Source organism: Eurosta solidaginis, chromosome 5 (genome assembly GCF_040869045.1).
Source record: "Eurosta solidaginis isolate ZX-2024a chromosome 5, ASM4086904v1, whole genome shotgun sequence".
NCBI lineage: Eukaryota > Metazoa > Arthropoda > Insecta > Diptera > Tephritidae > Eurosta > Eurosta solidaginis.
Window position 1 is genome coordinate 271,030,860 of NC_090323.1, and position 144,179 is coordinate 271,175,038.

The 144,179-nt window shown below is 38.3% G+C and overlaps 1 protein-coding gene across 3 annotated transcripts; it reads right to left on the reverse strand.

Annotated features, from left to right (window-relative positions):
- Positions 1-2,547: 2,547 nt before the first annotated feature.
- rhea (Talin_middle and talin-RS domain-containing protein rhea) lies at positions 2,548-109,068 on the reverse strand. Of its 3 annotated transcripts, none has more exons than XM_067790611.1 (17): positions 108,940-109,068; positions 60,919-61,022; positions 29,799-30,069; positions 29,271-29,669; positions 27,654-27,845; positions 27,506-27,584; positions 26,933-27,436; positions 26,779-26,867; positions 26,481-26,569; positions 24,111-24,227; positions 19,449-24,036; positions 19,191-19,381; positions 10,085-10,201; positions 9,494-10,009; positions 8,249-8,920; positions 7,162-7,298; positions 2,548-3,436 (listed from the first exon to the last, which is right to left on the reverse strand). In XM_067790611.1, the coding sequence occupies exons 3-17, from the start codon at positions 29,932-29,934 to the stop codon at positions 3,205-3,207; spliced, it is 8,058 nt and encodes a 2,685-aa protein (XP_067646712.1). In that variant the 5' UTR covers positions 29,935-30,069; positions 60,919-61,022; positions 108,940-109,068; the 3' UTR covers positions 2,548-3,204. The 3 variants fall into 3 exon arrangements, with proteins under 3 accessions (XP_067646712.1, XP_067646710.1, XP_067646711.1); XM_067790609.1 differs by having other exon boundaries at positions 7,162-7,847; XM_067790610.1 differs by lacking the exon at positions 108,940-109,068 and adding an exon at positions 106,615-106,832 and having other exon boundaries at positions 7,162-7,847.
- Positions 109,069-144,179: the final 35,111 nt, after the last annotated feature.

Below are 144,179 nucleotides of genomic sequence, written 5' to 3' on the forward strand. Positions count from 1 at the left end.
AAAGACTTCGTTTATTTGGGAACCAGCATCAACACTAGCAACAACATCAGCACTGAAATCCAGCGAAGAATCAATCTTGCCAATAAATGCTACTTTGGACTAGGTAGGCAATTGAAAAGTAAAGTCCTCTCTCGGCGAACGAAAATCATACTCTACAAGTCACTTATCGTACCCGTCCTGCTATATGGGGCAGAAGCATGGACCATGACAACAGCAGATGAAGCGGCTTTGGGAGTGTTCGAGAGAAAAGTTCTTCGAAAGATTTATGGACCTGTACGCGTTGGCGATGGCGAGTACCGAAGAAGATTTAATGATGAGCTGTACGAGCTATACGCAGACATCAACATAGTCCAGCGAATTAAAACGCAGCGGCTGCGCTGGCTAGGCCATGTTATGCGAATGAAAGATGATGCTCCGGCCAAGAAATTGTTTCTATCGAAACCCGCCTATGGAAGCAGAGGTAGAGGGCGGCCCCCACTCCGTTGGAAGGACCAGGTGGAAAACGATTTAAACTCCCTTGGTGTAACCAATTGGCGCCGGTTGGCGGAGCGAAGGAGCGACTGGCGCGCCTTGTTGGACGGCCATAACCGTTGTATTGGAATTTTTTCGATTTGGCAATTTTGGTATTCTGTGTTCCAATCTCTTTCGATCCAACTTCGAATCGTTCGATTTTGTTTATTCTGCATTCCGATCGTAGTTCCGTTTTTCTAAGTTGCAAATTAGTTGGCGGAAAAATATTTTCTTTTTCTTTTTTTATTAATTTATAACAGAATTTTAACAAAAATGTAAGTAAAACTTGTTAAGAAACGTATAAGGCTTGATGATGATTGTTTTTTATATGTTTCCAGGTCAAAAACAACATGTCGATGTCGAAGTCCTTGGACGTATTTGCCCCGCAAAAGTATGTACACATACTTGAAAGCATCCTTATTAAGTCGAAAGTTTTTTTGAACCTAAATAAGAAAATAAGTCATTAAACTTTACTACTTTTAAGTTCAATTTCTTACAATTCGTCACTCATCTCAAATGGATTACACAAATCTCGCAATATTTGCCTTTCCATTCTCGCCTGGCCATTTTCGTATGCGTTGCTTTCCAACTCCACAAATAATGCGGCGGCTATTGATTCCATTATAATGGACAGCTATAATTTGTGTCTGTTCGTTGGGTCCAGTTATATGCCAAAGCAAGCTGCCGGAGTAGAGGAAGGTGAAGCGAAAACGTAAACAATCCTTGCGGAAAGAATAAATAAATCTTCATAAAGTGTTTTAGGCCAGTGCAATGAAATTAGCATCCATAAAATTCAAAAAATGTCAACTATATTCGTGCAGGATTCCGTTTTAACAAAACTTGGTGGCCACGGCAGGGAATTGGCCAAAATATCGACAAAAGTGCACTTACAATTATGAAAGCATTTCACTCAAAAAAATCTAACACTGCGGCAATATATTCTATTGCTTTTTTTTGTACAAACGGGCGTGGATAATAAAATATAAACGTTTTTCAGTATTTTTTTTTTACAAATTTTCTTTAATTTATTTTGTTCCAATGTTCACACATTCCGTACAAATAACTGATTTCGAAAAATCATTTGCTCTTCCTCTTCTCGTTACAATTCCGTCGTAATGCAGAATACCCAACTTCGATTAAAGGGGAGCGTAGAACGGGAACGTAATCGAAATGCAGCATAGGATGATTTTTACTACAAATTGGAAAGGACTTAAGTTTTCTATGCCGAGTCTATACGCCAATTACAAGGCACATAAACTTTCGCTTATCAACTTTTTATGCAAAGATACAGCTGTTTGCCAAACCACTGCTTTAGGGGGACCGCGCATAGAAAACATGTTTCAGTATTTTTCACTTGCTCTTCTCGGGACTTGAAAGCAGTACCTTCGCTGTGGTAGACGCGCACGTTAACCCCACACCACGGCGGCCGCAGAGTACTTCGGTATTTATCTACATTAGAAATATATTGAGATTTGTTTGCTTTCGTATGTTACAATCCTATTCAACTTATTCAACTGGCTTCAAATTCGGCAACAGAACATATCCGATTATAGAGATCCAAAAAAATAATAAAATTTTTTACACGCTACTAGCGAGAATTTAAGAAAAACGCCCATGGCAACTTTTTTTTTTTTGATCATTTATTAATACTTAATTAAATTTTATTTCTTTGTACAATAAAAAAAATACACATATATGAATTAAAAAGAAAACAAAATATGTAATTGTATATACAAATAAAATAATAAGGTTAGAATTGTATGCACAATCAGCAGAAGTAAAAAAAAAACGAAAAATAACATACATTTACATTTCTAATCGGTCTCTATGAGTGTGACTGAATAATATAAAAGCTATAAAAATTGCACAAATTTGTACAAATAATAAGCACAATACTTAATAATCGAAACACATTAAAAACTGAGTTAGTTTCACATTAAATTTAGTGGTGATAAATAATTTAAATAGTTACATAATAAACGTTTGTTTGATGTTGTTTTTGGTTAAGCTTATGAAGTTGTTTTTTTTTTTTTCGTATATATTTAAAGGTTCACCCTTTTTTCTTTATATTCCTTTCAAATATGTATTAATACAGTTAGTTTATTAATGGAAATACAAATACAATACAATATATATTATTATGCAATTACAGGCAGCACGTTGGCAAACAGTTTCGATCCGGCTAAAAGAATCGTTTGTTTTGAGGTTTAAAAAAAAGAAAAAAAAAATAATAATAATGATGCTGGAAAAACTTATTTATTAAAAAATACATCAAAAAATTTAGCTGTAGAAGCACGCTCATTTCAAATGTTTCACTTAAAATTACACACATAGATTTGAACTCTTCCATTTAAACCGAATCGAAAACGTTGCATTAGTAGAGTTCTTAGCTCTTTTTTTTGGGTTAAATTTTTTAAAATGGTAGACATTTACAAACATCATTATTATACACTAATATCTAGACATAGTTGCATTATTACATGCAGATTATATTATTATAAATTAGTTCAGTTAAAAGCACTTTTGGCAAATATTTCAATCAAGCGCCTTTTTTTTGGCGAATTGGCATTCGATAAGCAACAGCTTCCGGGGCAAACAGTTAGTCTTTTGTTACCGCATGGATAGCACCAACATGTTGGCCAATTAAGCTACATATGCATACACATATAGATGAAAATCTTATTCTAATACAATTTATTCCATGCGAAAACTGTGCGATTCCGTCTTCTTTTCCGAACGTGTCTCGGTGGTTGAGCTGAATGTTTTACGCTCCATTACACGCTGCGTCATGGACGTTAGCCTTTCTGAACCTTGATCCATGATGCTTACTTTGCCCCCATCTGTGCTAAGTGTTAATTGCGAGAAGCTTGAATCCAAAGGCTTATCGGTCGTTTCGTTGCTCTTCTCATAATTTCGTGTTTCGTATCTATGTGGAATAGGAAAAATAATTAAAATTTTATATTTATATATATATATTTATAGTATATATGTATCGGCTCTTTGAAAGGCTAACATGTTACGTCATTCGCCTACCAGCACAGATCAAAGACTAACACAACTGAGCTGCGCTAGTTTACCACAAAATACCGAACGAATGAACTGTCTTTGTCTTCTATCGGAATTTGAAACGTGGTAGTTTTCGTTATATATCCCATTTTTGAGGGACAATTTGGAGAAAAATTGCAGTTACTTAAAGAAGTGTCGAACCTCGCTGGCGTCCATGAGGCACCTAAATGTCTCCCTTTGCTGGGTCCCGGGGCACAGCGATATTGAAGGGAAAGGATTTGCAGTTGAGATGGAAAGGTTTCGAAATGGACAAAAGCGGGGCGAACAGCTCCGAACGACAGCCACTGGGCTAAATAAAAAAGAAATACAAGGTGGGATAACCCCCGAAAAGATTTAAGGCCGATCCTCTCGTCCAATTTGCATCGTGCTCCTTCTTAATTGTTCATACAATTGGCGGGAAGGGACCTACCTGTTTTACGCCGGCATCTGCAACGCACATAAGTTTTCTATCAGGGCTGTCATGGAATCCAACTCGGTTTTGCGTTTTGTCGGAATTACAAACCAATAGTGATTTAAATTGGTGTCATAAAACCGTATTGGTTTTGCTCTTTTCGAATGTAAATAAAAGCGATGTTCGAATCAGCTGTTTTGCAGTGTTATCAGTGCACCGCCAATTTTGGTGTTAATTTTATAAATAATTGTTTTGTGCATTTAAACAGAAATAAAACAAATTTATTGACATCAAAATGACATCAGCAGTTGTAGCATTTATGTTATTGGAAGAAGAAGGTTGCGAGGTCAAAAGGAAAATTTTGAGAGACCGCAGCAATCCATTTGAGTTGCCAGAGACAGCGTAATTAAAAATATTTCTTAATGTGGGTTTCTAAATATTTATAGTGTATTGGCAGTTACATTGCATACAATCGTATAAACAAAGAGGCTTTCCGAATGGTACTGGACACCATTGAAGGACGCTTAACTCGCTCGAAAGTTTTGTCAGTGCTGCAACTAGCAGCTACGTTACGATTTTTAGCTGAAGGACCCTATCAAAGATCAGTTGTGAAGGATTCTAACATGAGTGTAGGTAGAAGCACGGTGTCAACGATTTTAGATGATGTGATTCGTGAAGTCCTTCGCAATATCTGGATGTATCTGCAGAAATTTAATCAAAATACTGTTTTGCATTGAATTTTTATGCTTTCCCCTATTAAGAATGAAAATAAATGTAAATTTACATTTATTTTTATAAAATAAACCTTTATTTACTTACATTTTTAGAAAATACTCAACTGCAAGAGAAATACAGCTATGAAAAAATGAAATCCAACATAATTTAACTGATTGGATTGTTTCCGATAGCAAAATGGGTATTATCGCTTTCTGTGACACCTAAAACCGACACTAATTCCAATTCGAACATTAAACCGATTTGGATTTCATGACACCAAAGTAATTTTTTTGTTGTTTTTAAATCCGATTCCGACAACAATTGGATTCCATGACAGCCCTGTTTAAGAAGCTTTTAATGCAGAAATACACGGAATTTTTGCCAAATCACTGCCGAGGGGCGACCCCGCTTAGAAAAAACGTATTTCTAATTGAAGAAATATTCGACGTTACTTTGCCGGAGTTTGAACCTAGGATCCTCGGTGTGGTAGGCGGAGCAAGCTACCACCACACCACGGCGGCCGCAACTGGGTTATCTTCTGAGAAATATGAGATTAGGGCAACGGAGTCGCTGTGTACCAATCGCAATGATTGCGAGGTCTCAAGGTCCTTATGGCCATGTTTGGCTTCTCAAACTAAACAAATCATAGTGGACAGATATGTTGCCAAATGAAAGTGTGGGAAATTCTCACGCACGTTCTCTCAACCAAACTTAAAGAAGGTAAAAGGGCGTGCAGTTTGAGAAAGTGTGGCACGCCCTCTTTCAGAAAAGTGTAATTATCTGGAAATATTTCAAGTATATACCCAGTACTAGGTAGGAAAAGAAGGAGGAAATGAGGAAGAGGTGGAGTAACGGAGAAAATGAAGACAGGGTTAGAAAAAAGGGAAAGGGAGAGAAGAGAATAGGAAAAGGGAGAAAATTTAGGAAGAGGAAAATAAGAAAGTATAAAGAGAGAAGGGGAAGAGTAAACTCATAGCAATAAGAGGAATTAGAAAGGAAACAAAGTGGGGAAAATGGAGAGTAAGTGAGAGAAAAAGGTATTAAAAATTATGACAAAAATAGAAGGCGTGATGAGATATGGGAATAGGGTGAGTTGGGGAAGAGGAAGGCAGATAAGGGAAGGAGGGCATTAAGAAGAGAAAGGGAATGGGAAATAAATGAATGTGTTTAATAGGAATAAAAAGGAATGGGAAAAGGGAGTGGGGAAAGATAGGGAACGGGGGAGAAGGAGGAAGGAAGTGAAAATTGATGTGGGGCAGGAAAAGGAAAGGCTGAAAGCAAGACTAGAAAGAGAATCGACAAGTAAAAGGGAAGAGATCGAGAAAAGTGGGAAACTAATGGGCCAGTTAAAGAGATAGAGAAAGCGAGTGAAAGAAAAGAAAAAGCGAGAAGGGGAGGAAAAAGAAGAAAGAAGAGCATCATTAAGGGAATCGCCCGACCATCTCAGTTTCGATTTAATAGTACCATTTTAAACCTTCTAGCCCATCCCCCTAGTTCCATAAGGAACTCGGGTTCACCAGAGCCTCGCCTTCTAAATATGTGTATGATACATTCATGATTTTAACAGAATTCCCCTCGGATAGGTAAGGTTGACTATTGGCTTGCGGAAGTATTATGCAGTGGCTTAGGTCACTTTGGATTGTGGGAGCGGAGAGAGCGTCGGTTTGCTAGTATAAAAATAATAAATTCATATGAGTTAGAGGATAGGTCCCCAGCGAGTTGGGGGGTCAGAATATACCCGCGGTAGGTATGCCTGTCGTAAGAGGCGACTAAAATACCAGATTCAAGGGGCTGTGTAGCGCAACCCTTCAGGTTGCCAGCGCAATATATAGCTTCTCCAAACCCAATTGTCAACCTCACCTATCCGCGGCGAATCCTGTTTCACTAACCGACGAGGCTCTGGCGACCCCAAGCTCCTCATGGAACTTGCGGGTGGGGAGGGAGGGATGGCCTGAAGGTTTAATGTGGCCATATAAATCGTTCCCGATATGGTCGGGCTAGCACCTTAATGGTGCTGTGTTACCGGAGCGTACCGGATCTGTATCCGGAAAAGAACCATCACATCGATAACACTCCCCAAAGCCTTCGGGGAGTAACCTTATCGCTACAACAACAACAACAGTTAGAGGATAGGTTTCAGAACAAATTTATATGAGAATAATTTTACTCAACCAAAACCAGTTTATATGGGTACTTCCGAATGGAGTGTCGAATTTGGGTTCAGTAACATTAAAACGGCTGTTTCTTTTGAATCGATCTATTGAACACATCGGTAGTTTTTTGTCAAACCCCACATCGATCAATCACAGCATAAAGCTTTAATTATTTAAAAAGTTTAAAACGTTATCTGTCAAAGTCGATGATTTATTCGATGGTTTCATTTATCTATCTTAAGTATTTTATTTGAAAATAGGTCTTTAAATAATCGATACATGCTTTCGCAAAGCGATGTAGATATAAATTTGAATCGCACCCACCTGGATGTATAGCCTTCATAGTTTTGACCAGGATATGCTCCGCCGCCTGTAATTTGAACTACACCGCCTTGACCAAACGTCTTATCATGTAAATCTTGTACACACGCTTCTAGTTTTCGATTAACAGATGTTGATTTCTGTGTGGATTGTGGAGTAGATAACGATGAGTGTTGTTGGTATGCGTTATTGCAAATTTTTGTAGACGCATTAGTTGTTTTTTGATTATCAAAAGATTGTTGCTGATAATTACTAAGATTTCCCATTGAACTGGGTGATGGAGGAAGTTTAGCGTTACCACCACCGTTAGTACTTAATAAACTGTCACTAATGCCACCTGCGACCGGACTACCAGGGTATGGTCGTGGCACAGAATTGGCTGTTAGTTTTGGATTAGGTCTAAAAGTGCTGCCACCTGATCCTGCTGTAGCAGATTGCATGTTATACAACGTAGTTGAAAGTGGAGGTGGTGGTGGCGGTAATTCAATGCTACCATTTACCTCAGCGCCGCTAGCATATTGATGATAACTCAGGGTTGGTGGTGGTGAGACAGCAGATGGATGATGAAAATGTTGCGGATGTGCCCCATAATTATAATGATGTTTGGCCTGTTGTTGTTGTTGTTGTTGCTGAGTATAATAACTCGGTGATGTGGGCACATCCGATGCATAACCCGACCGATTTAGTGTCTAGGGGTTTGATGTTAAAGAATTAAAATGATAATAAGTTAGCATAAATATTAGTTGATGTAAGTGAAATATATTTTTAATATGTTAATGAAATATTATTAATTTATTAAATTAGTATACATACAAGTACCAGCATTTATTAAAACGAAAACTAAATAAATAAAAATATGTCTAATGCGAGCAAAACACTTTCTTCAATAACAAATACCATTTTCTGCCAATTTTTTATTTATTTTTTTTTTAATATGATTTTGAATCATTTTAATGCACTTCTAATCGAATTTTCGTTAGTGTGTTGACTAGTGTTCAGCTTCTTTTCTGCACTAGAAAACTACATATAGGTACATAAATCGAAATATTTAACAAAATTAAAATAAGAATGAATAAAACTAGGTACATACATCATTATGACTCTTTTGCAATGTGCCATAAGTATATTCTGAATCGCTTTCATCTGTGGCAAAGCCTTGTGACTTTTTGTGCAGTGCACGCGCATGCCTAATCGTAATAAGTTTCTGGCGTGCTTCCTCTAATTGTTTCTCCATGCGTAACACATCAGATCGTGCATTAATTTCTTGCGCCATACCATCAACCATTGAAGTATTGATTTTCAGTGTTTTCTCTTCCTCATCTTCAAGGCCCTGTTGCGCTGCACGTACCAAATTTTCAGTGGACTTGATTACTTGATTGCCGGCGGCTTGCAAGCGACGTCCGGCCTCTGAGTTTGGGTTTGATTTCACCTTACATGCGATGAGTAGTTGAGCTGTAGATGCAGCTACTTGTTTGGCAGTTGAAATTAACATTTCTTCAGTTCCAACACCACGCACCAAATTTTGGGCAGCCTCAACAAGGCTGTGCGTGGCTGCAGCTACAAGACGGGCGGCAGATATAAGACCTTCAGACCACTGACCATCATCTGATGAAGTAAGAGGACGACGTGCAACTTTGCCTTGATCGATTAATTCGCGTTGCGCAGCATTAGCAGCACGTACCAAAGCCGATGAAGCCGCCATAATGCCTTTCGCTGCTTCGAGAATCATTTCATCAAATTTCATGTTTTCGTCCAATTCAATCTGAAAATATGTAATATATTGAATTACTTTTCACGTCCATATATTAAGAAACTGCAGTGTGGTGCAACATTCAAAAGAGCTGGAATTTAATATTTTGTAAAAGATAGAAAGTTACAGATTTTCCAGTTTTTAGAATCATGAATGTACAAGCAGCAAAGTTGTATTTGGTAATATAAGTTATTTATATTAAAAGCATTAATTCCCTTATGCAAACCTTTTATGTTGAATATTATTAAGTTTAGTAGTATATTAATAATCGCAGTAATAATATGTTTGATTCCTGGGTGAACTTTTTATCGCAACAACCAAGAATATCAAACATATCTGACTGGAACTATTAGCGTTTAGTAGGAGGGAGCCAAGCACCACATAAATACACACACCATTGTTTAACATTTTTATTTTTTTAAGTTAGCAAAAGCTGAGTTAAATTAAATTTTTTATAAGTTCACATAAGCACATTAATTATATTAAATATTCACATATGTATGTAGTTAGTCACAAAAGTCCATCACCATATTTATTTATATTATTAAGTGTTAAATTTATAAAAAAAAATGTCTGCTAACTAACCTTCACATCCGGCTGACGACGCGGCCTTAATGAGGCCAACTTTTTGGCAGCCGCATCAATGGACGCTGCAGCACCCAACAATTCATTTTCCGCAATTACAGTCGGATCTTCCGGATCAATCCAATCTGAACCCTTAAGCAGACGCGCCATAGCAACCAAATCGGTAACGCTTTTAGCAACACGTCGCGACAAATGTACACGATCATCTGCCGAACAATTGTGTAATATGCCATTCAATAGTTCACGATATGATTCGCCTACAGCAGCGCCCGCTTCGAGTGTACGCTGACGCAAATCTTCGGTTTCAGCGCAATTCCATGCGACCGAACGACAAATCAGCAACATCTCAGATATGGCACGTCTACCCAAATTGGCGGCAGCTACAATATCCGTTTGTAAATTTGAAGCACCAGCAGCTACTGCTTTCGCTGTTGCCAAAGTCACATTCTTCGTGACGCGTATTAAATCTTCAGGTCCACATTGAGCACTGCCAGGTGGGGGAGGTGAATGGATAGCCTGTGAAGGAAACATTATTTTTTTTTATGAATTAAAAATGCGGAAATTAAAGATTTTCTTTTTAATTAAACTTACACGTATTTCCTGTGAAATAGCTTCAACGGTGGATTCCATGGCACGTGTACCGCGTGTGTGTTCATCTTCGACGGCTTTGACTGTCTTCAGCAAAGAGGACACATTTAGCACCATGACCTGTGGAACGTTTGATATAGAGAAAAACGGAATATTAGACAAAAAGCGAAAATGAAAAGAAAAAACACTTTTTTAAGAAACAAAACTCAAACAGATCTATTAAATGCTCTTATACATATGTAATCAATTCAATTGGTATCAACTTTGGCACTCCATTTATTAAAGTAATATCAATTTGTATATCTCGCATGATCAATCAAATGCGGACGTAACTCAAAAGTTTTATTTTTCGTGACAATGCAAACACAGTTGTATCGTTAGTCTGTAAGTATTATCTTGCTAGACGGTTATTTCGGTATATTGCACAAAATCAAGACTTTGAGTTACATTGCTATCTGATGGAACCGCTACATGTACCTGTATGTACAGCAGCGAACAAATTCTAATATCTATGAATTTTCTAACTGAAACTATGCAAATTAATATAAAAACGTTTTCGAAAAGATCTGAAAATTCAAGAAAATTCGAACTTTTTGTTTTGAGGTCTCTGAATTTTTGAATTTGCAGTTTTGTAACCGAATCAATTTTAGTCTTGCACAGTACAAGTTATAGGTCCTTCAAAAGTGGCATTGATTTAAAAAAAAAAAAAATTCCGAAAAGTTTTTTAGATTTTCCTCCATACAAAGTCTGACGTTTTTTGAAAAGGTTTTTGAGATTGGTTTGCATAATTTCAGTCACAAAATTCATGGATGTTTTTTCTTAAAATATAGAAAGTAAAAAAAAAGCAATTAGTTTACGAAATTTTGTAAAATTTCCCACCACTACTTTTCTGTTCGCTGCTGTATACTTATAAGGGTGCTCTTTAACATCAAATGAACGACTTTTTTCAGTTGCACCCATTCAAATGGCAATGTCACGGTCAAAGGCATTACTTTTAAATTTTGGTGCATATATGAGATAGCTAAGGATTGCCTTCATGGTTTTGAGACCACAGCTTAGATGTTATGTCCACACCTCATTATCGTCTTTTGAATGGATGGGACTGAAAAAATCGTTCATTTGGTTTCGAAGGATCACCCTAATTCAGTATGTATGTTATGCAGGGATGCACCTTAACGTTAAGCTAATCGTTTATCAAAAAATTTCCACCGTTTCCGTTGAAACACTTCGAAATATTATCGATAAAGAAATTATCAAGATAAATTGTATCTCGTTTTTAACCGAAACGAAAAGCTTTCGTTAACGTTAAAAACGTTAACAAAAACGTGATACTTTATGTTTGAATTGTGCTGGCAATGCTATAGCCATGGTGAAGCCGTAAGGTGGCAACAACGAGCGCACATACACACACAAACTCCATGTAATTTGTTTGTGTAATTCGTTGGTGGTAATGTCAAAAATACTCTGAGAAATGTTCGTACTGTCAAAATTCATGAGAAAAGTTGCGATCAGCCTGGCTAATGCTTTCACCTTTAATGACTCCGCCATCAATCAGCTTTGCCAGCATAGTTTGAAATTAATAATCAACATAAACGATTTGATTTCGTTTTGATATGGCAGAAAACGAAACGAAATCACTTCGTTAATTTGACGATCTTAACGTTAATAAACGAAACGAAATGACTTCGTTTCGTTTATTAACGTTGATTATCGTAACGAAATGATATCGTTTCGTTGGTTAAGCATGCCTGATGTTATGTAAATGAAATAAAATCCAAGTTTGATGTTAAACACATAAATCGAAATAAGATTTAATAAATTTCGCTTACATGGGACTAACTTACACTATAGTTAAGTATCTTTGCATATACTCTCCTGTTCAAACGAATAGGTACAAAATTGGAAGAAAATGCACAAATTTGTTCCTATTATTTTGAGCAGTAGTGTATGCTTGCATCTGCATTTGTGAGTTGAATGATAATTAAAGTACATTTTTATGTTGAGCTAAAATTAAGTTAGATTTATGTATTCTGTATGACTTTCACATTATAAAATTTGAAATATAATATGAATTTATATAAATTTGTAGATGCTGCAGAACGTAATTTGACAAAGCAATAAAATATTTTGAGATTTCGTAGTCTTCCTTGCACTTGTTGACATAACGAGCCAATACAACAATTTTGCATAATTTGTCTAAAAAAAGTTGATCAGAAAATAAACTAAGTACATAAGCAGTATTATGTAGAATCTCATATATCGACTGCAGAGTGGAGTATCACCCTATCTCGGCTGCCATTTTTTTTTTGTTTGTTTTTTAAATACATTTTGACATTAGTTGAGGCGTTTATGAAAACAGTTCTGAGGTGGGGCGTTCTTTAACCGAATTCTAAGATGTGGGGGTTTTGAAACAAATTCTGAAATAGGGTATTTTTTTTTAATATTATCAGATAGGGCGTTTTCGAACTGATAAAAGGCGATGTCGTCCCATTTATATGTTAACTGCGTAACTACACTTTTTGAGAAAATCTGTTTTTTTATGTGAAACACTCATAAGGCATCGATAAACGCGATGAGATAGTCAGTTTGTCAAAACAAATTACCTTCATTAATCTCCTTCATTTAGAACGTATGAACATTTTTTGTATACGAGGATTGCTATTTATATTTTGGGCCTTGGCAACACTAATTGTTTGCCGGCGCCATCTGACGTTTTCAATTGAAAGCTTGACGTTTTTAAGCATAACCTTCTTCAGAGAATTTTGACATTTGAGCACAGCTTGTGTTGTTTAAAGTAACTTAAAAATTGTACCTCAGAGAAAAAATGGAATTCACTCTTGAAAATTTTCGTGCGATGATTTTTTACGACTTTCGACATGGATTATCAAGACAGGAGTGCTTTGAACAACTTACTTCCTTTTTTGGTGATGAAGCCCCACCCTTCGTCACTGAGAAACGCTGGTATAACGAATTCCATCTTGGCCGCCGTTCGCTCAGGGACGAAAGTCGTGAAGGTCGTCCAAAATTGGATACTTCGAAAAACAATAGAGCCATTTTCGATAATAAATTACTGTTAACGAATAAACGGAACGATATTACACTCAGCTGTCTATATGTACATCATATTTCCTTTAATTTATATTTCTCACTCTACTTTTTTCGGTTATTTTTCTGAGATGATTCACATCATCAAAATTTGCCAACAACTAGGGCTAGATTAATGTATCTAGAAGAATATTTGCTTCTTTGATCGTATAGATTATAGCGTTGCTCTACGAACGACGTATTCTTATTTATACACAATATAGCAAGTGCAATGTTTAGAGCTATGAATACTTTATTTTGGTAGTTGAACTAATTTCCGTGATATCGGTCAATACAGCAAAGTTAGGTGGAATAATAGGCCCGACACATCACGTTTTTGCTGCGGCATCGTGTGCTAGATTGCATGTGTTTGCATGGGAAGCGGCAAAAAGAGCATCATCATTAGCGTTGCCAAATGTCCCGTATTGGCCGGGACATCCCGTATTTTTCACAAATTTTAAATTGTCCCGCCGGGAAATGCTATGTCCCGGCATTTTCACAATATCAAAATTCATAAATTATAATCTGCTAGGAAACATGGCCATATTTGCGGCTTCGATTGTATTCAGCTCATTAGCATATTGCATGCAACTCTGAGAACTCGATTTCTCGCGAGATTCTCGTGTCTCGAAGTACTCGTAAATCTCGCGAGCTTCTCGACATTCTTACTTAATCGTTGTATGGACAGAATTTACATACTTGGTTTTTTTTACTTGTGACTTTTTTGTTGATTATATTGCTTGAATGACATTTAACTCAAAAGATATTTATTATACATACATATGTATGTATATGTAATTTTGTTCGCAATATTTTATTTTTCAACGAGACATCAAGAACGCGGTTTCTCGCGAGATTCTCGAATCTCGAATTACTCGTAATACTCGCGATCTTCTCGACTTTCAATTCAGTCGCTGCATTGGCAATATTCTATACATTTCGGTGTTTTTTACTAGTGGTTTTGCGGACATTTTGGCTTGTGCTCCAGAAGAAATTGTAAGCTCTATATAAAACAGCCACTGAATCGATTAAGTTGATGTCGAGAAGCTCGCGAGCCTTACGAGTAATTCGAGACTCGAGAATATCGCGAGAAGGCGAGCCTCACGAGAAATCGTAAGCTCTAATTGTTGGCCCTTTTCATAAAAATATTTGTTATAAATAAAAGAGTTTAAATAGTTTAATTCTATCTATCTATTATTTCGCCGAATGAGCAACCCATACAAATATATATGAAGGTGTTTCTTATTTTTGAAATGTGCCGGGAAATTTTTAAAAATCCCGGGAATTTGGCTCAATTTTGGGGTTTGTCCCGGGAACCCGAAATAAAAATCTGGCAACCCTAATCACCATGCAGAAATAGCCAACTTTTCTTGCAAGCAAGGCATAAGGAGTAGAATTTGTTATTTGTTTTAGCTATGTGTGCTTTCAGAATTTGCATGTGAAATTAATTTACATACTCGTTCATGCTTTTCCAACGTATTTCACTTTTAAAAACTGCATTTTAACAGAACCATTGGAGACAATATATGCCAGCAACTATTTTTTTTGTATAGCGGGAATGTTTATAACAGTGCTTCGCGAAATTTTTTATATGAAAAGGCAAGTCGAAATAAGTTTCACCTGCTAAGTCTGGGTTGCTCTTTATGTTCGCTTCTGCAACAAAACTCTTAAAAATAAGAAAATCCATTCTGACGAAGCCATACGTAAATTTAAGTAATACTAAATACTTCATTGAATTCAACATGTTGAAGATTCTTTACAAAAGACTCTGCAATATTAATTAGTAAATCATCGTTTGAGGAAGATCATGCTATATTGATTTGACGGTTGAAATCTGCCCTCACTAATTATTTTTCACAAAACGACATATCTTAGATTTGGGTTAAAGAATGCTCTATCTTAGCTGAGAAGGTATTCAATTTAACTTGGGATAATACGATTTTTCAATAAAATTTTAAGATATGGCATTCTTCAAACAACTCCTGAGGCAGCCTGCGTTTCAATCTTATAGTTTCGAAGCAACAAACAAAAATTAAAAAGCTGGCAAAGTTTGCAAATATTTTTTCCTGCTTTTTTTTTTACTCCCACGCGTTTGTATTTATATACTTCGACCTGCGAATTACATTGTGCGAACTATTCGTGTTTTTTACTGTTTTGTGCAATAAAGCTAAAAAAGCTACCAACTCAGAATAAAATGGTTTAAGAATAATAATGGCGGCCACCGTGGTGTGATGGTAGCGTGCTCCGCCTACCACACCGTATGCCCTGGGTTCGCACCCCGGGCAAAGCAACATCAAAATTTTAGAAATAAGGTTTTTCAATTAGAAGAAAATTTTTCTAAGCGGGGTCGCCCCTCGGCAGTGTTTGGCAAGCGCTCAGGGTGTATTTCTGCCATGAAAAGCTCTCAGTGAAAACTCATCTGCCTTGCAGATGCCGTTCGGAGTCGGCATAAAACATGTAGGTCCCGTCCGGCCAATTTGTAGGGAAAATCAAGAGGAGCACGACGCAAATTGGAAGAGAAGCTCGGCCTTAGATCTCTTCGGAGGTTATCGCGCCTTAAATTTATTTTATTTTTAAGAATAAAATAAACCGAGCTCAGCAGCATCCACAAAATCTTACAAAGAGAAAAATTAGAATGAAAATATAATCATAATAATAAGCATGTAATTTTTTTTTGTTTTTGTATTTGTTGTATAATATATATATATTTTTAAATTTGATCTGCGGTGCTTTTCGTAAAATTGTTTTTTTCGGTATAACAAAATAAGAGCAAATGCGTTTGACAGCAGCTTATATTGTGAGTTGATGAAAATTCTCGCCGATGTGTTTAGCAATGAGTAACGGTACACGAGCCTTTACAAAGCCAACGTGTTGTAAGTATTTTGTTGGCTGATTATTTATGAGCTTAAAACTTCAAAGCTTATGAGTGACTGACGTTGTAAATGGTATGAGCCGCCGTTCAAATTAGTACCAGCAACCGCGGCAGCAGATGTGCACAGTTCTTTAAGCGTCTGTATGAGATAGCGCCAGGGCATTTGTTTTTGTGTTTAATTCAATTTTTATCATTATTGTTTTTTTTATAACAGGAAAAATGGACGCACGAACAAGTGATAAACGATGCAATGGAAAGAGACAAGAGAAGACAATGACAATATCGGGTCAACACATATCAAATTGTTTATAGGTTAGGCTCGAAATATTAAAATTTATTAAAAAGTGCAGAAGCAATTAGAAACCGAAGCGAAGATTTTGCACTAGATATTCCATCATTACCCAGGAAGTTGTGTAGAGCAAGGACCGCAATCCGCAGTTTGAATCAAAAAAAACATTCTACATAATCTAATGGCGCCAGTAGTTTAAATCCGACCAAATGTAATATCGATTCGAACTACGGAGTATGACCCCAAGTACATATATACATATTAAGACAAAGAAAGAAAGTAAGAGCGCGACTAGTCAGCTTAGGGATGCTATTCGAAAAAGCGAGCTGTAAAGCATACACACATACAAATTTGTTAGAACAATTTGTGATCTGCCAACAACAGTAGCCCAATGAAAAAAGCAGTTTTTCGTAATCTTTTTACAGGGAGTCAAGTGAGTTTGTATGTTAGCTGTATAGTTATTTACATTAAAAAATTATTGATTAGATGCAATTACAGCAGCATGTGTTAGGAATTGTAAAAACATTTTAAATAAGTGAAAGTTAAACACATACATTATGCTGCCAAAATATTTGAAACACTGAAAAATAGCAGACATTTAAATTGTTTAAAATAATCCTTTGGGATTATAGATGAATGGAGAGCACAACAAATGACGAATGAAAACGACTTCAGAGCTCAATGGAATGTTAGAAGGATTTATAGAGTTTCTTAAGACCAACATAACGACATATCATTATTCAATTAAATCGGGTATCATATAATCAAGTTAAAGAGAAAAATAAACAATTGTTTCGTTACCCACTCAACACAGCTTCAACCCAGTCTATTGTATCTACATAATTTTTTCAATGTTTCTAATTTTTTGCCTTGTTCCAACATACAAAAAATAAGATTTATTACTTTTATTAGCAACATAGGCAGCACCACAAATCAAATGTAACTGTGTAATTATTGGTTTCAACTTAAAAGTATTCGAAATGATAAAAAATGCTAACTTACGTAAGATGCGTGAAGTTAAGTCACGTTAAATTGTTATAATTAGCTTTTAGACAAAAATATGAGATTTGAAATCAAAATGTTGGAGGCCATCCAAATTGTTATAGCTACAATGGCCTCTTTAAAGACGTATGAATGCTCAAAACAACTTCGTTTTTATTCGTGAAGCACTTATCATGCTTTTATTGTTTATAGTTAAACAATTTTTTTTTAGACATAAAGTTGTTAGAGCAATAAACTTTCAAGCTCGATATGCCCACTTCAGAATTTTCACATATTCATATTTCTGTCACAAGGACAAATATTGACTACCCTTTTGAAGACACCCCAGCGGGTTAGGGGATCAGAATATACCCGCGGTAGGTATGCCTGTCGTAAGAGGCGACTAAAATACCAGATTCAAGGGGCTGTCTAGCGCAACCTTTCAGGTTGCCAGCGCAATATATAGCTTCTCCAAACCCAATTGTCAACCTCACCTATCCGCGGCGAATCCTGTTTCACTAACAGACAAGGCTCTGGCGACCCCAAGCTCCTCATGGAACTTGGGGGTAGGGAGGGAGGGAATGGCCTGAAGGTTTAATGTGGCCACATAAATCGTTCCCGAGATGGTCGGGCTAGCACCTTAATGGTGCTATGGTACCGGAGCGTACCGGATTTGTATCCGGCAAAGGACCATCACATCGATAACACTCCCCAAAGCCTTCGGGGAGCAACCTTATCGCTACAACAACAACAACAACAACCCTTTTGAAGATGAATTTGAAAAATATAGTAGATATTTATTATCTTACATTTATATCAAAAATATTTAAAACTAAATGAAGTGCCAAAGCCAACTGAATATGCTCTAATAGTATTTATTTTTGCATAATGACAATGATGGTTACATTTCGTGCAATTAAGTGTGTGTGAATACTTAAATTTTTATTATAAAATTAATTAATCTATTTTATAAGTTGATCGAATTTATAATATTTAAATAAGAACTTTGATACAGATAAATATCCCTGAAACATTAGCAACTATTAGAAAAAGTTTTCTCAAAAAGAAAAAATAAAAACTTTTCTCAGAAAGTTTCGGAAAATAGGTTTGCATTCATAAAATATAAATAAATATTTACACTCCTTTGGCATATTCAGCACTACAAAGAATCGATGCTACAACAACAACAACATCGATGCAGTGGCGGCGAATCTCAGAACTCAATTGAAATGGCATGAACTTGGTGGGTATTTGAAGAGCACGTTTCTATATTTCGAAAAAAGGTGGCCCTAATATAAATTAATATTCGGTTTACAGTGCTAACGGACTCTTAGCATGTTTTGACACCACCCAAAATTATATATATCGCTTGATGTTTCCTCATTTATTTATTGGTCACATATATGAGGCTATCAACACAAAAGTGTTGTATTACCAGAAACATTTTTCATTTCGCTTGTCGAACTACATACATAGGTTACACCTCTTTTGCACTGATAACGTTATATGTACTTATCCTTATCGTTAAATGAAGTTTTAATGAGACATGCAATGAAACCTACCAAAGTACCAACAAAATCTACTAGAAATATATACGTAGAAGTAATATTTATTATGTGAAAAAAAACATTAATATAAATTGAAACTTCTTCGGTGAAAGTTAAACGCGTATTGCCACAAATAAGTTATCAGTGTTTATAAAACAATTATAATATAAAAAATAGTTAAGTGTAAATTTTTGTCATTAAAATATCAATATAAAAACATTAAATTAAATGCAGCACAACAACTAAAGCTTTTAAATCAGTTTGGTGGATAATAACGTATTAAAAAATATTAAGTCTAGATTTCTTTCTTAAAAAAAAAGATGAGACTCTACTTACCCTGGCACTCTCCTTCAAATCTTGCATAGATGGATCATGTATCGGTTTACCAGACGCCAATTTAGTTGCATTAATAAGATCACCCAAAGCAGAAGCTACATCCTTCACAGCATTAATAACCATAACTTGTGAATCAGGCTGTGTAGAACCGAGGCTACATGCCCCGCGCTTCACAGCTTCCGCAAGTTGAACTAGCAATAGGGAGAGAAATACGTTAAAAACGACAAACATCACATCAAATTCTATTAGCAAACTTACGTATAGTTGACACGGCATTCTGTGCTGCATTCGCCAACTCGTCTTGAGTACCAGCTGCGCCAGTCACCAGAACTTTAGTATCTTCTACTAGAGCCTTGGCGGTCTGTAAAATGTGTTCGCGATGATCGGCGAAAGTGCCGTCGCCATCCGAGTGCAAAGTGCCAGCTGTAGCAAACATTATAGTCGTATCAAGATCACCAATAATACCAGACACTGTGTGCGCAGCATTAATACAAGCTTGTGTACCACGTGAACCCGCCTGCAATGCAGCCAAAACTTGAGCCACTTTTTCGGACACATCGCGCGCATTACGTGAAATCTCATTTTGTGTGGAAATATCATTTGGACGGGCGCCAGCAGCACCTGACTGTATCATTGAACTCACTGAGCGGCCCAAATCAACAACAGTCGAGCGTATACGCATTGCAACATCCGGTGTTGATGTTGTGGTTGAGGCACCTACTGAATCCTGTGTCAATTGTGTGTAATGCTGTGTCATTTCTAAAGCCAATTGCGGCAGCAATTGCGGTTCGATAGTTGCTTTAGCATTCATCTCATTCGCCAGGCGTGCAATCTCTTTAGCTGATTGTACCATACGTGTTTGATAATCTACAAACGAATCCGAAAAGGAAGCATTAAGCAACGATTGACGCTTATCAGTCAAACGTGTAATGGATCGATTAACTTGTTCCATTAGTCCCGTTACTACGCCCATTTCGGTATTAATTTTTTCAACTGTTTCAGTTAGCTCTTGTATAGCTTGCCGTGTGTAATCAATTGATTCATCCAAATGTGCATGCGATTGTGTTGAGCGCGGATTACCGGCAGAGTCCTTTGCTGCTTGCACTAGCGTTACAGCGCTCTCCACCACTGATTTAGTTTGATTAATAATACTCATTTGTTGGTTGGTATGCACAATATGGGTGCAAGCACCAACTACACCATTCACCATTGGCACAATGTAACGCGAGATCTCTCCCACTGCATGACCCAATTGTTCGGCATTGTTCTTGCCCGCCATGCGTATCGGTTCGAGTTTATCAATTAACTCAGCAGCCGAATTCAATGTTTGGCCACTGAAACCGTGTAAATTATTATCGCGACGTTGACTCAACCCCTGAGCGCTCACAGCCATAGCACAGCTATCCAATTCACGCGTACATGTATTCAGTGTATGCAAAACTTGCTCGCACTGTGCTTGACCAGGCGCTTTTTCGCGTATGTTATCGACCAAACGTTTGACGGATTCAGATACAGGAGCTGAAGCATTCGAAAGCTGCTGCCACACTGGTGGATCATCAGGTGACAGTGCTAATGATTTTGCCGCTTTTACCATTTCGATAACACCATCAATAACGCCGCGTCCAGCATGAATGACAGGCTCTTGCGCTTTGCGTCCCTCTGATGAGATTTTCGCAGGCACCGAAATAAATTCAGGACTAGAAGCATATTGGCGTACGGCTTTAACAGACTCCAACAATGGCTCGACAAGGCGAGCGCGTGTTGGTGTTGAAGGTTCATCTTCAATGCCTTTTATTTCTTGGACCAAATTTGATGTGGCAGTGGCCACTTGTTTAGCTAATACAATAAATTCATTCTTTGCCACTGGATTGTTGGTGTTCATACTGGCCTGCCGACATATGGAGCACAAATAACTGGTATGTTTGGCAATTACCGTTAGCGCTGATATCTTCTGCTGCTTTGTTGATTTGGAACTACTAACAATATCGCAGTGCTGGCGTATGCCTTGATATGCCCATGATAATTGAGCTTGATCTATAATGCCTGGACGTCCGGCTACGCTGCTCGGATGGGAGACACCTATTAAGTAGGCAGCTTGAGCAGATGATTCAATTAAACCATGTATAGAGTCTGCGACTGTATTCACCGAATGTCCGAAGCCAACATGATTCGATTGTTTTGCATTATTAATCATTTCTGAAATTGCATATCCCAGATTGCGTGATTTATTGGTGGCATTTTCTACACATTCAAAGTATCCTTGTTCGTTGATAGGCTCGTGTGGGTAATCGAGTACAACGCGTAGAGCTTCAATATTACGCATGGCATTATCACACTCCTTTTGTCCGGGTGCTGATTGTATGCTAGCATCGACCAATTTATTTATGCTTTCAGTTACGCTACGCGCTGCCGCATGTAAAAGATTTTTAGCATTCGGTTGCCCAGGATCTGCAGCAATCGATTTGGCAGTAGATAGTAAAGAACATGATTGCGTCGAAACATTACGAAGGCGATCGATCATTTCTGACCGCACCACCTCATCTTGGGTTTGCCCAGCCATCTCCATTGAAACAGCTAATAGATTACGATAGTTGGCGGCAAAGTTTTGACTGGTATCTGCAAGCTGTGCGGGACTATCGTAAGCTTGCACGATTTGTCCACCTGCAACGCTAAGTCCCTCTGCTACCTGTTTCAATTCTGATTGCAAAGTATTGTAATTGCGATCCGATGGTGGTAATTCACTCATCGAAAGGATTTCGCTTAATTCGCTAACATTGCGCAGTGCATTGTCCACTTCACGCTGACCTGGAATGCAGTCGACAGTTTTTGAAATCGCTGCTGTAACATCACGCCCAGCTTGTGTGAGCGCATCAGTGTTTCCGACATTTTGCAATGTACGCTGTGCCTCCTCAATCAGTCGTGCCGAGTGTAGTACCACCTCATCAGCACAATCAATTACAACGGGGTTTTTAGTTGTTGCAGCCACACCATGAACACTTTTCGTAAAGTCACCAAGAGCCAGCGCCGTGTCACGTCCAGCAACGCCTGCATATCTGCGTTGCTCCTGTATTACCGACGACAGCAGTTGTCTAAGAGCAATACCCACGTTTTTGGCTGACACGCGTAATTGCTGTGCAGTGTTTTCGATAGTCTCGCCAGGTAGTGGACGGATATTGCCTGTTTGTGCTGCTTTTCGTGTGTCATCTAGCACATTGTGTAGGTTACGTACTGCTTCTAAAGCGGATTCGAGCTCTTGGCCGCCGCAAGCTTCTCTAGCACGTTGTGCCGCAGAGTTCAACTCAGACACTGTTTGACCTAGGTAGAGCGCGCTCTTCGATAGCTGAGTGGCTGATGGTATGTCAGTGACTGTGGGTTGTAAAGCACGTGCAGAACGTGAGACTTGTATAGCTGGTTCGATGAACTGCTCAGCGGCTTCTATCAAATTCAATTGGGCATTTGGATCATCTGGACTGGAACGTGTAGTCTTAACCGAAGTAACGAGACGTGGAATTGTGTCGGCAGCACGTTTACAATCTTGCAGCAATTGTTCCTTAGTTTGATGGTCGTCGCTATGCTGTACTGCATTCTGTGCGGCAGATATACACTGAGTAGCAGCAGAGGCGGCCTGCTTAGAACAGTACTCGAGACGATGTATTAGGTTGCGTTTCATTGCTGGCGTATTAGCTGTTGTGGTGGTGATCTCACGAAGTTCTTCGGCTGCGCGACGCAATGCGTTCTGGTTCTCGGTGTTTTGTGGATTACCCGAACAAAGACGTGCTGCCTCCACAAGTTTCGCTGTAGCATCAGCTAATTGCTTAGCAGCCGAAAGCAAACGTCGTTGCATGTCTTCGTCTTTCTGTTGATCTGCTTCACCCTTGATGCTCTGTATCAATTGTGCTGTTGCTTGACCTAAATGCTTGGCATGACGCACCATCTCTTGTGGATCATTAGATGAAACCAATATGTCCGTGCCAATAATAACATTCTCCACTGGGCTCATCTCTTGACTAGTACGAGTAGCATACTCGCGAGAACTCAACTTCACATGATCCAACATATCGCTCAAACTTTTCGATACATCGCGTGCAGCGGCGAGCAAATCATTCTTTAATTTTGGATCAGATGTAGCTTCATTGCATACATCACACAGATTATTAACTGCACGAGCCACATTGCGAGCAGCAGCTTCCAATTGTTCACGACAAGCGGCATTATGTAGGGTTGGAGCAACGACTTTAGCACACGCGACCAGCTGACTAGTGGCCAAAGCGCATTGAGAAGCTGCACCAATAACGCGATTACGTGACTCTTCATCCTCACAGCTGGCCGCAATCGATTTGGCGCGCAACATCAATGCCGCAGTTGTATTGGCCACTGCCTTAGCCAATGCTAAAAGCATATCATGTAAATCACCATTTTCGGGCACTTCCTCTTCGGCAATTGTGCTAAGCACATGTGTTGTAGCTTCACCGACTCGACTGGCGGCGTTAATGAGACTTTGCGACGGTTCTTTACCCTCAGGCTCGGCAGCTTTTAGCAAATCGCTGAACGCATTACACAAATTACGTGCCGCATCAAGTAGGCGATCGCCATTGTTGCTATCCTCCATAAGAGCAGCAATTAGACGTACTTCCTTAGTAACTTCTGGTATGGTTTGTGTTATCTGTGATACCGAAGCAGATATGGCCTCCGTATCAACTTCGTCCAATTGTGAAGCAGTTATAATTTGGGCAGTAGCCGCATTCATGGTGGCAACATGACTAGTCACAGCCTGCTTAGAAGTATCCAAGGTATTCTCACGCCATTCAATTGATCTCATGTCCGTACCTAATTCCTGAATGGGGGCCTACAAAAAAGATTACATACATACATAGATACCGAAGTGAACGTGGAAGAAGCTAAAGCGTAAATTTCGCTTACCTTCGTTCTTAGCTCCTCATCAGCACGCATGAGCACATCTTGACCAGCGGAAATGTAGCCCAGCAATGCACGTTGGGGCTCTGTAAGATTTACAGTACTTATGCGCACTTCCTTCGTCTAAAAAAGTTAGGGAATTAGAAAATCTAATTGTAAGCAACTAATGTATTTCCACGAAACACGAGCGCTGCGTAGTTCTGACTTTCAAGTAGTTAACTTCGAAGCCGACTTGCAACATTTTAAAATTAAATATCTTCTTTTGATTTATTTTGCTTAAAAATTAAAAAAAAAAAAAAAAAAATCTGCGTAATTTGGCCGAAAGGACCTTAATTTATGGCAGACCAATTTTCAGTTATCGTTGAAATAGGGGTAACAATTTACACAAATCTGCAAGAAAAAAAGCTGTTTATTTTGCAGTTGGGTACCTGAGAGACATTCCCGAGCCAGTTTTCTGCGTAGAATCCGTATACGAACTCAGAATTGGCCCATCACGCCAGGGTTTCCAGATATTCGAGGTTATATAACAGAAAAATTGCCTTTCAATTGATTTTAATAAATGTTTAACTCGGTAGGTTTGTTTGGCTTTTTTAATGTCACTTTTTCTTTAAGAAACAATGCACAATCAATTATTTCGTAGCAAAATAAGAGTTGCCAGGTGAATTTGTTCCTTAAAATCTTTAGAAATTGGTAGTAGAAATTTCTTAAGAGCTGCGTTCTGCATAAGAAAATTTGGCAAACGAAACTTTTTTTTTAAGTATTTCTTGCGCATCATTTTGTATGGATTTTTTTGCTTTTCTTTAAAACTGCTCGACCCTTTAAGAATTAATCAGCTTAAAACCAATTTCACACAGAAACTCAATGGAATCACAATTTCGTTAAGTGAAATAAGAAATTTCTCCTTTTCACTTGTTTGATTAGCGAACATCCGCCAACAGCCCCAAAAAATATTACACTTTTTACAAAAATTGGTTAAAATGAATGGCAGAGGATTCCTTCTTAACTTTAAAGGCAGTACAAATTAAATGCATACGCAACTATTTACAGATGTTGTACCTACTCCAACATGTGCCTATTTTTTAAAAAGTCATAATGTATTTTGCTGCGAATGCTCCAACAAAATTTTAATTTTTTACTGTTTTTCTATTTTTTGTAAATTATTGAAAATAATAAATGTTTGATTGTCATTTGTAACATTGTCTATAAAATCCGAAACACCAAACAAAACCGACTAGATTTTTTACTCAATTGGGCATTCATTGAAGCAATAATGAGATAATTAAGAATTTGTATTTTATATCGAAGATTGAGCTTAATAAGGGCTTTAACCTAGAAAACGTCTCTAATTAATTTATTAACTTTCTGTGTGAAATTGTTTTAACACTGGCAAATAATAATTGTTATGCAATAACAATTTTTGTTTACACAAATAATCTTCTGCAGTGAAGAAGAGTGGTGGTGCTATAACAATAACAAAAAGCAAACCTTGTACAAATTAACGCAGGCAAAATGTCTTAAATGGCGCGAGAGTGTGAAATTGGGAAAAACTGAAATTAGCAAAGGAAGCTGATTAGGCGATTGTGATTTCACCGGTTGGACCGTGGTTCGATCCTTGGTGAAACCTGCTGAAATAAAAAACATTACGAAATTGCCTGACGATAATGACATGGCGGTTTTCGAAATGGTACTATCGCAATATGCCAGTAAATCTTTACTTCGTTTCAGTTTTTCCAATAAACAAACAATAATAATAATAATAGCTAATATTATTTATGATTGAATAACAGTTACTATTTACCGACGCTAAGCTCATTAATTCTTAAAAATCTTAAATTATATACATACTTATATGTACATATATAAGGAAACGTACAATTTCGAACTTCGATAGCCAATACCAATGCTTTGGAGGTTAGCTTCGAAAAACGGAGAGATCACTTTTTACTGTACAGTGTAATAATTCAAAACTTAGTATACATCTAGGAGCGCATAAATATTAGGAAGTTTACATTGCATATAGATATTGGCCTTCCTATCGAAGGGAGTTCTATTATTTGTCCCAAATATGCTCTTGCTGTATTTTATATATATATATATATATATTTTTTTTGGTTCACTGCTCGTGGAAATACTTTCTTATACAAATTTATTATGTGACCTACACATACTTTAATAATATTGCTTTGACCTTTTTTAGTGCAGCATGAATTCAATGAAACGAATAAATATGTAATTAGTTTTCTTTTGTATCATTTACATATTTAAAACAACTTCTGCTATCGAATACATAAAGCTTATAGCAAAAAAGACTTAAGAGAGCAACTTAAAAAAAATAAATATCGATATGTATGTATTTACAATTAAAGTGTAACTCACCGTTGGCGGTTGATGGGCGTGGTTAACTTGCCCAACGAAGGCACCATATTGAACCGTTTGCACTTCGCCTTGTGTGTATTTTCTTTCACCTTTGTTTTGGGGTTATTAGTGCATTGCAACAGATAATGTGTGCCAAGAAATATATATATATATATACATAGATGTATATACATATATACAAATACAACACATTTACAAAATGGAAAATAAAATAAATTAAATATTAAGAGGCATAAATTGCGTAAATATATATTAAGAAGCATATAGCATAAAAGCAACGCTCTAGATGAGGCCTTACCATCTGACGCGCGTAGAATTTCTGGATGCGCCAATGATTCTGTATTAATTTTACCAATTTTATTTGTTTCATGTTGCAAAAATGTTGCTCTGTTTAAGGAAAATTAAAAATTTTGAAATTTTTTTACAAGGCATAAACCATTATTCAAACATACTTTGAGGGTGCAACTGACTCTTCCACCATTGTTGAGCCTTCATCACCTTCAATACCAAAATGATCTTTGGTCTGCTTCTTTTTTAATATAATATCTATATAGCCAGCTATTAGCTGTACAATTTGTTCGGCTTCAGTTGTTTGCACCGAATAATATTGATTTGCATAATCGCCAAAATCCAAAGTGAATGTATTTGGTGAAGCGCCCCAACGGCGTACTGTTGTTAATGGCCACGATACTAAAATCTCCTTGGTACGTTCATCTAAACGCAATACCGAATCCTTTGTTACACCCAAAAGACGTGGCACCAACTTATTGCGTCCGTTCATTTTTTCCTTTACCAAGAAGAATGTGACACCATACGTAGGCAGCTCACGCGCCGTTTTCGTGTACAATACTTTGGCATCGATTTCTGTTAGAGCAACATGTTTTTTATGCTCTGCAAATATTTTCTTTTCAATGTTTTTCACACGAACGTAGGATTGCGGTAAGAAATCCTTTAAACTGTGACACAATAAAAATATCAGCAAATAAACAAAATATTTTTGTAAGCACAACAAATGGCAAACTTACTCCAAAAATCCGGGCTTATGCTTTGTTTCGTTGTGTGGCCCGAATTGTATATGCACTTGAATGCCAGCGAATTCACATGCTAGATGAAAGAAATAGAATATTAAGTAATTTCTTTTGTAACGCATAAATTTAATCAAATATCACGTACCTTTTTCTTGTGTTACTGGATGTGTGCCATCGAGTATAGCATCACGTGCTTGCACGTACAACAAATTCAATTGTACCGGATCACGTGAGTCAATGTTTTGATCTGAGAAGAAAAAGCGACGACGCAGCAAAACTGTTTCGGATTCATCGATGCCTTGCTCGCGCAATGTTTTACCAACATCCACCCAATTGACTAAGTAAATCATGAAATTTTATAATTAAAGATTTGTTTATCGTAAATATTTACAGCTTCATTTGATTACAATTTTATATTTCGCTGTAGCGCGCACGGTATTTTTTTAAAACTAAGAACAATGTTAGCACGTGTGGGTAGTAGATCGTAAATTAGAATTTGATATGGGCGAAGTTATAATTCAGAAGCTCATCAAATTCTGATAGTTCTGAAACTGAAGTTACATATGTATGTATGTATGTTCAAACTACCTTAGCAATGCCCTAGTTTGGAATACATTTTACGAATATTTTCATATTAGGTTTGCAGTAGGAAACAATTACATAAAAAAATTAAGAGTATTCACAGTTTGGTGGTAAAATTAAAATCTGATTTCTTTATCTAGATAAAACCTCTAACTACGATCTCGAAAACGAGGTACCTGCTGTCATCAAGCAAAGAGTCAGCGCATTTGCGCCTTGGCAAACAAAACACAGTTGGCAGTCATAATTTCGAAACAGTAAACGATTTCGTTTATATGTGAACAAGCGTTAACACAATAACAGTCTACAAATACAGCGACTTGGACTGAGTAGGCAATTAAAAGTAAAGAACGAAGATTATCCTCTAAAATTCGCTTGCCGTACCCGTCCTGCTATATGGTGCAGAAGCATGGACCATGACAAAATCACATGAGGCAGCTTTGGGAGAGATAAAAGTTCTTCAAAATATTTATGGGCCTCTACTCGTCGGCGAGAACGGGCAGCAGAGGAAGATGTCGGCCCCCACTCCGCTAGAAAGACCAGGTGGAAAACGATTTATTTTTATTGGCGCCAGTTAGCCAAACGAAGAACCGCCTTTTTTGACGGTTGTAATCGTTTAAACTGTTACGTAAATAGACATCTTTATAAAAATTATTAATTAAAGGAGCTTTGTAAAGCTGTTTTATTTTTTTTAAATATGCCTTTGAATTATAAATGAAATCAGCCAATTTATTTGAAAAACTTATTTATAGAAATGTGTTTTAAAAATGGAACTAATTTAGTAATCAAAGCAGTCCAAGTCCCTTTGTTTTAAGAACGAGAGTTGATAAAGAGGTGCTCTCTACGAATTCGTATTGGCGCAAATTCCTCGTTTTGATAGAACTTAGTTTTGTTAACAACTGAAAAAATTCTCCGAACTTACAAATACTGCTTAATTTGTAAAAAAATTTCAAAGGTTTCACATCTTTTTATTACATTATTTCAATAAGTCTAATGCTTGGTTTTCATTACGTCAAAATGATTCACCAAAAACTGCCTCAGGCTTACCCGGTGGTCAGTTGTGATCGACTAGAAGTCGATAAAGCATTATCGCATACTACTAAAATTTAGGTACTGCCGGGCTTATGTAAATGTAATGTTCGTTTTTATACAAAAATAGACTTATTCACATGTTTTTACTCACTTTCATCGTCGGTTTTCAATTTCCTACGCAAACTTTCCATTTTCGCATCTCGATCCTTTTCTGTGAACTTTCGACGCAATGTCAATGTACCAAATTTGTTATCTGGCAAGTTCTCATTTTGAGCTTCGTTATCCTCACGCACCAATCCATACTCTTCATGATTGGTAATGCCGATTTTTGTACAGATGACGACCATTAACTGTGACACTGGCTGTGAATCATCAACTAATATCGTTTTAACGGCACCATCTAACATACGAACACGCAATGTACGCAATTTGCGCCGGTATTCCAACGTGTCCTGATTATGCAGAATATAATAGCCGAGCGTGCGACCGGCTTCCAGCCAAACACCCTGTTGGTGCTGTTCGTCCGATAGAAATAGGCCATATTCGCTGGCTGTAACGAACAATAAAAACGCAATCAAGAATAAAATAGGAAGGTGCAGTGTGAGCAGAGTGGAGAGTTGCTGGACCGCACCATAGCACACACCCGCACTGTGTTTTATATCGCCAATTATTTACTTACGTTGTCCCTGAACAGCTTCGGCAAACTTATCCCGTATAATTTTGCATGCATCAAATACTGTCGTATTCGGATGGAATTGTATTGTCTTTCTGACACGTCCACCCTCCAGTTGGATACGTAACGATAGTGTTGACATTTTCGCACTTTTCGTTGTCGTCTCTTTGACTTCCAATTGGGTCAGTGTGAATGTATCTGCTGACGTTGATTTCGTTTTTGATGTTGATTTTTGCGTTTTTCGTGAATAAAATTAAAAGCTTAGCTTTAAAAGGCACTGTAGAGGAAAAAGTGGAGAAAACAAATATTTTATTATTGATTTTAGTGTATAAATCATATCCAATAAATAGATTTAAATATGTAAAGCGCTGATTCCACGGAAGTTCAGCTAACATAATCACAGATTTCTCTGTTATCACCTTTTTCTTGTACTTTGTCAGAAAATAGTCGATACGTAAGACCAAAAAAACTAAAAAACGGTGGGTCCTGGAAAATTTTTACTGAACATAAAATTTTGCGTTTGGCGAGACTTTTAAAGCCAAATGCCCGATCGAAAAAAAATTGTTTTTACTTGAACATTTAAACAAATTCCATGTACGCAGTTAATAACAGGGAAATCCGTGATGTATGTGCGTATGTATTTATATATTTGTATGTGCACACCCATTAAAGTTGATGTACACATTTTTACAAAGATTTTGCCGTCTATGTATGTACTTAGTTAACGTTCTGGGGTTCTGCGTAAGCCTCATTCCATTTCACAAAGAAAAATTCTAATAAACTCACACAGAATCCACCCCAACTTCGTTTTACACAGAGAAAAGATGAGTGGGTAAGGATTTGTGTAAGGAAAACCCTCCCCTTTTGAGGCATCTTTGTACGTGACATACTTGTTTGTAGAAGAGAAGTTGTATTATAAACCTAGACATACAGGGTACCACGTTTTTTCGTGTCTTACGATCCGTGATCGAAATCAATTTTTTTAAATTCAAATCTAAAATGGTGATCAGATCAATGACATATTTTACTGTTTTAATAATTTGACAATTTCGTTTTTATCATTTGAGTGAAAATGGTTTTCTAGACGTGATCGTATAACACGATAGGGGACATGGGTGCAATAATTCCTATTTGTCGTCGAACCTTAAATTGTCGAAAAACCTTAATTCAATACCTCATTTCGATTACACTCATAAGGAATGTTATACGTCAGGGGGGAAAACAGTAGTAATAACTTTTTATTAAAGACCAACTAAGTACACGCAAACATATCCGTACTATCCGTAAATGGGGCGTATACGTAACATTTTTCTATTTTCTTATTTGGTACAAAAGAGTTACATGCAGGCATACAAACAATACTATAAAGAAAGATTTCCAAAAACTTCAGATACTCGATTTTTTTCGAAATGATTTTACACAGTTTTCGTTGCGCAATGTTAATAACATTTTTAAGACGTTAAGGCCCGCAAAATAGTCAGCTATTAGTTAGGTTTTTAGCAATTGATAATTTCTGCAGGGTTTGAATCAAGCTGAAGCTCTACTGGCTATTATTAATAAGGATTTTCAAAAAAGTTTAAGTCATTCTGAAAAATTTATGTAAAAATGCAAAAAACACGTTTGTGTGCGAACGTATTTTGCTCCTCTGGGTTTTATTGTGATATTGGTTGACGGCAAAATAGATCGTGAGCGTGCGTGAAGAGGGCATTGTTGTGTTTTAGGAAATAAGGGCAAGAAATATTTGGTTAAATTTGTGGAAAATTCAAAAACTATATAAAAAAGGAAAGAAAGGGAGCGCCACCGTGGTGTGATGGTAGCGAAAATCATGGGTCCATGTCCCGGGCAAAGCAACATCAAAAATTTAGAAAAAAGTTTTTCTACTCGGCAGTAATTTGATAAACACTCCCAGTGTAATTCAGCCATGAAAAGCTTCTCAGTGAAAACTTATCAGACTTGCAGATGTCGTTTCGAGTCGGCGTAAAACATGTAGGTCTCGTCCCGCCAATTTGCAGGAAAAACTAAAAGAAGCACGACGCAAGTTGGAAGGGAAGCTTGGCCTAAAACCTCGTCGAAACGCGCTTTATATTTATTTTTTATATTTAAAAGAAAGGAAACTTAGGAAAAGAAAGGAATGTAAATAAAAAATAAGGAACCGTAACTTGAACCCAAACCCCAACCAATACCGGACTTGAGACATGAACCGCAACTGAAACCGAGCTCGAACCCGAAAGTAACACCAAAATCGAAGCTGTAACCAAAAAGGGACTTGGAATCGCAAGGAACTAACGTAGACTGACAGTGTTACCGGCGCAACCGAAACTGAAACCTGAACCAAAACCGACATTAAACTGAGCTCGAAACTCGCTATGGATCGACATCAAAGTGTAAGTAGGAAAATTAGCCAGTCATTTCCTAAATTTAAAAATTATTATATTTCCTCATTGATGTTTTATCAAAGCACCCTGTATACACCCTGCAACATATGGTGAATTCTAAAGTAGCGGATGCCACATTTCGGCTTTTTATTAGAATTTAATGAGAAAATAACGAATCGTTTTCAATAGTGAAGGATGGGACAACGATATTGGGATACTACGATCCATTTGAAGCCTTATTTGTTCTAATTATTTGAAGATAAAAACTGTTTTGTGCCGAATTTGAGATTTTTGATATGAAAATTTGTTCTAATTTTCTGAAATTTCAATACGAGTCAATGACTAAGTAAATTAATTGTACAGCAGTGAACAAAAAAATTGCAGTGACATTTTTTTTTTTCAAATTTTCTATTTTCGATATTTCAGGAAACAACTTCTATGTCTTTTGTAACTAAAACTATGGAAACCAATCTCAAAAATAGTTTCAAAAAAATTGGAGAATTCGAGTAATTCATACGATTTCAAACTTTTTTATTTTAAGTTTTCTGTGTTTAAGATTTTCCTCCGTACAAGATGACAATTTGACAAAATGGCGCCATTTTTTCGCAGGCTCGAAAATTATTTTTTTTTTTTTTGGATTGGGGAGTGTTTTGATCGAAAAATTTACCCTTTCGCCATTTTTTTTGCAGGCTCGAAAATTATTTTTTGGGTATGCGTAGTGCAACTTTTTTCCTGACCCCAAATCCTATCGAAAAATCGATGGCGCGATATCGGTTAACTTTCGTCCATACAAATCGACCCATGTTAGTGTGTATATTGCAAATCATCGTAAATAAAAATAAATAAATGTAAGGCGCGATAACCTCCGAAGAGATCTAAGGCCGAGCTTCTCTTCCAATTTGCGTCGTGCTCCTCTTGATTTTTCCCTACAAATTGGCCGGACGGGACCTACATGTTTTATGCCGACTCCGAACGGCATCTGCAAGGCAGATGAGTTTTCACTGAGAGCTTTTCATGGCAGAAATACAATCGGAGCGCTTACCAGACACTGCCGAGGGGCGACCCCGCTTAGAAAAATTTTCTTCTAATTGAAAAATCTTATTTCTAAAATTTTGATGTTGCTTTGTCCGGGAGTTGAACCCAGAGCATACGGTGTGATAGGCGGAGCACGCTACCATCACACCACGGTGGCCGCCGTCATCGTAACCAGATCGGAATAAAAACTATAAAGTTTCCTAATGTGTTTTGCCTTAAAAGAAAAAAGTAATAAATAAATGAATGAAAACTGATTTCGAGAGAATTACCATATCTCTTCCACCCAGTGTGTCTTCTTCGCTGGAATTACCCTTACGTTTATGCTGAAGTGTGATGCTAAATTTAAATCTGAAAGTGGGGTTCGTTGGAGTATTTGTTGAAAATTGATCTGGTGTACATATTGTATATATGTAAGTATGTAAGTGATAAGTCCATAAAATATAATATTCTTTTGCACACTTTTCATTATGAAATTCTATTCTTTTCAGAAACGCCCCTTGTCTATTTTAGACTTATTATTTATAAGCATACATACATAAGTGCATAAGTGCTTTACGAAACGAGCCAAATTTTGCCGTACACTCCTGGACGGGAAGAATTTTCGAAATAGAATTCAGAAAAAAAGATATACCTTTTAATTTTTTTCTTCAAAACTGCTGTACGGAAATATTTCAGCCCATGTTTAATTTTGTAGTTCTTCTCTAATGTCAATAACAAGAAAATAGTTCATGTTAGGGAGAGCGTAAGTTTTTTCCGATACGCACCAATGCATATGTTCTTGCTTAAAGCACTTCACGGTTCAAATGTTGGCAAAGCGCCAGTAAACGCCTCTGGATTATTCCCTTTTCAAGTGACCGAACCACAGGCACTCCTGCTAATTATTTACTCTTACCATTATGCAGCAATCAATTCTAAGAAGCCCCCTTAATATGCTTTCGAGATTTATTTTCTAAATTTTTTATACTCCGTCCGATTTTAATAACAAAATAAACAAAAGTCCAGTATTTTGTTAAAAATGTGGTGTATTATTTTGTTTTTAGATTGTGAGAAAAACGCTGCATATGTATCTATTTAAATAAATTATGTCAACGACCCCCATTCCGTTCCAGCCTTTTACGGTTTTTATCTTACGGCTGGCTGTGCGACTGACTTTTGACCAAGCCCACACTACAAGAAGCCACAGCAGCAAGAAAAAAAAAAAAATAAAAATAAAAATATAGAAAAATACGGAAAACAAATTACACAAACGATTGAAAGAATGGAAAGCATAAAACAAAATCGATATTTCTCGGTCATTTCAATTAAAACGGGGTTGGAGAAAATTCATTTGCTTCTTCATACAAAATATTTGTTTGTGAATATCCACATTTTTACACATTTTATAAATCTTTCAAACATTGTATGCCTCTAATATTTAGCAAACAGACATCATAAATAAATAAAAAAAAAAAACTCACTAAATTTCCTACACAATTCAGTAAAAAAGAAAAATCAAATAAAGGGCCAATAGTAATCAATTTCTGAGGGATATTTTTTTACTTTTCCCGGTTTCGGCACACAACAGCAAAGATCCAATTAGTCTTTTAGTTATTTTATATCCAGATAGCAGTCGTACACCAAAATTCACTTGATTGACTTTAAGACTCCTTAAATTATCTTTTATGCACTTTAAGTATATTTTGGTATTAGCAAACGCAAAGCAGTGCTTTTATCATGAAATCTTCACACCAACTGAAAATCGTAGCAAAAATGTATGCTGGCTGGTTCATCTTGAAAAAGGTCTCATATAAAAAGGTGAGAATGCATATTTTATGTAAGGGCTTTTTGGTTCAATTCAAACTGTTTCGTGGCATTTCTAAGGGTTGGATGCTGTGGGAATCACTCGCATATGTCAGAAGGGTGGCCGCAATGCCTGAAATATGTATTATATTATGGAACGGAATCGTAATGAAACTACCCTTGTAGAGATTGTAGAGATTTGGCAGAGAATTTGTGAATTACGCGTGGCTACTGTTGACATATACAAAATGTAGAATTCTTTTGTGGGGTCGAGTGAAGGTACAAGATAAGTTCGATAAGCGCGCATGTGTGGAGCACGAGCAAAATGTACACTAATGCAGAAAGATTAACATACTTGAATCCTTTGCGAATTGATGTGAAAAAGTTGACACTGTGTCTAATAAATTTTAAAGGGTCAACTCTTGTCCAACTATGTAATCGATCAGTAAATACCTCACTTAGACTGAATTTGCCCAGTGTTACCAGAGTTCAACAAATTTAAATGCAGCGGCTACGATGGGTAGACCATGTTATGCGAATGAAAGATGATGCTCCGGCTAAAAAAGTTCTTTCATCGGAACCCGACTATGGAAGCATATAGAGTGCCCCCACTCCGCTGGAAGGACCAGGTGGAAAACGATTTAAATTCCCTTGGTGTGACCAATTGGCGCCAGCTAACTCAAAGAAGAAGCGACTAGCGTGCCTTGTTGGATGGCCATAACCGTTTAAGACAGAATTAAGGACAAATTAATACAAAATTTTACATTTTATAAATGTGGCGTTTATTGATTTGATCACAATTGCCAAAACCGTTTTTTTTTTTTGTTTAGTTTGTCCCCATTCGTTTGATTTAGCCCTTGAGATTATGATACAAAGATGGTTTTTAGTTAGTACCATTGGAGCTGAGCCCTAATAAAAAAAAAATGTCCCACATCTGGTTAATTTTGGTGAATGCATTAGACCGCAGCGTAGGTACTAGCACCTTTCAAAAAAGGCGTGAGTACCAAGTAATCGTGATGTTCTAGGTATAAACAAACCAAGGTGCGTCTAGGAAAATAATGTTTTAAGTTAACTAAAGCTCACCCAGGAGCTGAAGTAAAAGCACAACAGAGGTAACTTTTCCAGAAACAAATAGTTTCGAGCTTTTTGATACGAGCTTAATCGGCATCTTATCGGGAACAACCGATACCGACAGGCTATTGTTATACCCAGCTGTACTTACGCAGGGTATTATAACTTTGATTGGATAACGGTTAGTTGTACAGGTATAAAGGAATAGAGATAGATATAGACTTCCATATATCAAAATCATCAGTATCAAAAAAAAAAAAAACAAAATTGATTGAGCCATGTCCGTCCGTCCGTCTGTCTGCTAACACGATAACTTGAGTAAATATTGAGATATTTTCACCAAATTTGGTACACGTGATTATCTGGACCCAGAATAGATTGGTATTGAAAATGAGCGAAATTGGATGATAACCACGCCTACTTTTTATATATATAACATTTTGGAAAACACAAAAAACCTGATTATTTAGTAAATAATATATGTACCTAGAATGTTGAAATTTGACGTGTGGACTGATATTGAGACTCTTGATAAAAATTTGAAAACTTTTTTAAAATGGGCGTGACACCGCTCACTTGTGATCAAATCAATTTTACAAATATTATTAATCATAAATCAAAAATCGTTAATTCTATCGTAACAAAATTCGGCAGAGAGGTTGCCTTTACTATAAGGAATGCTTTGAAGACAAATTAATAAAATCGGTTAAGGACCACGTCCACTTTTATATAAAAGATTTTTAAAAGGGTCGTGGACGAATAAAATAAGCTATGTATATATTTGCAAAAAAGAGCTTTATATCAATGGTGTTTCATTTCCCAAGTGGATGTATAACAATAAATAGGAAAAACTTCAAATTTAAAAAAATGAGCGTGGCACCGCCCCTTTTATGACTAAGCAATTTTCTATGTTTCGGGAGCCATAACTCGAAGAAAAATTAGTTCAGAATAGAACCATATGTACATGTATTATTGCGCAGCCTTGTAACATTATTAAGCACACAAAACAAAAACCAACAGCATTTCAAGTGTACAGCTGGGTATGTAATGTTCGGTTTCACCCGAACTTAGACTTCCTTACTTGTTTTATTATCCGTTTATTATTGATAGCTGCTTGTCATGCCTTTTTATTGGGTTTTTAACGGCTTCCTATCGAAGGGTTATATGTGTGCCATCGAATTAATATTGAAGTTTTGAAGATATTTGTTTCATAACAAACCAATGTGTCGATGCTAACAAATCTATAAAATGTGGATAACAAATTGGTAAGAAGTCGATAATAATTTAATTTTATTCCATTTAATTTTTTTATTTCATACACGACCGCTGTTTAGTTTTCCACTTACACACACTTAATTGAATCACAAAAAGCTGTTCTCGAATTTGATATTGGTTCAAGTTCTAGTTTTGTTTTTCTAATTTCGATCCCTTTTCTTAAATTTACATTTCGGTTCGGGTAGTTCAAAGGCATTCGGAGTTTCTCAAAATTCTTATTTTTCAATTCCTTCGGAGAGGGCTTGTTCTTAGTTTACCATTGCTTTGCTGCCTATATTAAAACTGTAGGAACCACAAAAAATAAGATTCAATTAGAGATGTAGGACATGTTTACCCCACGTCAAAATGTTTATTGATTAATATAAAACAGTTTGTTTTTGTGGTTTGTGCAGAATAAATATGAGCGTATGTAGGGATAAATTAAATTATTAGGGTAAACGATATCCACCAAATGCCCATCGGATCTAATTTCAAATAAATGAATGATTTGTTTGTAAAGGGAAATATCCATGACAAGTAAGAAAACAAACACAAGTTGTGAATTTAATGAACACAAAAGCCATAAACACGAGAGTACTTGGAAAATGGCTTTTATAGTTTGTTTTAATGTAATAAAGCACGAAAGCGCTTTGAGAAAATTACAACACAGCAAACTTTCTTGGAGTGTGATAGTTGATAATGATTTTGAAAGTAAAGCTGCCGCTCTCCTTTTATTATGTGTTATGTGGTGTTACTGTTGAATTAAAAATGGAACGTTGAGCACTTTCGAGCATAGATTTTCGAAAGATGGACATATCATCTGCCGTTCGGAATCGGCATAAAACACGTTGGTGCCGGCCCGCCAATTTGTATGAAAAAATAAAAAGGAGTACGACGCAAATTGGAAGAGAAAATCAGCCTAAGATCTCTTCGATGGTTATCCTTCCCATTGTCGCATTAGCTATTTATCTTATTTTTTGCATCTGTGTAAAGGAACAAGCTGACAAACGCGGTGAAGCTCTAAAAAAAAAACAACAACGGCGCTATGTCAACACCTGATCGCCAACAAACTCACAGCTGATTTTGCGAACCCTAGCATTTTGGATGTTGAGAGAAGAGAAAAAAGACGGACGACACTGGAAAGTCTCCGAATTCAACAGCAGCTGACAAACGTAATGAACTTTAAAGAAGACGTGGACACACAAATAGCGCTTACACAGCTGTGATTAAATATACAAATAAACAATAACATAAAAACAATATATAATGTTTTTGTAATTAAAAAAAAAAAAACAAAAACAATTTTTTAAATTAATATAAGTTCAGTTTGGGATGTTAATTTTTATGTCCATTTATTGTGTTGTATTCTTACATTTCCTTTTGTATTTTCTGTTTCTGCTTTAAAATAAATGTAGACCTTCCTGAGAATGACGCGAAAGCGCCGAAATGCATAGAAGGAAAAAGTGAAAACTTTCGTTTTTTCTTTATCAAACCATCGGCCGAAGCAGCTCCTACCCAGCAAACAATTTACAAAGAGTTTGACCCAACTAATAAAAATGCGAAATTCTACAAATCCCTAAACGCTCGACCGGCTAGTTATGGCGTCGTCCGTTAAGTTAATGTTAAAATTTAGGACTTATTCATGACTTTGCTATTACTCCAAATGTTTGCTGGGAAAAATAAGCCAAACACAATATATACATAAATGGAAGAACATTATTTCTTGGGGGTGGAAAATTGTGACTAATAATTATATCTTTGGCCAATTGGGTAATTAAATGTTTGCAAGCTATGGAATTTTGTCGCCTCTGCGTGCTCGCAATTTGCTCAGCAGGTGTTCCTTGGCTCATTCATATCAAGACCATAAAGCGTACGAATATTCATATAAACAACTTTCAGACAAAATAGAGAAGCAACCAGCGAATATATTTAATGCACTTTTAATAGCAAATTAACGTATGATTCACACAGCGTCACTAATGGAATACTAACAAATATAAATATCGTTAATTTAATAGAATAGATTTAACAAGACTCAAGACTTGCTCTGAATAGTTCACTTAACTATGGCGAAAACAGCAAAAAAAAAGGATGTATAAAAAAATATAAAGAAGGCGCGATATACCTTCGAAGTGAGTTTAAGCCGAGCTCCTCTTCCAATATGCGTCGTGCTCTATTTTAATTTTTTCTACAAATTGGCGGGACGGGACAAGTTTTACGCCGACTCTCCGCGGCATCTGCAAGTCAGATGGGATCTCACTGAGAAGCTGTTCACGGCAGAAATACACTAGAGTATTTGCCAAATCAGTGATGTTGCTTTGTCCGGGAATCGAACCCAGGATTTTCGGTATGGTAGGCGGGGCATTCTCCCACCACAACACGGCGGCCACTAGCGATGTATATTAGAACAAAAAATTATATTGAAAACGGCACAACGCCGAAACTGGTTTGTCTCCGAACCAAATTTGGCTAGGGATGACAGATAATCGATCAATAATCCATCAATCAATAATCCACCTGTCAGAAAAACAACAAAAGCTATTACAAAAACGCGAACAAAAAATTTCGTGAATTTTTGTACTGAATTTTCTGGATGGATAAGGACAACCATATAAAAAGTTGAATAATATTGCTTAGGGCGCATAAGAACAATACGTGATAGCTGAATTGTCAGTTGCAGATAAAAATTGTCAGTTCAAATATTAAGCTGAAAAAAGGTGATTAAAGAATCAACAACTAGCATTGGAACTAGCGTAAGTATTACGGTTGAAAACGTTTACATATTTTAACAAGGTCGATCCAATTAATTTATCGGATCCTTTGGAAAAAGATCAAAAACGACTCGAATTCGGGCTACTACGTGAATTTGGTTTGGTTTTCACTAGAACACCTTTGACTACTTACTTGGCAATATCAAAGAAAATGGACGTCAAATGCGTTTGCCGTCCAATTTGCCTTCAAAGTAACAATTAAATTGACCAATAAGTGAAAACTACAGTTGCCCGACGGTATGGCAAATATGACATTTAAATATCATTTGCCAGCATGTTGGGAATTTATTTTCGTTCTTCAACTGCGTCCCATCAAAATATAATGCCAAAGCGTGCTTAACAATCAGAAATATTGAAATGGATAGTGAAATAAATGAACACAAAATTTGACCGTGGCTTTGACCACGCATTGCTTTATAAACTTCGAAGCAGTCTTGTGTCATAATGGAAACGCTTTCGATCCCAACTGACCAGCTGGTCAACATTCATTTTGACCTAATCAAAACCAAACATATACTCGATTTTAATTTTAAACATCATCAAAACGACTCCATTCATTTGACCAGACCCTTACACCAACATCGCAGAAATTTCGAGTTATTTACTAAAACCGTTCCGCGTATCGACGTTTACGACCTTTTTTTTTTCAAATTATAGCGCATTTCGGCACTCTATTCTCGGAAAGTTTTGGAATGTTCGAGTAAAATAATTAAATAAAGTGTCATTCGATGACAATAAAGGCCCTATTCTTTCTAAAGGAAAACTAGTTCTAAAATATGAATGTATAATGAAAGCGTACTACTTCGTGACCTTCACTGGTGGGCGGTAACAGCAAACGATTTAAGTACATTTCTATATGTGTAAACGTATCTCTCAAGCTATTTTCAGACTATGATTCTGTGGAGATCTTATTAAATGAAGAATCAAGAGAAGAAAATTACCTTTTACTTAAGTATAAACATTGCACCAGACATTAGCACCGACTCTATTAAGATATGGCTCATTTTCACTGATGGTTTGCAAAATAAAATAGGGGAACAAAAATGTGGTATGGCCTGTGTTTTCTGCATTAACGGAGACTTTTCCAAAAAACTTAATAATATCAGTAACCGCTTTAAGCAGAAAATATATATTCCTAAAGAAAATTACCTCACAAGCTACTTATTTTGCTATTGTTGTAAAATAGATCTTGTGAATTGTGGTCATGGTGAATTGACCAAATAAAGTAAATTTTGAACAATTTTTGTCAATAATATAACAACAAAAAAGAGAGCCTAGAGTTTAAATCTTAAATTTAAATACACCGAAGTGCATAAATATATCGGTGATTCCGTTGCAGCTGCACAAATTCCGAAAATTTCAGTAAAATGATGTCCATTTCCTTTGCATCATCCTACAGCGATTCATTTTTCTCTTCCTCTGAGTCACTTTCTATTAGGGCTGTGAACTGCATCCGGATTTTTCAACTATCCGGATAAACCGGATAATCGAATAACCGGATAGCTAAGCAAAAAATCCGGCTATCCGGATATCCGGATTCATAACTGGTAAATCCGGATATCCGCTGTTCGGCTATCCGGATATCCGCTGTTCGGCTATCCGGATACGTAAACGGAAAATCCGGATATCCGTCTGTCCGGATACTGGAATATAAAAGTTGAATATCTGCATATCAGAATTGAACGAAGCAAACATCGAAAAATTATTCACAAAATATGTTTGTAGATTATTAAATTAACGTCAAAATTAAAAGGCTACAATTTTACAAACAAGTGAAAATAAGAACAGTGCCAGTTGTTTATATTGTGAAAAAACACTTAGTTGATTTAAATGTCCCACGAATTTATTGTTATTAATAATAAATAAAATTATATATGGTACATTAATTTGTTGCTTTCACTGGATATCCAAAAATGCGGTTATTAACCGGATCTTCACAAATCCGGATATCCGGATAGTTTCACAAACGAATATTAACGGATATCCATGCCGTCCAGATTTTATCCGTGTCAACGGATATCCGGATATTCGAATATGTGGATAGTCCCAGCCCTACTTTCTATGTTTCTTTCATCTGTGAGCAGATTTGTATTGAAAGTAAATTTTCTTTCCTGTCCGAAAACCTACAATCACCTATAGGGCCTACGTAAATTGACTGCAATTACAAACTATTGTATTTAGAAAAATATTTTTCATAGAAAATAAAGAAATACAGTATATTGCTATTGCAATTTGCAAACCCACAAACCAGTATATATACAGTATTTGGCCATATACCGCTAAGAATAATGTATGAAGGAACTTGTACTAAGACCTTTTATAATGCATTGCCTTTTCTTCAACTGTTTGATCACCAATTGAGGACGTACAAATGTAGGTGAGTACTTTTTCATGCAAGTACCTTTTATATGGCATATTGGGAACACTTATTTAGAACAATGACAATTTTCGGAACAGCGATGTTGAAATATTTGTCATTTGCTTTTTTTATACTCAGCGTGCTTTGCACACATAGTATATTAACTTTGATTGGATAACGGTTGGTTGTACAGGTATAAAGGAATCGAGATAGATATAGACTTCCATATATCAAAATAATCAGGATCGAAAAAAAATTTGATTGAGCCATGTCCGTCCGTCCGTCCGTCCGTTAACACGATAACTTAAGTAAATATGGAGATATCCTCACCAAATTTGGTACACGAGCTTATCTGCACCCAGAATAGATTGGTATTGAAAATGAGCGAAATCGGATGATAACCACGCCCACTTTTTATATATATATAGTTACTCACAAAAATAAGTACACACTTGGTTTATGCTGAAAAAAACTCAAATGCAGTGGCTCACAGATTAATTGATAGTTTTCATCTAAAATATCGCAAATTCCCTAACAGAAGCCATATTCAAAAAAATTGTCAAAGGTTATTCAAAAGTAGGGAGAATTAATAAAAATTTCAAAAATGACCATCAAAATATTCAAATTTTTTTCCAGACTTGTGATCTTAACAAAATTCGGCAGAGAGGTTGCCTTTACAATAAGGAATGCTTTGAAGAAAAATTAACGAAATCGGTTAAGGACCACGCCCACTTTTATATAAAAGATATTTAAAAGGGTCGTGGACGAAAATAATAAGCTATATCTTAGCGAAAAAGAGCTTTGTGTCAATAGAATTTTGCTTTCTAAATTGAATTATAACATTAAATTGGAAAATACTAAAATTTGGAAAATGGGTGTGGCACCGCCCCTTTTATGAATAAGCAATTTTCTATGTTTCGGGAGCCATAACTCGAAGAAAAATTAACATATCGTAATGAAATTGTGTACACACATTTTCCTTATAGCAGAAAATATTTCTAGTAAAAATGGACGGGATCGGTTAAAGACCACGGCAACTTAGATATAAAACAAGTTTAAAAGGGTCGTTCGTAGACTAGAATAAAAAGATATAACTTAGCAAAAAATAGTTTTGAATCAATGATATTTCACTTATCGAGTTAAATTTTTGTGTGAATATTTTGAGGTGGCTTTATATTAATTCAACTATGTGATATTTGAGCGCGTTTGATTGGTACTAGAATAGTGGGGTAGACTATACATTAATGGACCAGGGGGAGGGGGTTGGGGTGGTGTGAGGGATGATCGGCCCCTTCTAAAAACACCACCCCCAAACACAGGAGGCTTATATTCACAATTTAATATTAAAGTTACCGAAAAAATGCAAGAAAACGCAGTGAATTGAGCAAATATGGTGCTACCAGACATTAAAATATGTATAAATAAAAAACGACACAATTTGTTTTAAGGCTTATATGTGCGATATCGCGCTTTTTTAATTAAAAAATTTTAATTTTTTATGAAATAAACGCAAATTATTTAAAAGAAGCGCCGCAGGCGAAAATTTGAATAAAAAATCACGCTTTCCTATTTGGTACTATTTATAACATTTTTCATTCGTTGGTACTATTTAAAGCATCTGGTAGCATCAAGCAAGCAGTAAATTAGATAAAATGGTTGTATGCTTGTGTTCGCGGAAAGTTAACAAATAAATTATTAAGTTTTACACTAATACGTAAATTTAAACATAAGAAAATAATTGTTTGTTGTTTTATAAACATTATAGAGTGTACTTATGTATAAAATTCTTATGAAAGTAATCGTATGTAGATAGAAAGTGATAGTTATACCATGGTAACTTTAACAACTAGTTACTAGTAAATTGTTAATAACAATTAAAAATTTCTCACTGATTCTCGTTGGGGAACTCCCTGAGAACCTATATGCAAAATTTCAAAGGTCAAACCCCTTTGGTTTACGAATAAAACCAATTGGTCCCTTAATATATAGCCAACCCGAAAAGTGTGTGCACACTCAGCAAGACTGCATTCATTTGAATATTTATTCTGTGTTAAAAAATTTGTTTAAAAAAATGTGGTGGCTTGTCATTTTTCACCATGATTCAATTACTAGAGGTTTGTTCTTCAGACAGATCTTTGGCACTCCCAAATTGAAAAATCTGGACGGGTTGCTTTTACGAAGTAAGGAAAACGGGGAATAATTCAATCCCCTTCAGTGAAATTGTTAGACAAGTATCTTTTGTAGTATATTAGTAGTGATAATAAATTTGTAAATGCCAAAAGTGTTTGGGGAAATAATTCATTTTCGTCTAAATATTTCGTGTTATGTTGGTTTGGTCCTTCTTTCAGAAATTGTTTAAGAAGAATGAAGAATGCCGTACGTTAGAATTTTATTCAAAAATGCACTATCTCAAAATTTGTTTCCAGAACTACCTACATGAGCATAAGTTCAATGCATTTTGTCATAACAGGTAGTTAATGAAGAGTATTCTGAGATGAATCGTTCTTCAATCTAACTCTAATATAGGGCGGTTTTGTGAAAAATCCTGAATTGGGAAAATTTTGAAAAATATTTTGAGATAGCATGATTTTGAACAGGCAGCCGACATTGGGTGATATGCTGCTCAGTAGCCGCAATGAACTGACAAAAACAAAAATAAAATAAAATGGCTTATTGTCTTAGAACTTTATGCCTACCTTGACTTTGACAGAAGAGTTAAGCTTTTGTTCGGTCCTGCTACACAGGGAGTAATCACCTTTTTATTCTGAAATTTCGGAAAGCTCTTTTCCGTTAAGTATTCATGGAATCGTTCCGGATAAACCGTTAATTTAGAATATTCGGAATACGTTCATTTGTCACTACCTCACGAGGTCCCAATATGCATAATATTCCAAATATAATCCGATTATCCTAATTCTAAAGTGGAGACGAATGTTCCGAACATACGGAATTAATAGAACAGAAGGTCGACTTTTAATACGCGCCCAAAAATAGCGATAGAAGTGTCAAAAGACGCGTATTGACCTCGATAACAATAATTCGAAGGCGGAAATTAAAATTTTAGCTCGTTCAAAAGATATTGACGAAAAACTTACCCTGGCCGGTCCACTAATGAGGTGGGATCAAAATTAAATGCGTGCAATATCCCTTTGTACATAAAATCTTTTTCAGTGCACAAAAACATTACAACAACCACATGAAAATTGCCAAATTCAACTGCAAATATCTCTGGACAGAGATACAATTTTTCTTTTCCGCCTTAGGATTATTGTTGTCGAGGTCACCTCTCTCGATTTTTTTCGACGCGTATTAACAGTAGACTCCTGTTCTAGACTTTTACCCGAATAAGTTAACATGCCCAATGAGTACATTTCGTTATGGCATCTCCATGTGTTTACTAATGAATCGATTTAATAGTCGAGGTTTTGACGTTGAACTATGAATTTTGAATTAGTTTAGGTTTCGTATGTTCATAGGTATACGGAAGTGCACGATTCCTTGGTGTCCGTACTTTTCATAAAACCTATGTTCAGCCACACTAATAGATCATGGCATAGTTAATAAATTCATCATAAAATTAAAATAAATGTTGTAAGGAATTATGCAGTTAAGTACTTACCGGGTATTTGTAAACTAATTGCTTCCTATTTCTACTACTATTATTTTTCAAAAATTCGCAAAGAAACAACACAGTTAACGGATGTCAATTCGATTTGGGATCAAAATGGCTGCAATTGTCAAAAAATGTGTCTGTCGAGCAAACCTCTTGTGATTGAATCATGATTTTTCACTTTATTTTTAATTGCCAAGGTAAAAAAAAAAAAAATAAATGTAAGGCGCGATAACCTCCGAAGAGATCTAAGGCCGAGCTTCTCTTCCAATTTGCGTCGTGCTCCTCTTGATTTTTCACTACAAATTGGCCGGACGGGACCTACATGTTTTATGCCGACTCCGAACGGCATCTGCAAGGCAGATGAGTTTTCACTGAGAGCTTTTCATGGCAGAAATACAATCGGAGCGCTTGCCAGACACTGCCGAAGGGCGACCCCGCTTAGAAAAATTTTCTTCTAATTGAAAAATCTTATTTCTAAAATTTTGATGTTGCTTTGCCCGGGGGTTGAACCCAGGGCATACGGTGTGATAGGCGGAGCACGCTACCATCACACCACGGTGGCCGCTAATTGCCAAGTAAATAAAAATATATGATATTAGTGGAAAATTGTAACGAATTGTTTTAAAATTTTTGTGTTTCGCTATAACTGACGCACATTGGGAGCAACAAGAAGATGAAACCTTCCTCCACCTGCCACCCTCAACTCAGTGATGATCTACTATAACTTGCCCACATCGGCAGAGACGCTGTACCTCCTTGCAGCTTAGCTGAACCTCATCGTCCAGTTGGAGTTTTCTAGTTCGTGGAGGCTGAGATCACCAGCTGTACGGCCAAATCCCGTCGCCGTGGTATAGAGGTAGTGTCCGCATTGCCTTGGGACCAAAAGTTCCTCGCCGGCTTAGCAGCTAAAATTTTGGGTGGAAGTTCGGGTTAGCATAAAATGTGCAAGGTTTTTATGTTGTAAAAAATATCTTACTGTTTTTTTGTTCTTGTTATGAAAGAAAACCAAAATAGAAATATGAGAACAATGAAAATTTTAAAATTTGTTTAAACGTCATTTGCCTCTCACCGCTTTTACGTGATAATATTTTTATCATGTGTGTTTATACGTTACTCTGACGAGAACAAAAAATTATTATTATAAGGCCTCGATACGCTGCGATTTTTATGTAGATATATTGTGCTTGACCTTGCAGCTTATTACTGCATATGGGGGCCTCTAATGATTAATAATTGATAATTAAGTGCCTCTTTAGGCTTTTAACTCCATTTCACAAAGGGATTAAGAGTCATACAAGCTGGCTTGCCTAGTGGAATGCTCTATTTTCACAAATTAAATTGAGGGCTAAGTATTTCTTTTATGATGTGCAAAGCTAATTCCGGTTCATTACGGAGGAGCATTTTCTATTTCATGGTAATATTGCATATTTTATAGCGCCTCAAATAGTTCAGTGCTTAAGAGAAGTGTCATCTCATTTCTACTAATTCCCACTTTTACAAGGCTTTCAAAAATCACAAGTAAGGAAGGCTAAGTTCGGGTGTAACCGAACATTACATACTCAGCTGCCAAATTACAGCTTGTAAAACTTTTAAATTGCCTTATTTTAAAAGTGGGCGGTGCCACGCCCATTGTCCAAAATTTTACTAATTTTCTATTCTGCGTCATAAGATCAACCCGCCTACCAAGTTTCATCGCTTTATCCGTCTTTGGTAATGAATTATCGCACTTTTTCGGTTTTTCGAAATTTGCGATATAGAAAAAGTAGGCGTGTTTATAGTCTGATTTCGTTCATTTTAAATAGCGATCTGAGATGAATGCCCAGGTACTTACATACCAAATGTCATTAAGATACCTCAAAATTTACTCAAGTTCTCGTGTTCACGGACAGACGGACGGACGGACGGACGGGCATGGCCAAATGAATTTCTTTTTTCGCCCCCAGATCATTTTGATATACACTGAAAGAAATGGTGCTAGTAAAATCAACAAATCGGTTATGTTGTTCTTGACTTAATGGAGATTCGGTGAAATTGATCGAATTATGGTTAATTCGATCGAGTTCCTTGTCAAGCGAAGAAAGTAGTTTAGTCATTTCAACAGAAGAGAAATTGTCGCTCTTAAGTTAACAAAATTCTGTAAAATTGACAGATTCCTAATCAATCTAACTGATTTTTTTGTTAACACAACTGATCTCACTGGTCATTTCAACAGCGATCAACAGTCAATACATGAGCAAATTTCAAAGAGAATTTTACGCTCACTGCGCTCTCTACTTTGTATTTATGTATATATTTACGTATGTATATGACGGCCGCCGTGGTGTGATGGTAGCGAAGACGCTGGGTTCACACCCCGGGCAAAGCAACATAAACATTTTAGAAATAAGGTTTTTCAATTAGAAGAAAATTTTCCTAAGCGGGGTTGCCCCTCGGCACTGTTCGGCAAGCACTCCGAGTGTATTTCTGCCATGAAAAGATCTCGGTGAAAACTTATCTGCCTTGCAAATGCCGCAACATAGGTACTTTCGTACAAAGCTGTCGCAACAACTTTTTTGTTCATTTGACTACTAAAACGGTCAATTACGAATCAACGATTTGTGCTCAGTCGATTCAACATCTTATTGCGATGGATAAAAATTGACAGAAATTTCGGTTGAATTGACCCGTATTTCGATTGATTTTACCAGTCTATTTCTTTCAGTCTATAGAAGTCTATATCTATCTCGATTAGTTTATGCCGTTACGGGGTACCGTTATGCGAACAAAATTAATATACTCTGTGAGCTCTGCTCAGCTGAGTATAAAAAGTGACGGTATTCGCTTTCTTTTCTCTCGTGAATGAAGGTAGACAGGGACAGAGAGTTTGTGGAATTACGCTAATGTGTGAGAATTTTATATGAAATTTGCAAGCCGGTTTCTGCGACTGTAGCTACGTAGTTTTAATAGTTAATTAAAATCGGAAATAATCGGAAGCCTGTCAAGTTCAAGCATAGCATTGGAACGCATGAAAATTGTTTCAAATTTGAATAATTTTTCGGTTTGTTCAACAAAGCTCAACAAAGACTGCGAAAAACTTCTACGCATTCAAAGCTACATGCATGCATCCAATATAGAGAAAAATATTACTCTTGTATGGATTAAATGTGGTTAAAAAATTCTGAAATTCTGAGAGATGTCAAGTCGCCCAAAAATCGTTTAAGTCTAGAATGCTTTACGTTCTTTTGTTTAAAAATAATTGAGCATTTAAAAAAGTTTGAAATTTTTTGTTTAGTAAAAAAAAATTGTTAACTTTTTACAAAATAAAACCTGCTCAGATCTCTGTATTATATACTATACTAAAAAATCTCACAAACCCCATTTTTATTAATTATAGTTACTTTTACGGCTTCCAGCGTGTATGTATATGATTTTCCTTTCATATTTCGGAACAAGAACAATATAGTTCTGTTAAAATAACATTTTAGTATATATGCATATGTACGTTTGATTATAATATTAATAAATTATATACTTCCGCTGAGAGGTAGTAAGAGCTCTTTTTACTAAATAAGTAAGAGTTACTTTTCCTTGGTAAATAACAGCTTGGGCTTGCCTTTAGGGAACCACTTAGGCACGCCACTGGTCACGTCCGCTAGATGCGAGAGCGTCTGCCTTGCCATAGCTACGCATTCGCAGAGAATTTGAACCTGCGTTTCTTCCTCCAGTTCACAAAAGCTACAGATTTCTGTATCGAATAGATTTAACTTACTTTCTTAGGTAATATCGTAGACTACAGCGTCGCGATTAGTGGACCGTAATAATTCGTAAGTTCTCTCTGCTTTGATTAATGATTTTGGCTGATTCTCGTTGCTGGGGGTATAAACAATTTGACCTGCCTTTGCCCTGGGAATTAAGTTCAGTGTTGTCTGAACTGCTTTGTTTCCCAGTTACATATGGGTTCCCTAGTGTGTGCCTTTGTGAGTTCACAGAGGTGCTATGGACCATAGAATGCTGCTAGAGCACCCTGCTTCCCTAGGTGGGTTGCCTGTTTATTACATTCATGTGACTGAAGCTCGGGAATCCACCCCAAAAAAAACTTGTTTTCTGGTTCCCAGATCATATAGGGCTTCATCCACTAGGGTAGAAATGATTGCGCAGGACTGAAAGGCACACAACGCTGCCTAGCCGTCTGGCATAAGGTGGATACTTCTCGAAGATAAGCCTCTTCCTAGACATTCTCTATCGCAAACTTCTATTGAAGGATTTCTGCCTGAAAAATAGTGGGGTAGGATCATATTGGTATCGATTTCCAATTATACCAGTTCCCGTTATTCCGTCATCAAACTGAAACAGACTTCTGAATCAAAAAGTATATGGATTCCCTGTTTCTCAAAGAGTTCTGTCCACAGTAGACATCTCAAAGATACTTGAGATTCTGAGCGTAACTGCCATTGTATCACGTAGTTGTTATATAGGATTTCCTATGAATTTTTTTACAACCCTCAAATGTCCTGTCATGTTTCCGAACCTTATCTCAGATTTGTTTTGAAGTCTTAGTGCAGCAATTGGTGTCTCTTTCTCTATTAGGATAGGGAAGGGAGGAATTCTCACTAAGGCATCCGTTGTGCCAATACAAACTAATATATGATTTTTTTTAATTTTGTTAACTAGAACTAAATTTCAAAATGGTAATGATTACAAATAGAATAAAGTACTTTTGAGTATTTTTATAACGAAGTATCGACTGTGAGTTTAAAAAAGGAACTTACGCTTGGTCGGCGATTTTGGCGTAAAGTTTACCAAGTGTACAAATATTTTATTTCTTGCTGAAAACTAAGATTCGTTTTTTAGCTTTCTTATTTATTTTTTACTATATTTCATCCTTTTTATAAAAATACTTATCAATTACTTTCTGTAGCATTTTTTTTCATACTTTTCAATAGACATTAGTGAACAAATTTTTTTTAATTTTTGAAGACTACAAAAAATAAGTTTGCGAACCGGGGGCACATTTCCAAATACTGTACATATATGACGTGTCGGCAATGAAAACTTAAATCACAATATCACTGGAAAATTATATTGGCAAGTTTGAGATTTTTTACTTAAATAATAGAAAATTATGGCGCATTATTGATTCTAATAAGCCCAAGTCGGCTGCTGTTTCGTAAATACCCTGTCTCAGCATAATCTCAATACGTTAGGTTATGAGATAAGGCATTAATGTAAAACCTCTGGCGGCGTTTTTTAATCAACTCTGAGTTAATCATCATATGCATCAGCTAACTGAACTTAAAATCATCTATTATTAATATTTTTTTCATTTAAATCTTTCCGTCGATTATGCTTAGTTAGATTTTGTTTTTGCTTTAGGTACTTACTTTTCGGACAATGTAAACTCATTTTCGAGTTAACGATAATTTTAAAAACGTGAAGGCACATTGGGCAAAACGCAAGGCAATTGTGTGAAGATTTTTTTACAAATCGTTACTGCAGCTCGTTCGAACGATTCGTGGAGAACTTGAAACCGTTAGGCTGTTCAACGCTTCCGAATCGACGACAACTGATGAGGCACGTTGTGATGTGACACCAACAACGCTACGTCGCACAGAATGAACGTCGTAACGTTGATTTTTTATAACAATTTCAGTTTTTATACGATACGAAAAAAACAAAAAAAAAAAAAAGAACCAAGACGACAACAACCGATGCTTAACAGTTACAGTTTTAATTACAACAGCAAAAACTTATATATTTTAACGAATATTTAATAAGCATTTAGCAATAATAAAAAAACCGTGACGTCGACGATTAACGAGCATTCAAAAAAATATTTAACACGTTTTCAACTGCGTTCTAATAAAGACTTTATACTTTATAAGGCTGTAAGGTGATTAAGGCACACGCTATTTAATAAAAAAAACATTTATTTCAACTTTTAATATATTTAAAACGAATAATGTTCTTTAAGGCACTAAAATCTATATCTTAAGGCGGTTCGTTCTGTTTGGCTTCATATCACGGTTGTGACATGAAAGGCACTTGTTATATAATTTTTTTATTTTATTTTTCAAATGTTTAAAAGCGAAATCCTCATGATTATAATCGTAGTTTTATTAAAATCCTCATCTATCGTGTATTTTTTTTTTAAGTTATGAGCACAACCTTTTTAATATTTAATTTTTATTATTCGTGGTATTATTTTTTTATTTTCACATTTTTCGCAAGCGTATTGTAGCAAGTCGCAAGCACAACTGAGTTGGTTCCAAGGGCTAACAATTTCTCACAGCTGAGCTGTTGATAACATGGCCGAGGCTGCTACTGCTGCTGCTGCTAGCTGTTCAGATGTCCTTTCCGATCTGTGGTTAGGCCTAGAATGATGTGCTCCGCCGGCGACACTGCGTGGACCACTGACACAATACTTAGCCATTCCACAAGACGTAAGCATTGAACGGCTGATTGGTGCCACCAGCTTTCGCGCTTTAGCAGTGATAGTGGTGGTGGTGTTGATGATGATGGAAGTTGTGCGTCGGCGACGTTGGCAGTACATCACAGCGTGCAAGTATGTGAACAATGCGCATGCGCCATCGGAAGCTCTGCAGTGCTACGCTTTTAAATACAAAAACAAAAAAGTTTGAAAAGCAACGACAGCACACAACCATCATACCAAAGATCATATAGGGGGTGAAAAATATTGCTTTAGCAGCAAGTGAATTATTCGTTTCAGCTTAATTTAATGTAAGGCGGTAAGAAGTGGCTTGAAAGTTGGATTTTGTCTGGTGGGTGACAATAACAGCAACAACAGCATTTACATGCACAAGAAGCACACCCCATGGGGTTGGATTATAGAATCGCGCCTGACTATAACCACAATGAATATTCCCACTGGCCAGACAATTTGAGAAAGATAGCAGTAGCAGTCATATGCAGAACTGCGAGAAAAAATGAGCAAAAACCCATACTCATACATAGATAGTATGTACAAATATACTTTTTATTATATGTATATTCATATACCAAAAAAGTAAATGGATAAGTCGACTTCTACATAGGTTTCCATACATAGTGAATGCAGATGATAAGCTTTTGTCTTTTTCAATTAGCAAAGTCATTGCATGGGCCAAGTCGAGGGTTGTTCTGAAATCTTCCGGAAAAATTTGAAAGGATAATTATTTTCAGAAAGATGCTTCTTGATAGCTTCAAACGATTTCTTAATGTCGTCGTGGAATATCACTCAATTTCGGCTGCCAGTTCGAAACCGCTAGATCTCTCAATAATTTTCAAAATCACCTCATCTCAGGATTTGTCTAAAAGGACCCTATCTCGAAATTCAGCTGAGGAACGCCCTATCACAGAATTTTATTTTATAAACGGCCGTCAAAATGGTTTGAATTCATTCTTAGATAACGCTGTAGGTTGGAACGATTTTCTATCATCTCTAGTCAAATTTTGGTTTGGAGGCAACGAAAAATGAGACTGAAGATGGCACAACGACGCCGAAACCGGCTCGTCTTCAACTCAAATTTGACAAGGGATGACGGAAAATGGGTCCAATATTTATCAATTATACATCCTGTCGGAAAATCGGAAATGACTTCGATAATTGAACGATAACAGGTCGATACTTCACCGGTAATATATCAACATTTATAATAATAATACCCAACGGATTAAACCCTCCAAAGCCCGCCCGACCGGCGCGAGGGGCGCATCCGCATGACGCACGGATTTTTTATTGCCGAGTTGTTGATAGGCGGAGGTTTGTTAAGCGTCGAGATCTAAAACTGCTCAGCTACAGAATAAAAATCATCAGCTGAGTACTATACATAACAGTTAGAAATTACATAGAAATTATACATATATATACTACATTGTTAAATAAGTGAACATTTTTAATTTATTTGATTTTTTTTTTTGTTAAGAGTTAAGATAGGATAAGACAGTTTTCTTTATGGTAAAAAGTGAATCCGTTATATCAAATGAATTATACGGAGTGTTAAAATCATGACACAAACACCGAAAAGATTCATTTAATTCGAAATTAGTTCTACACTGCCTCAAAAGAAGATGTTTGTAATGTCTTGACACCCGTGATGGGACGTTGAAATTTACTTCGTTCAAAAGAATTGGACTAGAAATCAGTCCATTCAGGAGTTTAGCCATAAATATAACGCCTAGCATTTCTCTACGACTTGCAAGAGTTGGAAGATTGATAAGCTTTAACCGACTAGTATAAGGTGGAAGATTATACGCAGAGTCCCACTGAAAATTCCTTAAAGAGAAAAGTAGAAATTGCTTTTGTATTGATTCAAGTCTATCTGCATGAACTCGATATTGTGGATTCCAGACTATTGATCCGTATTCTAGTATCGGTCTAAGGTGATGAAAAGGGCTTTATTTACATAAGGGTCACTAAATTCTTTGGACCACCGTTTCACGTATGAAAGAACACCTCTAGCCTTATTGACAGTAGCATTAATATGAAGGTTGAAACTAAGTTTAGCATCTATCGTGACTCCCAAGTCCTCAAAATAGTTTACTGATAGAAGACAAAAATTATTAATTACGTAAGAGGCTGCTGGCAAAGATCTTCGAGATAGGCACATGAATTTGCATTTATTGAGGTTCAGCGGCATTGAATTTACGTTGCACCAAGTAACTAGGCAGTTTAAATCCGCTTGAAGCAAGGGACGTTCTTCGATAGACGCATAAGACCTAAAAAGTTTTACATCATCAGCATACATTAAGATTTTGGAATATTTTATAGTGGTACAGATATCATTAATAAATAGCAAGAACAGAATTGGACCAAGGTGGCTGCCTTGTGGGACGCCAGAGGGAACATCGATGACATTTGAAAAAGTATTTTTAAAAATAACTTTTTGCGTTCGACCGCAGAGATACGACGAGATCCACTGGGTGAGACCAGGTTGGAAGCCAAGCCGATCCAGCTTGTAGATAAGTAAGGAGTGGGATACTTTGTCAAATGCTTTACTGAAATCAGTATAAATAACATCTGTGTGAAGATTTTCTCTAAATCCCTTAGAAACATGAGTTGTGAATTCAAGTAGATTAGTAATGGTAGATTTGCCTTTACAGAATCCGTGTTGCGGTTCTGCAATCAAAGTAGAAATGGAAAATGTTAGCTGATTGGTAACGATAGCTTCAAACAACTTTGGGATGGCCGACAACTTTGCTATTCCTCGATAGTTCTCTACACACGACCTACTACCACTTTTGTGAAGGGGTATGAGAAAAGATTCCTTCCAAGCAGAAGGAAAGACTCCACTTGTTAACAATATCAAGCCGATAACTCGTCGATTCATAAATGAATTTTACCGATCCCTGCTAAATGATTCCAGTGCCATAATTATCCCGAGACTGTCGCTAAAATAATCTCACAAAATGTCTCAAGATAGTTTCATAACGATCTCAAAATAGTCCCAAAAAAAATCCGGAAATAGTCCCGATGTAAGAAAATAATTCAAAAATGTTTCCTAACACACTCCCAATTGATTTCGAAATAGGACCTAAGACAATCCTGAAATTATCTCAAAATAGCCCCGGATTGATAACAACATGTAAGGTCATGCTAAGTATACGAGCAATATAATATAAAGGCAACCTAATCTATGGTCAATATAATACAACGGTTAGGCTGACCCTACCTTAGTAATTAATCCTACGAAATACATCATCTCTGCACATGAACGGAATAATAATCAATTGGCAACCCTTACTCAATGTCAGCGACAAAAGAGCAGTTTAGATTTGAACAACGCGCCGTGAACAACGTCGGTTCGGCAACGGGCAGAGAAATCATTCTAATACTCATTTTACTTTCAATAAATAAAACCATTTAATTAATTTCATTTAAACACACATATTTTCCTATATTTAACTTTAGACTTTAATAAACATGAATTGTTAGTTATAATGTGCTAATGTGCATAAATCGGCAGCGTTTTTATTTAATCGGAATCCAGAAAATCCTGACAACCCGAAAGATCTTGAATAAAGACTCTTTCAAACATTAATACAAAAAGTCTCGAAATGGTCCGAAAATTATCACCGAACAGTCCAGAAATTATGTAAAATTAGTCCCCGCACGACCCCTTAAAATATACAATCGTGACATAGTATGTTTTTTTGGTTTGAATTTTGAGGAATAACAATTATTTGCAGACCCAAATTATGGTAATAATGTTAATTTGTTATGTTTATTCTAACAGAGCAGACGAGAGATTTGTCATTGCGGAAACCTACTACGGCCGCAAAATAACAGTTTTAAAAAACCTTAGGCAATAATCACACTAAAAGATCTCAGCGATAGTGAGAAAACGTTTGAAAATAAAAATAAATTACTGAGAAAGACCGAAAAAATTCAAAAACTAGCATATCTCATGGAGAAAGCCATTTTTGCTCTTGGGTAACGGTTGTTATGCATGATAAACCAAATTGCTTTTACCTGGCTAACATTTAATTTGTAATCTCTGCTCAATTTTCATTTTTCAATATCGGAATTCGATAAATTATGTCGATTTCGAAAATCGGAACATCTATCCCAATTAATTTATACCACTACAACCCACCGTTATGCTGTGTACAAATTAAGCTTGATATGAAAAAAGTCGGTTTCTAGAACTTTCCAGATGACCCTCATACATGTTGTTACATAGCGATGTATGTAGTATTGTTTTCCTGATATGCTTAGAGGGTAAGCATGGCTGATATTAAGTGATACGCCACTGCAAATATAAAGACAACAATCTCTGAGGAATACAATTAATGCTAACAAACTGATTTCAGCGATTAGGTTAATTTGAGCACATTCAAAATAACAACAACAATTGTAACAAGTGCGGCATTTTGACTTGTTTATACAGCAAACTCAATGACAACGCAGCAATTGCCACCCACAGCGCTTGATTGTACGCGAGAGGGAAGCCAGCGTTGATAATGAGCTCAAGTCCATGTTTTTATTTTTTTTTTTTTTTTTGATTGAACATAGATTTCATAACAAATTGTGAGGCAATATGGAAATGATTCAAAAAAAGAAAAACGCAAATTCATGTTTTAGCATTTAGATGGACTCTGCAGGATACCAATATTGCCCGCAATTTCGAAAAAATAGTCGACAAGCTGTGTAAACATTTAATTAAAGTAGCCCTTCGAAATAAACATGATAAACCTCTTTGCCTAAAAGCACCAAACATATGTCCGTACGACTTTTTTAATACAAGAACTGATTAACAAAAAAGGCGTTGCAGATAAATTATCTGCAATTTCGTCGGCACTCACCTACACATACACACTAAGGTCCTTCATATCCTGCCAAATGATTGACTGTGCACCATAACACCGAGAGATTGACGTGTTTTATGCGCCTCAAAGTAGATATAACCGTCATTGAAAAAAAAATGTATAAGAGTTCAATTGTGATTAAAACTTCAATTGCCTTTTCCCTTCTATCCTTAAATACCTAATTGTCCTTCCAACCACGCGTAGTATGTGCACTATTTGAGCAAATCGGTTAACATAAAAAAATTCAAATTCACAGCAATCGTAAAATAGTCATAAGTATTCCGCTAAAAGATTGTAAAATCTATTTCAAGTGCTACAGAGATGTGAGGACATTACGAGTACCAAACGTTCACACGGTCCATACACATACATGTGTATCTACTAAAATATGTGTGTGAGCGAGTGCTTACCAACGGCACACAGCAACCGCCATGAAATCTCAACTGACGCGACAATGTGGCGCCTAGCGACCATTTTGTGAGAAAGCTCCAATATTTAATATATTTCATTGCACTGTTTGCATTTGTGTGCGTGAAAGTGCCACATTTTTGCGCGTGGAGGATGTCTTTTGCTGTTCGAGCATACTGTTGTTATTGTAGCAGTGTTCAAGCATACTCATGTTGTTTGCTCAATGCTGAAAGGACAAAATGTCATGAAGCTGCGACAACGTGGAGCCTTTTGTGTTTTTATATTACGTGTATCATCTTCTCTGTTGCCTAGAGTTCAATATTTCTTTTTAATTCACAGCAAATGTGTGCTTTTCCGTTATGACAATTACGAAACTATGTACGTAAGTATTTGGTTAGCAAGGATATGGTACAGAGAGATCTACATATTGGTATGCATTTCGATGCGTTTTAAGACATTTTTCAGAAAGTGGTAACAAGATGCGGCCGCCATGGTGTGATGGTAGCGTGCTCCGTCTACCACACCGAAGATCCTGGGTTCACGCCCCGGGCAAAGCAACATCTAAATTTTTAAAACAAGTTTTTTCAAATAGAAGACAATTTTTCTAAGCGGGGTCGCCACTCGGCAGTGTTTGGTAAGCACTCAGAGTGTATTTCTGCCATGAAAAGCTTCACAGTGTAAACTCATCTGCCTTGCAGACGCCGTTCGGAGTCGGAATATTGTATTCTCGGAGCCGCCAATTTGTAGGCAAAACTAAAAGGAGCACGACGCAAATTGGAAGAGAAGTTCGGCCTAAAATCTCTTCGGAGGTTATCGGGCCTTAAATTTATTTTTATTTATTTATTTGATAGACTTCCTTTTTTGCTGATGGAGATTAACTCAGTATTAAGATTTAATCTTTCTCAGATTTTTGACAGTGCGTGGTAAGTTTTTCAGAAAGCAAAGCAGAAAAGCAACCCCAAAGAGAATGAAAACGCAGTTAGTCTTAAATAGCATAGATTTTGCATGTGACCGATCTCTTAAACGTATTGACGTCTACTGAATTTTTATTTTCTTCATTCTTGACTTCATTAATTTTGGTATTTCTTTTTACACGTTGGCATGCCGACTGGCCAAAGTCGGGACGGAGACCAAAATTAGCTCTTTATATAACCATTATGGAGGTGTTATTTCATAAACTTATTTATTTATTTTGATTTTGTAACTATCGCGTTTCGACGTGAGCTCAAATTCAACACATTTGGACATTAGCTGGGGCGTTTATGAAAAAAATTCTTATATAGGTCGTTCTTTAACAGAATTCAGAGATAGAGCATTTTTGAAACAAATTCTGAAGTAAGGTATTATTCAAACGTTTTCTGAGATAAGGCGTCCGAAAGAGGGTGATATTTCACTAAGCAGTCAATTTAGTATCAAAAATTTTTCGAAGGAATAGTTATCACGTGATCCCCCAGACCACTTCCAGCAATATTGGACCTTAACTGTGATGATTTTTAAATGAAAAAAATTGTTATTATAAGGAAATCTTAGTTGAAACTACCCTACAATAGATCGCGGGTTCCCTACAATAGGCTTACAAAATTTGATTGTTGATAAAAGTTCAGAACAAGGATAAAACTTCACAAATAAATGTTATATCCAGACTTAAAAAACTTTTAAATTCAAAGGGTTTAGATCTCAACACGTGTTAAATTCCTTTAGCAGTCAGAGATGTGAACTAAAAAGCCATAAAGCCAAAAAAAAGGTCGATAAGTTTCTAAGAATGCTTTAAAAAAGGCAAAAAAAAAATGATCCAACATAACTCAGAGCTTCAGTAAAATAGAGTCATAAAACGCTTTCAATTCAAACTATTCGAGTCATTTCGACTCTTTTATGACTCATTTCAGTTCAGAGTTGGTTCGGTGCTTGAGTTCGGGACGAAATAAGTAGTAGCCCTGCAATTGACTAATGCACCCTTCTCCACTCTTACGAAACGTTGCTTTAATTAATCGACGTTAAAAACTTGAAAAGATCAAAGACGTTTTGAAAATTTTTTAGAGCTCTTTACCATAAAACCATTCCGATACTTTGACCTTAAGGCCATTTATTGAAAGCAAAAACTGATTTTCACGTAGTTCGAATGACAACCGGAATTAACTACAAGGGATTGAAATATGTGTGCTTAAACTAAAGCTTTCTACTAAAATCCTTGGCCTCTATCTGCCAACAATAAAAACTTGTAAAATGTGTATACGAAAAAAAATACCGCTGCACACTTAGCATAGCTTGTAGCAAGGAGCCCATCGTCAACCTAAAATTTTTAGTAAATTGCCAAAAAACGATAACAATTTTGCATTTTTAAGGGTACCCTGCAATTTCCTCTAAAGTTTATGATCTACGAAAATTCATAGGAAATCCGGTATTGCAACTACGTTGGGACATTGCATCACGCTCAGAATATCTCGGAATTTTGAGGCTTCCATATACTGGAGGTCGAGTTCACGGAAACAATACCAATCGGATACTACCCCACTATTTTTCAGGCAGAAATCCAAATAAATGATTTGGGAGCCAAAAACAAGGTTATATTGGGATGGGCATCAGTGACATCAATTTACTATAACTACTTAGACAAGCAGGGTGCTTTAGCAACATTTTATGGTCCAGAGCCCTTCTGTGGATTCACAAGGGCACGAACTTGGGTAACCATAAGTAACTGGGAAACGAAGCAGTTCAGACAACACTGAATTTAATGTCCAAGGCAAAGGCAGTCCAAATTTTCAGCAACAAGAGCATTGGCCAAACTGATTAATCTACGAACTCGCACTGGATATACTATACAGGACACTGTAGTCTACGATATCACCTAAGTAAGTTAAATCTATCAAATACACAAATCTGTCCTTTTGTGAGTTGGATGTTGAAACGCCGGTTCACATTCTCTGCGAATGCGTCACTCTAGCACGGCATGCCGTGACTCTTAATCCCGTCAAGAGATGGAGTAAAAATCCTGGACCTTAAAAACCTCCACATACAGTAATAGGCTAAATGGTCAAGCACAATATGGTTTACGACGCGCAGATTCACACTTTGATGTGCCAAATTATTTTTATTATTACTTCATACAAGTTATCATAATGATTACAAAGTTATTATTATAAAATAAAAACATAAAATACGAATTTTTATTGTCGCTTACCTTGATATAATCAAAAAATTATATATAGATTTCGATATTTTTAAAGTAATTGCGATATTGAGGTCGTTCGTTGTGATTATCTTAGTACTTTCGATGTGAGGAATCTGTAAAAATAGAAAATAAGACAAATAGGTATGTATCAATGAAAACAAAACGATTACAAATTTTCCTCATCTCATCAAATATGTAACAACATAATGTGAATAAACTGCACACAACTTTGTATTTGATAACTTTGTACATACACATACATATGTACATATAGTACGCATACATCAGCCGTTAGTTTTCCATATTGATTTCAATTAATTTTAAATTTTCCACATTAGCGACAAGGTATCATCAAACAAACACCAATGAGAGAAAACATTAACCGAACAACAACAAACGGGGTCAACAATGCCACTCAAGTAATGGACATGCGGTTTATATCACCACAAGCTGGCATCCAATTCCAAGAACTAAATGGAGTTGCACAAGTTGACGAATTACAAAGGTAAACCTCTTTTACAGTGGTACTCCAACATTACGACAATCATTGCTACCACGATTTCAAACACCAAATCTGTGTGATCAGGTTTTTTCATTGAGTTAAAAGTATTTGTATTTATTTAAATCGATCTTGAGATCATACAACGCAGTTAAAGGAATGGAATGAATAGAATGGTTTGAGTTACTGTGCAATGCTTCTTTGTGATGAGTTTCTTCAATAAAGTTTCACTCAAACCGAACGGAGTACAGTTTTCGATAATTTCTATTGAGACAAAGGGATATATGCGGACTATGTGTCTGAGTTATTCCATGCTTCTTCAACATGAAGACAAGTTATGTATGGATATGAGAGTAAAACAAATATCAAATATGCTTAAAGAAAAATTTAATCGCATTTAATTAGCCAGACAGGTTCATATTGATTTCTAAAATTATTGATATTAAAGAAAAATTACGAAATTTGCACATGACGATGTTTACCAGGACATGTTTCTGAATTTCACTTTTTCATCAGCTAGCTGCACGCTTTGTAAATTGTCTCTAAGTATTGCCTTTTTTGTTGCTATTCCTTTTAAACACAATTGGGTATATATGTATATGGGGTATTCCATCCCATTTCGACCAATTTTGAACCCGACCCCTTTAGAATTGGCTGAAAGTTTTTCTTCTTTTTCTAGCTTACGAAAGACGTTTTTCAGAATTTTTTCAAATTTTTTCATCCAACTCAAAAAAAGTTATGAATTAAAAAAAAAAACCGTTTTTGTTTTCAAAATGCTATAACTTTTTCAAAAATTGACCGTTTTGGGTCTTTTTTTTTAATTTGTTTTAAATGTACTTTTCGGAAAAAATACAAAAAAATTTTTAAAAGTTTTTTTTTTAATTTTTCAGTTTTTCGAGATTTTTAGAAATCGGCCCACTCCGGGATTAGTGGGGATGATTGCAGAATTGATTGGCTTTTTATGAGAAAAAAAAATGGCGAAATTCTAAAAATCTCGAAAAACTGAAAAATTAAAAAAAAAACTTTAAAAATTTGTTTGTATTTTTTTTACATTTAAAAACAAATTAAAAAAAAAAAAAGATCCCAAACGGTAAATTTTTGAAAAAGTTATAGCATTTTGAAAACAAAAACGGTGTTTTTTTTTAAATTCATAACTTTTTTTGAGTTGGATGAAAAAATTTGAAACAAGTAAGGAAGGTTAAGTTCGGGTGTAACCGAACATTACATACTCAGTTGAGAGCTATGGTGACAACACAAGGGAAAATAACCATGTAGGAAAATGAAACGAGAGAAACCCTGGAATGTGTATCAAATGAAAGGCATTAAAGAGTATTTTATGAGGGAGTGGGCCATAGTTCTATAGGTGGACGCCATTTAGGGATATAGCCATAAAGGTGGATCAGGGTTGACTCTAGAATGCGTTTCTACGATATGGGTATCAAATGAAAGGTGTCAATGAGTATTTTAAAAGGGAGTAATCCTTAGTTCCATAGGTGGACGCCGTTTTGAGATATCGCCACAAAGGTGGACCAGGGGTGACCCTAGAATTTGTTTGTACAATATGGGCATCAAACGAATGGTGTTAATGAGTATTTTAAAAGGGAGTGGGCCTTAGTTCTATAGGTGGATGCCGTTTCGAAATATCGCCATAAAGGTGGACCAGGGGTGACTCTAGAATGTGTTTATACGATATGGGTATCAAATTAAAGGTATTAATGAGGGTTTTAAAAGGGAGTGGTGGTTGTTGTATAGGTGGTCGCCTTTTCGAGATATCGCCATAAAGGTGGACCAGGGGTGACTCTAGAATGCGTTTGTACGATATGGGTATCAAATGAAAGGTGTTAATAAGTATTTAAAAGAGAGTAATCCTTAGTTCCATAGGTGAACGCCGTTTCGAGATATCGCCATAAAGGTGGACCAGGGGTGACCCTAGAATTTGTTTGTACAATATGGGTATCAAACGAAAGGTGTTAATGAGTATTTTAAAAGGGATGGGCCTTAGTTCTATAGGTGGGCGCCGTTTCGAGATATCGCCATAAAGGTGGGCCAGGGGTGACTCCAGAATTCGTACGTGCAATATGGGTAACAAACAAAAGGAGTTAATGAGTATCTTAAAAGGGAGTGGCCCTTAGTTCTATAGGTGGACGCCTTTTCGAGGTATCGCAATAAAGGTGGACCAGGGGTGACTCTAGACCAGGGATGCACCTTAACGTTAAGCTAATCGTTTATCAAAAAATTTCCACCGTTTCCGTTGAAACACTTCGAAATATTATCGATAAAGAAATTATCAAAATAAATTGTATCTCGTTTTTAACCGAAACGAAAAGCTTTCGTTAACGTTAAAAACGTTAACAAAAACGTGATACTTTATGTTTGAATTGTGCTGGCAATGCTACAGCCATGGTGAAGCCGTAAGGTGGCAACAACGAGCGCACATACACACACAAACTCTATGTAATTTGTTTGTGTAATTCGTTGGTGGTAATGTCAAAAATACTCTGAGAAATGTTCGTACTGTCAAAATTCAAGAGAAAAGTTGCAATCAGCTTGGCTAATGCTTTCACCTTTAATGACTCCGCCATCAATCAGCTTTGCCAGCATAGTTTGAAATTAATAATCAACATAAACGATTTGATTTCGTTTTGATATGGCAGAAAACGAAACGAAATCATTTCGTTAATTTGACGATCTTAACGTTAATAAACGAAACGAAATGAGTTCGTTTCGTTTATTAACGTTGATTATCGTAACGAAATGATATCGTTTCGTTGGTTAAGCATGCCTGCTCTAGACTTTGTTTGTACGATATGGGTTTCAAATTAAAAGTATTAATGAGGGTTTAAAAAGGGAGTGGTGGTTGTTGTATAGGTGGTCGCATTTTCGAGATATTGCCATAAAGGTGGACCAGGGGTGACCCTAGAATTTGTTTGTAAAATATGGGTATCAAAAGAAACGTGTTAATGAGTATTTTAAAATGGAGTAATCCTTAGTTCCATAGGTGGACGCCGTTTCGAGATATCGCCATAAAGGTGGAGCAGGGGTGACCCTAGAATTTGTTTGTACAATATGGGTATCAAAAGAAACGTGTTAATGAGTATTTTAAAAGGGAGTAATCCTTAGTTCCATAGGTGGACGCCGTTTCGAGATATCGCCATAAAGGTGGGTATGTAATATGGGTATCAAACAAAAGGAGTTAATGAGTATCTTAAAAGGAAGTGGCCCTTAGTTCTATAGGTGGACGCGTTTTCGAGGTATCGTAATAAAGGTGGACCAGGGGTGACTCTAGACATTGTTTGTAAGATATGGGTATCAAATGAAAGGTGTTAATGAGTATTTTTAAAAGGGAGTGGGCCTTCGTTCTATAGGTGTTCGCTTTTTCGAGATATCGCCATAAAGGTGGACCAGGGGTGACCCTAGAATTTGTTTGTAAAATATGGGTATCAAAAGAAACGTGTTAATGAGTATTTTAAAAGGGAGTAATCCTTAGTTCCATAGGTGGACGCCGTTTCGAGATATCGCCATAAAGGTGGGTATGTAATATGGGTATCAAACAAAAGGAGTTAATGAGTATCTTAAAAGGAAGTGGCCCTTAGTTCTATAGGTGGACGCGTTTTCGAGGTATCGTAATAAAGGTGGACCAGGGGTGACTCTAGACTTTGTTTGTACGATATGGGTTTCAAATTAAAAGTATTAATGAGGGTTTTAAAAGGGAGTGGTGGTTGTTGTATAGGTGGTCGCATTTTCGAGATATCGCCATAAAGGTGGACCAGGGGTGACCCTAGAATTTGTTTGTAAAATATGGGTATCAAAAGAAACGTGTTAATGAGTATTTTAAAAGGGAGTAATCCTTAGTTCCATAGGTGGACGCCGTTTCGAGATATCGCCATAAAGGTGGGTATGTAATATGGGTATCAAACAAAAGGAGTTAATGAGTATCTTAAAAGGAAGTGGCCCTTAGTTCTATAGGTGGACGCGTTTTCGAGGTATCGTAATAAAGGTGGACCAGGGGTGACTCTAGACATTGTTTGTAAGATATGGGTATCAAATGAAAGGTGTTAATGAGTATTTTTAAAAGGGAGTGGGCCTTCGTTCTATAGGTGTTCGCTTTTTCGAGATATCGCCATAAAGGTGGACCAGGGGTGACTCTAGAATGAGTTTGTACGATATGGGTATCAAATTAAAGGTATTAATGAGAGTTTTAAAAGGTGTGAAGGCGTTTTCCAGATATTGGCCAAAATGTGGGCCAGGGTGACCCAGAACATCATATGTTGGATACCGCTACTTTATTTATATATGTAATACCTGCCCAGATTTTAAGGGTTTTTTATTTCGCCCTGCAGAACTTTTTCATTTTCTTCTACTTAATATGATAGGTGTCACAACCATTTTATAAAGTTTTTTCTAAAGTTATATTTTGCGTCAAAAACCAATCCAATTACCATGTTTCATCTCTTCTTTCGTATTTGGTAGAGAATTATGGCATTTTTTCATTTTTCGTAATTTTCGATATCGAAAAAGTGGGCGTGGTCATAGTCGGATTTCGTTCATTTTTCATACCAAGATAAAGTGAGTTCAAGTAAGCATGCGAACTAAGTTCAGTAAAAATATTTCGATTTTTGCTCAAGTTATCGTGTTAAAGGCCATGCGGAAGGATAGACGGACGACTGTGTATAAAAACTGGGCGTGGCATTAACCGATTTCGCCCATTTTCACAGAAAACAGTTAACGTCATAAAATCTATGCCCCTACCAAATTTCAAAAGGATTGGTTAATTTTTGTTCGACTTATGGCGTTAAAAGTATCCTAGACAAATTAAATGAAAAAGGGCGGAGCCACGCCCATTTTGAAATTTTCTGTTATTTTTGTATTTTGTTGCACCATATCATTACTGGAGTTGAATGTTGACATAATTTACTTATATACTGTAAAGATATTAAATTTTTTGTTAAAATTTTACTTTAAAAAAATTTTTTTTTTAAAAGTGGGCGTGGTCCTTCTCCGATTTTGCTAATTTTTATTAAGCGTATATATAGTAATAGGAGTAACGTTTCTGCCAAATTTCATCATGATATCTTCAACGATTGCCAAATTACAGCTTGCAAAAGTTTTAAATTACCTTCTTTTAAAAGTGGGCGGTGCCACGCCCATTGTCCAAAATTTTACTAATTTTCTATTCTGCGTCATAAGTTCAACTCACCTACCAAGTTTCGTCGCTTTAGCTGTCTTTTGTAATGAATTATCGCACTTTTTCGGTTTTTCGAAATTTTCGATATCGAAAAAGTGGGCGTGGTTATAGTCCGATATCGTTCATTTTAAATAGCGATCTGAGATGAGTGCTGAGGAACCTACATACCAAATTTCATCAAGATACCTCAAAATTTACTCAAGTTATCGTGTTAACGGACGGACGGACGGACGGACATGGCTCAATTAAATTTTTTTTCGATCCTGATTATTTTGATATATGGAAGTCTATATCTATCTCGATTCCTTTATATATGTACAACCAACCGTTATCCAATCAAACTTAATATACTCTGTGAGCTCTGCTCAAATGAGTATAAAAATTCTGAAAAACGTCTTTCGTAAGCTAGAAAAAGAAGAAAAACTTTCAGCCAATTCTAAAGGGGTCGGGTTCAAAATTGGTCGAAATGGGATGGAATACCCTACATATACTATATGTTTTTAATACTAATTGTGTGGAATATATTCAGGCGCGTTCAACAGAACTTAGTAACATTAAATTTTTAACAGTCCGTTATTAGCAATGCTTCCACTGTTCACTATTATATCAATATTATCTATATGTATTTAAGCAGCGAGACACGATAATATTGTTTTAAACACTTTTTTTGTTATTGATATTAGAGAAAAGTTAGGAAATTCTAACACGGCAATGGTTACTAGGATATGCTTCTGAATTACAGCTAACGAAGGCTAACTGATGAAGAAATGAAATTCAGAAACATGTCCTAGTAAACATCGCCGTGTGCAAATTTCATAGCTCATCTCTAATACCAATAACGAAAAATTCAATATCATAACAAAGTGAACACTACCAATTTATTTACCTAAAAACTAAGCATCGTTAAAACCTGGAGTTTGACATTTTGTGTTGTATAAAATTCTTTTTAACTCGTTTTTCTTTCTAATGCCATAATGATCGCCCCATAACCACATCTCCATTTTTAGGCCAACTGCATCAAAGTTGTCTGCCTCAACCTAGCAGGTGCAGGAATGTCACTCAGGGCCCTAATTAGGAAAAAACGGTGATGAACATAATCGGTTTAAGCATCGCTTCGGCTGAATAGCAATCGAAGTCCAGACTTGCTAATGCTGTGCACACCGGCTTCCGTAACATAAATATGTATGTACAGTTGCGAGTAAAATGACAGCAAAATTTATGATAAGAGTTTACTAGATAGGAAAGGGATCGAAATATTTAGAGGTATTAAAAGGTCCATTTAGAATTCTGAAATCCTGCAACCGATCTTTAAGTAATTACTCATTGAGCTAGAAACATGGAAGCTTACACATATTTCAGGTCACCTTGATAATGCAACATAAGGAGAAAATTAAGAGATGACAAAAAGTTTTTAATTACTTCCAATATGTAAATAGACCAGAAGAAACGAAAAGTGTCTCATTAAACAAAGACATAATCTTGTTGAACTTTGATATTCAAATTTTAATATAACCACTCTAAAAATTTGTATGAGAAACAAAAATATAAAGGTTGAGCGCACATGGCCGGACTTAGGTAAAGATTATATCGAAGGTCTATTTATTGCTGATACAATTTTTTACAGTGGTTATGCTAAAAGCGAGATTTTTCGTTTCTTCGGGTCCATTTATGTAAAGGAAGTACTTACAAATTTTGTATCTTCTTTTTACAGCTTTTATTTTTGTCCATTCCTTATTCCATTAAGCTTCCAAACCCATTCCAATCACACTCCTACACCCACTCCCACTCCTACTCAACACTTCCATTGTCATTCCCCCTACCACTTCCACCCCCTCTCCCACTACCCAAAACTTTCACCTCAATTTCCTCCTAAATGGAATCTCTATACCAACATTGAATATCTACTTCACCTGACCGATTTCAATATTAATCTGGTACCTGATTGAAATCGGATTCATTTTAATATATAAGATATAGATAGATAATTAAGACGTTCTCGTGACCGATAATATTCCTCTGCGATGTAAACTGGCATTAGTCGTATTGTAGCTTTCCTCTACCTCAACCTCCCTCTATTTTTCTGCATCTCCTTTCCTTTTATTGCTTCCTCTCCTCCCTATTATCCCTTCGCACTTTCACCATTTTTTTCCATTTCCTACTTCCCCTTTCTTTCCTCTACCTCACCCTCTCAAGTATTAAGCTAGGCAAAGTACACCACAAGGAAAAGTTTCTCAAATATTAACTTGGCCATAAACTAGATTTTTTTGATGAGGTCAGTTCTTAGTTCATTTCACGGAAAGAAAATTTTCCCAAATAACAAGGTAGTGGAGGAAGTAACCCTGTGTGAAACCTCATGGAAATCGCACCATAAATAATTTTTTTTAGAATAAATAAAAATAAATGTAAGGCGCGATAACCTCCGAAGAGATCTAAGGCCGAGCTTCTCTTCCAATTTGCGTCGTGCTCCTATTTTTTTCCTACAAATTGGCGGGATGGGACCTACCTGTTTTATGCCGACTCCGAACGGCATCTGCAAAGCAGATGAGTTTTCACTGAGAACTTTTCATGGCAGAAATACATTCGGAGTCCTTGCCAAACACTGCCGAGGGGCGACCCCGCTTAGAAAAATTGTCTTCTAATTGAAAAAACTTGTTTCTAAAGTTTTTGATGTTGCTTTTCCCGGGGCGCGAACCCAGGATCTTCGGTTTGGTAGGCGGAGCACGCTACCATCACACCAGGTCGGCCATTTATTCACTTCCCGGAAATATGATAATGAAAACGAACCAAATTGTGAATATAATGCATTCTCAAATGCCCCTGAACGCTGACAAAAAATTTTACCAAAATCAGTCGTGTCGCTCAGGAGGAGTTCAGTCACAAGTACACGTACAGAAGAAATATACATATTTGTGTTCATACCTAGTGTACACTCTGACTTTGTCCCGCCCGAAAATTGTCTTGCCTACATTCAAAAAGTGAGCCTCGCTTCCCCTCTTTACCATTATCGTCTACTTTATTCTCCATTTTTTTTTTTGTTCATCCCTTATTCCACTTATGTCCTTCCAACTCTCACTTTCCTCAATCTCATTCCCACCCCAACTCTCACTCCGACTTCAAGTCTCGCTCTAACTAGCGAATTTAAATTTCTCCTAATAGGGGACGGATTTTAAAAAACGTTTACGAGTTTTTTCTTAATGTTTCTGAATTGGCTTACGTATGTAGTTGCCATTATGTTATTCATTAAAGTTTTTTAATTAACCAAATAAAGAAAAATAAAAATAACTAATGAAGTTTGAAAATAATTTGTTTTGCAATTTCTTTACTCGCAGATGTACATACATACATAAACGAGTGTGAATGGACATCAGCAGAATATCAAGAAAATTTTACGTCTAATACTCACAGCAAATAAAGAGTGGCTTTATACACTGACTGCAACATGAAACTGGGTGCAAGTACAAACCAGTTCCATACAACTTTGGCCACGTGCCGAAAGCGCGACTGATGAATATACATACAAACAAATTACTACATACATATATACATATATACGTACACATATTTGTATGCCTAATGTAGACACAATGTACCTTAAGAGTTCATCATATTACACGATTACAGCATTTTGAAGGTGAATTGATTAAGGATGGAGGTGCAGAGGTATTTTTGGCCTATTTAAGTGCACACAAAACAGTTTGGAAGTAGTCAGTGCACTAATCAATCGGTCCGGCGGCGGCTGCATACCTACTTAATCACTCAGACTCACTTCAGTAGCACCTTTATTATGTTGTAAATTTATTTATTTGATTATATTACGAAAATGTTTGTATGTGGAGCGTAGACGTCATGTGGGTTGGAAACAGTGCCCGCCCAACATTTTGTCTATCTAGCGGATGTAAACAATGTCACGTTTGTTGTTGTGCACGTGTATGTGGGCGGACATGTATTCAGCCAAGCATTCAATTCATTGGTGGTGCATTTTGGTGTCGGCCTCAAATATGAAAAGTTGCATGCCGCATATGAAAGTGAAGCTGAATTTTGATGTTAGTACATCGCTTCAAAATCTAAACATTTGCACAAGGATCACTTGCTGCGTTGTCATAATTTAACAACCAGATGTCCACAGTGGTGTGAGGCGTCATTACGCACCTAAATAAACCCACTACATGGATGGACGTGAAAAAACTTTGTATGACCTTTGACCACGGGTAAAACTTTTCTGGTTGCCGCGTCAAGGAGGAATTTTGAGAATTCATTTATACATAATGGTTTCTTCAATAATCCTAACAACTTTCAGCAGCATAAAAATTTTGGTCCCTACACTAAGTACTATTTTTTTTTTTTTTTTTGGTTATTTGACCATACTACATATGTTTTATGTTATTGTATTTTCCTCCTATATCGGCCTGTTATAATTTTGTCATATACTAGAGTTCGCCCAGTGGTTGAAACTCAGCAACTTCAGACGTCATTTTACCTCTGCTTTCCATTGCTTTCTATTATTTCCTTTGCTTTCCTGACCATAGCTTTATTTTCCTCTCTTCATTTCCTTTCTTACCATTTCTTTCGATTCCATTCCTCTTTCCTTCCCTTTCCTTTATTTAATTTTATTTAAATAAAAAAGCTTTTTTTATTTCTGCCACTAAAAATCGTACCAGTGAAACTCATCTGCAGATGTCGTTCATAGTCGGTATAATAATAGATCTAGGTCCCGTCCCCCCAATTTGTAGGAAAGTAGCATGATGCAAATTGGGACAGAAGCTCGGCCTAAATCAGACATTAATATCAGAGGTATAAAGCCTTTCGTGAATAAATGTACAAGACTTTCCTCGCTCAAAATAATTAGTACGAAGGGTGTTTTCTCCATACAAAGTGTAGCATTTATTTTTTTTATGGAAGAATATCTAAACTTCCTTTAGAAAACATTTTTCAAAAATCAGCGCGAATTTGAGAGCCCTATAACTTGTACTTTGCAAAACTTGCAACTGCTCTTTTTCTGATCGCTCCTGTATGTGAAAATGTAAATTTGTATAAGCCCTAGGTTTATAAATTATGACTAAGAAATACTTTAAGCATGGCTTGCGAAATAATGATGAATCAGCAGCATGATTACAAGACGCAAGCCCAAAGCTACATTCTTCTTGGTCGATTGCATAAGAAAAATTAGATCTAAGAAATATAACAATAACTGGAAGTCATAACCCGACTGAATGAAGAGACTAGGCAAAGCAAAAATAATTGTTGTAGTGAACGCAACTTTTTGCGAAAAGTTGCTGATGCCCGGAAATCGTTTGCTCCCCATTTATTTTATCAATGCAAATATATTTATCTTTTGTCCTGGTATTTCATAAACCTTATATTAACCTCATTTAAAATTTCCTTTAGACCTAAATTATATTTATAAAATTAAATGCAACACATTTCTTGTGCGACTACAAATAACACAACAATCCCCCTCTTTTTAATTAGTAATTAAAAAATAACATTTTTTACATAGTAAGATATACTACAAACGTACATCTATCTATATATGAAATATTAAAATAAACAAAAAATTATCATTCACTAATCTCTGATTGTTTACTAGTGGCCAAATACAAAAAATATTGTATATTTATAAAAAATTGTCCGATGATTCATCAGCAAAGCGAAAGAAAAACACGGCAACCCCTCAAATTACAAATTAAAAGATACGAATTGAGCGATAGCCAAAAATCGCAAAAAAAAAAACAACAAATAAAATAAAATTGTACATCGATGATGAGCGGTAATCACCATAAGTCAGACGTCAGAATATGTTCACTCTTTTCTTTATTTGATACGATCGATGTACAGTGATTCAGTAAAAACTATATATGATAGAAATGTAAGAAATGGGCCCGTATCGTCTGTTACGATTCGTATCGAAATCCATTCTTCACTCAATTTATAAATATGAAACTGCCAAACTATCAATACAAATTATGATAAATTATAAATTCAACTAGTACGCGAAGTGCCTAGTTCACAAATGTCGTTATTAGGACTCACGATTTCAGAGCTATTTTCATTTAATGTTTAAGTGAAAACTTGATTTCATTGCGAATCGTAACACACGATACGGGCCTTGCTTTTAAACTATTTTTTCTGACAAACCGTAGAAGTTGATCAAGTTTGTTTAAAGTCAAAATCCTGTCCAGAAAGATGATCAATATTACCAAAAACTCAGCTTGGGAATTCGATCGAAGAAGACATATCAGGTGATAATTAAAAAAAAAAAAAAAATTGCATTATCTATCATCTAACAACGAATTTCTATTCGGTTTTTCGCTGTATCTACATATCTTGTAAAATAAAGTCGTTTAAGGTCAATTTATTGTGATAACTCCACACAGAAAGCTGATTTAAAAACGATTTTTTGCATTTTAAAGCTTAGCTATGTGAGATGCTTAATTTTGATATATGTAATGTGAAGGAATCTATAATAGGGGCTTGAAAAATGTTATAAAAAATTATAAAATTGTAATTTACAAGCTATAAATCAATAAAAAATCAGCCGATTGCAATATTTCTTACTGGTATAAACAAAATAGTTGATTTATTTGTAATATAATCAAAATCTTCAGCTCGAATCAAAATTGTTCAAACAAAAATGACATTTTATCAAAAAAATCAGTTTGTTCGTGTGCTCGCCATCAACCATTCGTTCATAAATGCGTTCAGCTACAGAAAAAGACGTATTGAAAGAAAAAGAAGGAGAGGGGAAAAAGACGTAGAGAGAAAGGTAGACCGAAAAGCAAATAAAAGGGAGAGGGGAAATACGAGATAACAACTTCTTAAAAGTCATGTAGATAAACCAAAGGCAGGGCAGAACGACGTCTGCCGGCTCGGCTAGTTAAAGATAAAATAAATATTATTTCAGTTAAAACAAATTTAATGTTCAAGTTTAACGGCCAGTTTGGAAAAGATTTGTATAGTTTGTCTGAAATCGGCAGTTGAAATCATCCGGTTTAAAAAAGAAAAAAATTGCAACCTTCAGCGTTGAAAAACGTAAAGTTTTTGGGTTACTAATGGCGGCCACCGTGGTGTGATGGTAGCGTGCTCCGCTCACCACACCGAATGCCCTGGGTTCACACCCCGTGCAAAGCAACATCAAAATTTTAGAAATAAGGTTTTTCAATTAGAAGACAATTTTTCTAAGAGGGGCCGCTCTCGGCAGTGTTTCTCTCTCTCAGTGAAAAACTGCCTCGCGGAAGCCTTTCGGTGTCGGCATAAAACAGCAGCCAATTTGCAGGAAAACTTAAAAAGGAGCACGACGCAAATTGGAAGAGAAGCTCGGCCTAAAATCTCTTCGGAAGTTATCGCGCCTTACATTTATTATTATTTTTTTAATGGGAAATAAATAGTAAAATTCTTTACTTTCGTAGGAAACAGATTCCCGCTTCTATGTGATAAACTTAGATGACTTCTTGAGTTTCGCTTGTAGAAAAAAACTAAAAATTTGAGCAATAACTAGTAAAATTCTCCCACCGTCACTTTGGGATATCCCAACTGTCAAATCGCTTTTCCTAATTACATACACCTAATATACATACTACATGCATAGGAACCAGCCTCAGAAAGAGTAAAACCAAACGAATTATGTTTTGTTTACTTTGGCTGTTACGTTTTTTGTTTTTTTTTTTTAATTTAAAAAAAAAAAAAACTTGAGGCTACACACTAAATTATTTTTAGATTTTATGCTCTACAAACAGCATTTGATGGTATTTTTATTTGATAAATTGGCACTATGCAATCAATAAATTATTATTAATTAATATTATATAACTATGTAACATAAAGTATATTTCTCAAAAGAGTTCTCTTCATAGTGTCGATGAGGAAATCATGGACTTGCAATTACGTCTCTAATAAACAAAAGTTTTAGTACCTAAAATGCATCCCCCTACTTTGACGAAGTAACAAAATAAAACGGCCTACTTACTGGCTTGTCTTCACCCAGTTGGCAATCAATTCACTCTAAGTAACTTGAATTCAAGGACTACAAATAAGGTTTTTGCTTGTAGGAACATGCTTCTATAGTTACTTACACGTATTTATGACATTTATATACCTACATATGTCATATATCTGAGTTTATAACGCATAGTCAAGGCTTAATTTAATAGATAGTGTACACAACATAAAAAAATTACCACATTGTTTTCATTGACATCCACACTCCATGGCAATCGATGCCAGACTACAGAATTGACCAAATAATCTGCTCATAATGTGGCATATTTTGCTGGAGATAACCATCAGCAAACAACTTCAATACAAATATTTCTTAATTAACCCCCTTTATGCGGAATACAAAATATTCTCAAACAAAATCCTTGCATACTCGTAGTCATTTTCGTATTTGGAAAAACAGGGTGCTCCGTAATGAGTGTAAGCTCAACACACTGAAAGTTGTCCTTTCATAGGCTGAATTGAGAAATTCTAGGCCAAAAAACATTCACGCTTTCCCGTGTTTTCAGGAAATTTTGATTAGTGTAGATGTAGATAAAGCAAAACTATATAAAACCTTATGAACTTGGGTCTTTCACTTAAACTAAGATGATAAAATGTTCTGGCATAGACGAAAGTGGGAAGATTAAACCCAAGGCAACTTTAACAGTAAAAAAAGTATCTGGTTCAAAAAGTACCAGTTTTTAAAAAGTACTGTTCAAAAAAGTACCCGAACCTGAAATGTTCCCGGTTCTGAAGAATAAGAAGAAAAATAAAAAGAATAAAGAAGCCAATAATTGAATATTGAGAGAAGAAGGTAAGTGGGGATCACTTTTAACCAATTTTCAGGCAGGAAAAATTATTGTTGAAAATTTCAAAATGCGACGCATTTCACCACACTAATTTCGTTTCGAAGCACCCAATACATTTGCGTCGGTCGTACTGTAACAAAGTTACATCAACCCAGCAGTAAAACAGCATCTCGGATGCTGTTAGGGAAACGTTGGAATAACACCCTCTTTTTTTTGAAAAGGCTCTATCTAAGCTTAAATTCGATACGTTTTGGCGTTTATGAAAAAAGTCTGAACTAGGCGTTCTGCAGCCGAATTCTGTAATATGGCGTTTTCGAAAAAATTTTTTAAATAGGATGTTTTTGAAAAATATTCTCAGATAGAAAGGGTGATATTCTAGTGGTCGAAAAGACTCCAATATATGCAGATTTGATTGCAGAAAACACGAATACCTAGCTTACGAATGAAGAACACTACATATCATCTTTGCTCCACCATCGCCCGATTTCAATAAGATTTAATACATTTTCAACTGCCAATGGGCTTTCTCGTACAAGTTTTCTAGTTGTGTGTCACGTGAGGAAGTCATTTTTACTGCTGGGTATAGTCAAAATGCATATCTATATGTGTAAAGATACATACCAACACGTACAAATCCTTTACTATTAACGCTTAATACTTATCTATCGTTTGCTAGAAATAAAATGGAGGGGGCGCCAATGTTTTCAAAGCAAAAGCCTTTGATTGATTTGTGGCATTATGCCGAGGCGTTTACAGTGCAAACAAAGTCAGTTAGTTACTTCAACAATGCATTCAACTTTTATTTACTCAAATTACAAACCATGAATGCTTTTAGATATTGATATTTTGGCCACATAAGGAGGATTTATTTAGCTATAGCCATTATTGGACCGTATCGGAAACAAAGGTTTTGCGTATACCTCAAAATTTAAATTCTTTTACAAGGCAGTTGCGGGAGGGGGATTTCCTAATAAAACCAAAACTAATATATTTGTTTTGTATGTCGACACACTTTTTTGTTAAAATACTTAAGTTAGGTTTGCACTATAAATAATTATTATAATGAATATTATATGAAATAATAAACATTTGGCGATCAATCCGTTTTTTACTATGGCTACATACATACATAGGTTTAAAGGGCCAATTAAACTTCCTTATCTGGTTATGGATAAGTCACCATTAATTGGCCCTGTAGGCAAGAATGCTCGCTATGGGAAATGCGAGGCGTGAAGTGATATTTGTTTTCATATATTTTAAATAAATAAGTGCTAGGCGCGAAAACTTCCGAAGAGATTTTAGGCACAGCATCTCTTCCAATTTGCGTCGTGCTCCTTTAAATTTCCCTGACAAACCTGTTACTTTATATTCTTTGAAGGAGAGTATTGTTTTTTAAACTCTGACCTCTAAGTAGGAAAACTACCCTGCAAACCGTTGCGAAGCAGCTTGTTTGTCCCCTCCAGCATTTAGGGCATTACGATTACGTCTTCTTTTTGCCCTGGGTACAACAAATAATATGCGCATTATTTGTGATCCCGTGTCGGTATATTACGGTTTTGATTAGGCAACAGGTTCGACACGTTCTCAGACTTCACCTCATATGGCTTAATTGCCCTGCCTTTGGAAGTTTGGAAATATTCTCTTTACATATGTACATATATCAAGGTGTCAATATTGTTCAGCTTTATGAACTTATCTCTATTGTTTCGGTGGACGTCTGCCCATAGGAATTCCTGCATCTACTATCGTCACAGTCAGAAACTGCTTCGTCGCTCCGTTCATCTTTAATGGAAAACCGGGTAGCGGCATTTTGCTTCTTTTTTAATTTCAGAGTAAAATCGGAGTCTCTTTGTCGCCATACTTATCAATCATGCAAGCTTAGCAATGGCTTAAGATCCAGATAAAAACTGATGTATGTTTGCGTGGGGTCAAATTAGGGTTAGTACAGTTTTTTGAACGTCAAAAATTAGACCAAAACATTGAAAGGAAAAGGGCAAGAAGAATTGTAAACAAAACTATCTTTTTGGGACGTTTATTTTTTAATTAAATAGTAGCAATGATCCAAAAGCTAAAGCCAAAACACAGTGTATGTCAAATAGCGGCAATGGCAGGGAGAAAGAAATAATATTCGTATACGTCGTAAACATTTTGCTCAACTCTCACACCCGCTCATTGTACCTTTCCCTATATATGTAGAAGATATACCGAATTTAGACTTTTCATAGTAGGGGGCGTTCCACTCTACTTATCTTAACTTCTATCACAATAACACTTATACTTTGCAACGAATAGCTTGCTTAATAACCAAACTGATTGATATCTCAAATGAAAACTTTCAAAATAATACTGCTATGGCTCGCTAGATAGCGTATTAATCGAAACTGCTTGATAGCTCAAATCAAACTGAATTCCAGCGCCTCTACATTTGCTGCCTTTTATACTCTCGGATTTCAACGTTCGCATCTTCTAGGCGCTTCCATTTCCAGAATCTTCTAGTCCATCAGCTCTCAAACTTCTCAGCTGTATACAATTGCACGATTTTATAGCTTCTCTCATTGCATACTTTCAGGAGTATCTCAGATATATGCATGTGTTTGTGCATTGACTCTCCGCTGCTCGTATACGTACATGGTACATATGTGTAAACGCAATTATTGTTTCGTTTATGTAGATACATAATGATTGAATTATTGATGTGAATCCACGTCACTGCTTAGCATCGGCCTAGAGATAGCAGCACCCCTTAGTTTTGCTAATATTCGTAACACTGCGCTCCACCTAAGTCTAATCATCCCGATCAGACAAATCTCTCGATCTAAACGCTGCTAGCATCGCCAAATGTACCACTCTTCTATTTCGTGATTTCCCAATTGCTTGTATGCGGTAGATGACATCACTGATCGTCTTCACAACTCTGTACGGGCCTTCCCAACTGCACCGATATTTGGATGGAACACCTTTCCGCCGGTGAGGGTTGTATAGCAGTACCAAATCTCCCTCCCGGAAGCCTTCCAAATTATTTTCTTTGTCGTACCTGTGTTTCATCTTACTACTCATTATCCTGGATCGTTCCCTCGCACTCTGTTGCTTGGCCAATAAACTACTTCGTAGAGCTTGCGCTTGACGCATTGGCTTCGCATAATCAGTATCGTTCCCACGTTTCACAACAGTAGTGCGCTCCGGCTTGAAACTACCCTCGCATTCTTTCTCGGAAATTCGTTGCTTCATTTTCGTGCGTCCATTAGGTTTTGTCAATGCCAGTGTTTCTCTCGCAGGTACTTTTAGTTTTGCTTTATTTGGCCCATTCGATCTATCAACCTTTGCCTTTGACTTCCGTGGTTTTTGTCGAGTCTTCTCCACCAGTACACGTTTACTACTGAATCCTTTCTGCAAACTGAATTTAAGTGGTATATCCTGGTTCTTATAACGCATCACCCTTTTCTGCATATCGATCTTTATGTCATAGTCAACTAAGAAATCCACTCCCAATATGACTTCATCAACGATCTCTGCCACAACGAATTTGTGTAGAACCATGACCTCCCCAATTAAGACTTCACATACCACTTCTCCCTGGACTTGGTTATACTCGCCAGTAATCGTACGCAATCTTTCTCCAGGTAATGGCTTTACTTTCCTGTTGACAAAATCAGATCGGATCAAGCAATGAGATGCGCCCGTATCAACAGTCAGTACACGCTCCTTGCCTTACCTTTGACGGTAAGACTGCTCGATTTCCTTCCAGTTTGCGAGATAGGTATCACACGATATTCAATAGCTGGGGCAAGTTCTCGATCTTTACATTTGACTCGCTCTTGTTTATCTCCTCCAGCATTGCGTTTCCGACCAGCCAAGTTGGAACTATCATGACCGGTGCTGCGATGACGTGCAATGTGACCTGGGTTACCGCACTTGAAACACTTCATAGCTCCGGCATTGTTTTGTTGTAATCCCTTCAGTGCTTCCAAAATTGTGTCTACCCAATCTGGTCTTTCCACTTCCACGCGATGAGCTTTGTATGCGGGCTTACTCAAAAGTGACGCTGTTTCCTCAGTCAGTGCATGGGATACCGTTTCAGCAAATTTTGGCTTTGGGTTCGCGTATGTGGCTCGCTTCGTTTCGACGTCCCGTATGCCGTTAATAAAGCTCTGAATCTTTACCCTTTCAGTGTGTTCCACGGGTGCGTCCGCATTTGCAAGATGAGCCAATCTTTCAACATCCGAAGCAAACTCCTGTAATGTCTCATTTGCTTTTTGGTAACGGTTTTGCAACTCAATTTGGTATATCTGTTATCTATGCTCGCGTCTCTCGACAGCGGCCATCAATGCTTCATAGTTTTTCCACTCTCCCTCGGGAATCGTCTGTAGGATTTCGGCTGCTGGCCCCTTCAATGCTACGAATAGAGCAGCAACTTTATCTTCAGCATTCCAGTTGTTCACTGCTGACGTCTTCTCAAATTGAAGCTTGAATACCTCGAAAGGAACAGAGCCGTCAAAAGATGGAGTTTTTACCTTCGGATTGCTCGCTGGGACAGCTGGGCGATTTAGTTGTAACTGTTGCATAAGACCTTTCAACGCTTCTATCTCGGCATCAATTTTGTCCTCGAGTTGTAAAATTTTTGCGTCCTGCTCTTCCAGTTTCGCAAAGAGCTGCGATGATACCTGTCCGGAATTTTTGTCGACATTCCAGATATACGTGCCTCTTGCGCTTCCAGTTGAGATGACATATATGTCTTCTGTTCTTCCAATTGAAATGACATTTGCGACGCCATTTCTGAAATGGGTGCCTCCTGTGACTCCAGCTGAGATGCCATTGTCGATGTTTGTACAGATATTGTGCTCGTCACTGTCTGCGGTGTTTCGTTTTTTTCTTCCATTTTTGTTGTTGTTTTGTCGCTATCATAATGAAAGACATACTCCTCAGCATTGTAGATTTCTTCAAATACCATAGCTACACTTAGTCGTATTTGTAGCTGGGATTTATCGCCAGAAGTAGCCAATCCACGGACTTCCAACTCCTCCTTCAGTTGCTGGATCGTCAATTTACTCAACTTTGCCATGTCCCAGTTGTATTCCCAATCTTCGGAACTTATTCAACAATTCCTCTTCTGACACCAATTGTAACGATTTTACTTGCAAATCCTCTTATTTGCCCTTCTGATAAGTTCGAATCACTAAACTGTTGAATAAATAACTCCAATATTGAATAATGGAAAAATGGCCTTTATTAAAGTACTTCACAATAACACTTATACTTTTCAACGAATAGCTTGCTTAATAACCAAACTGATTGATAGCTCAAATGAAAACTGACTTTCAAAATAATACTGCTATGGCTCGCTAGATAGCGTATTAATCGAAACTGCTTGATAGCTCAAATCAAACTGAATTCCAGCGCCTCTACATTTGCTGCCTTTTATACTCTCGGATTTCAACGTTCGCATCTTCTAGGCGCTTCCATTTCCAGAATCTTCTAGTCCATCAGCTCTCAAACTTCTCAGCTGTAACTACAATTGCACGATTTTATAGCTTCTCTCATTGCATACTTTCAGGAGTATCTCAGATATATGCATGTGTTTGTGCATTGACTCTCCGCTGCTCGTATACGTACATGGTACATATGTGTAGACGCAATTATTGTTTCGTTTATGTAGATACATAATGATTGAATTATTGATGTCAATCCACGTCACTGCTTAGCATCGGCCTAGAGATAGCAAGCACCCCTTAGTTTTGCTAATATTCGTAACAATATATATATAAATTAGCGGTACCCGACAGATGATGTTCTGGATCACCCTGGTCCACATTTTGGTCGATATCTCGAAAAGGCCTTCACATATACAACTAAGGGCTACTCCCTTTTAAAACCCTCATTAATACCTTTAATTTGATACTCATATCGTACAAACACATTCTAGAGTCATACTCAGTGTAGGTGAAATTCAAATTTTTTAAAAAGAGGTATGGCATCGCCCACTTCTGACAAAAACAATTTTACAAATATTATTGGTCATAAATCGAGGGTTCATTCTTCTACGTTTCGGGTGCGATAACTGAAAGAAGAATTTGCCAATCGTGAAAAACTCGGTACATTTACTTTATTTGTAAAAAGGACTATTTCTAATAAAAGTGGGCAAAATCGATCAATAAGCACCCGCACTAGGGCATATCAATAAGAAAAAGTTGAAAATGTACTCCCTGGTTAGAATACTTACTTCGTGGAGATTTCAAAAAGTGAAACAAATTAAAAAATTTTTAATTCGGTACTTTGTGTCAAAAAATTTAAACTTCATGTACTATACGATAAAGCTCTCAGCTGTGTATTTAACGTTTGGTTACACCCGAACCCCGGCCCCTTAAGTTAGAATTTTGTAAGATTAATATTTAAACGAACACACGTAGCAAATATTCAACTTTAGAAGTTTTTTTGGACCTAGGTTAATTGCTGCCTTGACCTCGGGAGCGCAAAACACGAACACTGAAAGTGCTCAACCGTTTCTTCCTCCTCTGGCGCCAGAAGGCGTCAGGGCAGTTAGTTAGCCCATCGTAAGCCTCAAGGATTCCCTCTTTATTGATATGAGCAACTTTGTGAGTCGAATACCGTTGCATTTGCACATGATCTTAGACATTTTTCGGCGCCGAGGTTCTACCCACGCCTTTCCTGCTTGATGGATGACATGCAACTCATGTTTCCTCTTGATTTCCTCCAAAAGGATTGAGAAGTTTACCGTCGATTCCTCGAGTGCTGCATCAACTTAGCCGCCTTTTTGTTACCTTCTATCGCTTTATGACCGGGAATCCAATGTAGATATATGGTTCGGCCTAAGCGTAGTATAATGGGACTTTGGCCAATTTTTCCTCAAGCCAAACCGAGTATTTTCTAAGGTGATGTTTATTGGAACGTTCTTCGTTATAACTTGTCAAATTTGGTTTGGAGTCAAATTAGCAAACAATTGACACAAGTTTTAGAAAAGGCCGCTTTTCATATTTTTTAAATACACTTTTTTAACTTACTTTTTTAAACAATAAAAATTAAATTGTTGAGGTGAAAATATTTAGAAATTTACTACACATAACATAACTGCCAGACCACTGCTTCCCTTTGCTTTTGTGAGTGTTTTAATTGTGGCAAATCAATGAATTTGTGCGAATGTGATGCATACAATTTCTTTGGCTCCAGTCAGTCGGGCGCCCTTGCTGCGGACACGACCATCAAATGTAACAATTTCATCGCCAGCAATCTCGCAATCTCTCTAACGTCTGCCAAGTCCATAAAGTTCGAATCGAATGCATGAGGATTGAGTAGTTTGTGAATAAACTCCCGGGCCAACGCTAAACGGAACAATAAATCGCATTGGATGTGCATACATTCTATGTATATCTGAACTTACTTAAACATATATGTATGTATGTACGTGCAACAACAGTACAAATGCATAAATAGATGCGTTGGAAAGTGCTACTACGCACTTGAAAGATTTCCTATTCGTTCTTCCGAGACAACACCCACAACGACGTAGAAGACAGTGCAAGGCCTTGCGATAATGTTACACACACATAAATGAATATACTGATATACTACTAAGGGCCGTTTTCACCATCTTCAGTTAGTCGCTTATCTATAAGTAATCGAAATTTTCGTTTTCTCCATGCTAACTGAAGCTTCGCGTCTCAGTTAATTCTAAAGAAAAAGTGTAAACAAAAGTCAGCTATTGGCTAGTTTTCGTGTATTTGCAATATATTTTTGCTATTTGTTCAACAAAATATTCACGATCGATTTATCAAAGGGTTGGTAACCCTCTGTTGGTGAAAACGAAAATGTCAAATGAAGCTCTCTTATAAATTGCTATCCTCCAGGTAAAATCTGGAGATGGTGAAAATGGCCCTAAGAGAATATTCCATACACAGGGTAAGGTGTTTAAAGTGTTACCAACTTCACACCGATATTATTGTCCAAGCGATATCGCAGCAATGCCAAATTCATATCGATGAGAGCTCTTTATGTTACTTACAATCTATTACAAGTATCGGCGACTAAATTTCAAAGTTGTTCGTGATATTCGCTTTGACATCTTGGATGAAAACTTGTATGTTCCTACTTAAGCATAAGTTAAAAGTTGGGGAGGTGCAAAGGTTAGTGTGCCTAAAAATATAAGGTGGAGCGAGCAGTGCACATTCGAGAGCTCTAGATGACAGGGAAAGGGCAACACTAAACTGTAAGAACAGTGGCCTAACGCCAACACGGACTATATCACTTCAGTTCTTGACTTCGTAATAAAGAATATAAAGGACCCTCAGAGGAAGCAGTGGGAAGAGGGAGTAGACCGAGATAAGAAAATAACAATCTACCAGGACAGCTGAAAAATTGAACTGCTGGTCTTTACTCGAAAAATCTGAAGGTCAAGTAATCTTATTGGCTTCCTGACTGCATCATTGTTTTGCAAGCCGAGATCTATGTCATAAAATGAGCAGCCGAAATGCTTCAGAATGGTACAAATGCGACAACCAACCAAATAATCTTAGTTGACAGCAAGGCTGCATTAAGATCTAATCGAATCAAAGTTCCAACTGAGACAATTGCGGGGTGTATCACAGGCCAATATGCTATATGATCGGTGCATCAACAACTGCGCATACCAACAAGTTTTCTTGCAGCAGCTGCCAGGGTGATGGGGAAGTAAAGTTGCTTAATCACTTTCTTTGCCGATGACTACACTACATACCAACAACTCAGGATTCAGGCGCATGTATGTTCTAAAGTCTTGCGCAGGTAAAAGTGGATCTTTCGGTCTTGCGTAAGTTCATACGAAAAAGAAAGTGGTTTGGTAGGGATTAACAGAAAATTGTCTGTTTGGACGTACATATGTGCCTACGCACCTCGGAACTCATCGAGGGCCGTTCGGAATGGCCAAAAATTTCACCGAGTGGATGTCAGTATTGCCATTTTATTTGTGCTACAATTGGTGCTACAATGGTGGTACGCTCATTACACCACGAAATACTTGTAGACCGTAATCACACAAAACGGTTGGAATGAAAGGGGGCTTTCTAAAGCCTCTTGATGTTATGTCTTCCAATAACCTCTTCGTTTACAAATTCTGGTCTTTCCTACAAAAATGTTCGGCTGGTGATGAGAATGCGGAAATGTTTCTGCCTCTTTCCTAAGAGAGTCTGACTTATTTAAATTATTATGAAAGCATTTGCAGGAATGATACAATCATGTACATTAGGGCGATTGATTTTCAGGTAAATTTTTTTCTTTATCATTCATAAAAATATGATTTTTCATAGTTAATAAGTAATTATTAAAGTAAAAAAAAATCATCTTTTTTTAAATGAGAGATCAGCTACACGAGTGCAAAGAATAGCGATATAGAGAAATTTTCACTTTCTTTTAGAGCCAGCTTTCTATTGATTGGAATCCCTTAGTAGCCGAATGTAGGCATACCTGTCGCCCAACGTAATTCATGTCAAATCAAATGAGCTAATCTGGCTTAATTGGGAAATAATGAGAAGTCACAAAGAGGTGTCTTTTATTGGTTTCGATCACGATTTCCTTACCATTAAGAATCGATTCGAATAGCATAAAACTGATAAGCACTAATTCTTGTACATAGCAAGAGGTGTGGATCGCTTGTCGGGACAGTCAACTGGAAAGTGAATGTGTCTACGGGTATAAAGACAAATATCTATATAAATGTATGCTTCAATTTCAATTATATTTCTTGATTACGCAATGTCGTCGCCCCTCACAATATATTTTAAAGTATGGTAGCTGCATTAGACTGTAACTAAAAAAGAGAATAGGCTGCCCACAATATTGTGAAAATGGAAATTGCATTTCTATTTTATATCTTACTCTGTCACAGGATTTGATAAAATACTGTATCACAGGCTATGAAGTAGACTACGAAATATGAATTTAGGTTTTGCCATAATTTTTCAGGGTAATAAAATTTCAATTTTACTGTTCAAACGAATTTACTGATTTCAATAAATAATCGGCGTTCATCCTTGACAGAATCAGAAGTGGTTCGAACGCTCGTGAAAAAGTATTATTAAAGGAAAACGGTTAATGGTTAGCGTGTAACGTATAAAACGGCTATGATTGTACAACAAAGGTACACTCACGCAAAAACGACCAACGGCGTTGCAAAACCAACAGCAATCATCGGGGAATACGTTGGACGAAGCTCAACGTGACAGAGAACATTCAGCGTATTCAAAAGAATAATTCGTGAGTTTCAAACATTGTGCACGTAACGCACATTAAACATTTATACAACGTAAACGGTATAGTATGATGGTGAAATTATCCAGCTTAAATGTAGCTCAATTAAACGTACTATTGCGTCAAAACGATATCGCGATAGTGGTACTAAACACATAAAGTTGCGGCTTTGTTGGAAGTGTTGGGTTCAGATGAGGTAGGGATTGAGGAGATTTCTTCAGCGGAGCCATGGGAGCAGCCATTACAGGAGTTAGTATGCAGTTTGGCAAATTCGGTGAAGGCTATTGAAGCTGCAATTAAGCCAGCAGCGCTAAGCAACGATGGAGTCGATTCGGTAGAAATTGCAACTGCACAGGGAAGTGGACGAATTTCTGATCTTTTATCGCAGAGTAGTTTATCAAAGCATGTAGTGCATACTCAGAATGTACAGGAAGTGGTAGGAGTTCTTCCTGAATTTGATCCAGTTCGGAAGACAATTTCAGCGAATCAGTTTGGGGTAAAAGTTGAGCAGTTACAAAAGGTGTACATGTGGAAAAATGAAACTGTGCTCCTTGCTGTGCAGCATAAGCTTTAAGGTGTTGCAAAAATGTGGTTGGGTGCTCAACCAGTGTTCAAGTCTTGGACAGAGTTTGTCCAAATGTTGTTACGTGATTTTCCATATGCATTGACCTCAGCTGATGTTCATCGCGAATTAGCAGCACGGCGACGTAAGCCAAGTGAGTCCCTTATTGAGTATTATTATATAATGCTGACTATTGGAAGGCGAGGGGATGTTGATGAGCAATCAATAAACTCATACACCATCGACGGTTTAAACGACAGTGGGCTTACTAGAACGCTATTAGCAATGAGTTTACGAACCAGCAATGAGTTGAGACAATCTCTTGAAAGTTTACGGTCAACGGCAGAAAGAAGCGGACAGCGTAATATACTGGGTGGGAGTTCATCGGAGTACAGCTAAAGAGAAACAGGTGAAATGTTATAATTGTAATGTATGTATATGGTCATGTGGCAGCGAAATGCCCGCAACCTCAAAAGAAGCAGCGATGTACTAAGTGTTCAAAAGTCGGGCACGACGAAAAAAAGTGTTCCGCAGAATCTAAACATACTGTTGCAAAGATAGATGGAAATGAAAATATACAACAAATGCTTCCGCCAGTTGTCGAAGAGGTCGAGTGTGAAGGACGGAAGTACCAAGCCTTTATAGATACTGGTAGTGATCATTCACTTATAAAGAAGTCAGCGGTGTGGTTTAGCGCAAATCGAATGTCAACGTATCAACGATTGAAAGGTTTTGGTGGCTCTATAGTTGAGGTTACTTACGTTGTAAATACTAAGATTAAATTTGCAGACAAGGTTATCAGTGCCAAATTGTATGAGGTACCAGGTAACATGCTCAATTATGACTTTTTGCTAGGAAGGGATGTGCTATGCGGTCAAGATCGTCGTTTGATAATTGATTCTGGATCAATATTATTGGAAATTAAAAGCGGAACACAGTTCAATGTAAACAAGAATTTAGTTCAGAAGCAACAGCAGGAAGTACTGAAACTATTAAATGATTATGACGAATGTTTTGCAGAAGGCATATCTACTCTGGGAAGATCCAAAACTTCATTAATGGACATACGTGTTACTATCGAAAGCCCTATTGTGGGTAAACGGTACCAGGTACCATTTGCAAAACAATGTGAACTTTCAAGAATATTAAAAGAACTTTTAGACAATAATATTATTCGACGCAGTTCTTCTCCATACGCCTCGTCTATAGTGATGGTATCAAAGGCCAATGGGGAGAGCAGGATGTTCGTAGACTACCGTGCATTAAATGCAGCTACTGTAAGGAAACATTTTCCCATGCCAGTGGTTGAGGAGCAATTGGCTAAGTTAAGTGGCGGACAATTTTTTACAACTTGGGATATGACTAGCGGATATTATAAAGTCCCGATTCAAGAAGATTGTAAGAAACTTACAGCGTTTCTGACGCATGAGGGATTGTATGAACACAATGTGATGCCTTTTGGGTTAGTAAATGCACCGATGGTATTTCAGGAAATGGTAGTACGAGTAATGGCGTCATTGAAGCACAGACACAATGTAATCAGTTACGTGGATGAAGTGATCATAACTACCCCGTCATTCGGGGAAGGTATAATAGTTTTACGAGAGGTGTTGGAAGCGATTAAGCAAGATGGTCTTACGTTACGACCTTCAAAGTGCCAATTCTTGACGAACGATGTTGTTTTCTTGGGTCACGAGGTATCTAAAGCAGGTATAGCTCCGGGGAAAAAGAAGACGATATGTGTTGAAGAGTTTCCTCTGTCGACAACTGTTACCCAGGTAAGCCAATTTCTTGGATTAACAGGTCTCTTCCGCAAATTTGTTGAAGGCTACAGTCATATCGCAATTCCACTCACTATGTTGTTAAAGCAGGATGCCGGTTTTGAGTGGGGTTCTTCACAGCAACAAGCCTTTGATAAGTTGAAGGGTGCTATATCAAGCAAGCCAGTGTTGGCGTTATACGATCCTCATAAGCAGCACGAGGTACACACTGATGCTAGTCATGTGGGCCTTTCTGGAATTTAATTCCAATATGGAGATGAAGGTATAAAACCAGTTTTCTTTTATAGTAGACAATGTAGTGAGCCTGAGTAGAGATTTCCGAGTCACGAGTTGGAAGTATTAGCGATAGTTGAAACGTTAACACGCTTCCGTATGTATCTTTTGGGAAAAGCATTCACAGCAGTAACTTATTGCAATGCTATTGTTACAACGAAAGCTACAACACCACTTCTTCCACGTATTGCGAGATGGTGGTCGAGATTACAAGAATTTGACTTCAAAACGATTCATCGACAGGGTCATAAAATGCAGCATGTAGACTGTATGAGCAGATCACTTAGTTTACCACCAAGCGAATGTCAGACGGTTGCAGAGAATATTTTAGCTATCACAACAGAAGGAAGCCATGATTGGGTGTATACAATGCAAATGCAAGATAAGAAACTACAGGATATTGTGGAAGCATTGAAATCTAGTTTAGTATCAGCAAAGCAAATTCAACAAGATTATGAGTTACACAAGGGTAGGTTATACCGCAAAGTTGAAGGTGGACGACGTTTGGTAATTCCTCAGGCCGTAAGATGGCGTATTACGAAGACTTGTCATGATGATTTCGGGCATTTTGGTGTTAAGAAGACATTACAACGACTTCAACGAGATTTCTGGTTTCATCGTATGAGGCGTTATGTTAAAGGATACATAGCGGCATGTCCAGAATGTTGCATATATAAGGTACGAGGAGGCAAACCAGAGGGGCAAATGCATCTCACAGAGATAACGACAATACCGTTTCGATCAATACATATGGACCATTTGAGGCCGTTTCCCAAGAGCAAGAAATGGAATCAGCATATAATTGTGCGTTTTCAAAATATACAATTTTGAAGGCGGTACGAAATTCAAAATCAGCTCCAGTTATTGGCATGCTACAAGAAGTGATGTCGACGTTTGGTCAACCAGTTCAGATAACTACGGATCGTGGTACAGCATTCACTTCAAAAGATTTCGAGACGTTCTTACAAACATATGGTATTCGACATATTAAGATTGCAGTACGGACTCCGCGAGGAAATTGTCAAGCCGAACGTGTAAACAATACCGTATTGCCAGCCATACGCACTATGATGAAAACTACAAAAGAGTGGGACTCTATATTACCCTCTGTACAATGGAGTCTAAATTCACAGCTAAATGCAACGACAAAAGTGAGTCCGAATGATGCCATGTTTAACTACCACATGCGTGATTATAGTTTGAATAGGCTTATACAGTCTATTCACGACGAAGAAAACCAGGAAACGAATACCAAACGAGGTGACTTATATTTACAAACGAAAGAGCAAATTGAAAAAGAGAGAATGAAGTGGCAACAGCGATTTAATCAATGCCATCAGCAACCGATACGATATAACAAAGGCGACTTAGTTATGATTACCAATGTTTCAACAGCCACAGGCGAGTCACACAAGTTAGATGCAAAACACAAAGACCCATATATGGTTAAAAGGGTTTGGGTTATGACCGATATATTGTAGAAGATATTCCCGATGTACCTGTAACTCAAAGACGTTATTGCGGAATTATTTCAAGTGATCAAATGAAACGTTGGTGTCAGCTTAGTCCAGAACTTGAGATAGAGAACAGCGATGATAGTTCAACCGACGATTAATCGAGGCCGCTTAATTGAAGTCATGAGAGGCCGAACTGTAAGATATTGTGTCACAGGATTTGATAAAATAAAATTAATAACCTGGTATTCGTCAGCTGCACCTCGCTGGACATTGATATCACTAACCATCGGTTACTGGGAAATCGATTCGTCATCTGCGCATTGCCAATTCATTAACCCTATCCTCCTATCAATTAAGTAAAATTGTTGCACCCGTACTGATTGACGAACTAATGAAACTAATATCCACTACATAGAGTATCGTCTGGTTACATTCGCAAGTTGGAAGCATCGAAAAAGATTTTTGATAAGTTAGTTAGTCGGGCTCCAAATGCATCAGAAGCGAAAAATAAAGATGGGTGTGTACAAACCTTGTAAGAATGTATCATACATATTGTAGAAGCAATGATTTAAATGAAGCAGTGAAGGATTAAGTGGTCAAGAGAATAGGGACATAGTTTTTTTCACCAACAACAACAATGTATTTTTGTACTACATACAGTGAAGCTCATTTATATACACACTCTCATACATAAAAAAACATAAAAACGTAATATTACTGACGCAATCAGGAGTGGTGCAAAATTTAGTTTATACACGCAATTTGCAGTTCCAACACATTAACATGAACATGAAAAAATTCAACGCACCCAAAGGGAGCATAATTCGAAAGGATACGAACATTTCTTATATGCAAAAACTGTTAGCACCATTGCTACAAGTCACCCCTCACACGAATAAGCAAATTACTGTTATTACTGCAAAAAGTTAAAGTCACAATGGATTTGCCCATATGTCTATACCAAGGGATGTGCTTAAATTTATGGTTGACTTCAAAATTAAAGTCTAAATAAAGATCTGACCTAATGTTTGTTCAGCACACTCACATCACGCATTTGTATGCACCCGAAGCGTTGAGCTATGGCCATAAAGACTGACAATGTCGCCTCCAACTCCCTGAATATGAAGATTTCATTGTTATTGCTTATTGAGCTCTTGCAATGCGTTCCCCGCACAATTCGTATGAGGACAAAGTGATTTTTACTATTTTTAGATCAATGGGCTTATATTGTTTCAAATTTTGTTTTTTATTATATTTTGCTTATTTGTTATCAGTTGAGCAAAAACGAGGTAAAAGAAGCGATACGACCACAAATAATAAATTCATTTGCACACACAGAATGGGCTTATCCATCAAAGAACTAATATGAGCCCTTCTTTTGATAGTGACTTAAGTCCACTGAAAAAAAAATATCTAGTACTAATGCAGTAATGCCAAAATGAGTGTTAAGAAAATTTCAAAACAAGTGGATTTAAAGCACCTTCACATAAGCAGTTTTTCATATACATAGATGCGTTTACCTTAATCGTATGCATTATGAGTAGATTGCACATATTTTTATGGTGAACGGTAAATTGAGCGACACTGGTGCTATCTGACATGAAAAAGTAGCCAACTTGCAACTTTTGTTGCAAGTAAAGCATAATAACAAGAATTTGACATTTGCTTTGGCTAAGGGTGCTGCACACTTTGCAAGTGAAATTATTTTTCCCACTCGTTGGTAACGTTTCTAACATTTTCCGCAATTAAAAACTGCAATATTACGACAAAAAATATGTTAGCAAGTATTTTTGTTGTATTGGGAGAATGTTTATAGCAGTGTTTTGGGAAATTTTGTATGAGCAAGGCGAAATAAACTTCAATTGCCAAGTCTGAAGTGCCTTCATATTGTAACGAATTTACTGCAATTCCCCTTATTTGCAATCTTCTGCTAACGTTCGTATCGCTAAACTGTTGAATAAATAACTCCAATATTGAATAATGGAAAAATGGCCTTTATTAGAGTACTTCACAATAACACTTATACTTTGCAACGAATAGCTTGCTTAATAACCAAACTGATTGATAGCTCAAATAAAACTGATCTATTGCCCGACATATAGCGTGCTTAACTAAAAACTGCCCATAGCGCCTCTACCGCTGATGCTTTTATACTCTGTGATTTCCTCGTGGCATCTTCTAGGCGCTTCCAGAATTTACTTAGTTAGTTATAAATTTCTCAGCTACAACTACATATGTATAATTTGTATAGCTTCTCTCATACCCCATGCGCTTGTATGTGTGAGCGACACTTCCCCAATCACAACTGCATACCTTTAGGAGCATTTCAGATAAGATATCTGCATGTGCTTGTGCGTTGCTCTCAGCTGCGTGTACCTACATATGTGTAGACATAATGATTGATTCGTTTATGTAGATACATAATGATTGATCTATGGATGTGCATGCAAGGCGCTGCTTAGCATCGGCTTAGAGATGGCAGCACCTAGAGTTGGGTCGTTTCGTTCTGAACTTGTTCAATTGACCGGGTCTCTCAACTGAACAAGTGAACTAGATCTTCGATTTCGGTTCTTTTTGTTCTTTTAGTTCATTTGTTCTTTTAGTTCGTTTTATCTAATGTTATTCTTTCTCTCTTCTCGTTCGCGAACATTAGCCGTGTTTTTTAACACGCGTATATCCGTTTACGCTTAAACTTTATATTGACTGCTAAGAGACAAACTATAAATACACCTCTGAAATTGCTGCGCATAAATTTTGTCCTACTAAATTTCAATACGCATTATACTCAGATGTAACTGAAATATGTGTCTTTGTAATTCTATGTATTATATGTGTGTCCACAATTCATCGCAACTGATTCAGCTATATGTTATACCCTATGGCCATCAGAGCGTTGCGTCTCCGCTTTTCGGTACACCCTGTTGCTGTAGCTAGTTGTTTTACCACAGCCGCTAGATGGGTCTCCTAAGCATTATCTTAGCGAAGATAGGCGTTTTTTAACACGCGCAAACGAAACGTATACGCGCGTGTTAAAAAACACGGCTATTGTAAATTCATACATACATACACAGAAATTCACAGTGAGCACGAATGTCGATGATGCCACTTACACTAAAGATATGTGTGGTCATCTTTGTGTGTGGCACTGCTACAACAATATATGTATGGATTATTTTTGAAAAACATGCTTTGTAAGAAACTAATTATTACATTTATTAAACTTGAAAAGTTCATATTTACAATTTGTGTCTGTACTCTTTCAATTTCCTGGATCTTCCGAAATTTTTAACTTTTTTTGAAGTTAATTATACATATATATTAACTTATTTATTCATTACTCATTTAAATATACCTACACAAAGCATTGCTGCATACACACCCCCATCTATACTTGTTGGCTTTTTTCGCGGGTGCGAGAAGCAGTGATCAAATTTGCTTGAAAAAAAAGAACAGATGAACAAAAAGAACAACTTGTTCGTTCATCAGAAAAAGAACTAAAGATTCGAATCTCTGAAATGAACGAAAAAGCACAACTCTAGCAGCACCCCTTAGTTTTGCTAATATTCGTAACAATATTTATAAGCGCAACATCTTGGTTGATTGTGGCGTTTTACTGAAATGCATAAGCTTGTGTTAAAGGCATCTAAATGAAAAATTTCATTGTGCCGCGGCCTTTATGCCACTATAAAACCCACGGCTTATAAGTATGTATGTAAATGTACCACATTAGCGGGGTCTTATTGAGACTTTCGCTTAGTGCTTAGAGGTGAGCACGATGTGAACAAAGGAAGAAAGACATTTTATTTTTATAGCAAACAAGTAAGGAAGTATAAGTTCAGGTGAAACCGAACATTACACACCCAGCTGTACACTTGAAATGCTGTTGATGTTTGTTTTGTGTGCTTAGTAGTGTTACAAGGCTGCGCAATAATACATATACAATATGGTTTTATTCTGAACTAATTTTTCTTCGAGTTTTGGCTCTCGAGACATAGAAAATTGCTTAGTCATAAAAGGGACGGTGCCACGCCAATTTTTTTTTTTTTAATTAGAAGTTTTTCCTATTTATTGTTATAAATCCACTTGGGAAATGAAATACCATTGATATAAAGCTCCTTTTTGCAAAGATTTTGCTCATTTTATTCGTCCACGACCCTTTTAAAAATCTTTTATATAAAAGTGAGCGTGGTCCTTAACTGATTTTATTAACTTTTCTTCAAAGCATTTCTTATAGTAAAGGCAACCTCTCTGCCGAATTTTGTTACGATAGAATTAACGATTTTTGATTTATGATTAATATTTGTAAAATTTATTTTATCACAAGTGGGCGGTGTCACGCCCATTTAAAAAAAATGTTTATCAAGAGTCTCAATATCAGTCCACACGTCAAATTTCAACATTCTAGGTATATTATTTACTAAATAATCAGGTTTTTTGTGTTTTCCAAAATGTTATATATATAAAAAGTAGGCGTGGTTATCATCTAATTTCGCTCATTTTCAATACCAAATTATTTTGGGTCCAGGTAAGCTCGTGTACCAAATTTGGTATCTCAATTTTTACTCAAGTTATCGTGTTAACGGACAGACGGACGGACGGAAGGACGGACATGGCTCAATCAAGTTTTTTTTCGACGCTGATGATTTTGATATATGGAAGTCTTTATCTATCTCGATTCTTTTATACCTGTACAACCAACCGTTATCCAATCAAAGTTATAATACCCTGTGTACAAGTACAGCTGGGTATAAAAACTTGTAAACAACCTCGTACGTGAACAAAGAGCAATAGACAATTTATTTCATTGTGGATAAGACAAGTGTGATAACTTCTGCATATACGTCAAAATTACAAATAGAACCGATCACCTGATTTTTAATTGACTATCTCGGGCTCATTCTATATCTCTTTCTATCAACCGCTGAAGATAGCCGGCCTTATGCGCCGCCACATTGAACAACCTGTCAAAACGCTGCCAAAACGCTAAAAAGTAGCCGTCTTGAACATCCTGTCAGGCAGTTGGAGGATTATCACACTTGTTTTATCCACAATGATTTAATTATCGCACGATGCACAGTATATAAAAAGCCCATAAGTAAATATTGCTTAAGGCACTGCCACAAACTGAACGACATACAGTTTAAATATCGTAAATTGCTCATATAGGGTATCATTTGCGGTATTTGGCCCGCTGGGTATAAGCAAAACCATTTGATAATGAAAAAGAAGAATATGCATAAATATGTTTGGATGTAAGAATATAAATAAAAGTAAAATAAACGGCTATGACTAATCGACGCCGGCGTCAACGTGAAGGGGCTATGAAATGTTTGTGCGAAATGTATTAAGAGATATGAAGTAGTACGCAATAGTTTACATAGATTTCGAAATTTTACAATGTTTCCATATATTTAACCTTTCAGAACGAGGCTCGCTTTTTCTTTGAACCGACGACTACGTGATTATCTCTTGATAGTATCGAAGACTGCGGCTGAATTCAGAAATGTTGCTACTATTTTTTAAGATATATATTCAAGCTTACAAGTTTTTGCCAAATTAACCCGTTTATGATGCTATGTAAATGCGAAGCGCATATATGTATGTATAAATAATGTTATAGACGTGAAGACGTGGATAGAAGCGCGGGTTACAAAATTTCTAAGATCATGTAGGTACAAATGCTACGATATTAGACTAAACTTGCTCATATCCCTAAATAGAGAAGATTTAAGGCTATTGATGAGCATACTAATTGGACACAGTATGTGACGCCCATTCTTATAAATTCGGCCTGGTCAGTAACAGCAGATGCAGAAGGTGTATGTGAAGGAAGAAACGGCTGAGCACGTTCTGTGTTCGTATCGCGCATGCTGGGTCAAGGCAGAGTTGCCAGATCTCGAGGCAGCAATTAAGCTAGGCCCTAGACAACTTCTAGTATTTGCCAAGAAGATGCAGTTATTTTATAACATATGTAAGTGCTGGTACCTGGAGGCTTTCCGTTTGGTCGTTAAACAACACATTCAGTGTATGTGAGGTCTTTATTGACCGACCAGTTCAACCTAACCTAACCTTTATATAAATGGACCTAGGCAGCGAAAGTTTGCATTTATAAAAACAAGTCATACATGAACTTTGGAATTTTGCCACCACCTAGCGACAATAGTTTCAGGTGGGGTGGTATAAAATCGACTTCATATGGACATGAGATCAATTAACCTTATGACTACTTCAAATGGTCATAAGATAAATCCACAGTTATTAACATTTTAATACACGTAGGTGCTAACAAAATAACTGACATTATGACCACTTGAGCAGACAGGAGTTGGCTTTATGAATATTTGGGAAAAACAGTATGGTGATAATGTCAATATCGTTAACATTGCAACCATTTGAAATATGATGTTATGACCATTTGAAGTGGTCATAAGGTCAAATATGTTCAAAACCTCCCATTTCTAGCTGGACGAAAAGTATTTTAAAATTTGATCGAGATTTTATGAGTTCTGAACGAATCCATGCGACATCTAGCAGATTTTTTCCCTGATGCTCAGTCGCTTTGTTCCGAAATAAGATTTTATTTTCAGCTCCCAATCTCCTCAACAAATTGCTCAAAGATCGATTTTGAAATGCTAAATTTAGTTCGAATTTTCTGAAAATTTCGTTAGGTGCACTACCCCGTAGAATTTTGTCTGTACCAGGCTCTAAGTTTCAAGTATCCAGCTAATTATAAAGTTAATGAATGAACTTGTGACAAGACTTCATCGGTTTTGAAGAAATTTAAAACAACGACAATCGACCCGTCTGCAACCTATTTGAGTTTTTATCCGACACCTATGTATGTACAATTACTGGCGTATGCTAATGATATTGATATCATCGGCCTGAAAACCCGCACCGTAAATTCTGGTACTCCAAACTGGAAAAAGAAGCGAAAAAGATGGGTTTGATGGTTAATGAGGACAAAACGAAGTACCTGATATCATAGAGCAAAGAACAGCGCACTTGCGCCTTGGCAACCACGCTACTGCTGGCAGCCATAATTTCGAAATAATAAAAGACTTCGTTTATTTGGGAGCCACATTAACACAAACAACAAAATCAACTCTAAAATCCAGCGAGGAATCACTCTTGTCAATAAATGCTACTTTGGACTAGGTAGGCAATTGAAAAGTACAGTCCTCTCTCGGCAAACGAAAATCATGCTCTACAAGTCACTTATCGTACCCGCCCTGCTTTGTGGTGCAGAAGCATGGACCATGTGAACATCAGGTGAAGCGGATTTAGGAGTGCTGGAGAGAAAAGTTTTTCGAAAGATTTACGGACATCTACGCGTTGGCGATAGCGAGTACCGAAGAAAATTTAATGATGAGCTGTACGAGCTTTACGCAGACATCAACATGGTTCAGCGAATTAAAACGCAGCGGCAGGGCATGTTATGCGAATGAAAGGTGGCACTCCGGCTAGGAAAATATTTTTATCGGAACCCGCCTATGGAAACAGAAAAAGAGGGCGGCCCCTACTTAGCTGGAAGGACCAGGTGGAAAACGATTTAAACTCCCTTGGTGTGACCAATTGGCGCCAGTTGGCACAGCGAAAAAGCCAATTAAGTAAGTAAGTAATGGTCCCAGTTTCAAATATCTAGCTGTCTTTGAAAATAGCTCCAGGTTCACAGGAATTTTCATTATATCCCGATTCGTGTGCCACCTATCGAAATTTTCTAACATTACGATGCATTATCACCACGTTCTGGACAATGTACTAAGTTTCAAGATTTTAGCTCAATGGGAAGTTACTTCAAAATCGGTTGGAAGAATCCGCTGTTTTGTATGGAACATGGGCGGACACACAAGATAATGGCCTAATAAAAAGGTAGGAAAAAGAATTTTGTCGCTATTTATTATCATATACCGTTACATAGTAAAGTATTTGTTACATAATAACTTGATTGTTTCAAGAAGACAATTTCGGGGCTGAGACATTGGGCCTTATAGAAGCGAGCATTTGCTCAGACTCAAGGTTTTGTGTAAAATGTGGCCTGTTTGTTTTTGCTATACAAACAAAATAACATCCTTCTGCTCACAAACTCGAGTCTGAACAAAAGCTTGATTTTTACGCAAAAAGTTAATTGATTTTGAATGAAGTGAAAATCAAGACCATAAATCTTACGAAGAACTTTGCTCTCGAACAATTTCATCTCCACTGTACATCGTTCATGGTCCCGATCCATACATCAGAGTAGGTATGATAGGAGACTTATGTTGTTGTTGTTGTTGTAGCAATGCTTCGCCCCACCTAACAGCCGCGACCGATCACAAATTGTCATCAATATCCTCTAACGGGAGTCCAAGGAAACTTGCCGTTTCAACAGGGGGGGACCATAAGGAAAGGGGTGTTAGAGGCGTTGGTTCCACATTACAATTAAAGAGATGGTTGGTGTCATGTGGGGACACATTGCAAGCGGGGCATACATTTTGTATGTCGGGGTTGATTCTGGATAGGTAAGAGTTGAACCTGTTACAGTATCCAGAACGAAGTTGAACAAGAGTGGCACGCGTTTCCCTGGGGAGTATGCGTTCCTCTTCCGCGAGTTTTGGATACTTTTCTTTAAGTACTGGATTCACCGGGCAATTCCCGGCATAAAGGTCCGACGCCTGTTTATGGAGTTCACCAAGGACCTGCTTGTGTTTTTTCGCTTCATACGGCTGGGTCCTCAGGTGCCATATTTCCTCAAAATGCTTACGGAGATGACTCCTTAAGCCCCTAGGCGGTGCTGGTTTATCAATCAGATGTCTGTTGTGATGCTCAGGTTTCTGGGTATTCAACAGGAACTGTTTGGTCAGCATCTCATTTCTCTCCCTGATGGGGAGTATTCTCGCCTCATTATGCAGATGGTGTTCTGGGGACATAAGAAGACAGCCCGTGGCGATTCTGAGAGCAGTATTTTGGCAGGCCTGTAGTTTCTTCCAGTGGGTAATTTTTAGGCTTGGCGACCATATGGGTGACGCGTAGCACGTAATCGGCTGGTTAATTGCTTTGTATGTAGCCATGAGCGTTTGTTTCTCTTTTCCCCAGGTACTGCCAGCGAGGGATTTGAGGATTTTGTTACCGCTCTGAATTCTCGGAACAATTGCGGCTGCGTGCTCACCAAAATGTAGATCCTGATCAAACGCCACACCCAAGATTTTGGGGTGTAGGACAGTCGGTAGCGTAGTGCCATCGACGTGGATGTTCAAAATGGTCGACATTTGGGACGTCCATGTTGTAAATAAGGTCGCCGAAGATTTAGTCGGTGATAATGCCGCCAGGTTTCGCGAGGCGAAAAAACTGGAGAGATCAGGGAGGTAGCCGTTTATTTTATTGCATAGCGCATCGATCTTTGGGCCTGGGCCTGTGGCCATTATTGTGCAGTCATCGGCGTAGGAAACGATTGTGACTCCTTCCGGTGCTGAAGGTAGCTTAGATATGTAGAAATTAAACAAAAGTGGGGATAGGACACCACCCTGTGGCACCCCTTGTTTAATTCCCTTGGTTTTTATGTTTCGTTTCTAAATTGCACCGATGCCTGCCGACCACCCAGATAATTTGCGGTCCACCTTTTAAGACATGGGGAAAGGGTAGACCCTTCCAGGTCTTGCAGTAACGAGCCATGGTTGACCGTATCAAAAGCTTTTGATAGGTCTAGCGCTACGAGTACTGTTCTATGGTGGGGGTATTAATTTAAACCGCAATTTATCTGGGCGCTAATGGCATTTAGCGCGGTGGTAGTGCTATGGAGTTTTCTGAAGCCATGCTGATGAGAGGCTAGCTGCAAATTTGCCTGGAAATAACGGAGCAAAATGGCTTCAAGCGTATTTGCTACTGGCGATAGGAGAGATATCGGACGATACGACTCACCTATGTTAGCTGGTTTCCCAGGCTTTAGTAGCGGGACCACCTTGGCCATTTTCCATTTCTCGGGTATGACAAAGGTGGAAAGAGACAGGTTGAAGACATACGCTAAATATTTGAAACCCTCTTTCCCTAGGCTTTTAAGCATCGGCATGGCTATGCCGTCTGGGCCCACTGCTTTGGATGGTTTAGCGCGACCAATGGCGTCCTCAACCTCTTTACCGGTGATGGTGATTGGTGACGCGCTGAATTTGTGTTTATGTGCGTGTCTATTGGCTCTCCGTCTATCTTTGTCGACCGTAGGATGCATTATATATTGTCGGCAGAAAGCGCTCGCGCATTTTTTCGCATCCGACAGCACTTTGTCGCCAAAGGCGATGGAAACTTTGTCTTTGTGCTTAGTCGGATTCGATAGGGACTTTACGGTGGACCAAAGTTTACCCACACCGGTAGAGAGGTTACAACCTCTTAGGTGCTCCTCCCATTTCGCCCGCTTGTGTTCGTCCACAAGCAATCTGATGCGTTGGTTTATATCACTTATTTGAGGGTTGCCTGGATCAAGCTGTCTTATAAGGTCACGTTCTCTCGCTAAGTTTGCGGCCTCCGCCGGGAAGTGGAGCCGGATTTCGGGAAGTGGAGCCGGATTTCGGGAATTCTCCCGGCGGGAATGAAACGTGCCGAAGCGGATTCAATGACCTTACGGATGGCACGCTCCCCTTGGCGGGCATCAGTCGGGATAGGGAGGGCAGCAAAGCGGTTGTCTGTAAAAGATTTATATTATATTCTTTTTCCGTAGCGATGAAGTCGGCGGTACGCTCGAGCGAAATAAGTATGGGCAGGTGGTCGGATGCCAATGTTACCATCGGCTGCCAGTTGACGCAGTTTACGAGTTCTCCGCTCACGATTGAGATATCTGGCGAACTGTGACAGCTTCCTACCATACGTGTGGGGGCGTCTCCGTTTATTGTGCAGAACGTCGTTTCTTCTATTTGATCCGCCAACATCTCACCCCTACTGTCCGCCCGCAAGTTTGAATGCCATAGACCGTGATGGGCATTGAAATCGCCCAAGATAATGCGATTGTTGCCAGTGAGTAAGGCTCTGATATTAGGGCGGTATCCACTGGGGCAACAGGTGGCAGGAGGGATGTAGATGTTGATGATTTCTAGGTTTGCATCGCCTGACCGGACAGATAGGCCTTGACGTTCTAAGACATTGTCCCTGGGGTCGATGTCAGGATCAAATATATAATATTGCACAGAGTGGTGTATGATAAACGCGAGGCCGCCTCCTTTTCCGCTCTCTCGATCTTTTCTGTTGACATTATACCCAGAGCAGGTCTGCAATGCAGATCCCGCTGTGAGTTTAGTCTCTTGAATCGCAGCAATGCGGATGTTGTGCCGCTTCATGAAATCGACTATCTCCGTAATCTTCCCAGTTAGTCCATTACAGTTTAACTGCAGAATTCTGAAGTGCATAAGGGGAGACGCCGCCACTCTGGGGGTAAGTGACGGGTGACTACGCCTGGGTTGTGGAAGGCCAGGACGCAATTGCTGTTGTGGCCCTGGGACTGGGCGTCCTTGGGCAAGCATTGGGGTACCCGGATGATTTGGGTTTGCGACCTGGCAACATGGCGCGGTGAAACCCGCCGTGGGGTTGCCGTCGCGGAGACCAGAACATCTAGGAAAGTGGCACCACCCAATGCAGGAGCTGCATTGGGCGGATATCGCAAACCTATATATTCTGTGCTGGCAAGCGGTGCAAACCGAGGTAGGGAATAAGAGTCTGTTTCCCTGACCTGCCCGATTGCTGCCGGAAAAGAGGGGGGAGAAGACGGGGGCAGGGGCTGATGCTCAGCATTGCTACCGACTATACTACGAAGGTAGTAGTTATGAGTGGTAGCAGCTGTTTGAGTTGTTGGCGCCGTGGGGCGCGAGCACCAGCGGGTACTTGTTGTGGCTTGCTGAGTAGCGGGGCTGCTGGGAGGTAGTGGGGGGGGGGGGGGGGGGCGCGCTTAGGCGTAGACTACGGGACGCCTTTGGGCGTGAACAGCAAGGAGCCACAAAAGATTTATAAAAGTTACGTGGACGACGGGGGGTTTGGGATCAAGCCCAGAACAACCTGTCCGCAACCATCCCTTGCACGAGACACACTGAACAGAGTATGACCGTCCTAAAAAGATTCTTTTCCGGCAGATGCAGCAAAACCATTTCCCAGGACCGGGGTCAGGAGACGGACCCGGATTGGATTCGATGCCTTCCCGGAGTAAGAGAATATGGAGCAGTCCTGCTGCAAGGAGCTGCTGGGAGGATGGCAATTTGTGGGAGGGACGCAACAAATTAAATGGGGTGACACTGAAATGACAGTCCTTGGTCGGGAAAAATACCGAGTCGCTCCGGTACATAGAACCGACTGCCTTGGGAAGCGACTGCCTTGGGAAGGAGACTTATGTCCTATCCTCCGGCCCAGAAAATATAGTAAACAATTACGGAGGGTATCAGATACATGCGTTATATTTGGAAATGGGATTGTAGTCGAGTTTAAGGCACAATGAGAATAGTTGTATTTTTACTTGAATTTTTTAAGGGCGAGAAACGAAGATATTTCGGTAGGTTATCCAGTTTGATTCTAATATGAATATATTTTGGACATTTGTTATTGTTTTAGGACAGTGTAGGGACTACCCTGCCTACATTTTCGTGCTACAAGCTTAATGACTACTTCCGAACTGATGCTAATCAGATGTAGAGCGCGGCAATTGGTAGCCACACTTGTACCACAGCGCTAAAGTCTAAAGCCCCCGTTACTGATACTTAGCATAGACTTGACTTGACTTGGCGTAAACTTGGCAACTTAGCCACGATTATAATCCACTTGGCGCATAAAATCTGGCATCATAATCAGCGTTGAAATTTATTTTTAAATAAATGTCAATTTGTATGACAAAATGTCAAAATGAAATGGAATCAAACAAATGGCATCTCAAAATGTAAACGTCACTTAGAACTTACATAGAAAATCAAAATTCAACAGACTTCTAAGTCAAGTTAAGTTTTGAGTAATCAGTAACATGCAATGTTCATTTAACAGAACTGTAAGTGACAGTTCGCAAGCCAAGTCAAGTCTATGCTAAGTATCAGTAATGGAGCCTTAAGTATATGTATATATGCATTTAAATCAGTGGTGCACTCGAGAGCTTCGGAAAACTATTCGGCTTTCGCCTGCATGTCGTGTGAGCGCAGCAACAGCGATTCAGTAAAGCAAGCATTTAATCAGTTTTAACTTGTACTTCAAGCAGTAATCATCTCATGTGTGATTTCTATTTTCAAACATTCTGTATGTAAACACATACTACTACAAAAAAAGTTTCGTTTATATTTGATGCTCTGCCGGCGTTGTGCACCACTGATTTAAATTAATCAAAGGCTGCGACTATTTCAGAACCACATACGACTGAACCAGTGAAGAACGTGTTGCAAAGGTCTACTGTCCCCTTCTAAATTTCATAGGACATTACAATGTTAAAAGTGTCAGCTGATAGAACCACGAGTCGACAAAATTTGTCTTAGTAGCATCTCTTAATACGAGAGTTCTAGGCTAGTTGGTAAGTAGTGCGATTCGCTGCAGGGGCGTCTACTTGAAATCATATTTAACGATGCATAATTATAATTTTTCAGTATTTCTATGAAAAACACATGATCATTGTAAAACTCTCTATACTAGAATATTTTTATGAACAAAACACAAACCTGCAAACAATTGTATGTATGTATGTATGTACTTATGTGGGAAATTCTCGAGCGTAAATAAAATTATTAAAAAAGACAACAAAATACAAAATAAACTTGTGAATTTCGCTCTCTGGCGAGCTCCAAGCCCAAAGGCTAGTAAATAAACAAACAACCAGCTGGCAAAGCAAATCAAGCTGAGACGAAACGGGTGGGCGGCTGAACTCGAGGCATCCAAGTCAATTTAGGCGATGTAGCGATGAGGTAATACGCGCTGGTTTTTATCCAATAAATGTGAGGCGTCGGTGGGCAGCTAACAGATGTAGAATGTGGTTTGAATATGGTTAATGCATTTTTGACTTGATTTCAATTTTAGTACTTACCCATTTTTATACTTTCTTTTGTTTTTGGAATTTACTACACAAGTAAATTACGGAGACTGAAAGTCCATATGTATTCATGTTAATGCAATTACACTGGATCACAAATTCCAATTTTTTCTGCACCAGAGACGCCATTATGAAATTCCTATGTAAAATCACCCCCTGATTTCGAAAATCAAGGTTATTTTTAATTATATGGTAACGTTTTTGAGATATTTATGAATTACCGTTATTTCAAAAGAAAAAAAAAATATTGGGTCCACTTAATCATATATATTTCAAGAACGAATAGGGCAATTCCAAAACGGTTTGCAGTTTTTAAAAGGTAATAAATTCAAAGATAACGAACAATCATTACGGATTTTTTCCATTTTTTTTTTTGTAAAAATATAAAAAAAATTTGTACTTTGCGAGGAATGATCTCGAAAACTTTTTATTACAAAAAAAATAAGCTTTCATTCAACAAAATCGATGGACTAATGCAAAAGTTATAAGCATTCAAGTAAATATATCCATTTAATACTTACGTACCCTACTGGTACATATGTGTTAGTATTTGCTATAAATATTACCTTTTAAAAACTTCAAACCGTTTTGGAATTTCTCAATTCGTTCTTGAGATATATATGATTAAGTGGAGCCAATTTTTTTTTTTTTTTTTTGAAATAACGGTAATTTGTAAATATCTCAAAAACGTTACCACAGAATTAAAAAATAACCTTGATTTTCGAAATCAGGACGTGATTTTACATATGAATTTCATAATGGCGTCTCTGGTGCATTTTGGCTGTAAACCAGTGTTATTTGTGTGTTTGTGACAAAATGTAATGACATATAGGTAATTATTGAATTGCGTACATACACTCGTACATATGTATGTATTTTATCACGGTTTTATGGTAAATGGTTTCATAAGTACACTTGCGAGTAAAAAAAAAACAAGAATTATTTTTAAATTTTTTTTGTTTACTTTCCTTAATTTAAAAGAAACGTTTTTTATTTTATAACGGAAACAATGTAAACCAGTTTCGAATACGCTTTCAAAAACAACATGATAGTTTGAGCAGTTTTCGAAAATCTTCGATAACAATTTTTAAGTTTTACTTAAATTTTTAGGAAACGATCTTTTAAAGCTTCATTCAAGAACTTTCGAAACTGCTTCACATACCTTTCGTTATGCAGTTCATTCGATTTTTTTAAACTAGCGAAAAAAATGAACTTATGAACAAACATTTTTAACTGCTAATTTTTTACTCGCAAATGTATAGACGTCCGTGTCCGTGTATGTAACGTACTACATGATTTTAGTGCGTGCGACAGTACATTTAACAAGAATTAATATTTTTTTGAGATAACAGCTCCATTTTTATAATTTGAGTACCAAAATTAAAAAATACTCGGAAATCGACATTAAACATAAGAGGCACAATGCAATTAACACTAAAGTTGATTAAAGTCACATACCACACTTTATTTTAATTTATCGTTGCTTCAAGTTTTTATGTTTTTCTTTATTTATGATTTTTATACTTTTTTTTTTTCAAATACCCATCGTACTTGCGATATTTGCGCAGAACGCCAATATAAATATTTTAAAAATGTATGCACATTAGAGTGCCCCACTAAATAAAAGCTGTGTGTTTTAAACCATCATTATCAAATGATTACAATATCTTAAAAAAATATTTACAAGCCTGGAACTGTGCACTGATTTTTTTAAATATTTTTTAAGTTTCTCCGAAACGAAATTAGGGCTGTTTTCTCATGTGTGGGAGACCACTCTATTTCGGCGGACCTATCTCAGTAAACTTAAGAAATAAAAGCGCTTCGACAGCCTCTTTTTTCAAAAACGTCCTATTTCAGCATAAACGTGTGCAGCATATCTAGCTTAGATGTGGTGTTTATGTCGAAGCTTCTAAGATACGACATTTTCAATTAAACTATGATAGAGGACGTTTTCGAACTGGCAGTTGGAAATGTGTGATGTTTCACTCAGCAGTCGATATGTTATGTAGTTTAAGACTGCTATTGACTTCCAAAAAACGTATACAGTTTTCGATAAAACTATTCGTCAAAAGTAATTTTGGTCACACCCCCATTTCTTTGAGAGATTGAGTCATAAGCAAAAAGTCAAATGTAGAAATGGGCTTTAAAGTTCGAAATTGATTTTTCGTAATTTTATTTTACATAAAATAACAAAAAAAAAAACAAAAAAGTAAAAATTAAATAATTTTTCTTCCTCACAGGTATACTTTAAATAAATAATATATAAAAATATATTACGATTCGAATTCGAACTTCGAATATTCGAGGCGATACACGTAAAAATCACTTTTAGCTTTGATTCGATTTCTTCAAAAAGTTTAGTCCAATTATCCAGGTGGGTTTTAAAAAAACCTTTTTAAGAAAAATATTATTATTTAAGAAAGCCAATTTTCGGGTTATTTCAAATATTATCCTTAATCATGCGCAGTTTTTATTGCTGTTGGTTTTATTTTTACTTTTACGGAATTCCTTAAGTATCGCATGTTAATAATTAAAAAAAAAATATGTATTTGCTTTATAAAGAGTGTGGGGCAATCTAATGCTTCCTTATATACATATTTAGGCGTTTTTCAATTACACATTGGCCAAAAAATGGCAAACAAGCATTTTCATATTTATCTCTAACAACAAGCTCACAAATAGAAAAACCAGATTTAACGTGCCAAACACTTGACATATGTTTCTTTACATAAAAACACCGAACAACACATTATAATCGATATTACTTATACGATACATACATGTGTATGTGTGTTTATACATATGTATATACATATGTATATACATATTTATATATATATGTATATATATATGTACATATGACTGAAATATGCAATCATGCGAACTACAAATTTCCAATTGGATTCCGCTTCAGGCCTTCGTACCTTTAGTTCACAATAAAATGATCCTATTTTTCGCAAAAATATGTTTGCATCTATGTTTGTATGTATGTATATTCAACTACTATGTAGCAATTTATATTATTCTATTAATTTTTTTATTTATTTATTGCTTTTAGAACAATATGAAAAGTTTCGAACGTATATTAAACGCGCACCGGCTGCGTGTTGGAACAGCTCACACCGATTCTTTAACTGAACTGAGTGTGTTGAGCAGAAAATTAGTGTCCACCACCAGCCCACTAAAGACAAATCGAGCGCTAGCGTCTAGCCGTACAGAGAGAACAACAAATCGCAAGCAATGAAATATTATTATAAATAAATTTAGTTACTAACTCTTTTAGGAACTCATTGACGTACGGAGGCATTTACTCAGCGCGCTCAGTTGAACTCACGAAAGAGTTGTACAAATAGTGGAAACTCAATTGAAAGAAAGAAATTAAAAACTAAAACATTTTATGACGATCACACCGGCGAAAAGTTGGCGACTGTTGGCGAGATTTCAGTTATGATGATGATGACACTGTTGATGATGAAAAACACTTTGCTGCGCGAGCGTGAATGACTAATTTAGATATTCAATGGCAGATTGAAATTATTTTGCAGTAGTAGCTAGACGGTAGGGTAACAGAAGGAAGTCATGGCACCGATGCGTAGACAACACATATGTACATTTGTAGATATATATATGAATATATTCACGCTTGCTTGTATTACTCATAGAAATTCTTAAAGAAATGCAGCCCTTTGTCTGGGAGTTTATTTTTTTATAAGAAATGTGGCGGGGTATGTGTGCACATCTGCAATAAACTGCAATTGGCATTAATTTATAAGATAGGCCCACAGTTACGTACAGACAAACCTATACATGTCGCACTTAATAAATATGAATTAACTCACCAATTTGTATACAAATCATTTGGAGTTAAACTGCAAGATCTTTCGCAATTCCTGCTTATCAAACAATGAACTTTATATTGACTTCGAAGAACAAGCAAGCGCATTTTATTGTTACTCTTTATTATAAATAAAAAAACTTCAAGATAGTCGAACAAAACAATTTTTATTGTCTGTAACTTGTTAAATGTCATCATTATTTTACTGTTTATATCTATACGATTTATTGAAGTTTGTCCAAGAAAAATTTCTGGTAACTTGATATATTTTATTATACTTTAATATCTTCTGTATTTGCCAAATAATTTGGGCATTATTTTTTGTCGTAGAGGACAACATATGCGGATTTCAATTCACATCTTTAAAATGTTCCGAGGCAAAATTTAGCTTTTTTGGTCTCGGTTGACACTTGTACGAAAACACACCACACAACAGCATATGGGATGCTGATAAAGCAGATCCTGCTTAATTGTTATGAACCTGGACATCCCAGCTGGCAACTGGTTGCTCCACCTTGAGCAAGGGACATAAGCACGTTGATAAAATCCAGTCACATAAAACATTACGGTTCTTATAACATACACCTTCGAAATTTTACTAAATACAAAATATGATAGATTTCGCCCCATACAACAAGTATCAGCCTGTGTCAATTGTAGCAGTAACAATAATCAAGATTTACAAGTGTTGGAAGAACGGAATTTGCAGGGCAGATGAACAATCCGAGTGTTTGCCGACCTACTGCCAAACCCGTTTAGTGCTTCACAAAGTACTTATCACAGAGACTTGAACTTAGTTCCTTCTGTTTGGTAGCCCAGTCGAATTCTCTATTATCGGAGAAAAAGTTTTAAGGCATGTTTTTTTTGTTACATATTGATAAAATTATTGTTTTCCCATGGTGGGCTCCTCCTGATAGTTTATCCGAAGAATTCAATGCGTAATACAATTCTTATAATCATTGCACATGGAAGCTCAGAAAATTTACTATCATAACAGTCAATGGAGCTTACAAAGAGAGTACACGCACAAAGTTACAAAGAAGAATTTTGCTCCAGCATATATGCATACATACATATGTACACAGGATACCATTTGCAAAATAAGCTGCATCATATTGGAAGTAGTTTTTGCAATATTTTATAGAATAGCCCAGCTCTAGCAACCGATTTTGTTCACAATTAGAAGTCTTTAAGCACCACATAGCCACCTACATCACCTTTACCACCATCAATGTCATAGCTTAGTAATGGTAATAGCAATTCCAAACATAAAACGAAAGAGGCCACACAAAGACGACCAATGGCATAGCCAAGCAGCTGAACGAAAATTTCTTATTTGGCATGCAAGAAACACGGAAAACGCTCAAATTTTTGCATTTCCTATTAGAAAATAGCTTAATCTTGTGAAACTTACATGTATTGTTGTAATATAGTATGTTTAAAATCACTAAAAAACCATTAAAAGAACACTTTCAAAATTCACTTCATTGTATAGAATGGAAAAAGCACACAAATACACGCCCATTTACAGCGATTGGTCTAATGTCAAATTGACAGTTGATGGCCTTACCAGCTTTAGCTATTACCCGCATCGCGACATCTGTGTTTTATAACAGCAAATAAACCTAGCGTTCCAATTGACAGTGATCCATAAATAGAAATTTAGCAAGTAAATGCAACAACTATGTATATGGACAAATTTATTGTAAGTAAACGTTTAGAACAGAGGTCGACTGCTAAACGAGTTCAAACAAATCGGGGTCGTTGTCAAAAGACGTTGTGGCTTCAGTAGCAATAACACTGCGTTACAAAAACGAGCTTTAAGGCCCCATTACTCATACTTAGCATAGACTTGACTTGACTTGGCGTTACTTGACAACTTAGCCACGATTATACTCCACTTAGCGCATACAATCTGGCATCATAATCAATAAATGTCAGTTTGTATGACAAAGTGTCAAAATGAAATGGAAACGAACAAATGACATCACAAAATGTAAACGTCACTTGTTGTTGTTGTTGCTTATGTGTCGCGGCTGTTACTGATTACTCAAAACTTAGCAACACTTAAGGGCCCATTACTGATTCTTAGCATAGACTTGACTTGGCGTAAACTTGGTAACTTAGCCACGATTATACTCCACTTGGCGCATACAACACCTGCAAAAATCGTTCGATCATGTGGTCCACTGGAGTACTTACCATTATACTCCACTGTAATGCAGCAATGGACCAAATCATGTTTCTACACGAACATATTGTTAGCCGATCATTGCTCGTTTTTAACGATTGTAATCACTACACGATGTTTATTGGACTGCGGGTACTCCATGGATTACTCTGATGTAATGCGGAACTGGAGTATACGGTCCCGCCCTAGGACATCGCAATGTTAATTGGACCATATTTTTTGTATGAATTGTGGTTAATTTTGGAGTACTCGGCTGGTCCATAGCGAGTACTCCATACATGCATGCATGGAGTACTCGCGATTTTTGCAGGGACCTGGCATCATAATCAGCGTTGAAATTTATTTTTAAATAAATGTCAATTTGTATGACAAAATGTCAAAATGAAATGGAAACAAACAAATGGCATCTCAAAATGTAAAACATCACTTAGAACTTACATAGAAAATCAAAATTCAACAGACTTCTAAGTCAAGTTAAGTGTTGCTAAGTTTTGAGTAATCAGTAACATGCAATGTTCATTTAACAAAACTGTAAGTGACAGTTCTCAAGCCAAGTCAAGTCTATGCTAAGTATCAGTAATGGGCCCTTAAGTGTTGCTAAGTTTTGAGTAATCAGTAACAGCCGCGACACATAAGCCACAACAACAACAACAACACATAAGCAATTTTTTATATAGATGAGTTTAACACATGCTTATGCATTATGAGTAGATTGCACGTATTTTTATGGAGAACAGTAGAATGAGCGACACTGGCGCCATCTGATATTGAAAAGTAGCCATCTCCCAAATTTTGTTCCAAGCAAACCATAAGAAGAAGAATTCACATTTGCTTTGGCTAAGGGTGTTGGCACACTTTGCAAGTGAAATCAGTTTTCCCACTGGTTGGTAAATTTTCTAACATTTTTCGCAATTAAAAACTGCAATATAACAAACGATTACGACGCAAAATATGTTAGCACGTATTTTTGTTGTATAGGGAGAATGTTTATAACAATGCTTCGCGAAATTTTGTATGTGAGTGGGCAAGGCGTAATAAAATTCAATTGCCAAGTCTGAAGTACCTTCATATTTACAAACGCAACATCTTGGTTGGCGATGTTATTGGGATGCACATGGTTCAACTATATACAGGTTGTCAAAATCTGTATATTGGTGTTGGTGCGAATGGTATGGAATCGAAACATAAAACTTAGCAGTTTTTGTATGTGTAAGTAAAATGTTGCCAATGTGTTGGTTTCATTTTGAGTTTGCCATCTCCTTTTGACAATCCCTTCGACCATGCAATGACATAAATAAAATCAGCTGATGAGATGAGCCAACCTGTACATAATTGAACCATGGGGATGCATAAGCTTGTGTTAAGCTGGAGACATTGGTGCTTTATCGGTAACCGTATCGGTAACATTTTAACAGCTGATTCGACCAACCTTATGAGAATCAATGCAATCGATTATTGGTGCCGCTAAAGTCGTAACCGTATCGTAGCCAACCAATTGGGTTTTGGTTTACCGTCGTAACGATAAACAGGTGATTACGTTAGGGATACGGATACAGCGATACGACATACGGCACCAATGACTCCAGCTTTAAACGCATCTACATATATGAAAAATGTCATTGTGTCACCTCCTTAACATGCAATGGTCATTTAACTGAACTGTGACATACTCAAGTCAAGTCAAGTCTATGCTAAGTATCAGTAATGGGGCCTTTAGTTCTGTCCTATGAACCAAATATACTTTTTCCGAAAGGGGAGAAAAAATAAAAATACACGTGTATCGGCGATTTTCATGTACACGTCAGACTTTTTTTTTTATGTATAAATTTTTCCGAAATTGAGCTTCGCAAAGATTCACGCAGGAATATTTTTAAGAAGACATTCAGTAACTTTACTTTTTTTAATGATGTGTATGATTTAAGGTGTTTTCAATGGTCCGCAGATAAAAAAAAAATAGTTGCAAGTTATGAATTTTCATCAAAATTTAATTCTATCGAACAACGTGCATGTAAACGCACAGTTGCCGTTATTGAGCAGTTTCTTGGCAACAAACGAGCTGCCAATTATTAAAATACTAGCCTTTACCCGCGGCCCCGTCCGCAAGGAGAAAATAAAATATATGTGCTATTCACGTTAGCCTGCTTATCAAGTTATCTGTTTAAAAATTATTTTTGTCTAATGTATTTTATTTTTGTAATTTAGTAAAAAAAAAGAACTAAATTAGAAGATAAGCTGAACGGCACGCTTTCATGAATAGTACAATACAGTTTTCTCGAATTAAAAAAAAAATACATTTTACTTTTAAATTAAATTATCTGATATGAGAGGGGTGAAATAATTACTACTCATAGAACAACGGAGTGAAACTACAATTAGCTAAAACCAAGGAGAATTTTTAGATGAAAATAGTGTTGCTTTTTCGGGTATTTAGTTGGTTAAAATATTACAAAAAGTGTAATTATAGTTATAACAGTTCGTTACACGATTCATTTAAAAAACTCAAAAATAGAACGAAAAAGCTCTGTTAGATTGAAGATAAAACATACCGAATTTTAATTACGAATAATTAGCAGCAAATCCACGGCCATAAAAGCTCATAATTTAAAAAGGCATGTGTGCTGAACTACCGGTTGCGAAGAGACCTAAAATGATCCCGGAAGGGTCCCAAGATGATACTAAAATTTCCGGGCAGATCTCGAAAATTATCCAGAAATTAACCAGGAGGGGTCCCAAAATGATTCCGAAATAGTCCCGAAAAATTCCTGAAATGACCCTGACGGGATCCCAAAAGCCATCCAGAATTGATCTCTGAAGGGTCCGCAAATGATTCCGAAAGAGTCCGGAAAAAGTCCCGAAAAAACTCCGACGGAATCCCGGACAGATCCCGAAAACCATACAGAAATTATCCCGCAAGGGTCTCAAAATGATCCCGAAATAATCCAGAAAAAAGTCCCAAAAAAGTCCCGAAATAACTCCGACGGTATCCCGGACTGATTCCGAAAATTACCCATTAATTATCCCGGAGGGGTCCCAAAATAATCCCGACGGGATTCTGCAGGGATTCCGAAAATCATCCAGAAATTATCCCTGAAGTATCTATCCTGAAATGATACCGAAATACTCCCAAAAAATACCCGAAATGTTTTTGACGGAACCCGATATAGCCCTGAAAAATTTCCCAAAGTACGCTAACGGGATACCGCATGGATCCCGAAAAACATCCCGAAATAATGCCGGAAGGGTCTCCAAATGATCTCGAAATAGTCCCGAAAAGTACCCATTTGACCCTGACGGGATCCCGGAAAAGTCCAGAAATAACTCCGACGGGATCTCGGACGAATCCCCGAAATCATTCAGAAATTATCCCGAAATGGTCCAAAAATTATCCCAAAATAGTCCCGAAAAAGTGCCGAAATAACTCCGACGGGATCCCGGACAGATCCCGAAAATCATTCAGAAATTATCAAGGAGGACTCCCAAACTGATTCCGAAAAAGTCCTGAAATGACACTGACGGGATCCCGAACGGATCCCGAAACCCATCCAGAAACAATGCCAAGAGGGTCTCAAAATGATCCCGAAATAATACAGAAAAAGTCACGAAATGACCCATAAAGGGCCCCAAATGATCCCGAAATAGTCCCGAAAAAGTCCCGAAATAACTCCGACGGGATCCCGGACAGATCCCGAAAATCATGCAAAAATTATCAAGGAGGGGTCCCAAAATGATTCCGAAATAGTCCCGAAAAAGTCCCGAAATGACACTGACGGGATCCCGGACGGATCCCAAAACCATCCAGAATTGATCTCTAAGGGGGCCGCAAATTATCCCAAAATAGTTCAGAAAAGGTCCCGAAAAAACTCCGACGGAATTCCGGACGAATACCGAAAATCATTCAGAAATTATCCCGAAATGGTCCCAAAATTATCCCGAAACAGTCCCGAAAAAGTCCCGAGAAAACTCCGGCGAGATCCCGGACGGATCCCGAAACCCATCCACAAATTATCCCGAAATGGTCCCAAAAGGATCCCGAAATATTCCTGAAAAGACGCGAAATAACCCTGATGGGATCCCGGACGGATCCCGAAACCCATCCAGATGTGATGTCGAGAGGGTCCCCATATGATCCCGTAATAATACAAAAAAGTCACGAAATTACCCCTAAAGGGTCCGCAAATGATCCCGAAATAGTCCCGAAATTACTCTGATGGGTTCCCGTACAGATCCCGGAATCCATCCAGAAATGATGCCGGTAGGGTCGCTAAACGATCCCGTATTAGTCCCGAAAAAGTCCAGGAATGGCACCGACGGGATTCCTGACGGATCCCGAAAACCATCCAGAAACTATGCCGGAAGGGACACCAAATGATCCCGAAAAAGTCAGGAAACGACCTCGACGGGATCCCGGATGGATCCCGAAAACCATACAGAAATGATGTCGGCAAATACCACATGAAATGATCCCGACGATGATGATGTCGAAAGGGTCCTCAAATGAGCCCGTATCAATCGAGAAAAAGTCCCGAAGTGACCCCGACGGGATCCCGGACGGATCCCTAAAACTATCCAGAAATGATGTCGAAAGGGTCCCCAAATGAGCCCGTATCAGTCGAGAAAAAAGTCCCGAAATTACCCCCACGGGATCCCGGACGAATCCCGAAGACCATCCAGAAATGATGCCGGAAGGAACCCCAAATGATCCCGAAATAGTCCCGAAATGACCCGACGGGATCCCGGACGGATCCCCAAAACCATCCAGAAATGATGCCGAAAGCGTTCCAAATGATCCCGTATTAGTCGGGGAAAAGTCCCGAAATGACGCCTACGGGATCCCGGACGGATCCCGAAAACCATCTAGAAATGGTGCCGGAAGGTACCTCATGTGATCCCGAAATAGTCCCGAAATGACCCCGACGGGATCCCGGACGGATCCCGAAAACCATCTAGAAATGATGCCGGAAGGAACCCCAAATGATCCCGAAATAGTCCCGAAATGACCCCGACGGGATCCCGGACGGATCCCCAAAACCATAAAGAAATGGTGCCGGCAGGTACCTCATGCGATCCCGAAATAGTCCCGAAATGACGCCTACGGGATCCTGGGACGGATCCCGAAAACCATCTAGAAATGGTGCCGGAGGTACCTCATGTGATCCCGAAATAGTCCCGAAATGACCCCGACGGGATCCCGGACGGATCCCCCAAACCATCCAGAAATGATGCCGAAAGCGTCCCAAATGATCCCGTATTAGTCGGGAAAAGTCCCGAAATGACGCCTACGGAATCCCGGACGGATCCCGAAAAACCATCTAGAAATGGTGCCGGAAGGTACCTCATGTGATCCCGAAATAATCCCGAAATGACCCCGACGGGATCCCGGACGGATCCCGAAAACCATCTAGAAATGATGCCGGAAGGAACCCCAAATGATCCCGAAATATTCCCGAAATTACCCGGCGGGATCCGGACGGATCCCGAAAACCATCTAGAAGAGATGCCGGAAGGTATCTCAAATGATCCGTATTAGTCGAGAAAAAGTCCCAATATGACCCCGACGGGATCCCGGACGGAGCCCGAAAACCATTTAGAATGATGCCGGAAGGTACATACCTCAAATGCTCCCGTATTAGTCGAGAAATAGTCCCGAAATTACCCTGACGGGATCCCGGACAGATCCCGAAAACCATCTAGAAATGGTGCCGGAAGGTACCTCATGTGATCCCGAAAGAGTCCCGAAATGAACCCGACGGGATCCCGGACGGATCCCGAAAATTATACAGAAATGATGCCGAAAGGGTCCCCAAATGATCCCGAAATAGTCCCGAAATGACCCCGACGGGATCCCGGACGGATCCCGAAAACCAACCAGATATGATGCCGAAAGGGTCCCCAAATGATCCCCAAATAGTCTTAAAATGACCCCGACGGGATCCCCGAACGGAGCCCGAAAACCATTTAGAAATGATGCCGGAAGGTACCTCAAATGATCCCGTGTTAGTCGAGAAATAGTCCCGAAATGACCATGTCGGGATCCCGGACAGATCCGAAAACCATCTAGAAATGATGCCAGAAGGTACCTCATGTCATCCAGAAATAGTCCCGAAATGACCCGACGGGATCCCGCACGGATCCCGAAAATCATATAGAAATGATGCCGGAAGGTACCCCAAATGATCCCGAAATAGTCCCGAAATGACCCCGACGGTATCCCGGACGGATCCCGAAAATTATACAGAAATGATCCCGGAATGATCCCGAAATAGTCCCGAAAAAGTCCCGAAATAACCCCGGCGGGATCGCGGACGGATCCCGAAAACCATCCAGAAATGATCCCGGAAGGGTCTCGATATGACCCTAACGGGATTACAAATAGGGTGAAGATAATTTTAAAACCATGTTATAAGGCAGCAGGCGCGTTTGAGCGAATGAAGAGTTACAAAGAAACATACAGGTAAAGCTAATAAAAGCGTGCTAATAAAAACAATTGAAGGAGGGCGGATGGCGGGAGGAGGAGAGTACCACTGATCGTTTTTCCAAATTCTTTAGATCTCGATATGTATGAGCCAGATACCAAAAATTATTGATTTAGGAGAAAATTTATATTGAGTTATAACAATTTATAGATTTTGTACCAGAGGGGGAGAGGAGGGGGGGGGGGGGTATCACTGCTCACTTTGTAAGCCCTCGACCTATTTCACGAATTGAGTATGTAATATTGGTGAAGGCCAGTATACGTAAAGTTATAATGTGTAAAATTTATTAAAAAGTAATTGATCGAAGGGAACCCCACCCCTCTTTCCATGTTCGGGAAAAATTTCGCTAGTAGACTATTGTCTGTGTCCCAAATTTCATCAAAATCTGTGTAGCCATTCTGGCGTGATTCAGTCGCAAAGACGAAAAAATATAATAATTAAATTATAACTGTTCCTAGGGGGCGGGGACCACGCCCCTTTTGAAAAATATATAGCTAGTAGATCCTTCTAGACTATTGGCTATATGTGTGCAAAATTTCATCCAAGTCGGTCCAGCCGTTCTTGCGTGATTGAGTCACAAAGACAAACGTCTGGACAAACATCCAAACAGCCAAACATCCAAACATCCAAACATCCAAACATCCAAACATCCAAACTTTGCCATTTATAATATATACTAGCCTTTACCCGCGGCCCCGTCCGCAAGGAGAAATTTAAATATATGGGCTCTTCGCATTAGCCTGCTTATCAAGTTATCTGTTTAAAATTTTGTTTTCTGTCTAATGCATTTTATTTTTGAAATTGAGTAAAAAAATAACTAAATGAGCTGATAACCTGATAGGATCACAAATGATCCCGAAATTGTCCAGAAAAAGCTACGAAATGACCCCCAGGCTATAGCGGACGGATCCCGAAAACCATCCAGAAATGCCCCGGAAGGGTCTCCAAAAGTTCCCGGAAAAGTCCCAAAAAAAACCCAAAATGACAACGACACGATTCCAGACGTATCCAGAGAACCACACAGAAATAATCCCTGAAGGTGTTCCAAAATGATCCCGAAAAGGTTCCGAAATGACCCTGACGGGCTCCAGGGCGGATCTCAAAAACCATTCCGAAAATATCCAGGAAGGGTCCCTAAATTATCCCGACATACTCCAGAAAAAGTTCCAAAATGGCTCCGAGGGGATCCACGATGGATCGCGAAAACCATACAGAAATGATCTTGGGAGGGTCCCAAAATGATCCCGAAATAGTCTCGGAAAAGTCCAGAAATTACCCTGACAGGATCCCGAACGAATCCTGAAAACCAATCTTAAATGATGCCGAAAAAGTCCCGAAATGACCCTGATGGGACCCGAAAGTATCCCGAAAACTATCCAGAAAATGATGCCGGAAAGGTCCTCAAATGATCTCCTAATAGTTCCGAAAAGACCCTGACGGGATCCAGAACGGATCCCGACAACTATCCAGAAATGATACCGAAAGGGCCCGCAAATGATCCCGTATTAGTCGAGAAAAAGTCCTGAAATGACCCCGACGGGATGCCGGACGAATCCCAAAAACCATCCAGAAATGATGCCGGAAGGGACCCCCAAATGATCCCGAAAAAGTCACGCAATTATCTTGACGGGATCCTGAGCGGATACCGAAAACCATCCAGAAGTGATGCCGGAAAGGTCCTCAAATGATCACATAATAGTCCCAAAATGACCCCTGACGGCATCCCGGACAGATCCCGAAATCCATCCAGAAATGATCTTGGGAAGGTCCCATGTGATCCCGAAATAGTCTCGGAAAAGTCCAGAAATTACCCTGACGGGTTCCCGGACGAATCCTGAAAGCCATCCTTAAATGATCCCGGAAAAGTCCCGAAATGACCCTGACGGGATCCCGAAAGGATTCCGAAAACTATCCAGAAATGATTCCGGAAGGTCCTCAAATGATCCTCTAATAGTCCCGAAATGACCGTGATGGGATCCCGAACGGATCCCGACAACTATCCAGAAATGATGCCGAAAGGGTCCGCAAATGATCCCGTATTAGTCGAGAAAAAGTCCCGAAATGACCCCGACGGGATCCCGGACGAATCCCAAAAACCATCCAGAAATGATGCCGGTAGGTATCCCAAATGATCCCGAAATAGTTCCGAAATGACCTCGTCGGCATCCCGGACGGATCCCGAAAATTATCCAGAAATGATGCCGGAAAGGTCCCCAAATGGTCCCCTAATAGTCCCGAAATTACCCCGCCGGGATCCCGGACGGATCCCGAAAACCATCCAGAAATGATGCCGGAAGAGCCCCCAAATGATCCCGAAAAGGTTCCCAAATGACCCCGACGAGATCCCGGACGGATACCGAAAACCATCCAGAAATGATGACGGTAAGTACCCCCAAATGATCCCGAAAAAGTCCCCAAATGACCCCGACGTACTCCAGAAAAAGTTCCGAAATGGCTCGGAGGAGATCCACGACGGATCGCGAAAACCATACAGAAATGATTCCGGAAGGATCCCAAAATGATCCCGAAATAGTGCGGAAATGACCCAGATGGGATCCCGCACAGATCCAGAAATGATTCCGGAAGGGTCCAAAAACTATCCCGGAAAAGTAACAAAAAATGCCGAAATGGCTCCTACGGCATCCCGTACGGATCCAGAAATGATCTCGGAAGGGTCCCTAAACGATCCCAAAATGGTCCCGAAATGACCCTGATGGATCCGGCAAACCATCAAGAAATTATGCCGGAAGGGTCCCCAAATGATCCCGAAATAATACAGAAAAAGTCACGAAACGACCCCTAGAGGATCCCCAAATGATCCCGTAATAGCCCCGAAAAGGTCCCGAAATAACCCCGACGGGATCCCGGACAAATCCCCAAAACCATCCAGAAATGATGCCGGAAGGGATCCCAAATGATTCCGAAAAAGTACCGCAATGATTCCGACGGGATCCCGAACGGATACCGAAAATCATCCAGAAGTGATGCCGGAAAGGTCCTCAAATGATCACCTAATAGTCCCGAAATGACCCTTAAGGGATCCTGGACGGATCCCGTAAACCATCCAGAAATGATCCCGATATAGTCCCGAAGAAGTCCTGAAATGACCCTGAGGGATCTCGAAAGCATCCCTAAATGACCCTGACGGGATCCCGGACAGATCCCGAAATCCATCCAGAAATGACCTTGGGAGGGACCCCAAATGATCCCGAAAAAGTCCCGTAATGATTCCGACGGGATCCTGAACGGATACCGAAAACCATCCGGAAGTGATGCCGGAAAGGTCCACAAATGATCACCTAATAGTCCCAAAATGATCCTGATGGCATCCCGGACTGATCCCGAAATCCATCCAGAAATGATCTTGGGAAGGTCCCAAAATGATCCCGAAATAGTCTCAGAAAAGTCCGGAAATTACCCTGACGGGATCCCGGACGAATCCTGAAAGCCATCCTTAAATGATCCCGGAAAAGTCCCGAAATGACCCTGACGGGATCCCGAAAGGATCCCGAAAACTATTCAGAAATGATGCCAGAAAGGTCCTCAAATGGTCTCCTAATAGTTCCGAAAAGACCCTGACGGGATCCCGAACGTATCCCGACAACTATCCAGAAATGATACAGAAAGGGCCCGCAAATGATCCCGTATTAGTCGAGAAAAAGTGCCGAAATGACCCCGACGGGATGCCGGACGAATCCCAAGAACCATCCAGAAATGATGCCGGAAGGGATCCCAAATGATCCCGAAAAAGTCCCGCAATTATTCCAACGGGATCCTGAAAAGATACCGAAAACCATCCAGAAGTGATGACGGAAAGGTCCTCAAATGATCACCTAATAGTCCCAAAATGACCCTGACGGCATCCCGGACAGATCCCGAAATCCATCCAGAAATGATCTTGGGAAGGTCCCAAAATGATACCGAAATAGTCTCGGAAAAGTCCAGAAATTACCCTGTCGGGTTCCCGGACGAATCCTGAAAGCCATCCTTAAATGATCCCGAAAAAGTCTCGAAATGACCCTGACGGGACCCCGAAAGGATCCCGAAAACTATCCAGAAATGATTCCGGAAGGTCCTCAAATGATCCCCTAATAGTCCCGAAATGACCGTGATGGGATCCCGGACGGATCCCGAAAACCATCCAGAAATGATACCGAAAGGGTTCCCAATTGATCCCGTATTTGGCGCGAAAAAGTCCCGAAATGACCCCGACGGGATCCCGGACGGATCCCGAAAACCATCCAGAAATGATGCCGGAAGGGCCCCCAAATGATCCCGAAAAAGTCCCCAAATGACCCCGACGAGATCCCGGACGGATCCCGAAAACAATCCAGAAATGATGCCGTAAGAGCCCCCAAATGATCCCGAAAAAGTCCCCAAATGACACCGACGAGATCCGGGACGGATCCCGAAAACCATCCAGAAATGATGCCGAAAGGGTTCCCAAATGATCCCGTATTAGTCGCGAAAAAGTCCCGAAATGACCCCGACGGGATCCCGGACGGATCCCGAAAACCATCCAGAAATGATGCCGGAAGAGCCCCCAAATGACCCCGAAAAAGTCCCCAAATGACCCCGACGAGATCCCGGACGGATCCCGAAAACCATCAAGAAATGATGCCGGAAGAGCCCCCAAATGATCCCGAAAAAGTCCCCAAATTACCCCGACGAGATCTCGGACGGACCCCGAAAACCATCCAGAAATGATGCCAAAAGGGTCCCCAAATGATCCCGTATTAGTCGCGAAAAAGTCCCGAAATGACCCCGACGGGATGCCGGACGAATCCCGAAGACCATCCAGAAATGATGCCTAAAGGGGCTCAAAATAACCCCGAAAAAGTCCCGTAATGATCCCGGCAACCATCAAGAACTTATCTCTCGAAGGTACGCAAATGATCCCGAAAGTACCCCGACGGGATCCCGGACGGATCCCGAAAATCATCCAGAAATGATGCCGGAAGGGTCCCCAAATGTTCGCGAAATAGTCCCGAAATGATTCCGGAATAGTCCCGAAAATGTCCCAAAATAACCCCGACGGGATCCCGGACGGATCCCGAAAACTATACAGAAATGATCCCGGAAGGGTCCCAAAATGATCCCGAAATAGTCCCGAAAAAGTCCCGAAAAAGTCCCGAAATTACCCCGGCGTAATCCCGGACCGATCCCGAAAACCATCCAGAAATGATCCCATAAGGGTCTCGATATAACCCTTACGGGATTACAAATAAGGTGAAGCTAATTATAAAACCATGTTAATAAGGCAGCAGGCGCATTGGAGCGAATAAAAAGTTACATAGAAACATACAAGTAAGGCTAATAAAAGCGTGCTAATAAAAACAATTGATGGAGGGCGGATGGCGGGAGTAGAGGAGAGGACCACTGATCGTTCCTCCAAAATTGTCTAGATCTCGTTCTGTATGTACCAGATACCAAAAACTATTGATTTAGGAGAAAATTTATATTGAGTTATAACAATTTATAGATTTTACACCAGAGGGGGAGATAAAGGGGGCGGGCGGAGGGTGTCACTGCTTACTTTGTAATCCCTCGACTTATTTGACCCCTTGAGTCTGTGATATTGGTTAAGGCCAGTATACGTAAAGTTATAATGTGTAAAAATTATTAAAAAGTAATTGCTCGAAAGGGTCGTGGGACCCCCACCCCTCTTTCCATGTTCGAAAAAAATTTCGCTAGTAGACTACTGTCTGTGTCCCAAATTTCATCAAAATCCGTGTAGCCATTCTGGCGTTATTCAGTCGCAAAGACGAAAAAATATGATAATTAAATTATAACTGTTCCTAGGGGGCGGGGACCACGCCCCTTTAGAAAAATATATAGCTAGTAGATCCTTCTAGACTATTGGCTATATGTGTGCAAAATTTCATCCAAATCGGTCCAGCCGTTCTTGCGTTATTGAGTCACAAAGACAAACGTCTGGACAAACATCCAAACATCCAAACATCCAAACATCCAAACATCCAAACATCCAAACATCTTCACATCCAAACTTTGCCATTTATAATATATATTAGATTAGAATTAGATATTAGATTGTTGCAGAAATGATTTCGGCATATGGCGAAATGGGCATATTAATGTCGCTAAAGATCCATTTCCTTGACAATCATTTAGATTTTTTACTGTTGATTTAGGAGCTTGTAGCGATGAATATGCCGAAAGGTTCCATCAGGACATTGCGGCTATTGAAAAGCGCTTTAAAGGACAAGACATTACGCATATGCTTGGACAATAATGTGGGTCTATTTGTCGCGATGCTGACACAAATGCTTACAAACGCAAAAATAAAAGGCATAAGTTTCTTTAAAAGCATTAAAATTTTTAATGTAACAATTTTTAATTTTAATATAATAAAATTAATAAAAAAACATTCGGCTTTTTAATGGGTTGAACCCGATACAAAAAACCCGATAACCATTTTAAACAAAAAAAATTTCAGGAAAATCTGAGAAATGATAAAAATCTATTTTTTTAAAGGGTTAAAATCGATCCAAAGTCTTTCACACACGCGGACAGACGGACACTACGAGCTTTATACTTTATAAATAAAAAAAAATATTAATTTTGACGTGTAAATAAAAATCGCCGATACACTTGTATTTTTACTTTTTCTCCCCTTCCGGAAAAGTATATTTGGTTCATAGGACAGAATGTGTGTAACGCGGTGTAATATGAACACGGAAAACAAAATTTTGCGACGTTGAAAAGATGTTCACGAAAAAACGAAAAAAGACCACGAACCCCTTCGAAACTGCGGAAAGGCTCCACAGTATTTTTGCGCGAAACACGCTTTTTTAATTGCGGCATTCGTCTGCGCTTATAAGAATTACCTTGGCCGGTCCACAAATGGGATCAAAATTAAATCCGTGTAGTACACTATTTTTACTACGCACAACAAAATTGCAACAACCACATGAAAATTCCCAAGTAGGTATAACTGCAAAAGTCTTTTTGACAGAGGTAAAATTTTTCTTTTCCGTCTTCGGACTATAGCGAGGACAAAACGCGTCTTTTGACACCTTTCCGTTTATTTGGACTGCTAATCAGTCAACGGTAATAGTCTAGAATAGGGGTCGACTGCTAATACGGGCCCAACAATCGCGTCAACATTACCTGCCCGGATATTTATGCCTTGACTTTCTAAGGTTTTGTTCCTGCGACTGCTGTTGGATTAAAATAGACAGCATTGCACGGCGGTATGGGTAATTGCAAGCAGGATGGTACGGAGCAGTCCAACTATAAGGAGTTGTAGTCTTAAACCCCGTGGCAGCAAATTATCTGTGGCCTCAACGGCCACGGCCACAGCCTTTGCCCCCGTTTACAATTGCCTTCTAGTGGCAATAGCACTCGTGCGAGACAAGATCATCAGCTCCGGGTACCTCGCCCCTTGTGTACTGTATAGCAGCACTTAATATATACGACTTCGACATCGGACAAAAGGCCTTCGTGTCTTCATGGATGCCACTTTCCTAATTTTTCAGGGCTTAGAAGCCGGAGCCCCTCGATGGGTTATTTCCCCACAGTGCTGCGAGAGAACACCCGCCACACCATGTAGTACAATCTTTTTGACCCCATGATCGACCTTAGAACATCTAGGTATAGTTATCCGGTAAGCCATATCGACTTTGAAACCATAAACATCATCATAACTTCTGTCACCTATCGCGAATACCATCCCAATGTCACTGCGTTATTTAAAAGAAACGAAATAATACTTGGTGACTTATATCAAGGGTAGAATTTCCATAGCTAAGGTATTAAAAATCCAGCCAAATTTCCCAGTTGAAGCAGCACCTTGAACGAGATAACGTGATCTAAGCTTGGAGGTCAGATGACTTGTAGACTAACACAAGCGAGCCAAATGGGAGGAGCGTCATACAAGCTGTAACCCCTCTGCTAAGTCCGGCATTGTCAAGCCCCGAAATTTTCGATGAAAAATAATAACATCTTTGCACTAGCACGACCACAACGAAATCTTCGGGATGAGGGAGAAAATAAGAAAGACATGTCTTCAACTTGTCACTGGCCTCTTCCGTCATTCCTGAAGAATAGAAACAGGTAAGGGTGGTACCGCAGCTAAAGCCTAGGAAACTAGTTTACTAGTTACAATCGCATCCTTAGATGAATCTGCTTTCGCCTGTAGCCAAGGCACATGGGACAATCCTTTCTCTGTCTATTCATCACAATGGCTTCCGTAAAAAGCATAGGACTACTATCGCCCTAAATGTCGCAATACCCAGATAGTAAACGGGCTCATTTAAAAACCACACCACCGACAGTGTCCATTTGCACGGCCAGCCATGGCTCCCACTCCTAATCACAGAGAAGTCATCTTTCTTCCCTTGCGGGCCTCCAACTGACTGAATGACTGACAAGTGTCTATACAATTTAGAAACAAAACAATCAATTCACGGAGGGTTGTTTCTTATTCTACATATCCACACTCCCTTCCCTACTAGAAGGAGTCACAATAGTTCCTCACGCAGACGTCCGCACAATAATGGCCATACCCACCTACTTTTTTCTTTGCATGGGTGGGTCAATGTCCAAATCTATTATCACAATGTGCGCGACGTGGATATAACACAGCAATTGCTTATCCACGTTTATGGCATACCCCGGATGGCAAATGCCCAAGGCGAGGTGGGTATGCTGAGCAAGCAGTGATAGAAATTGTTACCAACCGGAATATGCCATCGGTCAACTTCTCGATTCGACTTCGCATCTAAGGCAGATAAGGGACACCTTCGTTAACACTTGCCAAGATCCGGCCACACATAACTCAGCCGTTTGATACGAAAGAGCAAGACCGGGCCCGCAAACATATCTACACAAAGTCGATGGCTTCCTGTAAAGAATCACGCTCGACGAACCCCTTTTGTTAGGATCGCATTTCCAGCACTCGCGAACGCGTTCTTCTATGGAATTATAGCAAAACTTCTACTCTAACTTATCGAGAATCATCCCCGTCAACCGTGATGCCGTGTCTATTGAATGGCCGAAGTATTATTACTACAAAAACAACAATGCTGGTGAGAGTGTACCGGTTATGGCTCTAGGCCGAGTACTGCTTGAAAAATGTTTGTCGACCAGGACAGTTTTATATATTCGCGCCGAAAACTGCTTTCATTCCAACTTTAAGATCAATATCTGTGCTATTAAATATTTTCAGTTATCTACTCAATCCTGCCGCCTTTTAAATTCATAATGGATTATAATGTTGACGTTGCACGATTCGACAAATTTGCCCGGCTTCCTTTCAACATTCACAAATGATCATCATTTCCGTTTCATATTTTTCACTCGCCTTCTTTTGTTTCAGAAAAAATTCTTCTGCATTTGTTTCGGTTTGTATTCACAAATTTGTTGTATCCTCACATCGCTGCACTCGTCATCTTCTAAAGAAATAAGAAAATTTGCTTGAAAAACTTTGGGAAACTGTTGAAAAACAAAAAGGCAATAAACATAAAAATAAAATTCATGACTCCCAAACCGTTCACTTTTGCACAATCAGGACGCGTGTGGGCACGTGGTAGCCCGCACCCCGCTTCAATATGGATAACAAAACTGAAAAAAACCTCCTTCCTGAAAGACAAAAACATGTGTAGATAACGTAGAATTATACATTAGCGTGATCCTTGCTATAGGGACAAAAATAAATATGCTCGTATCTTCGACATAAAATTTCGACTGTAGACCAATGGTATTTCGCTACTCCCAAAAAATTTTGTTTTCAAAATAACGATCTTAGCTATTAAAAGACATATCAGCGGAGAGTTGGAGATAATTTCAAATTCTATTTGTAATTATATTTTGGTAAGTCCTACCAACTTTTAGCTGTATGCGAATTTTCGCATGGACAACGTGAAGATTCGTTGTGATGCCAACTAAGATAACGTTGAAGTAGGTTATAGCTACATACTGATTGAGCCAAACCCGAAATACACTCACCGTGTTATGGCAAAATTTGAACAGTGAGGCATGGAGTGACTCAACGATTCAACCTCGCCATTCCTCATTCACTTGCAGCAAGGTCGGTAATCCAGTATAGATATCCCGCATAAGTTCTCGTAAAACCGCGATCTCTTAAAATCCATTAATAAATGCGCCTTGTTCGGTAGACCAACCGTATTCTGTACTCTTCCCGCAAAGCTCCAAGTATTGGGGCTTAAAAACTGGTTTAGATTATCCATTCAACATCAACCGGTTTCACGATAACTGATTTTGGGACAACTTTCTTCAAAATAATGCATAGGGCAGCGGACAGAAAAAATTTCGATATAACAGTGCAAAGCTTGATACACACCCTAATTTGTATCCAAAGTGGGAGGTTATAAAAAAATTAAATATTGTAGTTAAATTTTTTTGTTATTGCCCTATATATGTATATGTGTTTACAAAATTATTATAAATATACTTATATGAGTATACATACATACGTATATGTATGGAATAGAGTCGTCTACAAATATTCAATCACAAATGTATGCACGTACTTGCTATGTACGTATGTAAGTATGTCGATAGATAATAATTTACGATTCTTTGAAAATCCCGGGAATAAGCAAGACCCCTTAGAACTTCCTAAGAGTTGAAAATAGACAAACATAAATCGTTTTATAAATTCAAACATAAATATGTACATACATACACACATACAATGCCTACAGCCATACATACATATATCATCAGCTAGTGGGCGAGGATGAAGGATATGCATGGAGTGAAATTGAATTAATCTCAATCGGACGCCTGTCGTTCACTTCCGCCAATCGACTGGAAAGCGTTGAAAAATAAGCCGCTCGTCGGAAGCGTCCAACTTCCGGGCAAGTGGAAGGATATTGAATATCAATGTACGAATAATTAAGACAATGACTCTTCACTGGCTTGAATGACCAAAACTATTTGTATAAGTCTATTTTAATGCAACTATCCCAATGTTCGGGAGTGCCATTTGATTTCAGCGGAAAGATGATTCGTCTTATTTTCCATGTTGTGACACGAAAATGCGGATGTTTATATGAATACAGCGAATGTGTGTGCAATGTTTTTACTCATCTTACACACACATTGAAATGGCTTTGCAATTGAATCCTTCGCTCATAAATCTTGTTTCTTGCATGGCTTTTATTTCTGTTTTTTCTCTAATGCGCGTCTTGAGCGGATGTTAAAGCTAACGCTTCAAATGAGATTCACATAAGCATCTCGTACGCCACACCCAATTTATACATATGCACTTTCATAGGAAAGGACGTGTGCTCAAAAGGATGCAAGTGTTCACCCACTGTTTCGAATGAAAAAAAAAAGCTAAAATACTATCAGACCGACAGTTCAAAGTTCGAAAAGATTTATGAAGAATTGTATATGAAAAAAAATAGAAAAATTGTTTGAAATAACCAAATTTCCATATGAAATTGTCTCAAGGGAGCACTTGTGAATTTGTAGAGGGGGGCTGTAAGATACACATGTGCAGGGCATTTTTTAAGTAATACGAACGTGGCCAAATGGCCACGTAGTAGTCCGCCATGGCCACGTAGTAATCATAATCTGGCCACAACTAAATTTCGAAAATGCGTGAATAACACCTAACTGAAATAATGTCAGAAATTTTCTGAATATACATGATTTCCCCAAAATGTCAAAAAATATATAACTTGCTAATTCTAATGAAGTTTTTTGGTGCTAATCGAAGAAATTTATCAACGAATGAATGAGAGTTTATCAAATATGTATATATATATTTATATGGAAAAGAATATAGGTACTCACGACTTCCGTGACATATATAGATTCTACAAATTCTGCACGTGCTCGAGGATTTTTGTCAGCATATAATAAAAAATTTTTGGGCAAGTATATAATAAGTTGGATATGAAGAATAACTATTCCTGGGATTACTTGTTTTATTGCAAATGTTTTGGTATGAGTGAGTCACAACCACGGTTGCCACAGCATGTTTTTTTTTGGACCAAATATGGACCAAAACTCAAAAAAAAGGACCAAATTTATGTTTTCTTATTTATTGATACACAAACAATGTAATTAATAAATTAATATAACAATAACAAAAAAGGGCTTAAATTCACATTGCACGTTAAACAAATTTGAAATACATTTCATAACATATAGGTGAATTTTTCAGTCTTATACACATATTTATATTAAAATATTTTGGAGTTCAAAGTTTTCCATACAAAATACTTATTTTGGTAGGTATCTGCCACAATACTTTGATGTGGTATAATAAAAATGACAATTCGTCTATTAAGTGATATGATTATAAAATGACAAACCACCATCTTTACGAAAGGAGGAGATATTTTTCTTTTGGCCACCTAGTGAAAAATCCTTAAAAAATGCCTTGCACATGTGCGTGTGGGTCTGTATCTTCGTATATAATAGGGGATATTTTCCTATTAATCAAAAATACTTTAAAAACTGCAATTAAATAGATTTGATTTTCTTAAATAAACTGTTGGGCCTTATCGTATCCCTGAAATTGTAAAGTACTTTTGGCTCGTCAGTCTAGACATCCAACTGATATAAACTTAAGCTAAGTTATATTAAGCTTGATGTATGTTTACATAGAAGAAACATATTTCTAAAACGGTGTTTCTCCTCGCCAGTGTTCGGCAAGCATTCCGATTGTATATCTGCCATAAAATGCTTCTTGTAATATTATATTAGCCAAAGCCGAAGATCTCCAGAGGCAACCTTCAAAACTTTATACTTAAATCCCCGACCCTACCAATTACTCTAAGAGACGATAAAGGTTAATTTATTAGGAACTTGGGTGTACTCTCATTGATGAAGGACGAAGTTTTCCTCAACACCTCACCAAGGAGTAAAACCAATAACCGAAGCCCGTAGCAAGAGGACGCGCTATGTTTTCGACTATTTCTCCTCAGTCTGTTTAGTTGTTTTTCTCGATAGGATATCAAGTGCTCAGTTTTCAGGTGTACCGCTATGACCTTTGAAGTGCTTTGATCGTGGCTGGTTTGTTAAATTAAATCGACACGGATTTATAAGGCTATTTGAACTGGTTAATAGACGCTGCAATAGCTGCCAAGCATTATATTTAAGGGCTCATTAGACATAGGTTAGGTTAGGTGGTAGCTACCCTCATAAGGATAGCTCATTTGGACAACACGAAGGTCCATTGTGATACCACATACACCAAAAATAACGATAGATCTAGCTACTTAGAGAATCGTTGGGTAACAACGATAAAGCTCCGAATGATACCGATCTCAACTTTGGATAAATCCTCGGGAGATCCAAGTGAGTCGCGACCGAAGTACTTTCGCCTAGTTCTGGCAAAAGCTGGGCAATCAAGCATATAGTGATTTGGTGATTCCACCTCATCATCCTCCATACATCTGCAGCAGGATGGAGTTTCCAGTATATTGATACGTACCGCATGGATACCCATGGGGCAGTGCCCTGTCAAAACCCAAATGACCATTGATAGGTGAGCCTTAGTAAACCAAATTATTTCAGCAGACCTCCTGCCATCCACTTTCGTCCAGAAAGATCTTGCTACCTTGCAAGACGTGGTGTCCGCCCAACGTTTGCTGAGCTGACTCGAATCCCAGCTATGGAGGAGCAATCCACAGGTGGCCAGCGAGATCCCGAAATGCCTACAGCCATCTTCATCCGGTTCAGTTGTACCGATGCGCGCTAAGAGATCCGCTTGACAGTTACCCGGGATATCACTATGGCCCAGGACCCAGATAATCTTAATTGTAAAATAATGCGATGCAATCGCAAGCGAGGTCAGGCACTCCCAGACCACCCTCGATCGCACTGTAGTTGAGCTCAAGGCCTTGATAGCCGCTTAGCTATCAGAGTAGATATTAAATTCCCTAACCGTAGTAGCACTGGATAGCATTCCATCCACCGCATCCTTAATCGCAGCAACTTCCGCTTGGAATACACTGCAGTGATCAGCCAACTTAAACTTGCGGCTTAAATTTAGCTCTTGACAAAACCCCCCCCCCCTCCCCCCGCCCACCAACCTTTCCATCCAGCTTCGACTCCTCTCTCGGTGGAATGACTGGGATGAAGGTTGTATAGGGAGCAGTTATCGGCATACAATAGTCTGTTCTGTCCGGGATAAAGTCGAAACTGGTAAGAAGGCTAGAGTGTCCGCGGTCAGAAAGCCCATATCCCATATCACAAAGCCTGACCAACGACCTTGCCGCGGCCGCCTTTTCCTACTGGGTATATGTTAAGCATAACGTTCAGTGCCAAGATAGGTGTTGTTCTAAGAGCGCCACTGATACCGATCAGCGCCGTCCGTTGCACTGACACTAACTTTTGGAGGTGCTCGCCGTGTCCAGTGCTTTCCACAAGACCAGCACCCCATATAGCAGAATCGGTTTGACCACCATCTCATAAAGCCAGTGTAATACTCCTGGCGAGAGTCCCCATCTCTTTCCGATAGCCCCTCTGTAGCAGTACAAGGCAATGGCGGCCTTCCTGGCCCGATCTTCCACATTGGGTCTCCAGGACAGTTTCTTGTCCAAAACAATCCCCATATATTTAACCCTATCAGAAAGTACCAACGGTACCCCTCCAGTCGAGGGAGTTCTGAAATCGTGCATCTTATATCTCCTCGTAAAAAGAACCAATTCCGTTTTTCCCGGGTTGACCGCCAATCCACATGATTCAGCCCACCTAGCCACAGTATCCAGGTAGCCCTGCAGAACATCGCGCACGGTGCCCAGAAATTTGCCTCTGACTAGGATAGCGAGGTCATCTGCATAGGCAACCACCCGACAACCATTGGCTTCCAGCTCCACAAGAAGCTCGTAGACTACCACAACTCAGAGGAGAGGAGATAGGACACCCCCCTGTGGCGTGCCCCTGCACACCTTCCTCTTAATTATGGCCCCTCCTCACTCCGCTGCGACAATTCTGCCGCATAGAAGTTTGCTAATAAATTCAACCAGAGCCGCCTCGACTCCTAAACCCACCAGAGTTCTTTCGATAGCCCCCGGTAAGACATTGTTAAAAGCCCCCTCTATGTCTAGCAAGGCACCCAGAGCATACTCTTTGTGTTCTAGGGACCCCTCTATTTGCTTTACAATCGAATGGAGAGCCGTTTCCGTCGATCTGCCCTTGCAGTACGCATGCTGTGAAGCCGACAGTAAGCCCCGAGGTATCCTTTCCCCTAGGTACATGTCAATCAACCGCTCAAACGTCTTAAGAAGAAACGACGAGAGACTGATTGGCCTGAAATTCTTAGGTGATACATGAGAGATTCTGCCGACCTTCGGAATGAAAATCACCCTAATCGTGTGTCAAGACTTCGGGATATAGTTAAGCCTGATGCAGTTAGTATAGATGATGGCCAACCAGTGGCAGGAAATCCGCAAAGACTTTTGAAGTTGCGCAGGAATGATTCCATCCGGGCCCGGAGACTTATAGGGCTTGAACGACCCTGTAGCCCAGGTTATTTGACTTTCCCGTATTGGAATGGCAGGCACTTCTGCATGGCCAACGACAGCCGAACATGCAGGCGAAGATCCCTGCGCAACTGGAACATCGGGAAAATGTTTGTCCAGTAAAAGCTTTAGGAACTCCTCGCTACTCATCGACCAGTCCGCTCCATCATCTCTCAGATACCCCAGAGGAGCGGGATTCCTAGAGAATATTTTTCTAAGCCTCGCGGATTAATTGCAGCCTTCTACGTTTTCGCAGAAGCTTCACCATGCATCTCGCTTGGCCATCCTTATTTCATATTTATAAATCCCCAGACTCACCTTATAGAGCTCCCAGTCCGAGGGTAATTTACTCCTCCTGGCTCTGTTGAAGAGCCGCCGACTGGACGCTCTTAGGTCGTCAAGAGAATCCGACCAGCAGGGCGGCTTGCCTTTCCCCCTGTAAGTTTTCAATGGGCAGGACAGCTGAAAGACGCTATTGCTTGCCGAGGTGAAGTTTCCCACCAGAACGTCTATCTCAAATTCGGACAGGTCCGAACTAACGGTAGGCGCCGCAGGCAATAGCTCTCCCAGCTTCCTACAATACAAGTCCCAGTTAGTACTTTTAGGGTTCCTAAAAGATATTTTACCGGGACGTTCTTCGTTCACCGAGAACTGAATATATCGGTGATCAGAGAAGGAGTGCTCGTTGAGAACCCTCCAGCCAGATATCCGACCTTCGAGTTCTCTACTAACCAGGGTGAGGTCCAGGACCTCCTCCCTTAACGCAGTAATAAAAGTCGGGTCATTCCCCCTATTACATATACAAAGTCCCTCATCTACAATAAAAGTAAATAAAGACTCACCTCTAGTGTTGGTATCCGAGCTTCCCCAGATGCTATGATGGGCATTGGTATCGGCACCGATGATCACGCCAACACCTCTCCTCCTTGCTTCAGCGGTGATTTCGCCAGTATTGCAGGTGGTGGTTGTAGGGGTCTTATTATTTTTATTTAACTTTGTATTTTAGTTACTTTGAACTTTGTAATTTTTAAATGTATTATCAATATTTTAAGTTTCAATATTGATTTTTCAATTTTCAAAAGTTTTCATTGTTGTGAAAAATAAAGAAAGAATTTGACGCATACATTTAGGCGTTTTAAAAAATATAATTTAAAGTTTTGTTATAAAATAAAAACGTGGTTTCAATTACTACAGTGGTCCCGCTATGTCCCCGTGGCGCATGTACGCTGAGACCACCCACATTTCATTACTTCCTCGCTCGAGGCAGACCGTGGTTACGTCAGCATTGCTGAAATTAGAGAGAATAAAAGATTTAATCTCTTTTTTAACAAGCACACAGAATCTAGGCCTACTTGCCTCCCCATGCACCAAGGTGTTGAATTTTCCAGTCCTTAATCCAGAAATCTTACTGCCGTTACTACTCAGCCACGGCTCCTGGACAAGGACTATATCCATTCCGCCTTTTTCAAGGCAGAGCAACAAATTTGCTGAAGCCGCCTTAGAGTGCTGGAGATTGATTTGACGGATTTCCATCAAAACCGCTCTTCTTCCGCACCCCATCCTTGGTGGATTCGTGTTTGTCGTGTCCATTCTAAAAGGTCCCCCTCAAGGCCGCTATCCGGAGCCGATTGTGTAGTCACCCTTCAACGGTCTCGTGGTTATCTATGATACGCAGGGAGGCCACGCGAGGGGTGACACATTACCTTATGAGTAATGCGTCCAGAGCCAGACCGGAAGCGAAGCGGGAAAATTTTCAACCGCACCTACACCACCAACTTAACGGCGACGGAGCCGGAACATACCTTGAGGCTCACCACGGTGTTAACGGGACGTGGGCAGGTGCAGCATTAGCCTACCAGCCATTCTGTAGGGTTTCACCTCGACCACCTAGGTGTCAGAATACCGCACCTACCAGCCAAAAGTCATCAAGTCAAAATTCAATGTCAATAATCAAAAGCTCTACACAATCCAGTTCGTCACCGTTGTGTACCGATCTTCACTCTTAAAGAGTCCTCCCTCCCCTGAGCTCGGCACAATGACTTAGGGGTGCGGGTTTTATCGAGTTGTCCTCTCTAGATCCGCCATTATCAGTAGAAGCAGGGGCACGTCGTGCAGGACGTGATAACTAATCACGCGTGACATTGGTCACTATGGCCGGTCTAAGACTGATAACAGTCCCTGATCCAGAGCCTGGAACCACTTATGATATCCAAGCAAAGTATCTTAGCTCCCGCTCTTTAGAATTACACAATATACTTTACAGTCCACCTCACAGTTCAATAGGGAATTATCTATGCATATACATTAGGGCGGTTCAAATTGTATGGGGGGAAAAAGTTTCTGAATCTATGGGTCATACTGAGTAATATTGTCCATGGGACCATAGGTCTGAAATGAATTTCGAGCCTCCCTAATTTTGTTAGAAAATTTTATATCCCAATCCGAATAGCGGCTCTCACAAATAAAATACATGAAAATAAATATCAAATTCGGATTGTTACGGTTTAGTTTACTGCCAAAATCCAACCTCCAATAAGAAATGGATCCACAACTCCATATAATATGTTGTTGTTATTGTTACCCTAAAAACGTTCTCAAAGGCTAAAGGGAGTGTAATGGACATGGTCCGATACGCTCTGGTACAACCACCCTTTGTTTACCAGCCCCTGTGCGGGAACATTTTCTGAACCAGCTGGCACGTGGATTTTAGTCGCCACATGCCTTCCTGCATGTATATTTTAAGCTCCTTAGCGCACCATGTGAAATGGAATTTTACAGCGCAAAGTAAACCATGTTTCAGTTTTGTTAGTATTCACTCTGAGGCTGCTTTAACTCGCCTGCGGCTTAACCGGCCTACAACATTCCCACGGCAGGGATGCCTGTCGTAAGAGGCGACTAAATTCCACAGACCTAGGCCCCTTAGTGGGGATTATGCCCGGAACATACGGCATCAACATCCGGCAAAGGACCATCATCACTGAAATTGCGGAGGAATACACCAAGTTGAAAGAAAACAGTTTGAGAAGGACTGGATTATATCACCACAAATGGGATTTCAAATGAATTTAGTCCTTCGAAGTCGCCCGAAGAAAAACCCCTACAGCCAGCCTATACATTTATATATAAATACATGATCTACGTAATGTGATACTTACCTACGTGTGAATGAAGACACACCACCACCCTTCCACTCAACCAACGCTCCAAACTGATTCACACTTAAAGTCAACGAGCCGTTAAAAATTAATGCTTTTGCACTTGCCGCCTTTGAATTGACCAAAAGAGCTTCATTCCATTCACCCCTTAAAGTGTATACGAAATAAGAATTGGTTAATGCTAAATAAAGTCATTAAACAATTTACGCAGCTATAAATTTCCTCAAATACACTTGCGCCACAACCCAAAAGCGCCGAAAACGTGTTGTACAATTTGAAATTTACAAAACACAAAAACGCATTCGTACATCTGTCCGCCTGAGCGATTAAGTTGTTTTATCCTTCACGGTTATAAGAAAGCAAATTTACAAAAGTATCCACCAAAAAAAGCACATCAAATGATAATATCCACTGCACCAAACTGATTTTGCACTTTAACAGCTCATTCTTAAGCTAACCCTCAACGGAAAGTTGCAATTTGGATGTCGGCCAACGAACTAAGAAGAGGCTGAGCTCTTAATGAAATTGTCATTAATTAAAATTTTAAAAGCTCTGTGGGGATGTTACCAAATTTATGCCATAATGTACATTAGCAGGACATCTTTAATTGGTACACTGAGAACAAACCAATGAAGAGTAATGAATGGTATGATTTTGAAGCTATCCCAATATACATTGTGTTCGCCAATCTAGTTGGCGCTTGACTGTCTCCTAATTCTTTCCTAGCTATAACTGAAGGCAGGGAGTTGGCTTCTACTCCTTTTAGCTCTAATCTTTATAATGCTGTCGGGGTTTCCCTGTCTCACCGGTGGGTGCAGGGGGTTAGAAAGTTTTTTATCCCCGCTCGTTTCCAAACATACAAAGTCTGGCACACCTTGGAATTTGCAGCTGTTTTTACTGTCTTGGTCACAGCAAGTTTTCGTCTTCGTCCGCTGCCAAATAAAACTGTTCACCTCTTTATCCAGGCCAAAGACGTCGGAACTAATGACGTGCCTGCTCACACCGATAATATCAACATCATTAGCGTACGCCAGCTCTTGACATAGATAATTCATGAGCTAATTGAGTTGTTTTCTCCAGCATTATCTTAGATAAATCGTACAATAAGAAGTAGCCTTGCCCGAAACCTTGCTTGATTTCGGTATAAGAGGGTGTGGCTTAATGAGCTACAGTTTGGTGGTTTACTTTTTAATGTTTTGAATAAGATTATTTTTCTTCAACAATCAGTCAAGCTTTTTAGCTACCACCAGAAGTTCTCGATATGAACAGATAACTACTAAGCGGACAAGGTAGAAACTTTTATACTTTTGACATATTTCAGCCACGTTACACATTTTTCACTTAATTTTTTATCATTAATAATGCGCGTATTTGGAAAATTGGTGTTTGAATTGTTGCAATTCATCAATTTCGAGATGAACAGTAATAGGACCCAGGTACCCAGGACCCATTGTGTTTAATATACTAAGTATTACAGACATGCGGGGTAAAAGGGTGGGAGATATCAGAAAATGTGTAGGATAGTACCTCGGAAGTAGTGTTAGTTCGAAAACATTGCTGAAACAAATAGAGTCTCTTCCGCACCTACTCAGGCTCCTTAAGGTATTTTAAATGCATGATTTAAAGCGAGTAATTGTCAATGATGGCCTAACCTCACGGTGCTCAAAATAGGTGTATAGGTGAAGTAAGAGGCCCACCTAAAACATGCGTCACTCTTTGGTCAACAACTCCATCGCAAGTTCCATCAACTAAGTCGGCGCCACTCTTAAATTGAACCTTGCGTCATATTCTGACCCTTTGGCTAATCAGGTGCAAGATAAAATTCCACAGTTACAATACAAGTACTAAGGGATGTGAACAACCGTTACTAGCCGAATCCAATTAAGGGACGTAATTCAAACCTTTTCCACACGTCGGGTCGAAAAGTATGTTCGCTTCAACCATTTACTAATCACATTTACAAAGTCGGATGTCACTCTTCAGTGTAACTGAAGACTCTCTTTCTATTTCGATGGTTATCAACAAACAATAGGCAAATCCTTGTCTTCATTACCCTAACAGATTTCATCAATTACACGTTCCAATGAAGATTCAGTTCAACAATTTAAGAATAACCAGAATGAAGGAAGTGAACACTCAACCTTTGGCGACTTTGCCTCAAAGGGTAAGCTTTATTGTCAATGTCTTCAAACATTCCGCTAAAATACCGTTCTGAAAATCTGGAGATGAGACCTCTATACAAGTACACAATCATACAAAATATAAAGATTAAAAATTGGCTTTCCAGCTACCCGCGATACCTGTTTTTATAGACCATAATGAGGCAGACAAGAGGACCCCACGTAACAGCTTCCTACTTTTGAGAAAATTTGTCATTCTTAGGATTAGATGCCAGATTTTAGTCGCCTTTTACGGCATGCAGGTATTGCCACTGATAAATTATATATCCTTATCCGCAGGGGAAGGTACTTGGGGTATATATCTAATGTCTTCTGCTAATGAAAAATAGAAACAAAGCGCCGCTTGTACAGCTTCTCATTTAGTTTTCTTACGTACAGGCCACCTCTGAATCAAGCACTTATATCTCAGAACCGTTTTGGAGAACGAGTGAGGTATAGTTTGAATTATATTTTTTTTTTAACTTAAGGCTTCCTTAACCGTCATGTCTTACTCTGCCGATATCTGAAACCAACTACAAGACGAGAACAATGACACTTACTTTACTCGGATGAACTTTAAAGATGAGGAGGTGAAAACGTCTACAAAGGGTGTCCAGCCCGTGAAATTATTGTCATGGCATCCTTAATTGGCGCGTACCGATTTTGACGGACCCCATAGTCGTTTCTTAACGATAGCTGACGGACAGAAAACATAAACGTATTTACGGGCCGCTTTCTGCCACCAACGGTGAGTATGGATATCAATATAGCTTATATCCAGACTTTTGTTAAGCTTTAAGAACACTTTCACAAATAATTTAATTTATTTATTATTACGGCTGTTTAGGCCTAAAACTTAAACTACGCAATACAATTCATTATTAAAATCATTTAGTTCTATTAAATATGCTGTCGGAATGTCATGTGATTCAGATTATCATATTTACTAGCATGACAAACGGACGAGTCTGGGACTCACTCTTTTTAGGGAGGTTGAAAAGGACGTGTTTCCAATCCCCCTTGTTCCAACTTTTGTTTGACCCTATTTTATTTTGTTATGATTGGTATCTCACAGTGATGCGCAATGTTTATTAGAAGGTTGGTATGAATGTGTTTCCAATCCTGTGCCGAATTACGCTGAAAGACGTTGTGTACCATCAACGCAGCAACCGTCGGTCTGAGACCGCATCTTCGAGGCTTCGTGCGACCTCTGACATCTTTAACAATGCCTTTGGAAGGAGTTTTACTTGGAAATAAAATTTGAAGCTGCACAAATTATTTCTTACAGTGCATTTATATATTATACGATCTAATCTCTAATGGTTGCCTCTAGTCAGTGACAAGGCATAATATTTTGTTTATTGCTTTTGTTCCAATGTTCCTCGTCTTATATATCCTTTCTTGGTACCATCGAAATTCTGTGAGGGTTGACTCATTTATTCTCAACAAAGAAGTCGTCAAATTTAGTTATGACAATTTTCAACATTCCTTCAACTGTCTTGGTAATAAAAACACAAATTATGAAGAAGAAAAAAAAACCCTTTGCAAGTTCAGATCGAAGCACAAAATGCTATGAAAAGGATGTAGGAAATAAGCAGCTATAAAAATAATTTGTGGCTTTATTGGGTTGTCATTGTCATTTCATCGTTACACGAGCCACAGCCACAGCCACAACCCTTGTTTGTTACGCTTTTCCGCTTGAGAGGATGCATCATTTTTTTTATGTTGGTTTCCATATACATATGTACTAAGAGTTCACAAATTGCCGCCACTGAAATTACTTAAGTCAACATATCTTCGTGACTTTTTAATGCTTTAGATATTTTAAAAGCATCAGTAAACTATTTATTTATTCAACTCAGCATTTTAGTTTTTTGGTTAATGTGTTTGGTTTCCATTTTTTATTGCTTGCAATAACTCGTATTTATTTTTATTCTTTTTTTTTTTTGTAAATTCGTTATTCGCTTAAAGTGCACGATTTAATTGTAAATAGAGAAATAGCAGAAATAATTTCGTTTCTTGCAATGAAGTAAAATTTATTCTTTATTGAGTAAATACGAGACCATTGTCAGATTGCATTATTTTTGCATTTAAGTGCCACACAGTGGGGAATTCGGAAGAAGTTCGATTCAAAATCAAATAGTTACTAATCTTAATGAACAAATCTTGTTCTAAAGGCTACACCGGTGTGTGGTGGTAGCTTGCTCCACCTACCACACCGAAGATCCTGGGCCCCAGGCAAAACAACATCACAATTTTTGAAACAAATTTTTTCAATTAGAAGAAAGTTTTTTTATGCGGGGTCGCCACTCGGCAGTCTCTGCCATGAAAAGCTTTTCAGTGAAAACTCATCTGCTTGCAGATGCCGTTTGAAGTCGGCATAAAACATGTAGGTCCCGAAGCTCGGCCTAAAATTTCTTCGGAGGTTATCGCGTCTTACATTATTTGTTTTCGTGGGTACACCTCGTGATGGTGTAGACAACCGCCCGCGCACACATCCTTCGTACCGAACGTACTAAGCACTTTAAAAAAGTAGCAGGACCCCCGAAGTTATTGGGCGCTTTCAACAAACACAACTGTTGATCAATCGTTGAGTAATCTCTTTCTGGAAGCACCGTTGAGAGTTTTCGATCTACTCAACTTTTTAAATTTTACTCCAAATTGCTGAGCAAACATTTTTTTCGCTACACTCATTCACTCAACGTGTTTATTAACCTGTCTGACAGTTCTTCGACATTTTACAAAGTTAGTTATGATTACAACTTTCCTCTGAATAGTATTATAGAGAAGTTTAAAAAATAATTTACGAAGTCTTTTTCCTTAAAATTTGAGTTAAATTTTTAAATTTAGCAACTCGGGTCGCAACCCAACTGTCAGCAACATGTTTGCAACGTATGAATAAAGTTTGTGTACGTGAAAGCGTCCATTGTGTACATGATTTTAAACGGTAAATAGCCGATTGGAAAATTTGGTGGGTAATACCAAAATATTTACACTTAAAGACGGGTAAATCTATAACGCACGATTCTGCGAGCGCGGTCCTTACAGACTAATATAAAAAAAAAAATAACCTGTCATTACTTATTATTTCTCTCTGCCGATTTCTCTCCATCTTCCTCACCCTTTTCATTGTAGCATCACTCTTGCTTTTACTCACTGTAACTCAGCTTTTGTTTTCTCTATCTCTCCATTTCCCTAGCCCCATGCCCCGGTCTCCCCTACTTTCTCATGGTCTTTTTCTTCTCTCTCTTAGTTTTTCACTTTTCTTCTCATTATTCCCCTTTTTACCTGGGACCCGTCTATTTTTCTTTCCACCTCCCTTCCGCCTTCCGGTTCCCTGTCTCCACTCTCCAGCTTATACCGATAAATTCAGAACCCAGTTCTCACAATGCCGATAAATTAAGAACCCGAAACTCACAATTGGGGAAAGCAAACTTCCAGTGGCGACGCAGTTCTCTCAATATAAGTCATGCATGTTATGTGCACCCACATGACACCAACCATATTTTCAATTGTAATGTGGAACCAACCCTTCTCTCACCTTTGTATGTCTCTTTACTCAAACCCTATTGAAACTGTACGATTTCTTGGACTTCCGTTAGATATCGTTGACGAGACATCCGGTGGCAGATCTGATTGCAGCATTTTGACAGGCCTGTAGCCTTTTTCAGTGTGTATTTTTAAGACCAGACGACCAGACTTGTAACGCGTAGCTCATGAGCAGCCGGCCAATTGCTTTGTACGTGGTTAGCAACGTTTCTTTATCTTTTCCCCATGTGCTGCCGGCAAGCGACTTGAGGATTTTGTTGCGACTTTGCTTTTTAGAAACAATCTCGGTGGCATGAGCCTTGAAGGTTAGAATATTATCGAACGTTACCCCTAAGATCTTTAGGTGACTGACAATCGGTAATGTGACAGCATCGATGCGTACGTCCAATATTTGCGCCATCTGTTCCTTTCACGTCGTAAACAAGGTGGCCGTGGATTTTGTCTGTGATAATGCCAAGTTGCGCGAGGTAAAGAAACCGGAAAGATAGGGGAGATAGCTGTTTATTATAGAAACTAATTCATCAACTGAAGGGCCGTGGCCTGTAGCCATAAACGTGCAGTCGTCGGCATAAGAAATGATTGTGACTCCTTCTGGTGGGGAAGGGAATTTTGATATGTAAAAATTAAACAGAAGTGGGGATAGGACACCACCCAGTGAAACCCCCTGCCTGTCGACCACTCAGATAATTAGCGGTCCATCTTTTTAGACTAGCAGGAAGGTGTGAGCCTTCTATGTCTTGGAGTAGAGTGCCGTGGTTGACTGTGTCAAAAGCTTTTGACAGGTCTAGTGCCAGGAGCAGCGTCCTATGATAGGGTTTTTGCTGATTTAATCCGTAATAATCTGAGTGTTAATGGCATTGAGCACGGTGGTGGTGCTGTGCATTTAACGGGAGCCATGTTGGTGCGTGGCTACGCGAAGATTTGCCGTGAAATGAGGGAGCAAAACGGTTTCCAATGTCTTAGCTACTGGCGAAAGGGCTGATATTGGTTGATAGGAATCGCCTTCGTTAGCTGGCTTGCCAGGCTATAGTAGCGGGAGTATCCTTGCAATTTTCCATTTTTCGGGAATGACGAAGGATTCCAGTGATAGGTTGAAAACATGTGTTAGGTATTTTATTCCCTCATCGCCAAGGTGCTTAAGTATTGGTATGGCTATTCCGTCGTTGCCAATCGACTTGGGGGGCCTGGCGTTACGGATGGCTGCTTTAACCTCTGTGGGGTTGATGGTAATGGGTGGGACGTCGTGTTTATGTTTATGGGCTCGTCTGTTAGCACGAGGTCTGGCTTTTTCTACAGAAGAATGCATTATAAATTGTTGTCAAAATCCGCTCGCGCATTTCTTCGGATCGGATAAAGTTTTATCATCGAAGGCTATATATATATATACGCTTCCCACGGCAGCCGGTTCTTCGTACCGGAGCTACTCGGGATTTTTTCCCCGACCAAGGGCTGTCATTTCAGTGTAACCCCATTTAATTTGTTGTTGCTGAAGCCTCTTTTATTCTCAAACAGCTTGGGCATGACCTTCCCAGTGCTGATAAAGATTGAGTATCACACAACGTCAATAACCCCTTTCGTATATGTTTTGCAGGAAAACTTCTTGTGTTAACCAAAGCTGCTTTGAAATAAACAAAAATAGGCCAGGTATTTTGAATAATATTCTTGATTGAACCGTACGAGTTATACTAAGGAAGCTGATTCCGTAGTAAATGTACTGTGTCGTAAGAAAGTATTAAAAGCTCACGTCGGAAACTCATTGAAGAGTCGTACAGTTCCATATAACTATCAGTTAAATTCAGTTATAATTCCGTCTGAATGAACCACGAAGTCAATGGACATATTAGGCGCATTTAACATGTAAACACTTGTAACGCCTTAAAGTGACTTTAGGTCGACACGAAGCGACACGACAAATTTAATTTATGTACCGATTCCGTGGTATGTCACTCCTCCTCCCCTAAGATATAAAAAGACATAGAAGAGCTTCACCCATAGTGACATTTTGTTATTGTAAGGACATTTAGCTCAATTGAGTTTCAAATTGATGTCACTATTATCATGCGTTTTAATCTAAATAGTCTCCCTTATGAAGCATCCTTATTTATTTTTGATTCCCTTCTTTTTTTTGTTCGACGATGTCAGCGCTTAAATAGGATCGAACAATTAAGTTGACAGCATAGAGTGCACTTTGTATAAATGTACAGAGATATAAAATAATTGTATGGATATTGAGTTGTGTATTTACACAGTAGTGCATCACCAGCCAAACTTATCGGAAAAATGACTAACTCGCTGAACTTTCTGACTGGTATCGAACTAAGCCGAAAAAGATAGAACTTGAACCAAGAACAAGCCCGAAAGTTCAAAGCGAATACTGCAGTACTTTGGCTTGAAATAAAAAAAGTAAAGCTCATGGCCTCCTGCCGGGTAAGGGTCGTATTTTCTTCACTTACCATGGTTAAACTGCGACTTTTTGGTGTATTTTGAACTACCAATGTAGATGCTCCGGCTTGGAGAAGAGGGAGACTTTCCGCAAGTTGGGAGAAACAGGTCTCAAAAGTGTTTATCTTCCTTTCTGTTGCGAATTATAGCCAGTTATCGCTTAGAATTAATGATTCCGTCGGCCGAGGCGATTGCGCGCTAATAAATTATGATGATAAGACGTATTTCCATCCGAAAACTATAAATTGATAAAGATCAAGTAAAGCTCAGACATCAAACCTGCTAATGGGGGGAGAAGTGGAGTCCCCACATATCCATAAAATATACAAGCAATGCAGGACTAAGTGTACTTTTTTACACGTGGCCTCTGTATCTGTTCGTGCAAGGCTTGAAGGCAAGAGCTCTGGCTAACTCTGACTAAAAGAAAGTACCTAACTACAGACACGCAATGATAAAATATGACATGGAAAGCAAGAATAAATGATATCAAAAGCGATATCTGATTCCGACTACATCCCTAGATAGCGAGTATAAAGTACCCTTCCAGGAAGGAATAGGAGAAGCAATTGGACAGAGATAAATAAATTACAATATACATCTGAATTTGAAAGTCGGGAAAGTCTTTAAAGAAGATTTATATGTCCTATTGGAGCTGGATTGGTGCAGAACAGTGCGACTCGAGCTATGAAGAGAGCAATTTTTGTTCACAGACAGGCTGCCCGAAAGGCACTAGAATGCAATTTGATTTAATAGGAAATTGTACGGAAGTGCAGTATCTCGCTGGCATCTACACAGGAGATCTTTATATCCCTCTTTGCTGGGTCCCTGGGCACTTCAATACCGAATACGAATGCTCCGAAATAGACATAAGTAGGTGGACACCTGCGCTTTACTACACTTCGGCTATCTCATGAGGAAAATCATACACACTACACTGTTAGGACAACGAACTTGATATGTTATAACCAGGACTACTGGACGGAAATAAAATAAGCTTTCTTCCAAAAATTAATAAATTTGTCATTAGAATACTTACGAGATATTGTGCTAGTATACCGTTGTTTGACTTCATATGGGAAAGCAAATTCTTTGATAGGTACTAATTGGAAATTGTATGATTTGATAGATGTGCGCCCACCAGGGGTCGCCGTGGGCAGTCACAATGGAAAAAAGTGTCTCCGAGTAGAAACAACGTCAGCCAAAGGCTACAAATACAAG

Coding starts and splice junctions, on each gene's coding strand:
- rhea (XM_067790609.1), bottom strand. CDS start 29,934: ATGTCAACACTATCGTTACGTATCCAACTGGAGGGTGGACGTGTCAGA. Junction 29,670..29,798: donor CGAAGCTGTTCAGGGACAAC/GTAAGTAAATAA, acceptor TGTTCGTTACAG/CCAGCGAATATGGCCTATTT. Junction 26,868..26,932: donor GAGTCAGTTGCACCCTCAAA/GTATGTTTGAAT, acceptor TTCCTTAAACAG/AGCAACATTTTTGCAACATG.